This window comes from Solanum dulcamara, chromosome 5 (genome assembly GCF_947179165.1).
Source record: "Solanum dulcamara chromosome 5, daSolDulc1.2, whole genome shotgun sequence".
NCBI lineage: Eukaryota > Viridiplantae > Streptophyta > Magnoliopsida > Solanales > Solanaceae > Solanum > Solanum dulcamara.
In genome coordinates this window covers 75,603,440-75,747,618 of record NC_077241.1, presented here as the reverse complement: position 1 = coordinate 75,747,618, position 144,179 = coordinate 75,603,440, and the positions used below count along the sequence as shown (strand labels likewise).

General features: G+C 31.7%; 11 protein-coding genes and 1 non-coding gene across 20 annotated transcripts; 5 read left to right on the top strand and 7 right to left on the bottom strand.

Moving 5' to 3' along the window:
- Positions 1-3,984: 3,984 nt before the first annotated feature.
- On the bottom strand, positions 3,985-9,541 carry LOC129889893 (thylakoid lumenal protein TL20.3, chloroplastic). 2 transcript variants are annotated; one of them, XM_055965364.1, is made up of 6 exons: positions 9,102-9,541; positions 8,984-9,013; positions 8,475-8,581; positions 5,201-5,235; positions 4,937-5,065; positions 3,985-4,486 (listed from the first exon to the last, which is right to left on the bottom strand). In XM_055965364.1, the coding sequence occupies exons 1-6, from the start codon at positions 9,404-9,406 to the stop codon at positions 4,295-4,297; spliced, it is 798 nt and encodes a 265-aa protein (XP_055821339.1). In that variant the 5' UTR covers positions 9,407-9,541; the 3' UTR covers positions 3,985-4,294. The 2 variants fall into 2 exon arrangements, with proteins under 2 accessions (XP_055821339.1, XP_055821340.1); XM_055965365.1 differs by having other exon boundaries at positions 8,475-8,618; positions 9,102-9,124.
- A 6,547-nt stretch (positions 9,542-16,088) lies between these two features.
- On the top strand, positions 16,089-19,278 carry LOC129888536 (protein YABBY 4-like). Its single transcript, XM_055963496.1, has 7 exons — positions 16,089-16,365; positions 16,938-17,093; positions 17,339-17,465; positions 17,836-17,884; positions 18,194-18,269; positions 18,689-18,763; positions 19,044-19,278. Exons 1-7 carry the CDS (start codon positions 16,258-16,260, stop codon positions 19,113-19,115), a joined length of 663 nt encoding a protein of 220 aa, XP_055819471.1. The 5' UTR covers positions 16,089-16,257; the 3' UTR covers positions 19,116-19,278.
- Positions 19,279-23,144: 3,866 nt separating this feature from the next.
- On the bottom strand, positions 23,145-27,335 carry LOC129889892 (monocopper oxidase-like protein SKU5). Its single transcript, XM_055965362.1, has 9 exons — positions 26,817-27,335; positions 26,506-26,615; positions 26,150-26,420; positions 25,898-26,036; positions 25,092-25,458; positions 24,599-24,964; positions 24,424-24,502; positions 23,641-23,840; positions 23,145-23,563 (listed from the first exon to the last, which is right to left on the bottom strand). Exons 1-9 carry the CDS (start codon positions 26,961-26,963, stop codon positions 23,461-23,463), a joined length of 1,782 nt encoding a protein of 593 aa, XP_055821337.1. The 5' UTR covers positions 26,964-27,335; the 3' UTR covers positions 23,145-23,460.
- A 17,437-nt stretch (positions 27,336-44,772) lies between these two features.
- Positions 44,773-49,824, bottom strand: LOC129888534 (acid beta-fructofuranosidase 2, vacuolar). The gene is made up of 7 exons (XM_055963495.1): positions 49,400-49,824; positions 49,046-49,054; positions 47,468-48,324; positions 46,582-46,743; positions 46,254-46,489; positions 45,494-45,581; positions 44,773-45,086 (listed from the first exon to the last, which is right to left on the bottom strand). Exons 1-7 carry the CDS (start codon positions 49,821-49,823, stop codon positions 44,901-44,903), a joined length of 1,962 nt encoding a protein of 653 aa, XP_055819470.1. The 5' UTR covers position 49,824; the 3' UTR covers positions 44,773-44,900.
- A 1,200-nt stretch (positions 49,825-51,024) lies between these two features.
- LOC129889891 (uncharacterized) lies at positions 51,025-57,595 on the bottom strand. Of its 2 annotated transcripts, none has more exons than XM_055965360.1 (13): positions 57,417-57,595; positions 57,225-57,339; positions 57,034-57,112; positions 56,854-56,929; positions 56,537-56,620; positions 56,346-56,450; positions 54,529-54,609; positions 54,319-54,383; positions 53,626-53,695; positions 53,467-53,544; positions 52,860-52,957; positions 52,633-52,777; positions 51,025-51,437 (listed from the first exon to the last, which is right to left on the bottom strand). In XM_055965360.1, exons 1-13 carry the CDS (start codon positions 57,474-57,476, stop codon positions 51,291-51,293), a joined length of 1,203 nt encoding a protein of 400 aa, XP_055821335.1. In that variant the 5' UTR covers positions 57,477-57,595; the 3' UTR covers positions 51,025-51,290. The 2 variants fall into 2 exon arrangements, with proteins under 2 accessions (XP_055821335.1, XP_055821336.1); XM_055965361.1 differs by having other exon boundaries at positions 52,633-52,768; positions 57,417-57,573.
- Positions 57,596-58,396: 801 nt separating this feature from the next.
- On the bottom strand, positions 58,397-65,610 carry LOC129889889 (probable trehalose-phosphate phosphatase F). Of its 2 annotated transcripts, XM_055965358.1 has the most exons (14): positions 65,521-65,610; positions 65,357-65,422; positions 61,168-61,251; positions 60,608-61,087; positions 60,388-60,528; positions 60,245-60,316; positions 60,022-60,147; positions 59,865-59,921; positions 59,657-59,758; positions 59,480-59,557; positions 59,302-59,371; positions 59,077-59,147; positions 58,901-58,993; positions 58,397-58,813 (listed from the first exon to the last, which is right to left on the bottom strand). In XM_055965358.1, exons 4-14 carry the CDS (start codon positions 60,896-60,898, stop codon positions 58,757-58,759), a joined length of 1,158 nt encoding a protein of 385 aa, XP_055821333.1. In that variant the 5' UTR covers positions 60,899-61,087; positions 61,168-61,251; positions 65,357-65,422; positions 65,521-65,610; the 3' UTR covers positions 58,397-58,756. The 2 variants fall into 2 exon arrangements, with proteins under 2 accessions (XP_055821333.1, XP_055821334.1); XM_055965359.1 differs by lacking the exons at positions 65,357-65,422; positions 65,521-65,610 and adding an exon at positions 61,439-62,221.
- Positions 65,611-82,991: 17,381 nt separating this feature from the next.
- LOC129888533 (protein INAPERTURATE POLLEN1) lies at positions 82,992-84,269 on the bottom strand. The gene is made up of 2 exons (XM_055963494.1): positions 84,073-84,269; positions 82,992-83,970 (listed from the first exon to the last, which is right to left on the bottom strand). The coding sequence occupies exons 1-2, from the start codon at positions 84,086-84,088 to the stop codon at positions 83,198-83,200; spliced, it is 789 nt and encodes a 262-aa protein (XP_055819469.1). The 5' UTR covers positions 84,089-84,269; the 3' UTR covers positions 82,992-83,197.
- Positions 84,270-91,772: 7,503 nt separating this feature from the next.
- Positions 91,773-93,667, top strand: LOC129889888 (probable xyloglucan galactosyltransferase GT19). Its single transcript, XM_055965357.1, has one exon. It carries the CDS (start codon positions 92,190-92,192, stop codon positions 93,513-93,515), a length of 1,326 nt encoding a protein of 441 aa, XP_055821332.1. The 5' UTR covers positions 91,773-92,189; the 3' UTR covers positions 93,516-93,667.
- A 702-nt stretch (positions 93,668-94,369) lies between these two features.
- On the top strand, positions 94,370-94,440 carry TRNAG-GCC (transfer RNA glycine (anticodon GCC)). Its single transcript has one exon. It is a non-coding gene; the product is annotated as a tRNA-Gly (tRNA).
- Positions 94,441-96,852: 2,412 nt separating this feature from the next.
- On the top strand, positions 96,853-101,351 carry LOC129889887 (uncharacterized). Of its 5 annotated transcripts, none has more exons than XM_055965354.1 (5): positions 96,853-97,254; positions 98,382-98,596; positions 98,848-99,027; positions 99,300-99,873; positions 99,976-101,351. In XM_055965354.1, the coding sequence occupies exons 2-5, from the start codon at positions 98,486-98,488 to the stop codon at positions 101,202-101,204; spliced, it is 2,094 nt and encodes a 697-aa protein (XP_055821329.1). In that variant the 5' UTR covers positions 96,853-97,254; positions 98,382-98,485; the 3' UTR covers positions 101,205-101,351. The 5 variants fall into 5 exon arrangements, with proteins under 5 accessions (XP_055821329.1, XP_055821327.1, XP_055821331.1 ...); XM_055965352.1 differs by having other exon boundaries at positions 98,360-98,596; XM_055965356.1 differs by having other exon boundaries at positions 96,854-96,939.
- A 15,559-nt stretch (positions 101,352-116,910) lies between these two features.
- Positions 116,911-123,197, top strand: LOC129889886 (adenine phosphoribosyltransferase 3). Of its 2 annotated transcripts, none has more exons than XM_055965349.1 (6): positions 116,911-117,205; positions 117,311-117,421; positions 120,528-120,620; positions 121,511-121,660; positions 122,485-122,543; positions 122,942-123,197. In XM_055965349.1, exons 1-6 carry the CDS (start codon positions 117,124-117,126, stop codon positions 122,993-122,995), a joined length of 549 nt encoding a protein of 182 aa, XP_055821324.1. In that variant the 5' UTR covers positions 116,911-117,123; the 3' UTR covers positions 122,996-123,197. The 2 variants fall into 2 exon arrangements, with proteins under 2 accessions (XP_055821324.1, XP_055821326.1); XM_055965351.1 differs by having other exon boundaries at positions 122,485-122,572; positions 122,942-123,032.
- Positions 123,198-126,438: 3,241 nt separating this feature from the next.
- LOC129888532 (uncharacterized) lies at positions 126,439-127,793 on the bottom strand. The gene has a single exon (XM_055963493.1). It carries the CDS (start codon positions 127,482-127,484, stop codon positions 126,588-126,590), a length of 897 nt encoding a protein of 298 aa, XP_055819468.1. The 5' UTR covers positions 127,485-127,793; the 3' UTR covers positions 126,439-126,587.
- Between the last annotated feature and the right edge of the window lie 16,386 nt (positions 127,794-144,179).

Genomic DNA, 144,179 nt, shown 5'->3' with positions numbered 1-144,179 from the left:
AAAATAAATCATAAATGCATTAATGGAGTTGCAAACGTGATTATTATGCAAAGAATAGCCTTCTCATGGAAGATATCACTAAGGCGCGGTTAATTCCACTTTAATAAGAAGCAAAGCTACTTAACACTTCCAAATTACGATAAAGACAATTATTTAAAATATATTTTCTAACTTCTTTTTTTTTATTAAATAAGATGGTCACGCAATTCAATATGTTACGAATGGAGACAATATTTTAGGCTACGACCTATTATCAAAAAGAAATTTACACACCAAGTAAAAGTGTGCAGCATTGCTATGTTTTTACCAGGATCATGAATTAATAAGAAAGTTTCCAACTGCAAGCATAATTAAGTAGATAAAACAAAACAAACCACTTATTACTAATAGAAGATACCTATTCCCTAAGAAAACTTGGCTAATCCTCTAGATTAACCAAAACCACGTAGTCAAACCTTCTTGTTTACCCTACCTTGAAGTTCAAGAATATAATATCTCATATTAAATAAATTAATACAAAAGAATAATGAAGCTAAAATAACTATATATATTTAAAACTTAAATTCCAAGAAAGTCATCGCTTCAAGATTCATAATTCAGCTCACCTTAATTTATCTTCGAATATTGAAAGCCATTTTGCTGCTACATGCCTCGATCTATACCTCACTTCTGAGGTAAAAGTAAGATTTGCGTATATTAAGACTATACTGAATATGATGTTGTTGTTGTTGATTTTGCTGCTACGTACATACAAGCTCAATAATACGAAAATTTTATTCCAGATATAATATATATATAGAGGAGTTTTAATTTGTATATTCTATAGGCTATGGAAGAAGATGGTAGTTGTATATAAAGTGATATATATGCAGGAGTTTTATATGTAGAATTCAAATTTCAGTTGGTCTTAAATACTCAAAGAACTTAGGGGATAAGCGAGGGGGGAAAAGCACGGAATTTCATAACATAATTATGCAATAACAATAAGAAGAAACTAAAAGTTTTTTTTTTGTTTACTTTTTGAGGCAGTTATTATAGAACTTAGTAGTAATCATGGTTTTTTACTTTGATGTGGTTGAAATTGAACTCAAACATGACAGTCCCTTTCAAGCAATGCTCAATTTTACATCAGACATCATTATTGAGCGTGCTTTGTTGGTCTCATAATTAACCATTCTAATGCACTCCGATAGAGAGAGTTATTGGGCACGAGGTACAAAATTAGCTCATAAAAATATGAATTGTGCAATCTGTTTAAATTTGGGCATGATAATGAGCCATATATTAGTAACTTGCTCATTTTAACTTGCTAAATTTCTATCTGAAGGTTGCATTGATTTGAACAAAGTATATAGTACAAATTGATCCAAAGTAAACCTAGACAATGGCCCCTCACACTGGGGGTGAGGGGGAGAGTATTAACCAATGAACTTAACTTTTATAAGGATAATAGTTCTTCTTAGGTTAGGGGCGGCCGGACCGGAGGTTATCTGCGATTGGTAATGGCACAACCAGAAGAGGAGTAGGGAGACAAGATTAGGCGCTGGGTAGCGCAACGCATCTGTTTCGGGTACAGAGGCGACGGGAGGTGCTAACCCGGCCACGGCCGCTTCCAGAATTTCTTGGACACTCTTTTAGGCATCAACTCTCCTAATTTCTCCCATATATCAGATTGAAGCTCCACTATACGTTCACTGAACGAACTTGTCGGTGGACCACTGCCATCCTATTCTTGAGTGAGCTGGAGGTAACACAATTTTACATTAGCAAATCATTTAAAAAATAATTAATTAAGTATTTATAATAATAAGTAGATTAGTAACCTGAAAAACAATGTGTTAATTGGTATAAGTTTACAACCACAATAATAAAAACATACTCACGGTAGTTGTCCCATAAGGTAAGGCCTGAAAACTGTAAAGGGTAGATTGGCATAGAGTATGCAAATCTTATATTCTATCTCATAAAAATAGAGAAATAATTTTTGAAAAGATCTCGATTTAGATAGCGTAAATCAAAAAATTATGAAAGAAAAGAAGTAAAAACATCTACTTAAAAAAGCATCACATAGCATAAAGGAAAACAATAACAACAGCAGAGGCATGTGATAACTAAAACACAAGACACAAACGGTAGAAACATAAATCACAAAACATGAAACTTCACAAAAATAACCACTTCCTCCGTTCCAATTTATGTGGCATCTTTTGAATTTTCAGATTTAAACAAATCTATCTTTGACCATAATTTTTCGGTATATCATTTAGATATTTTGGATCGTCAATTATGCGACTTATAGTACATTTTATATTGTTTTCAAATGTATAAATTTTATTGCAAAAATCTTGAAGATTTCATGTCCAAATTCACAGTCAAACTTGAACTATTTGGCACTCGAAATTCGAACTGTGCTACATAAATTGAGACAAAGAAAGTAATCCTACTTATACTAAAAGAGAAACAGGTACATGTGCGATACTACCTCAAGCCTAACCCATGGGAAAGCAAGACAATACTCGCTTAATTACTAATATTCTACTCTAATTTATGACCTCCAAAATCCTTCTATCTAAGATCATGTAATCGATTTTCTTTTTCTTCTTTGTTGGATGGGGTGGGAGAAAACAAATTCACGATTTGTTTAGTAGAAGAAATTAGAAGGGAATTAAGCAGGCCATACGCATTCATGCAGGTCATGTGTGAATCTATTATTAGAATTTATTTTTTTCTTTTGCACTCTACTTGTGTTGTTTTGAGGGCTAAGGAATATATTAAATTATTAATAATAAGATTAGCATTGACCCAATTATTAAAAATCCATGTGATGTTCCATCATTGGTCTTCATCTTTTTTACACCCTAGATCCCAGACCATCACAGTCCCAATTAAAAGAACTTTGGCCCACATTCTATCTACTGTTTTAATCAAGAAGGACTAACTTTTTATTTCTGTTAATTATACTAATTTATAATTTAATTCGTGATTATCCTCTGTTTATTTGATGCGTTCATAGGATCTAGGAACATTCTTTCTTTGATTCCTCGTATTTCTTTTCTTTTAATCCCATATATTTGAAATCTTGTCCTATCCTATAAAGCATAGAGTTCTGAAAAATATTTCCTATTTCTAGACACATATGTTCTAAGTTATTGATTCAATTTTTTTCCCAATGTATTTGAGAAAGGTAATAGTTTATACCATGGTAATAGTTTGGCGAGTTGACCTTTGACCTATACTCATGTTGACCGCAAAACAGAACTCCATCTTGCCATTGCCATGATTATTTATACAATAATAGTGTTTTGCAAATATTAAACTTAATTACAATCCATCTATCTTATACTATTCATTGGTATTGTTGCAAGTCTTTTGTATTCATTCAACCTTGATTGTAGAGAATGGACCATTCATTTTGCCTCATTAAGAAAAGAAATAGAGGCAGTCAAAATGATGAGCAAGTGATGGCCAAAAAGGGAACATCGATTTTCTACTTGGTGATTGATGTTCCACTTTAACATTCCTTTAATTTGACAAAAAGGCATGCTAATGCACTAAGCAAACAAAGAATTAAGTAAAGAACAAGCAATCCATTTGATCTTTCTTCAATCATTGAACAAGACTTGACCAAAAACCTACCATTGGTGTTAGGGAATCTTAATAGCTCAGTTAAAAAACCCACTGATGTCGAATCCTCCGAGATGCATTACTTTTGAAAGATTCCAAACACACCCGTAGACATTTTTGAAAAGTTCGATCAACATAGCCTTCTATTATCAGCTGATGGCTATTGGTCAATTGAATAGTTCATGAAAATATTTCCTAGTGGAGACTAGAGAAGATAAGGAATAATGTGAAGCCTCAAAACAAGAGTGCAAGAAGAACAATCATTACTTCCTTCAATGCTATCATGTATGTCACATTCTTTTGTATCTTTTTGTAGGATTTCATGTTCAATTTCATCCAAACAATTGGGACCACATCTACTTAATCAAGGTAACATGTTTTAATATTGTTCCAATTCCTCTGCTTTAACACAGGATATCAATTAACAAAAACTGATGGCTGCAAGAAAAACTAAGATTGTTCAGAACAAATATGTCATCAACAATATTGATGTTTCAAGTATTTGTATTCAGATTTTTGCATACATGAAACATAATTGAACCAATAATGCTCAAGATGTAGCTTATGTTTTCTGCCTGAGTTAAACTATGCGCGCATAATCTGAAGGAGATGCATGAAAATGCCAAACTCTTTGCTTTCTTCATATATTTATGTACATGGACATTTTTTTTCAGCTTGCTTCACAGAGACCAGTGGCTGGATCACAAAATCCATCACGATCGAGCAACTTCTGAGGTGGAGCACTAAGCAGAGGAGACGATGGACTTCCATATGCATTTCGTCTGCTATTCCCACAGCCTAGACTTTTTCTGGTGCTAACCCCCGTCACAGGGTTAGTCCCACTAGCATACTTGCAAAGTGCCTGAAAATAAGCATGACATATTCATAACATGTGGGATTGAGACAATTATAACTATTAGTGAGACGCTGTGAAAGTCAATAACAAAAGAAACTCCTGTTTATCACAAGAAGACACAAGTTAGACGATCCAGCAACATGCTCGGTGTGAGTTTTGGAGAATTTAGCTCACAAAATGTGATTTCCTCTGTCCAGGAACTTGAAAAACTTTTAAATATTTGCCGATGTCCCAACAGTCACACAAGCTATCAATAGACAACTATTAACCCGGGATTTTCCTTGGTGTGAACTTTCAGCTGACTCTTATCTTTTAATTAGTACTGATTTGCTTAAAATAGAGCTGAGAATCTTTGCTCGTTAAAGAAGGGGAAATAGGTTGGTCAGGGCCATGAACAAGCACTAATTAAGACACATTTCTCCGAGACAAGCTACATCTGAAGCGGTTAAGGTTTACCTGTTTCTGCAGGAGGTCTATAACAGCATCACTGAAGTCAGCACCTTCAATGATGGCACCCCCAAGGTCACTCCGAGTCAAAACAGATCGAACAAGAACAGCATTAGTGAGATTAGCTTCATTAAGTACCTACATTTAAGGAAAGTACAAAGTTATCTTCACATTCTGAAAGTGAAGTCATCATTTCGCAAGAATCTTTAGCCGATGTAATTGTCAAGACTAAAAGTCGTCTTGGCCTGAAATTATACGCTACAATGTTCATACCATCCGGTCCATCAATGTGTCACTCAAATCTGCGCCTGTAAATACCAAAGCAAACCGGAATTAGCAATATCTACGGTCTGAACCAGTCTTTATTTTTGAATCAAAAACAGAAAATTTTGCAAGTAATAGTAATAGATTTTCACCAATTGAATCGAATTCAACATTCAATCATCAAGAGAGATACTATAATATATTAAACCTCCCAAAATGGTGATTCAAATGATTGAATTTAATGAGCATGAGCAATTTTGTACTCTATGTTGCTCAGACTTTTCAAATATGTTGCCGTACACGTGTTTGAAGTGTACTTTTGGAGGATCGGACACGGACCTATCGGCATTTTTTAAGATCCTGGGCAGCATAGCTTGCACTTCACAGCCTCATCATATCATAAATAACTCAAGTGTTTTGGAAGCTTGAGAAACTAGTACTTTAATTTCTAAACTTATTTTCATTATTAAGGGTTATACATACTTATCTAAGATTTATATCTTATATTTACCCCTTTCAAACTTTCGTAATATTATTTATAAGAAATTTCACGTTGAAGATACAGAAAAGTTGTCCATTAAGGGATATAAGAATTTTTTCTAATGAGAGTTCCCAAATTTGGTCATTGATTGGTTTCCAAATGTGTCTGCTGTAGCAACTCTGAAGCTGAAACTGTCTACCACATATTCATACTGGCCAATTTGCTAATTTTATCTGGAAGCACTTGAAGGGGAGCCTTCGAGCAACGGTAAAGTTGTCTTCGCGTGATCTATAAGTCACAGGTTCAAGCATCACACCTTTTATGGTGTCGCCCTTCCCACGGAATACTTTGTTTGTTATTGTTTGTTAGGAGCCTATGCCTAATTCATATCAGTATGGAAATTGAAAGCCGGGTGGATGGATTTAGTGCAAGGTTGGGAGAGGAAGCGACATTGCACAAAATAATTAAGCCTCATTCTCCGAAAATTTTTGTTTTCAATTAGATTAAAAAATATCTACTTTATTAATTAGAATTTATGATCAAAATGTTAATATTACAAAAACGTACACCAATAGTAGCTAAATTATGTGCAATTAAAATATTAAAAAAAACTAAGTTCAAGTTACTAAAATATTTGTATAATAATTAAAATATTTGTAAATAATTAAAATTGAAGGGTTTTATTCAGGACATAGTCGTACCTCAGAAAAACTCGGGCAGCTCACCATAAAATCCTCAATTCTACAAAATCCCAAATAACAATTTCCACAAAAACTTCTAAGAACAGGTAACACTATTTCTATAGTTTAATTAATTTGATTTTCTTTAAGTTTCAGATTGAAATTCTAGTTTGATTTGGACTAATTATTTTGTCCATTTTATTTACTGTTTTTTTCTGAGTGTTTTTTAGGGTTTCCCTTTGTTGATTATTGTTATTCTCCAGTCCTCCTGGATTAAGCTGATGATTTTGTCTTTTTTTTTGTTGTTGTAGGAATAACTTTTTGCATTATTTCTGAATTAGGTTTTGAAATAAGCAGCTAAGGATGGAGAATTTGAAATCAGTAGTAAGAGATGCTAAAATTTCCTCAATTGTCTAAAGCCCGAATTTAATAGACCAAAAATATCTGCAGTACGCAGTTATCCAGAGAGTTTTACGCAATTTGATAATGTTGCGGTTGGAGAAAAGTTAGTATATGGTGAAAATAATGTCATATCCTGTGGTGATCAAACTATGGAAGTCGAGACAGTTGTCGTTTTTTAACGAAAGGCGGATTCAACATTAGGTTATGAGATGCCAGGGGATAAGAAGGATGGTGAACAAATTGCTCAGATAGGAAGTGTTGATGAGTGTGGAAGCACTAAGCATATAGACATGATGAAGGTTGTGGATACGCTTAAAAGGAATTTTCAGGTGGATAATGGAGCTTGTCTTGATATGGTAAATGAGTTAAACACGAGAAAATGTGATATGACTAAGTCAAAGAGACGTAAGGTTTCCTCACTTCGTGATTTTCCAAAGGATCTTAAGAGTTATGAAGTAGTTGGCAAGAGATCCCAAGAGCACTGTGCAGGGAAATCTGGTGATGTCGAAAAAAATGATGAATTTGACGAACATTTGAAGGTTGATTTCATGTCTCAAGGAGGTTTAGTAGATCCCGTGGTAGATACATTTTTATGTAGAGATGAATTTGAAAAAGAAGAACCTGTGGTGATGGTCGAACGAGAAGCAGTATTACAATCTGATGTAGATTTGGAGTTGCTTGATGAGGCTCTCAAGGATAAAGAAGCCATTGGTGAGTTTGAATGTGGGGAGAATGATAATAACAGTTTTCCAACGGTTGAAAATGTTCCAATTGTAGAGACTGCATTAGAAGATATGGATTTTCCTCATTTGCTGAACAAGGTATGTACTTCGTTGGTGTACCCTTGTCGGTTTCCAAAAAGACGTAAAGTGTCTGCAGTTCGTGATTTTCCAGATGCATTAAAGATCTTGAAAGCACATAACAAGGCATCAGAGAAAAACCTGAATCACAGAGCAGCTAACAAATCGGCTGGGGAAAATGAAACAACATGTGATTCCCAAGATGATGTAGAACACATTGAAACCGAGATCAAGTCTCAAGAAAGTTCAGCTCCTACTGAGAAGGGCTTATCTCGCAATTTGATGACATTACTCACTCCTACTAAGGAAGACACTGTAAATTTTGGAGCAAATACTGTTTACAGACTAACAAGCGTAGGGCATGATGGTACTGGCGCAGACAAACAAGAACTGTCAAATTGTGGAGCTAATTCTACACCGTTAAGCACACAGAGTAGTTCAGAAGTTACTAACTCTAACAAGTGGATTGGAGGAAAGGAAGTAGGAGTAAAATACGTAACGAAACTATTGTCAAGGATGCAATGGCTACACCAAGATGTCCCAGCATGCCAAGCCAATGTTACCGATCAGGCACTAAAACTAATCAAGGCAAAGGCAAAGACAAAGCTCTAAAGAGAAAACAGAATGAAGGATCAGCGCCAATAACTGTTGTTCTGGCATTCATGGCTCCTACTAAAAGTTCACGCTGACCTAAGCAAACTAATTCTAAAGCAAAAGCTACAGTAAGTAATGTGTAATCTTGGCACAGTTTTCTGATGGAGCTGAAGACGTAAAACAGATAAAGGGAATTCATTAGTATCTTCATACGACGTTCTTTGTCGAAGCATAAAACATTTGTCCATCAACAAAAAACACTTGTTTGTTTATATATCTAGAGTTCTATCATTGTATATTGTGATGTTTTTGCTATGGAAACGTACCTGAGAAGTTTGCTTTATATGCAACTGCTTTCTCTAGGTATGCACCATTGAACGTTGAACCACTGAAATCCGATTCCCTCATATCAGCAGATGTGAAATTGGCTCTTCTGTATCAGCAAGTCCAATGGGAACATGAATACTAGTCTGCACTGAAAAAACTTCTTCTTCTACAGTTCTTGTTGAATGACTTTACAATTTACATTTTCTGGTTTCAAGATTTAAAGCTAAAGAACTGGTTGCATATTTTTTTAAAAAAAAAACAACTTATAGGCCAGTCTCCTCATTCTGAGACATTCTAAAATATTCAACACAGTTTCAATAAAGTAAATTTGTTGTATATAACTTTTACCATGTTAATTTACTAACTTAGGTAGTATTGAAGTCTCCATACACTCTGTCCTCTCCAAACTCTTCTTGGGGAATTACACTATGTTATTGTTGTTATCAAATAAACATCTTATCTACTTGAGAAAAAAAAAAGTATCATCCTAGAGCAGAGGAAAGGTTACCTGAAGTTCTCATTTGTATGAACTGTTTTCCTGCAAATCAAAAGAAAAAATAATAAACTGTTTCAGACCCAAGAAAAACCCAAAAAAATTAAAGCTTGCAAGATTGAAAAAACCTAACTTGAGGTCTGCAGAACCAAATTGAGCAGCAGAACCAATACCAAATTCACCCCTTGTTTCTGCCTCAAACTTATTCAAGTCTGCTATAGCAGTCATGTTTGAGCTAAATGTGATCACTGCAGCTGCTAATGCAGTGGAAACTATGGCTTTCCACTTCTTTATTTCTCTATTTGAATTTGACTTTTCCACTTGACACACAATCTTGGATGATTTTTGAGGAATAAACACTCCATAATAACAAGTAGATGAGGAGGAGGAGATGTTAATGGATTTAATGGGAAGTAATGAGATGGAATTAAGTGCCATTTTTTGTTTATGTGTTGTGTTATTTGTTTATATCAAGAACAAAGGGATTAAGAGTGGAAAAAAGAGGATAGTAGTAGATGAAATTTTTTTCCTTTTGTCCTCTTCTTTCAACCACAATTCTTTGGACAAATTGGATAGGCTTTGTAAAGTGTACACATGTACTCTCTCCTATTTTGTTTGTTTTTACATTTCTTATTTTGTGAGGAATAGTTAATTGCTGTGAATCCAATGACAAGTGGTGATTGTTTGTTACACAAATTTTAGGCATTCAATACTATTAGAGGTCCACATCGATTATATATATGGCATAAAATGGATTTATTAGTTTGAGAAGTTGGATGAACACTTATATTATCTTATTTTCTTCTTTATTTATCGGAGTCCATCATAACCTTCAAAAGGTTTTATAGTACCAAAAAAAAAAGTTAAAAATAATTATTTTATCGATTTTTTTAGTTATTACGTTGCGCTTTTTCGAAAGTTAATTTAACTAACGTTAAATTATATTATATTGATTCAACATTTTAAAATAAAATTTTAGAATTTTAAAATTTCTTATATTCAAAAATACTAAAAGTACTATAAATTGTAAAAAAAAAATCATATCAATATAATGAAAATATATATTTTAAAATGTTAGGCAAAACTTTTATCATTTGATTCTCAAAAAGAAATCGTAACAAGTAAAACGGAAAGGAGAGAATACTATCTCATTTCCAAATTTAGTATTGTAAGTTGGACTTTGGATGACTTTATTGACAATGCACTTACAGTTTATTTGGATTGATTTTTAGCTTTTGACTTATTTTTATCATTTTAGGTTAAAATCAAGTGTTTATAAGCACTATTTTGATTTAAAAACACTTTAAATAAATCAATTCAAACAGACTCTTAATATTTAGGAAGCAATATTTAATTATTTGAGACCATCTTCGTTCTAAATTATCAAAAGTACCTTATATTTCACAATTTTTCAACAAATAGGTAAAATAATATCACGCTCAAGTTGGTAATCGTGATTCTAAATTTGATTTAAGATGCCTAAATTAAGAGGGAGTAAAGGTAAAAATGAATTTAATTTGTTTTTTTAAATGAACATAAAACAAACAAACAAACAAATAAAGAAGATGGGCCTTCTCTTCAGATTTAGCAGTTAAAACAGGCCGATGTCGGACAACATAATAGGCCTTTGGGCGGATCCTATTACTCGCTGGCCCATGTATTATACTTCATGGATCCATTAATGAAAGAGTAAATTTCACAAATAGCTACTATAAAAATTTTAATAGGTCGAAATAGCTACAGTTTAGGTAATTATATTCTGTAACTATAGTTATAATAGTTGTTTATATAATTTGCATACATGTTTGTACAATTCATTGCGAATATACAAATCCATTTGTATAATTCGCTCGCAATATACAAATTCTGTATTTATACATTTTAGAAATTTTTCAGAACTTATACAAATCGAATGTATCAATATTATAATTATATACATGGTAGGGTAAGCATATACAAAATATGGATTTATTCAATTAAAAAATTCTGAATTTATACAAATAAATTCTGAATGTATACAATTGGAAGCTTAATTATAGAATTCTGGATAACTATAGCTATGTATATTAATTACTGTAAAAGGTTTGCCGTGAGTGAGAATTAACTTAAACTATAGCTATGTATATTAATTAACTAGTATATATTTGCTAATTCATATCATTTTCCCTTAATGAAGTGGATCATTTTTGTGATGTGAAAAGGAGAATGTAGTATTTGCACAACGGGTCTAAGTCTGATGGTGTAATTCTTGCATATATAATGATTGTTCAATTGAGAAAGTGTTGGAATTTTTATTAAAAGTTAAAGTAATATTAACCTAATTATTGCACCCCATAAAATGGGCTAAATGAATATAATTGATAGACATAGCTTGGACCGTTTATATATTGGAAAAATTACTTGGTTGAGTACTTTTTAATTAATAATTATTGATTTTAGCGATATTTTTTATTTATTACTATTTATAGAAATACATAAAAATATCATGATAAATTTGATATATATTAAAAGTGAAGTATGCATGCAATAAAAATGTATTATAAGTGTTTTAAAATATATTATGCTTGTTTGGTAGAAATAGACACAATGTATTATAAGTGTATTAAATTAAAGTGTGTGATAAAGGCACTATCAATGAATAAAACTTGTATTATATATTTTTTTATAAATTATTCTCAGTAATATGTATTAAAAATGTATTATAAATATATAATAAGTATCCAGCAAAAAAAAATATTATTACTATAAACAATAAATATTTTCTTAATATAACATATATCTACGTAAGTTTTTTTTTTATATATATTAGATTCTTTGTTGGGCCTGAAGCACTTCATATATTGGCGTGGACGGAAAGTAATGTAATATAGGTCTCGTTGAAGACCTAATAAAGATTGTTATGGTGACACATTAGGTCACAGACTTGATGCTTATAGATATATGTCTTGGTCCTATATAAAATGCTCTAAATACGAGTACCTTCCTATAGAATTTGATTTTAATTAGTACTACACATATAAAGTAATCTTGAAATGATGTTTTAGGAAGATAAAAAAAAGTGATCCTTGACTAATACGCAGCAGAAGCACAGTAACTTATATAGAGATTCTGAAACATAAAGAGAGGTGTTTTACTGTTTAAAGAGGACGAATTAATGAAAAGAGTAATGGACCCCTAGCTGTGTACAACAAAATAATTAGTACTACACTACCACCATACATTAGTCCTCTCACCAACCTAACCTTTGGTTTCTTTCTCTCATTAATTCATGCTTCAAATATCCCATTAAAGATTATTTGTCAATAACAATTGCGATAAAATCTATGCACATTTTATTTATTTATGAAATTACTGTAAATATATCATTATCATAGAGGTCAATCTATAGGTTATGATTTTAAAAGGCATATAGGCCAACGATGGATCAAGTGCCATCTTCTGTGGGGCTCTCACATGTCTCTTTGCATTTGTCCACACAAACATATCTCAATGGATATCCTTTGTGGGGTTTGCTTCTTTTTTTTCCCCCACTATTCTAATTTGCTAAACACAATCCATCACCTCAAAAACAGTATATATAGAGAGATATTGATGGATGTGGAAAGCAAAAAATATGGGAAGAGAAGCCCCACAATTTTTTCAGAATTTATAATTACATATAAACATGAAAAGATTGTCAAATAAACAGGTCATTTGCACTTTTGCCCCCATTTTGTGTTGGTCTATATTTATGCTCTATAACAAATATTTTTTTCTAAATTTATATTTAAATATTATAATATCTCACTAGTTATATTTGGACATAACTTTAATTTTTTTAAAACAAGGGTCCGACCCACACAAAAATTAGTTGGGTCAAGATAAGATATATATATAAAATCAAACAAAAAAAATACTACAATGATATTTGATAAAGTTTCTCATAAGTTAAATTAAATTATGTATTTAACTCAAATTAACTTAATATTTAGATGAACTTAATTTGAAAAGATCATAGTTTTATGCATTAATTCCTTCACCCCTAGACTAGTCCCCTACACATTCTTGCAATTGTCTTTTGTTTTAGGCTCGAATCTCGACAGTCCTTCTCTATTTGTGCTCTGTTTATTCATAAAATCTACTTAGGCTAAGGGTTAGCTTTAGCACAAAGGAAAAAAAATAAAAAGAGTAGGATATTAGTTTAAAAAAATAAACGTTTATTTAGAATTTTCTGTACATCCTTATATTTCATAACCAGCTAAACAAACACAAAATAAAAATTATATAAAAATATTTATAACACAAAATAAGTTGTTGGTGTTTTTGTTGGATCACAGAGTGAGGGATGATTTGACAGATCTTGGGAGCTACTATAATAGATATTGTAGAGTTGAGGAAGCTAGTCGATGATACCACTAGAATCTTCCCTTTTGGGTTATATGAGCAATTCAATATAGTAATTATTTTGAATCGACAATGTATGAGAAATAGTTTCATAAAAATAGGGATAAATTCGTAAGGATTTTAAATTTTTGAGTGTCACGCTATTTTGAATTGTAATATATACCAAAATTTTTAGCGTAGAATAAGATAATACTTAATATTTATTAACAAATATGCATATAAAATTTAGATTTGTGTTGTTAGTTTAGTTAAGATTTTACTTTCAAGAGGTTTAGGGTTCTAATCTACTTATTCTTCGTTAACGATATCTTGAATGGTAAATAAAGTTACCACTGAAAGCACAAAATTCATTATTTCTATATACATGTTTAATATTTATATTTTTCTTATATATATAGAAATTTTCAACCAAGACCACGGGGTGTTATGACACCCCTCGAATGAACATAGATCCTCCCCAGGATAAGACTAGCGTATATTCTATCTTTTTTTGGACCATATATTTATTGGATTAGGACTAAAAGTAGCGTTATTTCTAAGTTTCATTTAATAAGTAGAATTTGTAAAAAAAGAAAAAGAAAAAATATTTACCTCTATAATAAAAAAGATATTTAGTGACAATAAAAAAAAATTAAGGACAATTGAATTAATAACATTCAAAGTCGTTAAACATAATATAGCAGACACTTACATTATTATATGCATTTTTTTAATCTGTTGGCGTGGGTTGGGATTCGTGCAAAAGAAGTGAATGGATCTAAAAAAAGTTAGCTATAAAAGAAAGTAAAAAATGTAGGAGAGGACAAAATAGGACGGTAAAAGTATTTGCTGGATCTGTGTTGACACAACTGAGATGTTTTTATTTTTCACCGACTTGAATTCATTTTTCTGCAAAGTGAGAAGAGAATGAATGGTCAAATCATAAAAAGTAAGCTTTTAGATAGTCCTTTGTACTGTTTACATATTATCACATAATCATGGCTATATTATTATAAGTATGTAAAAATAAAAAAGAGCATCATTATTCAATAATTTATATTTTCAAAACCCTGGGGAGGCGGAGACGAAAGGGGGTAGTAGGGTTCTTGGATGGATGTATTATATTTGGAATTTGGAATTAATGTGGATGTGGCTTATATATTGTCCTGGGGTCACAAGAAAGTTCTTCAAAAGGCTTTCTCTAGGGTTTTGTGTTCTACTATTTTAATCTTTTCAAGAGCTATTATTTGTATAGGGTAATGGATGGTAAATAATTTTTACAATATGAATGTATTTAATTACCATGTTCTAATAGTAGGTTATCTAACTTATAGTGAACAATTACTTGTAACTTTTTTTCCAAACAATTTGAGTTTTTTGTTCTCAAATTGTATTTTCATCTAATCTAAAAGTTTTAGTTGTTAGATTGAATATACTTTTAGGGGCGGATTTACATAGCTCGGAAAGGGTGTCACGCCATTCCCTGATCCCAATTAAAAATTTATATATGTACATGTATATTTGTATATATATTTATAAAGAAAGTATAAATATTAAACATGACACTCTTAGAAATAATTAGTATTGTGGTGTTAGTGTTTAAAACTAAGGTTTGCCACCGTAGGGATGCAAATTCGAATCCTACCATGGGATGTATTTTCTTTAAAAAAAAACTATCAAGTAAGACATCGATAGTGAATTTATTGTAAAAAAAAATTGTGAATAAGGAGATTAGAACCCTAGACCACTTGGAAGTAAAATCTTAATTAAACCAAGAGAATCAGAGATTCAAAATACTGAATTCGCCGGTATATACTTTTCTTTATTTATTTAATGTCTTTAACATGACTCGATGACATGCAAGCCTGTCTCTACGTAATCTAATACCATATAGAAGTGCATAATTACGATGTTAGACTCCGATAATTTGTTCTTCGTGCGTTAGTTGGGAGACTTAGGCGTGCAGGGTGTTTAACTGCGCCATACCTGTGGAATATGAAAATTTTGGTCTCTTTACATAGTTTTAGTCAATCTCGACATCATGAGCTAGTTTTCGACTACAAGTTATTAAAAATGATTTTTTACGTGCTTGTATAATAAAAAAGAATAAAATTCTCACATCACGAGCGTGTTGAGAATAGTTAAGTAAATAAAAATGTGATTTCTCTAATAACTTATAAAATTTTTCAATGAAATGATCACACACTTCAATATTATTTTTTACTTATTTACATACTATTATGTGTTGAATGTTTTTTAAGAAAATATTATTCCCTTCATCTTAATGTATGCAATATCGTTTGACTTAACACAAAATTTAAGAAAGAAAGAAATCAAAAATTTTAAAATTTGTGATTTAAAATAAATATTCTTTTTAGAACAGACCAAAAAAGAAAGAAAGAGTAGCACAAAAATTGTGACTAATTGGAGTGAAAAAGTTAAAAGCATACAATCTAAACCTACAGAGTATGAAAATAACAAGTGAATGAGTGTATTTGGGAGCTTTATAACGCCCCATGCAAACGTCGTTTTCTAGCTCCTCTCCCCCACATCTGCCGCATTCTGACTTTCAATTCATACACATAACATTGGGAATGCCAAACACACAACATATGTTTGATCTTTTCTTTCTTAATTAATAAAAAAGTATACATGTACATCCATGATCCATGCATGTGCATTGTCCACTATGCATAACATACATTCATACCACCATCCATCACCAATCTATAATAAACAGGACCAAGAAATTAAGTAGCTAGAGTACTTCTCTAAGTGCAAATAAAAGGGTTTTGCCCTCTCTGACTCTCTTCTTTCCTCAAACTCATATTATCAAAAGATAAAAGGAAGTGTCAAGACATCAATCAATCAAATCAAATCAATCACAAAAGCAGGAGGAACCAATCAGTTTGGAGAGTAATAATATAATGTCCTCTTCAAATAGCTTGTCATTGGACCACCTCTCTCCTCCTCCTCCTCCTCCTTCCGAGCAGCTTTGCTATGCTCATTGCAACGTCTGTGACACTGTCCTCGCGGTATATACACGTCTATATAGATATGAATTGTTCTCTTTTATTTCTAGCTACTTTCTGAATCAAGAATTACATTTACATATAGGGTTTTCTTATTAGGGTTTCTTGTGCTTTCCATCTTAAGTTTTTCTTTCATCGTTTGGTTCAAAACAAGGCTATCCCAAGATTATAATCCTGGCTTAATCAGGATAGATAACCTCATCTTCTATATAATAATAGGTCCATGATGATTTTAGTGTAAGAGTTATATGGTTTTTAATTTATTAGTTAATTTTCACTAGCAAATTACTGAAATAATCCCCTAATTCCATGTAACCAAACGACCCCTAATAGACTTTTAATTTCCTAGAGTGATTTTTTTCTCTACTTTTTAAAAATTCCCCGATTATCAATGGAGTTAAATTACAAACGAACGAGTACAGTAGGGGGGCTTGACCTTATCTCTCGACAAAAGGAGGGTTAGGAAATTAATATCTACACACTAACCTCGCAAATATGAAACTAATATAAATTAGCCAACAAAAAAGTTTGTGGTTCTAATACCATTGTTTTTTTTGTCATGATTTTATTTTTAGGTAAGTGTACCGTGCACAAGTTTGTTCAAAACTGTGACGGTTCGATGTGGACACTGCAGTAATCTTTTGCCTGGATGGCTTTTGCCTTCTACTAATCATCATCATCAGCTTCATCATTTTGGTCACACTTACTTTTCTCCTTCCCACATTCTTCTGGTATGTACTGTGTCTATATATATAAACACATCGCTTCCTTTTGAAATTGTGTTTGAACATACATTCGATCTACTTGGGGAAAAAATGATGTTCAGTGAGTGGAAGTCTTTTTGAGAACTTGAAAATATTTGAAGATCACGTTCTTAATATCCGATCTAAAATTTATGGTCAAACCGTAGCTAAGGGTAAAGTCTTTTTTAATTTGTTAGCAAAATTTGATAAATAACAATTGCTTTAATTTGCAGGAAGAAATAAGCAACACAACCCCAAATTTCTTGATGAATCAGAGTAACTCTGCTCATGATTTTGTCCAGCTGCCTGCTCGACCTGGATTTGATGATCTTCCTAGACCGCCACCCGTTATTAATAGACGTGAGATATCTTACCACATACATACGTTTCTTATCTTATATTAAGAGTTTAAGTTATATGTACAATAGTAAAATTTTACCCTAACTTTCTCCGACTTTTCTAGCTTTGTGATGAAAGATGGAACTGAAAGATGTCTAAGTATTTTGTGTAATTAGTATCTACATAATCAAGGCACCTATTAGATAATTATAAGTGACTTTTTAAATAATTGTACAATAATAACATTATATTTATCAATGTAATTCTACTAGTAGGATTTAAGGAAGGTGATGTGTATACAGTCTCCCTCCTAGCTAGTGGAAGTAGAAACACTGTTTCCGATAAATGTAACTAAAGTTCTTTTTTTATTTTGGCTCTCTTGTATGTACAGCTCCTGAGAAAAGACAGCGAGTCCCTTCTGCTTACAACCGATTCATCAAGTAAGAGTCATAAATTTCTGTCTTTCTTATATATAATACACTCTTTCCATTTCAATTTGTTTGTCGTATTTTGTTTTGACACGAATCTAAAATGCACTTTAAGATACATATCTCATATTAGAATTAAAAAGTTGCTAAAAAGAAAAAGATATTCTTTTTTAAACGGATTAAAAAGAAAAGTAGCACACAATTCAGACATCGTTCTATAATTAAATACAATTACAAATACCATATAAAGGTAATTTATTAAGTATATTTATATTTTCATATGAGATTGGACTATAAATTGATGTTTTGAATTTTGTGTAGGGAAGAGATCCAACGCATAAAAGCAGGGAATCCTGATATTAGCCACAGAGAAGCCTTCAGCGCCGCTGCAAAAAATGTATGAGTATTATCTAAACTAGGGTTTCTTTTATTTATTCATTTATTGTATTTGTATATATAAAAAAAGTTTATGGTTCTTTTCACTCTGATTTAAAGCATTTAGGGCCGTTTGGTTTGCATACTAAATTATCTCGAGATTATAGTTCTAGAATTATAATCTTTGGACTAATTTATTTCACGTGGAACTGCAATAAAATAACACTATGTTTGGTGGAATAAGTTGGGGTAAATTTATTCCAAACTTAAATCCTGAGATATCCCATCTCATCTCAGAAACCAAACGACCCCTTAGGATTAGAAATATATTCTGTGTTCGACAACAAAATCTTGATAACTGAGAACTAGGGTTTATACCATGTGTTTTTATTTAAATCTAAGTTTTGTACATGATGCTTTTTTGTGTGGTTGATGACGCAGTGGGCCCATTTTCCACACATTCAATTTGGTCTCATGCCTGATCAGACTGTTAAGAGGGCTAATGTGCGCCAACAGGTACATTAATTACAATATGTATCTTCATTATTTCATATCGGAGCAATATTTGAGTCTCACCAATACCCATTATTAAACAAGAAAACCATGTGTTTAGCCCTTGAAAAAAGAAATCAAGTCTTTATGTGAGAGGCAGGTTGAAAACCTAATTAAGTAATTAAAAGTGTGCTCTGTTTAATAGTTTAAATTTCTAGATAATTAGATGGTCATATGCTTTAACATATCCAACAATGAAGTTCACGTTTTGTTTTATTTTGTTTTGTTTTTGTTTTGTTGATAGGATGGAGAAGATGTTCATATGAAAGATGGTTTGTTTAATACTTCTGCCAATGTTAGTGTGTCTCCTTACTAATGATGTGATCAGAATCAAAAGTGAACAAGTTTTGAGATGGATGCAGAAGTGTCTAACCAATTAATGTGACTTTTCCTAGCATGTTGAATGTGTGATTTTCTTTCTTTTATCCTTGTGTTGAAGTGTACTTTTGGCTTCAATGTTTCAACCTTTGCTTGAACAATCTTCTATTCACTTTTTTGCTTTATTAGTACTACATTTTCACGCCCTATAAATTAATGCTACATTTCAGTCGTACAATGACAATTAGTTAATTAATTTGTACTACTACTACTGCTGCTATATATATTGTGTTGTATTAAAAGTCAATCACAAATGATACAAAAAAAAGATAGGTAAATACTAGCTAGTGGATGTATAGAATTACCCTTTACCTCAATATACATGTGTTGATGGGAGGTAGCGCGAATTCTGGGAAATTAATTGAGGTGAGCATTAAAAAGTGCATAACCCTACTAGTATCATGTTCACAACAACGGGTTATCATCAAAAAGTTTATCATAAATTTATTAATGGAAATACTTCTATTCATTACTTAGATGAAAATGTCGAAGCTAATTTCAGACATTGGAGTGCTATGCGATAAAAAGGTGCCATCACAACTTAAGGGCAAGTTCTACAAAGTGGTGGTTAGACCGGCTATGTTGTATGGGGCAGAGTATTGACTAGTTAAGATCTCTCACATTCAAAAGATGAAAGTTGCCGAGATGAGAATGTTGAGATAGATGTGTGGCCACACCAGGAGCGACAATATTAAAAATGAGGCTATTCGGGACAAGGTGGGAGTGGCCTCGGTGGAAGACAAGATGCGGGAAATGCGACTGAGATGGTTTGGACATGTGAGAAGGAGAGACACAGATGCCCCGGTGAGGAGGTGTGAGAGGTTGGCCATGGATGGTTACAGAAGAGGTAGGGGTAGGCCGAAAAAGTATTGGGGAGAGGTGATTAGACAGGACATGGCGCAGTTACAGCTTACCGAGAACATCATCATAGATAGGAGGGTGTGGAGGACCCAAATTAGGGTAGAAAGCTAGTACATAGTCTCGTTATTCTTCCCTATTCGTAGGCGCATTAGCACATTACAATTTCTTATGCTCTCATTCTGGTATTTCTGTTATTATTTATTATTTTCTATACTTTTATTACTCTATTTTATCTGTGACGCTTTCGTTATTTATTTTCCTATATCGCTTTGAATTTCTTAACCTTATCTGACCCCTTTTTATGTTTTTTTTTAGCCGAGGATCTCTCAGAAACAGCCGTCCTACCTTGATAGGAGTAAGGTCTGCGTACACTCTACCCTCCCCAGACCCCACGTTGTAGGATTTCACTTGGTTGTTGTTGTTTTTGTATTACAGAAATTATTTATTAGATTTTATTGGACGAGGAAAGGCCAAGAATGTTCGGATGGATGCATAGTTAGTGAGAACCATCTGATTTGTATCCGTAGATCGATCAAACCGAAGCTTGTCGAATCGGTTATTTTCATATTTTTTTTGTAAAACCATAGATTTCCTATAGATTTTTGAAATCCTAGATGCATGGCAAGAATATTATTTCGGAGTTTCACTGATAATAGTTTGAAACTCCAAAGTGGCGAATGCACTAGTTAAATATTGTTTAAATAACAAGGACATCTTGATAAGTAAGATTTTAGCACATCTACAAGTAAAACACCATCACGACGTCTGAAGTTTTACTATTTGACAAACGTAAAAAGACAAACGGAAAACTAAACACACTATAACAAATAAAAAAAGTTTGCTGCAATTGTTTAACGGAAATAATATATTTGTTGTTATATTATATTTTGCATCATTAATAAATATGAATATTTATATTCAACGCTTTAGTCTTTATATAAATATTTTTAAAGGTTTTTGTGATTATGGATGTAATAATAACTCAATTATCGCTAAAAGAAAAAGTTATTATTTATAAATATCTTTTTTATTATAATGACATTGCATTTTGGATTTGATGGGGTGAAATGTCATTTAAACACAATATAAATTTCCTAATCGATTAGGGTCGGTTCGTCCGGGTAGAAAAGGATAAAAGGAGATGAATAACAAAGGGAAAGAAAAGTCATTTCACACTTGTATTGATGTGATGTGATGTGAAAGTGATTGTGTTTCAAAAGTATATTCAAATAATGGTTATAAATTAAATATTGGCCCAAGTGTTTGGCAAGCCCAAGTCATTTTTACCAAATTTGAGCAATCAACTACATTGTAGGACCAAAACTCTGGGCCCAAACTAGTCTAAGGGCCTGTTTGGACATGAGAATCGTGATTTCGAAATTAGACGTTGATTTGAAGTTGAAATTTTATTTAGATATGCAATTTGAGCTTTTAAAGTTATAATTTTTCTCATAAATATGAAAATATCACCGTGGAGTATTTAATGCCCTTTCTTCATCTTCTTTTCATAGTTAACTTTATAATGGCATTCAGGAGACATGAACCGAACAGAGTAATATTCTCTCAGTTTATTTTTTTTTGTCTATTATATTAAAAATATATATTTATTTTTATTTGTTCAGTTTAGAAAAATAAAGAAATAATAATTTTCACTTAATTTTTAATATTAAGTATAATTATTACATTTTTCAAAATATTAAATTTATTATTATATTTAAATAGTTATATAGTAAAATTATCATTTGTTGTTGCAACTACTATATTGTTCTTTTTATATTTTTCCACAAGTCCTATTTGTTGTGTTTCATTTATGAGTGATGACAATCTAGGCACCTCACGTGAATTCATGTGACGATTTTGGCCCCAAGTTTGACTCCATTAGACAAAGAACAGGAAAAAAAATATAATAATATTTATATTTTGTTTTTGGGATAAACATGAATATATGTAGGCTGTGGCTGGAGGAAATAAAATTCAAAGGTTAAATGTGGATGTACACCACAAGGCACAAGGGTAATTAACTCCTTTTCAACCCTATCAAGATTATAATGGGATGAATAAGATTAAAGAGAAATTGGAGCTTTGGTATTAAATAAAAAGTCTTAAATTGAGGCTTTGGGTATTAAATAAAGTCTTAGTAGGAACATTTTTTTTTAACTAGCCTTCCGTGAGAATATGAATTAGTTGAATTGCACAAGTTGAATATCGAACATCCAAGAAAATCTTTTTGACAAAGCTGAGTAAATGTAAGTAAAAGAATTAAGAAAAATTACAGTCAAATACCATGCATTTAGACATTTAGTTTTAAAAATATATATTGTGTGTATAAGTAGTGTATATTTTATACTAAACATACATGCATATGTATATCTATACACTATATATACTTCGACCATGTTGATAAACTAGATGTCTGAAGAATATATTTATGTAAGTTTTCCTAAAAATTACCCATCAGCCCAAAGTAATCAGCAGGGATATATATATAGAGAGAGAGGGGGGTAAAAATAACAAGAAAAGAGATGCATTTTCTATTGCTTAATTATCTGTAAAGAATCAATGCAAATTGGATTTGATTCGTGACTGTGCAAAATAAGTCCAGGCTGGTATTTTGAAATCAAATATTCTGAATTTTGGACCACTTATGCTACAAGAACTGATTTCCAGAGAAGCATAAATGGTACCTTATAAAAAAATCCAAAACTTCTTTTAAATGTTAGTCTCAAGACAAAATTTCTGAAATATTTGGCTGGTTTTGTTTCTCTTGATTCTTTTCTTGTGAAAGCAATTTGGCTGACGTTCATTTTCGAATTGTTCGAAATGGTTAACTTTGTTCTTCGTTTCATTTTTGACACAAAAATATCCTTTAATCGAGTAGCTCAAAAATGTCCTTTTCTATAGCCTAAATAATGCCCTCCCCAATCTCCACTTACGTTTACTCCAACTCAAATGAAAAAAGAACCAATTTTGTCCTCCTTTATCAATAGTTCAATCAATATCATTCCCAAAAAGAATGAAACCGATGATATTGGACCTCTAAGCCAAGCCATTATTAACAGATTATAAATCACTCTTAACAAAAAAAAATTGTTTTGTAATAAAGTAGTGAAAGGTACAAAATGGAATGTAGGAATAAAATTAATGAATAGTAGCCATTACATTACATATATTATAGAAAGAATGTGTATAATTACCAATAAATTAAACAACCATATCCGGGGGAGCATTTTAACACAACCGGAAATAATAATGAAAAATTACAAGTCAAAACAATTAATAATAATGGCCTTCTTCTTCTTGAAATCAAGATAACTACAACTAAAACACCTACATCTTACAAATTAAATCAGACGACAGACCCTCACAAAGCCAAGCTCCCGCATTTTTAACACAAAAACAAAAGCATCCACTGGAAAAGGTTTCTACTGGAACACAGCAAATGTCGCAGAAACCAGCAGCAACATCATGAAACAGAATTTCGACTTGTTGCCTCTCATGGATGTTGCATATGATATATCTTGTGGCCTGAAGATTAATGAACTATGTTAGACAATTCTATGTTTTTAAATACTTAGGTGTGAAGATAGTTGTTGTTTACTTACTTTTGTAGTTTGGCAAGTTGGCCACAGAAGAGTGCATTGTCTGGCATTGGCAACTCTGTCTTGTTAGTGGGCTCGGAATTAACAACTCTGATGTATGTTTCTTGGCCTAGAAACCACGAGTCGAGGTTTTCTGTCCTCAGGTTCCAAATTCCAACATTGTCAAGGGAGATCAAGATTGCTGTCCATGCCCCGGGGAAAACCTGTGAGCAGCATAGGAAATATGAGACTTGTCACAAGATGCAGACTTTGAAGACATGAAATAAAATTTTGATCTAAAGCCAAGCACAAATTTTAGGACATTTAAATGGCATAGCCTCCTCTTAGTGTGGAGCAATACTAGATGTGCCTGTTGATGCTAGATGTTACTGGAAGGCCAATGACACGGGTGTTATAGTCAGCAGAAAACATTTCTTAATCATCATTTCGAAGAAATATGGTAAAAGGAATTTGCTTACTGGCATATATAACATGTTGAAGAAGCTTAGTACGTTCAATAGTTTACATCTCAGTTACTGTGACAACCACAAGCAAACTGAGTTTTGAGTTCTTGTTTAAGATAAGCAGTGATGTTATGTAAGGCTAACAATGTATGAGGTAGTCATCTATCACTGGCATATACAAGTAAGAAAAGATTTGAACTCATCGAGTTGTAACTGGCCTGGTTGAGGAGCAATATCAGGGTTGTAAACAGATATCACAGACTAATGGCTATATTCGATAAAGGATTGTAAGCCTGTACTAGTCACAAATCTTGACAAATTCTCAAGATATAACAATGATTACCTGTGTTGTGGTGCGAGCTATTCCATCCCATTTGTTGTAAGTACCCCTACTATTATTTGACCACACGCCAAAATCCATCCTGCAAGTTTGCATTAGTGAAAAGTCAGGTTCAGCGAAATGAATTTTCAGTTTCATTTTTGAATATGATGAACATTGAGAGGAGGCCAGATCATACCCGACCACAAAAAATGCATATCCACTCATATGGTACGTGTGCATTTTGGTATCGTTGTTCTGAAATATTACTTCCATAAATCCCCTGTAGGTACCATTGATAATGGAGGTTTCCATCTTCGGAGGTCCGGTTAGTGGTGCCGTAGGGAAATCTAGCTTATATACACCCTTCAATTTGTACTGGTCAGCAAGTCTGATTGGTGTTTTAGGATTAACAAATGAAACCCCATTAAGTGTTGTTTTCCTTTTTCCATCTACCATCGTTGGCGGCTTATTTTGGACCACATATATCTCTGTCACATTAATTGAGCCATATCTGAAAGAACCTTGAGGATTTGGGCGAGCTCCACTGGCAGTTACGTTCCACCTACATAGCATACATCATAACACCAAATGGTAAGTGGCAGTAAAGCTTTACAACCTGTTAAATTTGTTCCCAACTACTAACATCTTTCTGATACAATTTGATAAGTGCACTGGGGAGAGAAACAAACCTGATAGATCTGGCCTGGTTCATGGAGAAAGTTTTGTCGAATTCATCTTGTGGTGGTTCAGGAAGAGGGCCATGTGCCTTTCCTTTCGAGTTTGTGTATTTCAAAATGCCTACACCAGTAACTCTTTGCCATTGTGATTGGTTCACAAATCTGGCACTTGCCACAATATAGTAATCAGAACTTGCATTCTGATCCATGGATACCAAAAAAGAGTAAGATTGTCCAACATGTATATCTAAGCTAGTGTAATTTTGCTGCACAGTGTATGATCCCTCTGCTTCTGCCAAAAGTAAGTTATGATTCTGAATTCTGAAGTTCAAGCTGGTTGATATTCCTACATTGCTTACACGAATTCGATAGGTTTTTCCTGCAGAATCATCATATTAACATTATAAAACAACCAAGAAGAGAAGTGTATCACACTTTATTTTAGATAATTAACAAGGCAAAGTAGCAGCCTAAATGAGAACTTTGAATCCCAGATAATCATTTAAGTTCTACATATGGATGCATTATCTCGGAGAACTTTTTTCCTTCTCTATACTAATGAAACACAAAAGCATAAATATTCGCAAGAAGGTGAAATCAAACTCTTAAGTTTCTAGAGAAAGTTTTATAGCAGAAGTACCAAAGAGGGATTCTTTTTAGCAGATAAAAGCCATATAGATGTCTAAACAGGAATACTGGAAATTTTCATAAGATTTGTGTTGTTTGACTTGAGAAAGTGCAACAAATAACATGAATTAGTATAACGACAACATATTCCATTTAAACAATGAGTCCACTTCTAGCACAATGTAGTTTACCTGGATGGACAGTAATTGTTTCATAGTCAATGCCATCCGGCACGATAGTATCATTGTATCTGTAAGGACCTTTCCCATTAATTAAAACACCATCTGGTTTTCCTAGATCTTTCCCAGCAAGAAGAGTGCTCCTCAAAGACTACATCCAACAATAAGCAAAGGTACCACACATTAGACACTGAACTATACAAATTTAACTTCAACAAAAGCTTTAACCAATAAACTCATCGTTGTCATCGCATAGAAACTAACCGTGTGATTTCTGGTGTACCAATCACCAATCATAATAGTGATATCATCATATGGAAAATCAAAAGGAATTGGGATTTCCTCCCTGTTGTTAATTGTAATTCCACCAAAACCACCTGATGCTCTCTGAAAATGAAGTGAAGGGAAATAAAAGAAACTTCCAATTTGGTCCTTGACCTGAAATTGGTAAGTCCAGTTCCACTTTGAAGGAATAGGACAGTTTGTTCCTGGTAAACCATCTTGCCAAGTACTCCTCTTCTGCTGAACCCCAGACCTATATTCCCACAAAAATCAGCTCAAAATGCACCAAAAATGGAAAGAACAAAAACCCATTATGTACTCAGCAAGAAGTATCTTACCAATGTAAGAGGAGATCTTCATCTAATTTGTTCCTCACGTTAACAACAACATTGTCATTAGTAGTTACATTCATGGTTGGTCCAGGAAACTTTCCATTAATAGCAATAACCTGAAAAAGATTAAGCTAAATGTAACTCAAGAAACCACAAATACACTAACACTAAACTTAAAGTTCAAAACTTTGACATCAATATCCCATAGATCTGAAACCAATATTCAAGAAACACTATACAAAACATTTAACACACTTGCCCTGCTACCTAGGAAGCAACAATGTAAGGAAAGAAACAAGAGATCTGAAGAAACATACCTGTTGGGACACACCAAGTGGAGAAGCATCAATGTAGGAGACCTCAAAGTTAAAAAACTTAAATGGATCTCCAGCAAAACTTAACCCCATAAACAAGAAAATGCAAATAAGAGAAATTAGGAAAGACCAAGTAGAAGAAGAAGCCATTGAAGTTCAAAGTAAGTAAAGATCAAAACTTTCAAGGTGTTTTTACAATAAAGATTGAAAAAAAATGTTCTTTTTTGTATGCAGTTACATTATAAGGATAGAACAAAGAGAAAAATGAGCAGAAAAGAGAGCAAGAGAGCAAGAAACAAAGAAAGCAGCTAAGAGAGAAATTTGCAACTTGCAAGTAGTAGTTGTAGTATAGTTTTTTTTTTGTTTTTTTTTACATATTAATTAGTATAATAGGAAAGTGGCAACGGTTCAATTGACTTTATTTGGGGTACAGTTTTGTTGGTCATAGCCAGGTGAGAGATAAAGAAAAGGAATGGTGGTGCTAGCTTGGAATTTAGAGGAGCTTAGCTGAAAGTTTTGTCGGTCCAAATGGCTAACACTCATTCATCGTCCACGTTATTAAAGATAGATGTTCATTTTTATTTATAAGATTAAAAAATTAAAATATAATATTTTATATTTATTTACCTTAGTGATTAATATTTCATTATTTTTAATTTATTTAATAATTAAAGATGATATAGTAAATTATTCTTTTTGTTTTATTTTACGTAGCATTATTTAATTTGATCGGATGTTTAAAAAAATATAAACTTTTGAAATTTATAATATAAAATAATTTTTAAATATTTAAAAAGGGAAAAAAAGAAAAAGTTAAAAGTTAAATTAATTTTGATTATATTAAAATAATTTTTTTTTGGTGATAAATTTAAAAAGAAAAAAAATCACATAAAATAAATTGAAAATAATACGATTTTATTTATTATTTTTAAAGAATATGTCGAGTCAAAAAACAACATGAGTGAGCAAACATTAAAAAAAAAAAGCATAATTATTAGGGTGCACATGAACAAGAGCAATGCATGGAGAGCGAAAAAAGAGCGTGTAATCAAAAAAATGAATGCGTCTTTGCGTGTGAGAGATGATAGACCAGAAATGAGCCAATGACAGATAAGATAGATACGATAAAAATATTAAAATAAGAAAAAACTTTCACAAGGGAATGAAATTACTAGAATGAAAAATATGGGGATGAATCTTTTTTATAAATAGTTATATTATATGGTCAATTTTTTTTATAATGGACCAACAACACACTTGATGGGGTAGCATTACGCTTTGTAGCGATTAAGATTGATAAGTTCATCGATCCAAATAATTGTTTATGTACCAATAAAAAATTCGACAGTTTTATATGATTCTTACTTCTTAACATGAAACTTTAAGTTAAGGTTACTCAGAGAGCTATCAATTTATCAGTATTCTAGATTTGATATTCAAGAATACAATAAATTAATTTATACTCTTATAAGAACAAATATAACATAGCATATATCAAAAAATGATCTCAAAGAAAATATAACTTTTATAATATAATATTGTTACAAGAGATAATTGTTATGGAGCTCTAATTGTATATGTCATAGACCATATTCGAATAAAGTAAAAAGTTCTTATACCACAAACGCTTACTCGATAACTTGTGATTTTTCCTTTTGTACATGAAAATATTAAAGCACCACAAAAAGTTGTCTATAGAAGAGCAAGAAATAGGGATTAAAGTTTGGACCCCAAAAAAAAAAAAAAAATTAGACCAAAAAGAAAAACAATACGGATTAAAGGTACAAGCTAGAACCCCACAATTTACATTAATATGGATGTACGTAGCACAAATTATTTAAACATGCATAATGAATTTTTCTTTAATAATATCATTACTTTTGTTTAATAACGTAAATATTTTTTTCAAAAATCCGTCAAAAAGGACAAAAGGTGTACTTGAGCAACAGTTAATTTTAATATTTTCAGTGTAAACATTTTAAAGTCTAGGATGTCCTATAGGAAATAAAAGTTCTTTCATAAAGAGTGTTCTAAAATTATTAGGGTAAATATAGTAATTTTAGTTTTTACTCTCAACCCTAACTTATACTTAAAGCATATGATTTAGAAAGATAATGTACAAAGTGCAACGGATTGGTCAAATTGGGAAGCTTGATGTCGTGATAGCTTCTTGGTTCGTGAATTGATGAATGTCTCACTAGTCAACTGTGGACTTGAGTTTCGGAACCACAACCATTCAATGGAATTCAAAGTGCCAAGGCTTGAAGACTTCTGAACATGAAACACTAGCTACTTTGAGATTGTGCGTGCCCCTTTTGACAACCAAGACTATGACAACAATCAATTTCTGTGGGGATGCGAAGAATATTTGAAAATACTTTTGAACCATCACACGTATTTAGATTAACTACCATAAAAACAGGATGAAAAGGAAAAAAAGATACAATAATTTTTCATGTTTTTTCCTCAACTACATCAACGTAAATTTAGATTGTGGTATAGACAGCTCATCCGATACACCATAAAGACCATTGCAAATTAGTAATTTCAATCGCGCTTCAATCACTTTCAATCTTCTACTAACACAAAAAACTTGTAAAATTTTTCGTTTTACAATTTACGTGTTATCTATTTGGTATAACTACATTTATGTGTCCCAACATATTCTATTTGCAAAACTTTGTACCCTATTGAGTAATATTAAAAAAACAGGTTATGTATTATTTTTGGGGGGTGGGGGGGTGGGTATGACAGCCAATGGACAGTTCAGAGTGAGGCATATAGTAGCATACAGAATTACCCACATGCATACTTTAAAATTGAGAAGCAATTTTTGTCCTCCACCAACCTTAATTATTCTTCTTTATCTTCCATCATGTCTTGTATTATTATTTTTACTAAGAAAAAAAAAATTATAGATCCTTCTAGAGCCTATTATTGATTAGTGCTACATTTATGATTAATCTTCTTCTAAATATACACTTATGTATGTTGTTAATTCTTGGTGAATCCAAAATAACAGCTCTTAATTGCTTGCATCTACTTATAGGACAGTTGTAATTACAACTATAGCCTAAATTCAAAGTTCAAATTATTGTCTCTCAAAGTTCCATTTGTTCAGACAAAGTTCTCATTGCCCTTAATCTATTAGCAGTAATATAAGTACATAGACACGTACATTTTTCGGCGAAGTTAAGATTTTCCTAAATTTATGAATTTTGAATTGCAATTTTTTTTTACATTACTTGTATATATTAAATAAAATATTTAATAAAATTATAAAGTTTAAACTAAAATTACAACTTATAAAGTTCTATCGAATTTGTAATTATCATTATGGCTCCGCGCCTAAATTCCTTCAATATCAAGTAAATAAAATAGAGAAAAAATAGCCAGATGATCCCCCAATCTAATATCAAATTTTCAACTACACACTCTCTTAAATTACTTTAAAATGAAATAAGTAACCGTTAAGTGTTGAGTTGACAACTTGACATAAATAGTGTAATTTTGAGAGAGTGGGTTGCCTATTTTTTCCTTTTATTTTTGTCTCCTTCTTTTTTTTTCCTTTTCTTTTCTTCATTTTTATTATTTATCTATCCAAATATACCTCCTCCACCATTATCTTTGTTCAAAGCTTTGTAGAACCATGAGAATAGTGTAAAATTAGTATCATTTTTTATTTTGATTTTCATTTTGAGGTTTGAAGTCATTTCTATTAGGTTTGATTTTAAATTGTTAGACATATAGAATTTTTTTTGAGATAAAAAAATGATGTTTTAGGATTGAAAAAATAATCGAGGAAGAAAGGAAGAAGTCGAAGGAGTAAAAAAAAATTTTAAAAAAACAGCCGGTGAAATATACGTGTCAAGCGCGTGTGTTTCACCACAAGGCACATAATTTATAAGGTGTAATTAATTTTACTTTGAAATAATTCAGGTGATAATAGAATCCCCGTGAATTATAAGTGTATAGTTAAAAATTCAATAATAAATTGGAGGTCATTTGGCTATTTTCTCAAATGAAATACTAGCAACTTTTTGTATTTTTCATTAGTATTTAAATTAATTTTTGTAAGCTTGCATGTTCACTTATGAGCTAGTATACCTTTCCTCTTTTTCTTTTATATAATTAGATTGACTTTAATTAGTTAATGCTTAATCACTTCTCCTGAGAACCAAACATTACTAAATTTCACTAAAAACAAAAGTTTTTTAGAACAATTGTAGAATTTACTTTTTCTGTTTTAATTTGTATTAATACTCTTTTCTATTCGAACGTTTCCAAATGGTTAACCCCATTTTAAATATTTTGCACGACTTTTATTTCTTTCAATATTTTGAATTTTAATTAACTATTTAGGTATTTTATATATCTAACGTGTATAATATAGTACAAATAAAATTGATATTTTTAACTTTGTATTCAATTGAACACATTATATACACCAACATGAATGATAACTTATAGAGAAGCAGTACTGATATTTTACGTATGGAGAGTAGTAATCATAAATAGATGTGATGAGATAGACGAGATCCTTTTACCTTGAATTAGAAATTAAAAGTTGATATTTTGGAATAAATGTCACAAGCTAAACTATTTGAAATTTAATTGCTTGTTTGAAGTTTAATTCACAAGTGATTATATTTTAATTTTTTTGAAACTACCGCATTTCTAAAAATGGTTATTGATGCACTTTGTCTTTGCCACTTTTGTGAAATTATATTTGATATGTTATTGTTATTAGTATTATTATTTTTGTTGCACACTTCGTCCTTAACTTTGAATTAGTCATATTAATAAATTTGAATTTTCAAATACAAAATATTTTTTTTAAAAAAAGAAGTCAACAAAATAAAAAGGTCCACTTGATTGCCAGAAGGGTATATCCAGGCATCGTGTGCGGCCTTTTTCGGTGGATTCACCCATTAATGACTATAGTTGGTCCTATTTGCGACTCTTCATATTTTCTTCTTTCTCAACGGCATCCCAGCAAAAAAAAAAGAAGGATGTTTTTTTTAAAGAAAAAGTTTAATATATATATATTAATTTTATATATACTTTTAAATAATTATGTATTTTACTATTAATGGGGAGTTTTTTATCATGTATTAAAGAAGATACACCTAAATGCATGTATTTTTGCTACCTGATACACTAAAATAGAGAAAGAGGTAAGCAGGTGAGAAGGGAGTTGAACGAGATAGTCATGTATTCTAGATACTTGTGATACCAGATATGTAGGAGAGTGGCGAGCGAGATGAGAGGGAGGTGAAGGAGGCGAGCAAGATTTATCTATGTATCCCAGATGCATGTGAATCCACTTGGATACAGTGTATTTAAAATAAATTAAATCTAATTTTGACCTCATATATCCCAAGATACATATATCTAGACGTATCTGGACGCACCAAAATCTGGTAAGATTCGTAATATTGCAAACTAAAGTATATCTAAGTAATTACCTCCTAAACTAGTAAAATTTCTATAAGTTTTTCCATTTATTTGATATCAAATATTCGTATTGAAATCTTAATTAATTCAGAAGTGTACTTATATTAAAATTTATTAAATTAATAAAAGAGTATTTCTTTATACTCAAAATTTAATTTTTTTTAATTAAGCATAAAGGGATATATATATCTTCCCACCACTTTTAATAATGTAATCATCAACTCTTAGTCATCCCCATGTGGTCTTTTACAAAAAAAAAAAAGAAAAAAAAAAGAAGAAGAAGAAGTCATTATCCAATTGCTCCCACGAAATGATTTCTTTCATATTTGAAAAGTTCTTTTCCTTTTTTCCTAAAATTATGATTTAAAGATAAGGTTTTTTTTGACAAAATGATAGTACAATATTGTGATCCATTAAATTATTCTTAAAAAACAAGGAGGTTATTCTAACTTGAACGTATCATCATTTTTAAGAAACAAGTTACTGCCTAATCCCTCCGCTCCCTTTTACTTATTAATTTTTGACTTGACACACTGAACAAACTCGTACTAAACTAGAGTTTCTGAGAAAATAGGAGAAAGTGAGAACCAGAAGAGAAGAAGAAGAGAGAAGAAGAGAGGAGAGCTTCTCATCTCATTACTTCATTTTTTGAGCTTGTGCCTAATCATACATTGAGCCCTGCTATTTATTCATTTAGCAGTGGTTAGTTCGAACAAACACAATTAATTAACTAACTGATTTTTAGTTAATTAGTTTTAACTGCTCTTTGTCAAAAGACTAAAAGACCCTTACTTCTACTTCTTAGGTCATAACACTCCCCTTCAAGCTAGGAGGTGTAAAGGTATTCAACACTCCTAGCTTGGATAGAAGATATTCATGTTGGGCTCTAGACAATCCTTTGGTTAGTATATTTGCCGGTTGTTCTTGAGTTGGTAGGTAGTTTACTTGAATTAAACCTTGTTGCAGCCTTTTTCTAATGAAGTGACAATCTATTTATATATGATTTGTTCTTTCATGATACACTGGATTGGAAGCAATCTGAATTGTAGTTTTGCTGTCACTATACACTTGCACTGGCTACTCAACTTCAGCCTCCACTTCTTTCAACAGTCCAAGCAGCCACACTAACTCTGATACAGTTGAAGCCATGCTTCTATATTCAGCTTCAGCTGAGCTCCTTGACACTGTGGTCTGCTTCTTAGCCTTCCATGATATCAAGGACTTTCCAATCTTTACCATGTAACCAGTGTCAGATTTCCTAGTTAGAGGGCAAGCAGCCCAGTCTGCATCACAACATGCACTAACCTGATTGTCTGAATAGCTTGAGAGTATTATATCTTATCCAGGTTGCCTATTTAAGTGCCTGACTACTCTTAGTACAGCATTCATGTGAGATTTTTTAGGTTGATTTAGAAATTGACTCAATGTCTGAGTACTGAAGGATATATCTGGTCTTGTCATATTGAGATACAATAGTTTACCTATAAGCCTTTGATATGTTGATTGATTTGTCAAAGGATTATATGATTCCTCTTGCTTCTTGTTCACATGTTCATCATACTTCCTTGATGTCAATTTGATATTCACATCCATAGGTGTCTTGCTGGTTTAGCTGTTGTCATTCCCACTTCTGCTATGAGTTCAAGTGTATACTTCCTTTGATGCATAAGTATCCCTTCTGTGTACCTTGTAAATTCAATTCCTAGAAAATATTTGAGCTCCCCTAAGTCTTTCATCTTGAAAGCCTTTTGTAAAGCTTTCTTAGTTTCTTCTATCAACTTCAAGCTGCTACCAGTGATCAACATGTCATCTACATACACAAGTACTATTGCAATTCCTTCTTCTAATTTATTGATGAACAAGGAGTAATCATATTGACTCTGTTTAAACTTAAATCTTAGGAGAGCTTCAGTCAGTTTGTGATTCCATTGTCTTGGAGCCTACTTGAGGCCATACAGAGACTTTGTCAGTCTGCACACCTTCTCTACTTGACTGACAAAATCTTGAGGACGTTGCATATAGATTTCATCTTCTAAATCTCCATGAAGGAATGTATTAAAGACATCCATTTGATGGATGTGCCACTGTTTGGATGCTGCAATGGATAGAATAGCCTTCACTATTACCATCTTAACAACTGGAGAAAATGTCTCTTTGTAATCAATCCCTTCTTGCTGGCTATAGCCCTTTACAACTAACCTGGCCTTGAACTTTTCTATTTCACCTGTGGACTTATATTTAACCTTATAATCCACCTACAATCAATAGGCTTCTTGCCTGCAGGCAATCGAGTAATCTCCCAGGTATGGTTGCTCTCCAATGCCTGGATCTCTGCCTACATGGCCTCAACCCATCTTGGATCTTTAAAAGCTTCTGCATAGCTGGTAGGTTCTATCATAGTGGAGGTAGATGCAATGTAGCATTGATAAGAGGGTGATAGATGAGAGTAGGTGACATAGTTAGAAAAGGATAAGGAACATCTTTAATTGTATTGAAGGAAACAAAATCTTTCAGCCAGAGAGGGGGCTGTTTAGATCTTGTAGACTTTCTAGTGACCTATGGAACCAATGGAACAGAAGACTCCTCAGAGACACTGGTATCATAATGAACCTGCACCTCAGATAAATTATGATTTACCTCAGGCTGCTCAGCATCTGTATGTACCCCTTCTGATATAACAGCCTGGTCGGTACTTGGTGATACCACAAAAGCCATTTGAAGAAAATCTTGAGCAGCTATAACTAACCCTTGCAGGGTATCTACAAATATTTGCTGATGAGCAAACCTATCATCTTTGGCAAATGGAAATATATCCTCCCTAAAGATAACATCCCTACTAACAAAGAAGGACCTGTTGAGCAAATCAAATAAAATGTACCTTTTATGCACTTCAAAATAGGCCATGTGGACAGTTGACCTTGATCTAGGCATGAGTTTATCATGTTCAGTAAGATTTTTTGCAAAGGACAAGCAGACAATTGTCCTCAAATGAGATAGTACTGGTTTTACACCATATCATCTTTTATAAGGAGTTTGAAACTCAAGCACACTACTAGAAAGTCTGTTAATGAGATAAGTTGCAGCTAAGACACAGTGATCCCAAAACTTTATAAGAATTTTATCTTGAAATCTTAAAGCTCTTGTAACTTCAAGCAGATGTTTATGTTTCCTTTCAGTAACACCATTTTGTTGAGGAGTGTAAGGATAAGATTTTTGATGTATGATACCTAGTTCTTTAAACAAACTATCACAAACTGAGTTAACAAATTTTGTACCATTATCAGATCTTAAAATCTTGACTACTTTCCCAAACTGATTCTGAACATACTGCAAGAATATTTGAAGAGATACACAAACATCTGACTTTTGTTTAAGTAAAAATAACCAGGTCATTCTTGAAAAGTCATCAACTATTGTAAGAAAGTACTTGTTTCCATCAAAGATAGTTGTATTATAAGGTCCCCAAAGATCAACATGTAACAAGTCAAAAACATTTACTACTTTTGATGCTACTAGAAGGAAAAATAGATCTGGTTTGCTTTCCAAATGGACAGACTAAACACTGAGAAACCTGACACATAGTGTGTTTAGTCATAGTAAACATCTTAGCAAGTATTGCTGAAGATACATGTCCAAGCCTTTGATGTCATAACTCCATGTCTGTGATTGATTCCTTGACTTTCGGATGAAATCAATAGCAAGAGAAGACTCCTTAGTATTGCATTGAGTTAATTGTCTCCACAGCAGATATAGGCCTCCTTCTTCTTTACCAACTTCCTTCACCTTCCCAGTGTAAAGCTCCTGAAAAACACAAAAATCAGGGAAGAAGAAGACTGAGCATCCTAATTTCTTTGTTATTTTATTGACAGACATCAGATTATATTTGAACTCTGGTATGTGCAACACATTAATAATAACACTTTTATATGATAGACTACATGAACCGATGTGTGTTACTTGTGTGTTACCTCTATTTGGTAAGGATACCTCCTTAGGAATATCAAGCTTTAACACAGACTCCTTTTGTAGCATATCCAAATTAGACACCATATGATTTGTTGCACCTGTATCTACAATTCATACATCACTATTTTCAGTGACAAACAATATTTTACCTGCAACATTGGCCTTATTGCCATCAGATGCAGTAACTCTTGATATTGATTGTTGACTCATCATTTTAAGGATGTGATCATACTGTTTTTTTGTGAATGTACATCCCTGAAGTAATTGTTTGACATTCTTTTCAGCTTGACTTGTAGTAGTATTAGATGTGAAAGCTTCAACTGGGATTGGATCTGTGTTGTGCTGTGATGTTCCTTCCCCAGGCTAATTCATCATGTACATTAGTGTTCAATCTATAAGAGAAATGAGCCTAAACTTGTTGTTGAGGGTGACTGGATAAGACAGCAGCATCAATACAGGCAGTGTTTGCACTTTGTATCTTTCTCTTAGACTTAAAGTCTGGTGGATAACCAACAACTGTATAACAGAATTCTTTAGTATGACCTTTACACTTACAAAAGTCATAGATTAAGAGTGTATTTTTCTTGAACTTATAACTAGCACCTGAGCTACTACCACCTTTAGAATACAGTTGACTCTAAGATGGAAGAATTTAGGCCCAAATTACTGATGCTTGTAACAACAGATTTTTGACTCTCATCTCCTACTATCATAGCATAGGCCTGATTGATAGTTGGTAGTAGATCTATCATGAGAATCAGACTCCTAGCTTGGTGATACGAATCATTTAGCCCCATTAAAAATTGATATAGCTTTTATATATTCATGTGAGCTACAAATCCTCTGGATTTCTCACAGTTACAACAAGGTAAGGGCAATAATACTTCAAACTCATCCCATAAGGCTTTTAGCTTTGTGTAGTATACGGAAACTGAAGATGTCCCCTGTTACAGAGCGGCAATTTCTTTGTGTAGACTATAAGTCCTTGATCCATCTACTCTATCGAACCTCTCTTGCAGGTCAGTCCACATATTCATTGCACTTGAAGCAAATGCAATTGCACTAAGCAAACTCTTTGACACTGAATTCATTAACTATGATAAAACGATAGCATTCACTCTTTCCCATTTACCCCACAGTTTTTCACCATACATCTCCTTCCTGCATGTAACATCAACTAGCCCTAACTTGTTCCTTCCTAACAGAGCCAGTTTGATCGATCGATTCCACAAGGTGTAGTTCTCCACACCATGCAACTGAAATGAAATAAATATTGATTCCACTTACATCTGTAAGACTAAGAAAGAGAGGATGATTGTAGTCAATACCTTGCCCTTGTATGGAGTTGTTACTTGGATTAAATTGTGTACCAACTCGTTGAGCACTGTGATCTAGGATTGCTTCACCTGTCATTTCTTTCTAATTTCTATTGCAGTAGAGTAGATTTGAGCTTCAAACGAGCTTGGATCTGTAAATTGATCTAAAAAAATAGACGAATCTATGAATCTGACTAGATTCTTTGACTCAAAATGAAGAACCACTTCTCACAGTAATCACTGTGATGATGACTCTGATACCATGAACAAACTCGTACTAAGCTAGAGTTTCTGAGAAAATAGGAGCAAGTGAGAACCAGAAGAGAAGAAGAAGAGAGAAGAAGAGAGGAGAGCTTCTCAGCTCATTACTTCATTTTTTGGGCTTGTGCCTAATCATACATTGAGCCCTGCTATTTATTTATTTAGCAGTGATTAGTTCTAACAAACACAATTAATTAACTAACTGATTGTTAGTTAATTAGTTTTAACTACTCTTTGTCAAAAGACTAAAAGACCCTTACTTCTACTTCTTAGGTCATGACACACACCTATTAAAAATATCAATTATTGATATAGTGAGTTTACCATTTTATCCTTATTAATCACAAAAGTCATAATCCAAATTCCAAAACATTTTGATACCAAAGATATTAACTCTCTCAATAAATTGAGGGTATAATAGATAAAAAAAATTGTACTTTCTTGATTTATCAAATTTGACAAGTAAAAGGAAAACTCAAATTAAAAAAAATTTAGCAAATAAAAAGGAACAGAGGGGGTATTATTTAATGTATATAAGAAATAATTAATTAGTTGATCTGATGATACATTGGCCAACTTAACTTTTACTACTGAAAACTAGGTATCTTTTTCATAATTGACTATTAGGAAATTGATTTTATGTAGATGCAGAAATTTCTGGTGAATTAAAGTTGATGACATTTTAATTAAAGAAAACAGACAAAGAAAAAGTAGAAGTTATGACTTCTGTAATAAATAATAAGTCTCTAAACAATATAATAATGTTATACTAATGGCTAGTTATATTGTGCGGGTAGTTCAGAAGCTGGAGCTAAATTTAATAAAAATTAATTTTCTCCCTCACGATTCATTTTTAATTGTTCACTTTTATTTGTTCTGTTTGATAAATTAGGAGATGATTTATCAATTTGTATTTATTTTAATCTTATTATTAAGTATTATTCGCTTTATTACTTGTCTGCTATATTAAAAATAAATTTTTATTTTTATTTGTCACTTTTATCATATCAAAAAAATAGTAATTTAAAAATAATTAATAGAAAAAAGTTCCATAATACCTTATGTTGTTGGCGGTGCTAGATGTATAGTGTCCTGCTTCGATCTTCAAAAAAACATATTATTTTTTATGTTTACCATTAGCATTTTACTTATTCGCCAAATCATTTCTCAAGACATTAGGCTAAACATTGGTTAATCTTAATGACGTGCAAAGTTCAAAGTGGACAAGTAAAAATAAATTAAGGAAGTAATTGTTTCCAATTCACTCTCAAGGAGTGAGATGACTTTTAATAAATATAATTGATATAGTAAAATTATCATTTTATTTTTTATTTCTTCAAGAGTGTCTCAAATCAAACATAAATAGGACAGGTAAACAAATACCAAGAGAGTATTTAGTTCTTGGAAGTAAATTTTTATTTACGTCAAATTAAACAATTTAACCTTAGTAGTTAGTTGAAAATTAAGACGATGCATATCACTTATCATAAACAATCATGCTTATGTTTTGATTTATATTTTCACTTGTTAAATCGCATATAGAATCACATTTAGAATTTTTGTGTTTGTGTTGATGTAAATGGTAAAACTAATTGAAAAAAAAAATAAAAAACATAATATATAAATGTTTTTGTGCTCTTCAATTTTGGGTGTGCACTAATAGACACTTAAATTTATATAAAGTGAATAAATAGACACATACATCTTAAATGACATAATATAAACCAGTTTAAGTGTATTTCACGTGAATTATCACGGAAGACGCGTGTATCTACAATCTACTAATTCAACTTTAATAAATTTAAGTGTGTATTTGTGAATTGGGCACATGACTCAACGTTAGGAGATATAGATCCTATTTGTTTTTGTTTTTCACTCGGTGTCCGGAGTTCGTGGAGCCCCGATAAAATTTGAATCGCGCACTATAAATCCATTAGAGGATAGCGCTCCCAACAACCTGTTTTTCATACCCAGACTCGAATCCAATATTTCTAATTAAAGATCAAATTAAAGACTAGATTTATATATTATGCATAAACTTTAGTGTTATTTGAAATACATGTACACATCACTTTCTTAAAATATACCAATGTTATTATTACTATAAAAATCCAAAAAGATAGGACAATGATTTCCAGACATGACATAAAAGAAGTACTACTGCTTCTTTTTGGTGATATGAATGCTTATTAGATTATTGTCATTTGGTCCAAGTTAAGTTTAGGTTCAAATCAACGTTAAAAAATGATTTTGTATTATATACATTTTTTTTTAAAATGCACTTTTTTTGTTTGGTAACATCAATTTGATTTTTATTAAAAACTTCTAAAATTATATTAAAATACAAAATAATATTTAGAAGTTAAAACTCCTAAGAAGAGGTTAAAAAAAACAAGACTTTTTAGCAGAAAATTATAATAATATATTTGAATTATAATTTTTTAAATTTGATTATTATCATATACTCGAAATTCATCGCTCGACTCGACTAATTAGTCCGAGATCTTATGTAGTTATGTATCTCACTTCATCCCTTGGTAGTATAATACGATGCTGCTACACTGATTTTGATCATTTTTTATTTTCAAAAATCAACATAATCACTTATAAAAAATTATACGTACACCATTAATTATAGCCAATGAAAATACACATATAATGACGTAAATTACCTCAACAACCAATAGTGATTTGTGCTGCGTGATTAGCTCATGTGAGGGCAACAAATAATACTCAAAGTCAATGGACTTGTGGGAACATGCTTCAAACAGTTTTATCCTCAAGATGCCCTTACTTTCATTTTTTTAAAATATCATATTAAATCAAATAATGTAAAATAGTAAAAAATTGGATAGTGGGATTTAAAACGCTGTATTGTAATGCAAGCAGCAGTAGAAAAATTGACCATACATGAAAGCCAATGGATAAAAGTTAGACCATGATGCATATTGAATAGTGAAGTGGTCCCACTGCTACCTTGGGATTTTAATTTTGTTTATATTAGGGATAATAAAATGAGACGAAGAAAATATGATCGGTTCAACTAGCTTAAATTTGAGTTTATTATTTATTCACTTATTCATTACTTAGTTCAATTCATAAAAATTAAGTTGATATATTATTTAAATTGATCCATGAGAAATTTTATAAGAATATTATTTTCTTTATTTAATATATAATATCTAGACATAATAATAAATAAATAAATTATTACATACTAAAAAATTATTAAAAAAATTAAAAACGAGTCGGAAGTCTCTGTTTAGTTACATTTGTTATGGAGTAATTGTCATTGATTTCACAATAAAATATCTAGCTACATTTTTTTATGGAGTAATTATTTTCACAACAATATTTCTTAATTATTATACATTTCACTGACCTTTGAAGTTGCACAAAAATAATCCAAAGATAAAACATAGACGCATACAAAAAGCTCACACTTCATTCATTTCTTCATTATTTTAATTTCACTAATGAAGATATCCGGAGTACATAAATAGATAGAAGAAAAAGGGAAATGTAATGACCCAGAAGGTCATTTTTAAAAATTTTGTAAAATGACCATTTTACCCTTCCCTTTAGTTGACCCGAGTCGTTTCTGATTGGTATCGGGTGTTAATTTTTAGAAAATCCTATTAAAAGTTAAGTCTTTGAAAATTTTAAGTTTTCATAAGCTTTAAGTATTAAAAAGTGGTATTTGGGGTCAATCGGAGCTACAAGTCTAGGAACGGAATTCCATCGATTCCAACAGCTCCGAAACATCGAAATTGGCTTAGGAGACTTTACGGAATCAGTTTTGGAGTTGTAACGAAGTTTTGAGGCCTTGAGTTGAGAAATTGAGGAATTTTAAGCCAAGGTTTGACTTTGGTCAACTTTTGGAGTTCCGATGCTCGGAATGGAATTCTGACAACTCTGTTGGATTCGGGAGATGATTTTTGGTCTAGAAAAAGTGTTGGTTGAATTTTTAGAGGTCCCGAGTCCGTTTTGGTATTTTGAAGGCCTAAGTTGGTTTAGTTGCGACTTTTCGAGTTTTGGGTCAACGAGATCTCGGATTCAAATTTTGATGGTTCCATCAGCTCTGGAATGACCAAATTAGGGTAGTAGCATTGTTGGAATGACTATCGTGGCAATCGATACGAGTTTGGGGCCATTTGACGCTTTTGACTTTAAAAGTTAGCCTATGATTGACTTTGGTCAATATTCTTGGAAAATGCGCTCGAATGAAAATTCTGGTAGCGCGATTAGTTTTGGAATGTTGATTTTGGTCTAAAACGACCCTTCGTTTGCTTTTCAAGGCTTCCGGACTAATATCGAGGCCCGTTGTGGAATATGACTTAAAATGGCTCTTGGGTATGGGATTCACTTTTTATTAAAATAATCTCGTATGGGAATTCTGAATGCTCCATTGAGTCCGGAACATCAAATTTAGTGGGGTAGCATATTTGGTTTATTTTTATTGGATTCCGAACGAATTCCGAGAACCCCATCGGAGTCTGAAAATCACAGCAGCACAGCAGTCCCATTTTTTGGGGGTTTATCTCCAACTTTAAAACCCCATAACTTGAGCATTAGGGCTCCAAATTGGGTGATTCAAAAGGCAAACTTGTGAGATTTTTCGTGGAAAACGCATTGGAGAGATTGAAAACTGATTTGGAGCATTCGATTCAGGTAAAAATCATGATTTTAATTGCAGTTGTGTCCATTTTCGGATTGAGTTTTTGAAAAACTTTGAGTAATTATTTCTTGACTTATATGAACCCAATTTTGATGATTCAAGGATCTAAATTCAAGAGAATTTCGTGAGGAATCTTGTGGTAATCTCAGAAACACGAGAAGAAGCTTAGTTTGAGGTAAAAATGCATTTTTAGTTACTGATTTAGTCATTTTCGAAATGAAATTTTATGGAATTTTGGAAGAGTGTATCTTGATCAATATAACTCCGTTTTGAGTGATTCTTAAAGCTAGATTGTGGTGTTTTTAGTAAGGAACGTCATGGTATATTTTTTTTTGATTGACAGATGTTCGTTTTTGAGAAATCGACGTGTAAAGAGGCTGCCTTGTTTGTTTTCTTAGTTTGGAAATGTGAGAATTAATTGATTGACCGTCTTGCATAATTTTTCACCCCGAATTGTGTTATAAATCTGATTTGTGAGCTTGGGGTGACGTTTAGAAGCTGTTTTGGGGCTCAAATCTGGAATTTCGTATGTGGGTCCCACATTTTCCGTTTTAGACTCCAAAATTGGTCCGTCTCTAAAAATTATGAAATTTGTGTGTAAACGACCGTATTGACGTCGTGGTTTTATTTTTAATAGCGTGGAAGCATTCCGTGGTAGTTCGTAAGGGAAAAGCTCCGGCACAGTGATTTGGAGCCCGCGTGTTTTGCCTACAGGTAGGCTACGGTTTTACCTTTCTTTAGATTGAGTTGGAATATGTGAAAGCATGTTGAAATATTTGGAATTTGGGTTGGGTAGTTTGATTGTATATTTTAGGTGTTAAAAATCATGTTTTAGGCTTGTTATCGATTTTTTTGGATATTTAGAAGCATATGTATCTTGTCATTATTTGTTAGTATTATAAGGAGAGTTGAATGAGCATGTTGTTGATACTGTGGAGTATGTTGTACTTAGTATACGATGTAAACTTGCTTTAGATGTCCCGATGTCGCTTCGGTGGACTTAGATCCTTGTAGAATGGTGTAGCGGGCTAGTGTCTGGTAGTTTGGCCTTAGCTAGGCGTTACCCTTGCTCTTAAAAATACCTTCATCCATAACTCGGTATAAAACATGACTTTTCTGATGCGTCAGCAATACTAGATTTCGTGATCGTTGACTTTGGCTCCGGTTCCACCTTTGGCGGCATATCGATTGACTTATTGGAAAGAAGATTCTTGGTACTGTTATTGTTTAGTTGGAAAGGGGAATATTCGTCACCATAGGATTATCTGTGAGCATTTGGATTATCTATGAGCATCTGGGTATCAAGTTCCGGCCTCCGTTCTGAATTATCGGGGAGCATCCGGATACTCAATCTCGACCTCTACCGGCTTTCTAGTATGACGAGCATCCGGACATCCAGTCTCAGCCTCGACCACACTTATGTATTATGGCAAGCATCTGGGTACCCAGTCCCGGCCTTGGCCACTTTGAACATTCGGGTGAGCATCTGGGTCCCAATCCTGACCTCGACCCCTAAGTCATCACTAGATCGATTGACTTTTGGAGATCCTGGGTTTGAAAATGATATAGTACTTCGGCTCCTAATATCGCAGATTCTTGGTTCCTAACCTTGGTAGTTGTAACTATTCTGTGTACTCGGAGGGCTTATGGGGGTTTGTCCGGGTTTTTATCTAACTTGCGCACGAGTGTCCCGGCTGGACTTATGGGGGCCCAGTTGGGTATAGTTAGCTGTTGCTCTCATAGGTAGTACTTTTCCCCCCTTTTTATGCTTATGTTGACTCCTATTTAGGCTATTCCTCTTTTTCATATTGTATTTACCATTTCTGCTCAGTCGGCCTATGATGCCTACTGGGTACCTGTTGTCTTGGTACTCATACTATACTCTGCATCTACTTTCGTGATGCAGGACCAAGCACCAGCTACCGCCGTGGATAGATCGAGCCTATTGCAGTCAGCTTCGGAGACTAGGGTGAGCACTTGGCGTTTTTGGATCATTCTTGTCTCCTTCAGTATGGATGACCCGTCTTTTGCCTTTTGAGACTAGTCAGTTGTTATATATATTTTCGGTCCACTTTCGGGACTTGTACTCATCTTTTATTTCTGCTTATATAATGTTTTGGTTTACTTCTGCTTATTCTGTCTGCCTATCTTTATAATTCGTCACTCTTATTTAGTTTCTGCCCTCAAACCCATTACTTGAAGTTCTGGATTGACGGGTTGGCTTACCTACTGGTGAGTTATAGTAGGTGTCATCATGACCTAAGGAATTAGATCGTGACAGAAAATTGGGAAAGATGAAATTACAATAAAAAGAAGAAAAAATAAATAACTAAAAGAATGGCACAAAATACATGGTGGAAAATCAAAAATTAAGAAATGAAATCTTGGAACATTATTAATTAATTAAATTTAAGTAGATTGTATATTTGCAGAATTCATTTGCCAAATCTTTATTGTAGCAGTAATGCTAATATCTGTAGCATTATTGAACAAATAGAGCTTAGCATTTTCATATATTGCCTTTGTCGGATATACCCTTGACGTAATTGATGTCCTTCCACCTTGTGCAAAACTTTCTATTATCGAATGATCCACCTGTTAATTACCCCATTAAGTAATTGATTCTTAGTAAAATAATTAATTATAAGCACAAAAATTAATTAATCAAGAATTTGGGACAAGCAATTAAGAGTAGGAAAAAGAGGCAGATATACCTATGCACTTTGCGATTTAACATAGATATATTCTCGTTAAAAAAATGGTGTATAAATATCATTGTCTTCTAACAAATTAAATGGTGCATATATACTTACCTTTTTCATTAAAATATACACCATTAATTTTGTGTTAGATGACCAAGGCATATATACTATTTGTTTAAGGGTATAATACATCACTTTTTAACGAAGGATATATCTTCTCTAAATCTCAAAGTTAAAGGATATATTAACCCCTTTGGCCTTAAGAAAAATAATCAAGATAAAAAGAAAAATTAATATTACCAGTGTTCTTAGAGAAAGTTTTTCTCCTTGGAGAACTGGAACTGTGCTGCCATAGATTAGTTTCCGAACATCTGTTGCTTCAGATGACCTATAAATATAGCAAGTAAAGATTAGAATCACCAACAAGGGTTGGGATGGAGTGGTAAGTACTCATTCATCCTTAATCAAGAGGTCTTTGGTTCAAGCCCCCTTGGGTACGGAGTTGCCTTTGTTAGGGAGCGTTTTTACCCCCTAATGTGGGACTTTCTGGCGCGAATCCGCATTTAGTCGGGCTCCAATGTGGGTATCGGACACCGGGTGGGTAACAAAAAAAAAGATTAGAATCACCATTATCCTACTTAACACTAATTCATCCGTCTCAGCTATTAACATTTTACAACTTATGTTCTTAAACGAAATTTTTCATCGATTTTTTCTTTTTGAGACAAGTGTTTAATATATAATCATCTTTTTATTTCTCTTGCAAATCATGAACCTTTTAGACCAAACTGAAAAATCTTATGAAAAAATATTATATCAATGTCTAAAAATTCATAGATGTTATACAATAATCTAATGTTTGTAACCACAAGGACTATATATGCATAACTTTTTACAAAATGGACAAAATTGAAATGATGATATAGGAAAAAGAGTTATTTGAGTAAATCACATCATAAAATTGTACGATTATAAAAGCTCGTAAAATAAGAAGTTCAAGTTAAATTATGATGATATTTTTTTAGATTATGCTGCAAGAGGGAGAGAAAATTAGTAGTACCTTGTGAGATCATTGCAAAAAAATGTGTTGAAATTGCCAGTAGCCTCTTTAGCAATGTAGAAATAAATTGGAGTTTGTTCTGATAATCCATTATCTGTTAAAACCAATAAACCAAATGGTCCTAATGCACCACGTTCAGCAGATCCACCACTGTTTCTACAATTATATGTAGCATTACTTCCATCTATTCTCTTCAACACCTTTGGGTCTATTTCAAATTCAGCCATTATGTCCAACTGTAACAATAATTACAATTCAGCGATATTACTATGTATATTTTATGCAATCAGTATATATAAGTTAAATTCGATCAACAAAATATACCAACCTGAGTGGCAGAACCAACTTCTAATGGGATAACTGAGCCTGGCTTAACAACAACCTTGTTGAATTCCTTGTTATTTGATCTCAAATTTTCAACCTCAGCCACTGGCCATGTAATTATGTTGCTTCCAGTCTTCTTATCATACTTTAAAGTCCTTGGAATTGACTGTTTTTGAAAGAAAATAAAAATAAAAATCACACGTTACCAACTGTTCAATCAATTAAATCACAACTGCATAATTCCTACATGTTATGTCCCATTCAGGCATTTGTAAAAGTTGTCATAAAGGTTTGTTTTTCATTCCTTCGTTGATTAATCTATCACTCAATCACAGATTGCTCTATCATTGTCTTATTTTTGATTATTTGATCACACTCAAAATTATTTATCTACTTATCATATTTTTACCTATGCTCGATAATTTTGTAGCAATTTTCTTTAGATGTTTTATAGGAAAAGAAGGAACACACTACGTGGATTTCATTTTCTTCGATCTTCTCTTTGATTGTTTTTTTATGAAATCGCACCGAAGAACTAGTGTCTTCTATTTAAGAATTGCTCCATATATCCATTTGTAGGACTTGAAATTTTTTGACTCATAAGCCTGTAGTATCTAAAGATAAATGGCTATAGGGAGGGTTTTACAATTAACTAAGAAGGCAATAACTTAGGTTTAGTAAAGAATCATTTTTTAATTTTTTTTTGCAGCTTATGATGAACCTTTTTTATCTCAGTCTAAAGATCTCTTTTTAAAGCAAACTGGATATCTTATAAAATATTTAGACGACATGTCTAATATTTTATCAGTCTTATAATCTATATTTGTACAACTTTTAACACTAATGAAAAAATCTAAATGATAGGCCAAAAAAGGGACAATGAAATTTACCTGAAGTGAGGCCCAACCCTTGCAAATATCAGCAGCTTCACTATCACTTTCTGTAATCCAAGCCCAAAGAATTCTTCTCTTTTTCTCTTGGTCATAAAATGTTTTTGATGCATAAAAATTTCCATAATCATATCTTAGCCCAATACCAACATCAATTGTGGGATTATCAGGTATCCATTTTCCAGCCACAGCATCATATGTTCCAAGGGCATAATAGTCATTTCGATCATCATCAAGACTGGACTTCAAAACATGTTTCACTGCAGGCCCATTTTCTGATGTATCAAGTCCATTTTCGCCAATTTTAGAAACTGGATAAAAGTCCACACACTCCCACATGCCCGTACCCGGTACACCATGGAGGACACCCTCCAATAATTCAAAATTCTTAAAATCAATTGTGTCATAGACCAATGAGATTCCGGTTCTATTAACCTTTGAACCAATAGTAATTCGCCATTTGCCTTCTGGTGTGGTCCACGCGGTCGTTGGGTCACGAAAGTCCTTCTGGGCAATCCCGGGTGGTGGTACCAGAACCGGGTTGCCCTCATACTTGATCCATTTTCTTAAAAGAGGATCCGATGGATCGGCCGGGTATGCAAGATTTTGAACTTGGACTGATTCGTTGGTCGACCCAGTATATAACATTATGAGTTTACCGTCAGGTAGAAAGGTAGCTGATCCGGTCCAAACACCATTAATGTCATACCATTGATCCGCTACCATAGCCACTGGCAGATGTTGCCAGTGAATTAGGTCTCTTGAGACTGCATGGCCCCATACAATGTTTCCCCATACAGCTGCCTCTGAATTGTATTGGTAGAACAAATGGTACCATCCTTTATAATATAATGGGCCTAAAAAGATTTTTTGAAATCGGAGTTAGAACAACATTATAAATACTAAAGGAGAAAAAGTAGAAAAAATCATATTTTAAAAAAATTTAAATGGGTTATAACATTTGGTTTCATGAAATATTATTTGAGATTACATTTATGTATTTGTTGATTCTTCAATTCGTTATTTCAACTTCAAAGTCAAAATAGAGAATTTAAATATTTGACATCTTATATAAAGAGTAGTAACTTTATATAAATATTCCAACTCAACTCGAAAGAACTAATGAACGGCCTTTACATTTTCTGTAGAACTTTTTATTTTAAAAATGTATCAATAAACTAAGGTCATATATAATTAAATAAGTTATCTACCTTTGGTTGAAGAAAAAAAAGATTTTGTGGATCAAAACAAGCAAAGGTTAAATGGACAGACATGATAGAAGTTTGTATTTGCTCCTAGAAAATACACATGCAATTGTCTAAAGATAATTGTTTTCGTTATGTTGATAAAATTTGTCTACTTAAAAATTAGTATTACTATTGTATTCTAAACAGATCATGATTTTGTCAATAATTTTTAATATATCAAAATACGAATAACAATAACATACTCAATGAAATCCACAAGTGAGGTTTGAGAAGGGTGGAATATACAAATGGATTTTATCACTAACTCATGGAAATAGATAAACTATTTTTGAACAAAACATGAATGAGTAGTAGTGAAATATGGACTTACCATTGGGATCTGAGGAACAAAATCAAGCAATTTGGTGATCAACGTAATTCCAGCCAAAGAATCCAATACATGCCAACATAAAAACAAATCATTAATATTCACCTCAAGAAATAATATTGTCCTGTAATTCTTTAAAAATTAAGACATAAAACTTAAAATCCATGGGCATATAATGTAATGTTGATAATCAATATGTAAAATTGAATCAAAGGGATTTCTACTTCAAACAAGCATTCAAATTTCTGCCTCATTTCAATTAAAAGGGATCATAAAAAAATAGATCGATTCATTATTTAAAATAATCTAGTTATCAATATAACAATATTTTTTATTGAAAAAAAAAAGATTACTAACCATTCATCCAATTCTTCTTAGGTTGAAAATGGAAGGACGTTCTTTGCCAAGCCAATATATTTTTGGTCCACGGAAACGGCCGTGCACCCAAAAATTGTCCACGTGATTTGGCAGAGACGCCTTCCGCCTTCCCACGAGCCAACGTCCTCATGTTGGTCAACGGCATTAGATTCGAACCAAGCATATTGCACACTGTTTCTTGCAGTCCCGAATCTACGTCATCGATATCTTCGTAATTCCCGTATTTCACCGCAACGAAAAATAAAAAAAATGCCACCAAACCTGTTAATATCATGAACGTCATTTTTTTGGGTCTCCGCCATGTTGCAGCCACCGGAGAATTACCGGAGTGGTTGTTGTCCGACTCCGGTAATTGAGTGTACGGAACACCGTTGTTAATTTCCTCAGAATTAGAGATCAACATTTTTTAGTTTTATTTTTGCTGATGGACAATATTCTACTTTTGATGACCTTTTATAGCACTACAAAAATATTTATTTTCTTTTTTTTAATTTTTCAATCCTCTTCTTACATTGGGATCAAGCAGATCTCCACATTGTAAAATAATACTAAAAAATAGGATTCAATTGCATCTTCTACTAATGAAATTGGGCCAAGTGTACAATAAAAACATCCTGGAACAACAAAATAAATATCAGAAAAAAGCATGTGCTTGACCACATGCAATGAGTTGCAACAAGGTTCCATAGGCTAATGTTAATAATGTTGTTTTGTCTGATGGATCATATCTTGAAATTAATCATACTTGTGTGTGTATTAGCCTGTAGGAGAGATGAAAAAATAAACAGGAAAATTTCAATACATTGAATTGATTAGTAATTCTAATGTGAGTGTCCATGCTTCCACATGAAATCAATTTGGAATTACTTGTCAAATGCACATGGTGACAATGAGAATTTTCACGTCTTTCACATGCGTTTACTGCCATAAAATTGGATCCACATTGATTTGGTGTTTGGCTCTTATTTTAGATTAATATTCCAGTAGATGATAATCATTTTAATATTATGTTTTTTCCCATTTTTTATGATTTTTTTTACTCATGAGATTCATACTAAATTCATAAAATAGATATGATTAACTCGATTAATAGATTTGTGACTGCATTGGTAATATGCCAACAATGTCCAGGTTCAAATTTCACCCTAAACAAAATCCGCGATCAATCTGCTTTCTTACACTGCTTCTATTTTTATTATATGTTATTCTTTTTCTCTCGATTAAATTTTAGATTTAGAAAAATCATTTGGTCTTCCTGTTATTATGACAAATCCATATGGACTTCTAGTAATATTATATGAATTATGATAATAGTTTGATAATAAACATTATGGGAACTGTAGATGGATTATGGGAGTTGAAGCTTGTGATTGTGGTTACAGTTTCATTCTTGCACTTGTAGTGTTGTTGGATTTAGATTTCATCAAGGTCTTTCTCCAATTTCATCCTTTCAAAAAAAAAAAAAAATTAGAAAAATCATCTAGTTAATTTGTGCAACCTGATTGATTTGATCTAGTGAAAATAAAAAATTTACCTATTTCTCTTGGTCAACTACATGAAGTATCACATCTTCGCCCTTTAATATAAGCATAAACCAATGAATGTATGCAAAGGCCAAAGCTATTAAACTTCAAAATAGTACTTGGCGGCTATTCAAACAATATAGGAAGGAGAAACAAGAAAGAAACCCCAAAAGCTAGATGAGTTTTTAAAAATTCTTTTTATTACATAAGGGAGTCAGTGAAGACGCTGGAAGGACAGTGAGAATTAAACCCACATATTGTGTATGAAACTCTCACTTAAGCCTTGAGGCTAGGTGGGTTCAAGACTCCGAGTCCAAGGTTCATCGTGCTGTTGCATGATGCGTTTTTCATACATTTGGTGGTGGCCATATCTTGCCAAACAATTCTTCAACCCGCTTAGCCTGATTAATATAGCCATCCATTCCAATAGTGAGGAGCTCCACCGATGCAGGACCCATAGCTGACGAAAAGCTATACTGATCCCACTTTTGAAGCTGAAATAGAATAGCATATCAGCTACTGAAGATCATATCATGATTGTATTCAAATTAATTTACTTTGAAACGGATTGTATTCAAACTAAATTGTACTGAGAATTTAGAATTTCTTAGAAGTTGCAGAGAAGAAGCAGATACAACTTCAAATAAAACAATGTTAAGAGCCCAAAATATTTTATGAGGAGAAACATTCCTCCTCCTCAACCTTACTGTTTTTCTTTTAAACTATAGGACAATAGAGTTATGTTTGGTAACCTCTCCTTGGTAACTACAATATTTGCCTCCCCAACCAAAGCATCATTTTCCTATACGCACTAAGGTCCTTTCATAGTGCCTACTTGCTGTAAGAGGAAGACATACAGTCTCACCCTTTTAGGGCTAATATTGAAGATTGTAGGTATCTGATGGCGATCAATAGAGCTACCCTCACACATTTGGAGGGAGAAGAATCAGTGTGCAGATTTCTTAGCAAATGAAGGACATAAGCATGAGGAAGATATAATCTGGGAAGCACCACTCAAAGAAATGGAGTTCTTTCTCCTTGCTGATTCCACCCATGTTGCTTTTGAAAGATTTTAAGTACTTTATTTAGTTTTTTTTTCCACTGTACTAAAAAAACTAAGGCCCTTTCTTGCCCCTTGCCCGAATCCCGACATCTCTCGCACCCAACTTCTTCTTTCTCTTCCTCCTCTTCTTCTCACCTATCTTGACTTAATTGTCCTTCAAATCTCAATATCACTTTCTTTCCATGTTTTCCTTATTATATAAATAGGATGGTACCAAACACATTTGTAAGTTTTAAATTCCAATATTCCCATTTTAGTCTTAACGACACTCACTTGTAAGAACATGTCATGTTTAAACCACAAGATTCAAATTTAGTAAGACACCTTCATATTAGACTATAAGGTTCCAAATTTTTTTTTTATATTCAAACTCCATGCACAGCCAAACTAGACACATAAAAAGATAAAATTAAACGGATGGAGTAATTATTAAATTTCACAGGCAGTGCAGAGTCAAAGACCATTCTGCAGCTTATTTCTCTTTGGGAGACAACCTCAACAAATTTCATAACATGATTTATATCAGATCCATTTGTTTTCCCGTCAAATAGTGTCCCATAATTTCCTTTGTCAATTGGAAATAGATTCATAAGAATAAAAGATACGGGATGGATTTGAGACCAAACCTCATCTTGAGTGAAATTGAAGGCAGCGGCTGATTGTGGGGATAACCTTCGTGTAAATGAGTACTTCTCATCAGGTAGGGTCACAGATTCTTTAAGAGATTGCAATACCTTCAATGGGGTAATAATGTAATCCACCCTGAAGTTGCTAACAAAGTTATAAGAACCACATATGGACCAGATCAGAACCAAAAAATACATTTACAATTTCGAAGTACAGTCAAAATTACCCCAAAAGGTTGAAGACGTCCTGCTTGTTCCGTACTGCTGCAGCCATCAGCTTTGTTTTGTGCCCATACTTGTGGATGTAGTTATAAGCTTTTGTTACCTGAAAAGGTGCAAAGAACACTCAGCACTTCAGTGATTTGGCTGCAAGATGTCCAGGGAAAAGTCATACAAGGAAAGGCTCATAATATCGCAGTTCCAGGATTGTTGTTCAAAGATGGCAGAAAAATATTTCCAAAGACAACTTGGGACAATAACATCAAAAATACAATGGATCAATACAAACAAAATCCAAGGAAGCATTCAAATATCCCTGAGGAGCGAAATAGAGAGATATCTTGCAATTAGGTAACAACTCCAGGTTGAAAAAGTAGCTTACATATTTCAGGAGCTTGGGTTCTAAAGTTGCTATGGTACATGAACATACATGACCATATTTTGTGATGGTTACGAGCTCCTAGATTTTTTCTATTCATATGCTATTCTCAAACCAGATTCGAAAACTAGTCAAATTTGGTAAAAGCGTCCAAGCCCCCTGTATTACTTAAAGTCGAGAGGAATGATCTAATTCATTTGGGGAAAAAATAAGAAGCAACAGGTGGTAAAACTGACCAAAGCCAACCCTGGGTCTTCTCCTCTTCTAAGAGCACTATCAATTTCAGAGTCACCAGTGTGATTGCGAGACCAATCCTGAAAATAGCGATAAATATTATGCCAACAGAGTTAAGGAAATCCAAACAACATAACTTCTTATAAGATAAAAGAATTTACCCTCAGGCGACCAACAAAAATCTGAATGACAGAAGCACCAGCTTGAGCAGCAGCAGCAGCTTGACAAAAGCTGAGAAGTCATGACAGAAGTTTCTTATTGATTTAGACTAGAAAAGCAAATTCCAAGCACTCGCCTACATAATATATTGCATGTTGACTTTGAATGGATGACAAATCATTTAATATTTATGTCTATATTACAGAAAGAATAAGGGAGCAGTATATCAAAACAACATATCTGGTAAAGCTTAGGCATGCATCAGCACTAACCAATTTTCCTTTTTCTCATGTAAGCTCAAGATCACAATAAAGTGTATGTTACATGAACCAGAAACAACGTGGAAAACAACAAATTTTAAGGAGTTTGTCTAAAAAACAAAGCTAAATAACTGGAAGACTATATAGAGAAAACATGAGAATTATCTCAATTCACAGTTTTATAGGATGAATGACCTGAACAAACCATCATCAATAATGAATTAAATGACATGCTAACAAAGGACTACGCACAATGCAAACCAAAAATAAATTAATAAATATAGGTTTTCATTGTCCATAAAGAATAACGTACGGTCTAATTTGATAAACATGCTATCGAAGGAGGAGGTGGCAGGGGAAGAAAGTGCTGAAAAATTAGAGCCATACACAGAATATGACATGAGCTCTTGTCAATCTGTTTGTGAAAGTTTATACCTGTAAACAAAAGTCAAATGTGTCTGTATACCCTCAGCTTCCAGCACCCTTGATGCCTCAATTCCCTAAAAGAAAGATAAAACACTGACAAATGAGAAAGGATAACTCTTCAGAAGAATCATAATTCAGAACTTTCTGAGACACAGTTGGATTCAACATGAGTTTTTCTACATCAGACTGAAACAATTATAATTGCCTAATGGAACTCACTTGCCAAGTTGCTGGAATTTTGAACAGCAATCGTTCTGGAGGCACTTCAATTTCGGTATAGGCTTTCAAAAGTTCATGCACCTGGAAAGTTAAGTTGAAACCGCTCAAATATTAACCAAAAAATTAAAATATAAATAAAACATGCCACAAGAAAGATAAAGAATGTGATATGGTGGTAACAGGATGTGATTTTACATTTCAAAAACATGAAATGACATTTTTATAGCATGCTAAACCATTTAGACGTAGAAAAAAATTTCCCCACAAACGAGCATGTATATGCAGCCATTGGGTGATTCTGATCTCTTGGTATTTTAAGATTAAAACTTCAAGCTGAGATTAAAGCTGAATAAGAGTGGCTCTTATTCTAATTTTTCTGAAAATTTGGTTGATTTTTATTGAAAAGGAAGCTTTTTCACAACTCTTGAATATATCCGCGAGAAAAAAAAGACGTTCAGAAGCACATTTTCCTTAAGAAAAAAGAATATTGCAAAGGTCAACTTTATTTAGGACCCATTTATATCAAACACAACAAAACTTGAACTACTATCTATAACTGTGCTCAAATTAAAAGAGGGAACTTAAAATCGATAGTTTGATACATTTACTGGATAAAAAAAATATAAAAATAAAAATAAGACGACACTTGTACTGTGACAGAGAGAAAACTACACTTGGATTTAGTATATTTTACTACTTCCCACTAACAAGGAAAGTTCTAAGCTAAAAAGAGGAAAAAAAGAGCTATACATATTTCTCAAACAACCACCAAGTTGCAGGTCATCAAGCAATAAAATGATTGATTCAAATTTGCATGTTTACCGTCTATTTACCGGATGTTCCAAGCACTCATATACCAGTAAAAAGTAGAATAAAATCCTTCCACCATCACACAAACAAATGCTGGCACATCAATGGGCTAGAGAAAGTATACTTACCAATTTCTAAACCATCAAATATTATAGATATAAATAATTAAATAGATCAAAGTCTGAGAAGAAAGTTGTTGATTCTCTATCAATGACTAAGTCGAACAAACTGGAACCAATGGGCCATCTCATGGCTAGCAAATTTTCCAACAAGTAATGCTTTTCATTATTTTTCCAGCTACTGTAAAGCCCACCCTGTACACAAAGCCCATCTAACAAGCAGCCCAATAGTGATTTCTCCCACGTTTTCTCCCTTGATGACATGTATCCTCAACCTTATAGTTGAAGCTGGAGGATCCTTGCCATTTCTTTCATTAATTTAGTTTCAAACAAGTCCTTTTCTTCAACTTCACAATTTTATGCTCGTAGAACCCAAAATAAAACTGAGAGCTTCTTTTGAAAAAAAAATCCCCCAATATCTAAGTTATTAGCCTGTCAACAAATATCAGAAACTGAAATTTTGGTCAAGAGACTTATGAATGTATATTTCGTTGTATTATGGTACAGACAAAAGGAACACTAATATGAACTGTTATAATTACATACTATGCGAAATTTATACAAAACTCTCATTATTTAATTGACTATTGAAGAGGTCAATGCCAGTGAAAGGACTAGGCCCCCTAAACAGATGAATCGTAATGCAGAGGCGGAGCCAAAATTTATACTTGATGGGTTCACCCTTATATATTCTTAGTACTGAACTCATTGGACTTTTGATATCATGTGCTTAGAATTTAGAATTTGTTGAAATCTTAGTGGTTTTTTCACATATATATCATTGTTCTGCATAGGAAATATTAGGTTCAGTTGAACCCATTGAACCTAGATTCCATCAGCCCCTCCTAATGAATACTGAATTGCTGATACTGATTTTCACACTACTACCTTTCGCACAATGCCATGTGTGTCGTATGCGAGGCGAGCATCCACTTCAGTTGAAACTCGACCAGGCACAAGCTTTGCTAGATCACCACCAACGTTTGCTAAAGCCTATTATCACAACGAGCAATAGTTAAAATAATCATTGACTACAAAGAAACTATAGTACACTTAGCTAACACTATAAAGGCACCAACCTTGTTGAAGAAACAAGACATCTGAAGATCAGAACTCTCCAATCCATAACACTCGGAATCTGCTAAAGCTCTGTCTACGGCACTCTACATCCAATATATGCACTTCGATCAGCACAACATCAAATCAAATTAGCATCTATTCGGATCATATTCTTAATGAACCATTGCCTAGTTCTTCCTTAGATAATCAAAAAGGTGTACATCCATATAGTATACAAATTTTTCACTGTCTTTGCATGATATCTACTTGATTTATAAGTATAAAAAAAGTTGTATACTTAAGAGTATTTCTAATAGTTACTACTCTTAATAATTACCTTAAATTTTGTATCAGGAAGACCGCATATGCCTAAGAGCAGAGAAGAGCTTACAGTAGCAGCCGTTGGAGGAAATCTATAAATCCAAAAAAAACAAATAAATAAACACATCAAAATGAAAATCGCTCAAATAAGACGACACAAATCAAATCAAATCAAATCAAAAACCACACTACTAACTTCTCGAAATCATCGAAAATGACTGTATCTGGAACGATCTCACTATGACTTGCTACAGCATCCAATTCAGTACTCAAACCTAAAATCATAACAAAATATTCACCGATTTCACTCATCTATCATCCAATCAACACAATTTTACTGAAAAATTCACAATTTTTTATTATACATATCGAAAAACCACACAGTACCGGTATCGAGAGAAGAAGAGAAGCCAGTGGAAGCTCGAATTGGAGGAAACGATCGACGAGGCTTGAAAATCAAATTTGACTTCCCGAAATTAACTGCATTTCTCAGCTTTCTGTCCTGTTCGATTACATATACAAATCATTGAACATTCAAATATGCACATTACACACAGAGGGAGAGAGAAAGAGAGATACCTGAAGAACTGAGGAAGATGAGAGAGAGGAGTATAGCGGAGCATGCAAAGAGGATGGCATTTTCAACTTAGATTGGGGAAGGAAGTGAATCAATCCAAGCTTTATATATATTGAAATGGCGGATGTCCAAATGGAGAAAATCTGAGGATGTACAACTCTTTATGCGCAACGTATAGTTCAATATGCACTAGTCTCGGTACAACGAAATGGATAAAGCCATAAAGAAAATACTAATAACTTCAGAATTCTAATGTGAATTTTAGGATTAAAAGAATAAAAAAAGTTAGTTTGAGAATTTAGTTAAAATATAAAGGATATAAAAGTAATTTCTATGGTCAAAGAAAATGACTTTAAGCAATTTGAAAAAAAAAGTTAGAAATCCTAACTTTTCAGCATTAGGCAAACACGTCCAAAAGCTAAAAATGGGCTTTAAGTTGGTTTTGACCAACTTAAAGCCAATCCAAACGGCTCCTAATTGATTTCTTGGTGGTTAAAACTGTCTAATTTATTTAGTTATTAAATATTAATAACCGATTAGTAAATTAATCAAATTGAGATATAAAATAAATGAGGGGTCTATCCGCCTTCATTGAAACAATCATTTGTCACATTCAAAAGTTTTATATTACAACCTAGTGTAGTATGATTATCGTAGCATAACTCTCAATTTCAAAAGAATATATAAAAACTCAGTTTCAAAAGAATAATAATTAAATTTATACCGAGCAAATGAAGTCTGAATAGATAAAAATACATAAATATACTGCAGAAATGTTTGATTCCTCTCATTTCTATTCCTAGTTTGAACTACTCATTCCTCCTACCTGTTCCTCCTTTAATTCTTGCAGTTGTTTTGAGTTGAGTTGTAATTTCCTAGTCTGTTGAAGTATTACAAGTATTTGTGATCATATTCCACCATTAATATTTTCTGCTTTTTTTTGTTTACAATACACCACTTGAGATCACCTTGTCAATGCAAATTCACAAAACAAAGCACCATGAATTCTTATGAAAATCAAACAGATAACAAGTGTTCATGAGAAATACATATTTGTAAGAATAATGGGCAATAAACAGAACATTGAAACTGACCATCTAGATATAAAAAACAAAAGAGAAAGGCCCTCCTTTGAAGACCCCTTTCCATTTCACTAAAGAATATAAAAAACCAAAGCAAGAAAAGAATGGAACTTTGCAAAATTTTAACCTTCAACAAAACAGTAAACAAAGATTGAGAGATGACTTAGGCTTATTCATATTTTTTAAAAAAAACTATTGAAACCTAGAACCCATTTTCTATAAAATCTAACACTATTTCCCTTTAGCTCCCCTCATGCTTTTTATATATCATCTTCAACTTCCATCGTTTTCGCAAGAGATTCTAAGAACTTTTTCACCTGCATATAGTCGAATTTCATGACATTAGATTACGATATATCACAGAGAAAAAACATTTTTAACGTCAAAAAACGAAAAGTTGGCACCTGTGAAGTATCTTTGAGAGAGAAGAAAGCTTTGCTCTCTTTTGGGATAGTTGAAACAAGAATTCCATAACCTTTATATTTCCCCCTCAATACCTGGAAAAAAAAATGGTTGTCAACAAATTATGATAACAAACAGAAAAGCAGTTTCTTCATATCATACACTGACCCATACTCACCTTGAATGCGTCTTCGTCTGTTCTATCATCTCCAATATATATCGGGAGCACGTCTTTGTGGTTGCTAAAACCTGCATCGTTCCATATGAATTTGTTTAAAGGACAGTCTGAGAACACTGGCTTTGCTAATTCTCTGTTCACCGCAGTTATTTACTGCAGTCTCTTAGGGATTCAGTGAGGGATGAGAGGAAGGGATCAATATAAAAGTATGAAGGAGCTACATACCTAGTGATTCCAGAAGAAATTCAACTGCTTTTCCTTTGTCCCAGTCAATATCAGGACGGACCTCTAAAACCTATTCACGAAAGAAAAACATAAGGTATAGCGTCGGTTAAATCATTAACATAATGTTGCAATCACAAAGAGTTGGAATGGAGACTTCAGTAGAGGGACACCAAGTTACCTTTCGCCCATGAGTTAGCCGTAGCCGAGGGTAGGTTTTCAAGACATCATGGACATATTGTGCAATGACAGGCCAATTCTGTGGTCAAAATGATGATCATTAAATATTTGTTCTTTCTTTAACATAGGCAACTTCAGCATTCAATAAACAACAACAACAAATAAAGTTGGCACTCACATTCTCATCTACATTACGGTAATGTACAGAAGCGCAAAACTTATGGTTCTCAACTTTTGCACCCTTAATGTCTTTAGTTTTCTCGACAAGGGTTCTAAAAACCTGCAAAGTCAAGTTGAGTTGACGTCTGTAAATAACTTTTTTCTTTTCTATCCGAAACAAATAGTCACTGCTGGTTTAAAATGCTTTGAGAGAACTTCTAAAGCACCTCATCAATCATTGATAAAAATTTACGAGCAGGCTGGAACAGATTGACTTCCTTGCCCTGCTCCAAAAAAAGGGTGGACAGAAACAGTTATAAGAAGTCGACCAAGATGGAATGAATGAAAGGAAAGAATCTGATAAAGCAGGCAGCTAGTGTATACCTGCTGGTCAGTATCTTTGATACAATTTGAATCGTTAGCAGACAACGTATTTTCTACTGGCAGCATGATGTCCATACCGTGGCTACCGGCATAATAGAGTTCTGTTAGACCTACCAGCTCATAAACCTGTAACAATAAAGATCAGAAATCACTTCTGCAAATGAAGAGAGATCTAAAATATACATTGATAACAACCTGAATTACTAATTAAGCTAAAAGTTACCTTATCACGTCTTCTCCCACTGATGATTGCTGTTGGGAAATACTTTGCAACATTACGGACAGCAGAGCGCATCTGCAGAATATATTATTTTTATGTGACATCTACAGATAAGCATTGTACTTGCATATGAAAGTTCGATTTACCTCATTGGACATAAAAGCACGGTCAGGGTCATCAACGATAGGAGAAAGAGTCCCATCGTAATCTAAGAAAATCACTATCTGTTTATTCCTTGCTTGCCTCATAATTTGCTGAAAGCAGTTGAGAGCTGATGGATACTTTATCTGGAAAAAGAAAGTAAGAAGCTTTGGTGAAAACAGAAATAAATAGACCACTGTGCATTTAATAAAAGTCTCAACATACCATCCAAGAAAGGTAAGTAACATCAGCATCATCGGAAGAAACATCAATGTTTACTTCCTTCAGAATCTTCTTCCTAGGAGGTGAAGACGACTTCATTGCGTCAAGCCAACCATTGGATCGAACATCATCAAGCTTCGCTGACTTCTTTCTAGGAATTGATAGCACACTAGTGGAGAATGAAGGCCCAGATTGTGAATAAGGAAATAAACTAGAATGGATTCCCAATCTGGACTTGTTCAATGGTGAAGGATCAGTAAGAACTGGAGAAGCTTGGGTCGAATTCAAGTCCATTGCAAGACTATGGATTTGACAGATTTTGACTACACAATTGATAGCTATGCAGTTGACACTTTATACTAGTGGATGTTTGGGAGTAGCGAATCTTTAACCAACCCTTTTGTCAATGAAAAACCACCTCTTCAAAGTTTTCTTATCATTGCTGCTGGGAATGGATTCCATTAAGTACGGGCTTCCTGCAATCTGGAAAAATCTAAATGTCAAGCGATGTGATTCAGAAATTAGTTGTGTGATATTAGACGGACAAATTCATTCAGCAGTACCTCATCTCCTGAACCACACTGCATTTACACTACGAAACAGGACATTTTGACTCACAATTAGTTGAGTCTACCGTGCCTTCCTACCTGGAAAACCAAGTTAGCTATGTGTCTAAACAAAATTATATGACCTCTTACATGAAATTTTACCATCACGGAGCAAACAAAGAAAATAGAAACATTTCATGCTAACAGGCAAAAAATAGACTTGAATCTTTACTAAATGCATTTCTCCATTTGAAGAAAACAGAAGACTCGAAAACAGAGGTAACACCTTATTCTGCTCTAGTATAACAATCCATTTCGTGCTAAAATGTTGGACAATAGTTGTTCTACATTAAGATTAAGTTGTTTTTTGCAGAGAAGGGTGCAAAACAAAAATCAACCAGGACTCATCTTTGAAGTTCCTCTCCAAGTATGTTAATCTCGACAATGCTTTTGGAAGAAAACAGTGAAAACAACTGTGAACAGAAAGGTATCCATTTAGCTAGAGACGAATATGTGGGGATGCACAGTTGTCTTCAACGGATGAAAATGTACGCGTGTACATTTTTCAACTACACGTGTACATTTTCAACTACGTGTGTACTAATTATAATTTCAACGGTGCTTTGCAAAAAAGCTATGAAAACAACTGTGAACAGAAAGGTATCGATTTATTTAGCTAGAGACGGATATGCGGGGATAAGTCGGTGCTGGTGCAAAGTTGTCTTCAACTCATGAAAATGTACACGTGTACATTTTTCAACTACACGTGTACATTATCAACTATGTGTGTACATTTTCAATCTCGACTATGCTTTGCAAAAAAGCAGTGAAAACAACTGTGAACAGAAAGGTATCCATTTAGCCAGAGATGGATATGTGGGAATAAGTCGGTGCACAGTTGTCTTCAACTCATGAAAATGTACACGTAGAGTTGAAAATGTAATCCACATCTATTAACTTTAAAATCCCATATCCACCACCACATTTGGTTATTTAATAGTACAAAATCAGGATCCATATTTTCCTCTTGGAAGGATATAGGAGTACACATTAAAGGGCCTACTGTTTCAGCCCGGAGAAATGGTTTTCTAGCCATTTACAATTTGTTTCTAGTTTTATGTTCTTTTACCAAAGATCGTCATTTTTACCCATAAGAGATTTGGAAAAGTCATTTTCTTCTATTCAAATTGTAAGAGGGAAAGAGCTCTCATTTCCTTGTTTCAGCCTAAGTTAAGGATATGGAAGAAGACCAGGTAAACTAAACTCATGAAAATGTACACGTGTACTTTTTTCAACTACACATACACATTTACAACTGTGCGTGTACATTTTCGACTATACACGTAGATTTTCATGAGTTTAAGACAACTGTGCACCCACACAGACTTATCCCCACTTATCCATTTAGCCAGAGACCGATATGTGGGGACAAGTCTGTATGGGTGAACAGTTGTCTTTAACTCATAAAAATGTACATGTGTAGTTGAAAATATACATGTGTAGTTGAAATTTTTTAAAATTTGTCTTTTTAATTATTAAGTATGCATAGTGAGAAAAGTGGTAATTTATATCTATCAACTTTAAAATCCCATATCCACCACCACATTTGGTTATTTAATAGCACAAAATCAAGATCCATATTTTCCTCTTGGAAGGATATTGGAGTACACACTAAAGGACCAACTGTTTCAACCCAGAAGAAATGGTTTTCTAGCCCTTTATAAACTTCTTTATATTTTTATGTTTTTTACTAGAGATCCTCATTTTTACACGTAAGAGATCTGAAAAGATAATTTTCTTCTATTCAAACTGTAAGAGGGCAAGAGATCTCATTTCCTCGTATCAGCCTAAGTTAAGGTTAATATGGAAGAGGACCAGGTACACTAAACTTGTTAAGCTTACAGCTCACCTACAGATCAAACAAAAATTTCCAACTTTGCTATTGTACTCACGAAAAAGGACCAAATGAAAACCACCAAAGTTATTCACTCTTTTCCAACAGCTAGGAGATGGATTTCTTTTACTTCCCTGTCACTATTCCTTTCAAAACATTTTGACTTCTAATGAAAGGGGAAAAAAGAAAAAGTATAATAAAAATAAGTAACTTACAGGAAATCTTAAGGGATTAACAGTCAAAATAAATGCCAAAGATATACAGAAGATCAGATATCGTCACATCGACTATATTTGGAACCCCACCAAGAAACAATACTATGGTCTGTTTTTTTTTTTTTTTTTAATAACCGAGAAATTCGTTTGTGGCCTGCCCTTTGGACCAACCATAGCCTTCTAAACTTGGTGGATAATGATTAACATCATTAATCATCAATAAGCTTAAAGTTGTTTCTCATCAATTAAATCCCCTTAGCCAGAAAATTGTATTGTGCTATGTATAAGCTGTTTAATCGCCTTAACATAAAGGAAGATTCTAGTATAATAGTAAGGAAGGTCCAAAATTTTGCTTAGAGTCAGTTTCAAATCCCAATGGTGATTTCTAGTATATTTTTTTGAATCCTATTATATAAATTCCTGATTCCGCTACGGACAGTAAATACTTCTAAGGGGAAGTGAGATACAAAGCTGATTAAATCAGTGAATAGTTTATGGAATTCCACCAAACTTTTGTGTTTTGGTTGACATCAAAGCAGAAATGAACAAAAGCCTTTTTTCAACAACAGTACATTTCAAAAGTAATCAATGTCAAGCTGAAAGACTTGACATCTCAACTTACCCTACATGATTTTTTACTTTTTCCAACTAAAAACTCAGATCTGAAAGCCAACTCAAAAATAAATGAAAAAGGAAAAACATTACTATTGATTCAAGTAATGACATTTTTGTACTTGAAATGATATGACTTCCCAACCCACATGTCAAGACAACCTACTTTAACCCCACCATTTAAAGTAAAAAGAAGGAAGGCTTTAATGCTAATAAGCTTCTTGAACTTAATTTAACCTCTGTTAAGGCATATTTAAGCCCAAAATCTTGATCAAAAACTAATTACTCCTAATGACACTATACAAATTTAAGATCGCAGAGCAAGTTTAACCTCGCAAGACAGTTACATTATAGAAAGGGAAAATAATAAAATAAAAGAAGAAAAAAATGCCCCCTGCGCCTCAATTTATGTAGTAACACTTTTTGTTTTTCAAGATTCTAAAATAAGCAGAATTTAAAAAATTATACCAACTTTTAATATCTTTCGAATAGTTTTAAATATCGAAAGTATAATTTTAATATATTGAGTTGATCTAATCTAATTTAGATACGAAGTTTAGTCGAGTTGATGCTCGAATCAAAAAATGTCACACAAATCGAGAGAGATGTAATAATAATTCTTAAGGACTGTTCATAAGTTGGCCTAAAGGACCTCAAAAAAGCAGTATTCACTTGAATCAAAAACAAGAAAAATAATGTTAGTAAAAGGCAGTGAACAGTAAGTAATTTAAACAAGGACACGAATTAATTAACAACTACATAATTAAGGAATCATAAGCTGACTTTAAGAAAAAAAAAGTATGCTTAATTACTGCTTAGTTCCATTTTCCGCGGGTAAACCACGAAAACTGATAATGACACAAACAAAATATTTCAACATCATACAGCAACCGACAAAAAATAAAATAATTTAAACTACACGAAAAAAACTAAATTAAGTACTCTACCTTCACTATTTGGTGCTGTCAAATCCATTATTAGTAACCCATAAAAGCAAACAACTAAACCTTATGATTGTACAGAACTAAATCAAATCACTCAAAAAAAAAAAAAGAGAGAGAACTCTGCAGAAAGCCAGAAATTAAACGCCTTTCATGGCCAAATGAAAATTTTACACAAAAAAGGTTAAAAAAACAGACTTTATTTTTCCTTTTGCAGAAAAGCCACAACAAAAAATGGTTAAAGTTTTCACCTTTTGCATGCCCAACTATGGAAAACATCCATAGAATCAAAATGGGTACCCATAAAAAGTACCAAAAACAGATAAAATTCAAACAGCATTGCATGATGAAAGTAAAAAATGTAATCTTGAATCAAGAAAATAAAACCCACAAGTTAAAAATGTAATCTTGAATCAAGAAAATAAAACCCACAAGTTAAAAATGTAATCTTGAATCAAGAATCATAAACCCCACAAGTAAAGAAATGTAATCTTGAATCAAGAAAGTAAACCTCACGAATAAAAAAAAGTGTAATAAAATACCTGTTAATTATATCATGCCCCTTTGAATCAGAAAGAATCAATCTTGAAAATCCAATTCTCAAATGCCTAAAAAAAATAGTTCAATTCACATCAGATTTTTTTATAAAAAAAAAAAGAAGAAGAAGAAGAAAGAAATAAAAAGGAAGAAGGGAAAAAGAATCTACCTTTGAAAAAGAAACGGCAGGAAGAGGTAGAGAGAAAATTAAAAGAGAAAAAACCTAAGAAAATAAAAAGTAACAGAAAATAGAGAGAGAAAAGAAAAGAAATGAAATGAAAAAAGAGGAAGAAGGGAAATAATGGTGGAGAAACCTAAGTATATATAGAGTTTTGATTTTGATAAGCCCAAAAAAAGACGTGCCAAACAAGGAAACCCTTCTTTCGGGTTGTTGAATCATGAAATAAAATTATACATCATTAATTAATGTGATTAATTACCAGATAACATAATTAGGAGTAGATAAGTTACTTCCTCCTGTTCACTTTTATTAGTTCATTTTAAATATATATTATTGATTTATATTTAGTATTAGATCTTGCATTGAGTATTAGATCTTCAAAATAATTTAAAGAATAAACAAGCTAAAAGTAAAACATGAAGAAAAAAATGTTGGACTAAAACATTTTGCTCACTTTTTTCGCCAATAGTTACTCTGTTTACGACCGCTAACATTCACCATCATAAGAGACTGAAAAATCCCCTTATTTCTCTAAATATGTGATTTGATGAATTAATCCCTTTTTTGTTAAAAATGATCTGATTTTATTGTAGTTTCATGTCTAAATACAATGAATGTAGTTTATTGAACGGTTAAAATGCAAGAGTTATGCTATTTTTTGACTTTTATTATCGAGATATATAAATATAGTTGATCGTTAAAGGAGTTGAATCATGAATAAAATTATTAATTTTTATTTGACTTTTATCTTCGAGAGATACGAATATAGTTAGTATGTTAGAGGATTGAATCATAAATATCCAGCTTGCATTTTGGTGAAAAAGAAAAAGATCATTTGCGTGACTTTTATCGTCTAGATAAATACAATTGTTCGTTAGAGGATTGAGTTATGAATATCTAGCTTGATTTTTTATTAATTCTTATTTAACTTTTATGTTCGATAGATACAAATATAGTTATTAGTTAAAGGGTTGCGTCATGAATATCTAGCTTGAACGTTTTTTTAATTCTTATTTGACTTTAATCGTCGAGAGGCAGATACAATTATTTGTATGATGGTTGAGTCATGAATATCTAGTTTGATTTTTTGTCAATTCTTATTTGGTTTTTATCGTCGAGAGATACAAATACAGTTTTTCGTTAGAGTATGAGTCATGAATGTAGAGCTTTATTTTTTGTTAATTTTTCTTTGACTTATCTTCGAGAGATTCAAATACAGTTGTTCGTTGGAGGGTGCATGAGTCATGAACGTCTAGCTTGAATTTTTGTTAATTTTTATTTGACCTATCGTCAAGAGATACAAATATAATTGCTCGTTAGAGGTTGAGTCGTGATTGTCTAGCTTGATTTTTTGTTAATTTTTATTTGACTTTTATCGTCGAGAGATAAATACAATTATTCGTCAGAGAGTTGAATCGTGACTATCTACCTAGATTTTTGTTAATTCTTATTTGACTTTTATCGTCGAGTGATACAAATACATTTATTTCATCATGAATATCTAAGTTTATTTTTCGTTAATTTTTATTTCACTTTTAACATCTAAATACAAAATACGATCATTCGGTAGAGGATTAAGTCATAAATATCTGGCTGTATCTTTTGTTATTTGTTTTCAGATATTATCGCGTAAAGATAGTGAGTGCGGTTGTTCATTGGAGGGTTTAGTTCTTGAACTTATATTTAATTTTAAATTTATTAAGATGATTAAATTTAGAATCTTGATTAAGCCGATTTAATTATTGCCGGAAGTTTACCTTCTAGAGATGATAATGGTTGATATTATTTTTTTGAAGGGTTAACTTGCGGAACTTATATTACGGTTTGAATATACAACAACAACAACAACAACCCAGTGAAATCCCACAACGTGGGGTCTGGGGAGGGTAGATTGTACGCAGACCTTACTCCTACCAAGGTAGGACGGCTGTTTCCGAGAGACCCTCGGCTCAAAAAAAAAAAAAAAAAAAAAAAAAAAAAAAAAAAAAAAAAAAACGGAAAAGGGGGTCAGATAAAGTTAAAAAAATTCAAAGCGCTATAGAAAAATAAATCACGAAGGCATCACAGATAAAATAGAGTAATCAAAAGTACTGAAAGCAATAAATAGTAACAGAAATAGCAGAAATGAGAGTACAAGGAATTGTAATGTGCTAGTGCGCCTATGAATAGGGAAGAATAACGATACTATGTACTAGCCTTCTACCCTAATGTGGGTCCTCCACAGCCTCCTATCTAAGGTCATGTCCTCGGTAAGCTGTAACTGAGCCATGTCCTGTCTAATCACCTCTCCCCAATACTTCTTCGGCCTACCCCTACCTCTTCTGTAGCCATCCATAGCCAACCTCTCACACCTTCTCACTGGGTCATCTGTGTCTCTCCTCTTCACATGCCCAAACCATCTCAGTCGCATTTCCCGCATCTTGTCTTCCACCGAGGCCACTCCTACCTTGTCCCGAATAGCCTCATTTCTAATCCTGTCGCTCTTGGTGTGACCACACATCCATCTCAACATTCTCATCTCGGCAACTTTCATCTTTTGAATGTGAGAGATCTTAACTGGCCAACACTCTGCCCCATACAACATAGCCGGTCTAACCACCACTTTGTAGAATTTGCCCTTAAGTTGTGGTGGCACCTTCTTATCGCATAGCACTCCGGAAGCGAGCCTCCATTTCATCCACGCTGCCCCAATACGATGTGTGACATCATCGTCAATTTCCCCGCTGCCTTGCATGATAGACCCAAGATACTTGAAACTACTTCTCTTTTGAATAGCTTGGGCACCAAGCTTAACTTCCACGCCAACCTCGTGAGGTGTCTCACTAAACTTGCACTCTAAGTACTCTGTCTTGGTCATACTCAGCTTAAACCCTTTAGACTCCAAGGTATGTCTCCAATCCTCCATCTTAGCATTAACTCCACTACGAGTCTCATCAATCAGGACTATATCATCCGCGAAAAGCATACACCATGGCACCCCACCTTGAATTTGTCGCGTCAATGCATCCATTACCAAGGCAAATAAAAATGGACTTAGAGCTGATCCTTGATGCAACCCCATCCCAACTGGGAAATGCTCTGAGTCCCCTCCTACTGTCCTTACCCTGGTTTTGGCTCCCTCATACATGTCCTTGATCACCCTAATGTATGCCACAGGTACATCTTTAGCCTCCAAACATTTCCATAGTAACTCTCTTGGAACTTTATCGTAGGCCTTTTCTAAGTCGATGAATACCATATGCAAACGGTTTGAATATAAAATTAGAAAATTAATCGAAATTGATAGATTTTGATTCAAATTAATATCCTATCATAGTTTTCAAATCTCGTAGCTCTAATGAATTTTTCACACTTAAAATACATTTAGAAAGTTTGTCTAGTACCATAAAATCATAATTTACAGACAATAAAACAATTTTTTTTTATTATCTTGAATTTGAACATTTACTATATATTATTGTTAAACTGTCCTTTTTCACCATATTATTTAATGGAAAAATTATTTAAATATACAAATTATTTTACCATAAAAAAATTACAAAAATCTCTATTCTCAGCTATTTTCGGATGTATCACTTTACGCAATGTATCAGTCAGATACGTCACTTAATGTGATGTGTCGGGACGTCAGATACATCACCTTACGCAATTTATCAGTTGGATACATCACTTTACTCAATATATCAGTCAAATACATCACTTTACGTGATGTATCAGGAAGTTTTGGAATGTATTCGAATTCCATCAAATTTAAGAATTTTTTATAATTTGAAAAAAAATATGAATAAGATGTAATTAACTTTTAACATTATAAAATTTGTATAATCCTTTTTTATTTAATTGCTCGAGAAATTATATTGAGTATATTATAACCCTGAACTCATTTTCTTTGTTACTTTCTTTTACATTATTACTTCTAACGGTTATTCATACATGACTTCTCATCATTTTGGAAAAAACAGAAAGACAAGAAAGAATTATTTTTTTCATTAAAAAAAGACATAGTGCATGGAATTTTTTATTAAAAAAAAAACAATTGTTATATGTCAATACATATGCAAATACGTCGACATAGATCACAACAACAGCGTGCTCGCGAATGGCCAAATGAGAACGCAGTGCCACGTGGATAGTCATCAACGACACGTGGCAATGTTATATTGCACGAATGACACGTGGTAATTGATGATGTGGCGCTTTGTGGAATTTCACTATTTTGATACTAGTAATTGATATTCTTATCCCATCTTTTGGCTTGATTAGCAACAAAAAAACAAACATTAAAAAAACAAAAAAAGGAAAAAGGTGTGCTACTTTTACACGTGTGATTGTCACGTGTCGTCCAAATCCAAGTCTCTTTTTAGTGTGTTTTTGTTTTAAAAAATTCCAAGTTGCTACTTGCTAATGTTTTTTTTTTCTTTGCTGGTTTGCACCATTCCATTAAAAAAAAAGTTGTAATGTTTGTAGCATTGTTAATTCTGAAAAGACTACTTGGCATTAGTATATGTGGGTGAGTTTTGACACTAGACTCGAAGTTGATTGGGGTAAGCCGATGCTAGATAGTAGACTAAACGCTGATGATTGATGGGTTGAAGATCGTTATGAGTGTGTTTTTGCTAAAAAGTTTGTGTGTCGTTTGATCGACCGACGCTATGATTCCACCGAAGCGATATCGATCCAAGTTATGTTAGGACTGTGCTCGAATTGAGGCAAAGAAGGGTCATCGTATCTCCGATTTCGATTAGCCGTGAATCATATGTTGCTGTGTCCTTTTGTCGAGTGTGGATTTTACCTCATACAAACATCTAAAGCCTCCTGCCAAGTTGTAACTTTTAAATACTTCTTCTTTGACCTACCTTCATTTTTAGTTCACTTCAAAAAAGAATAGCAATTTTTTAATTTTAATTTTTCACGTTATATATTTAATATAATAAGATAAAAGATTAATATTTTAATATATTTGACATATCTTCAATTTAAGATCATGAAATTTAAAATTTTTTTTTTATATTTTTAAACTTTTTAAGTCAGTATATGTCAAATAAATTAAAACTAAAGAAGTATATTTTATTTCAAAGTCGATTTGTCTTTATTTTATTTTTAAAAAATAAAAATACAACGATATTGCCTAAAAGGTGGTATGGGGACCATAAGGCGCAGCGGGTATATCGAAAATCACGTGGAATTTTCTATGACAAGAAAGAAGGTTATTTTTAACGGCGAATGCTCGAGTTGCGGGGAGCAATACCGGCTCGATTATGGGTAATTATTGTACTCGCCAATAACGCCGTTTGTTCTTTTAATTTTCCCATGCAAAAGTCAAAAACGTTACAAACGATGGGTATCCTTATTTATTTTGTGGAGTTTTGATTCCATCAAATTTCAGTTGCTCGTTAAATTCAATTCTTAGGGAAGACTTGAAGGTTGAATATCGAGGTTAAACACTTTGTAATAAGTAGTAGAGTATTATCGTATTTTATGTGAGAGATTGGAGTTATTCTATCCATTGTTCAAAATAATTGAATTGTTCAAAGTTCATGTTTGAAACTTTTTTCATATTTATCCTTTCATTTATTGAAGTTTTATATTTTTTAGGAGATAAATCACACTATTTGTAAAGTTATATTTATGATTTTACATAAGACAATAGTGAAAAGTATGATTCAAATTATGTTGTTAAATGTTTTTCTTAATATGTGTGCATTGCCTTACAAATTCACTTAATAATATGGAATGGAGGGAGTATTTAGTAATTGTAATCTGTTATTTTTCTAATGTGTGTTTTTATCAGTTGCTTTACTTTACTTTTTGTATCTCGTTGTTTTGCGAGTAATATATTATTCTTGCAATCCATTTTAAAAATTGTTTTGTTGAGTCGAAAATCAATCGAAAACAACTCGCTACCCTTCAATAGTAGGGATAAGATCAATCTATATATATACACCCTACTCTCCTTAATTTCTACTAGTACAATTATATTGAATATGTTATTGTTATTATATGATTGGACTATTTGATTGATAAGTTAAAATAATTAATCCAAAATTTAGCTCTCGAAATAAGGAAATGAAGTTTACCGTGTAATTAATGTATCCTAGTATATATGTGTAATTAACTTATGCAACAATAAATTTACCTACCGGATAAATATACGTATTTTAGCAATATGTGGATTAACTATTTAAAAATAAAAATGCACTTTTAAAGCAAGCAACTCATGTATAATTACAATACAACATACCGATATCCTTTAATGTTAATTCCTACCTAAGCAATTCCCGCATTATATATAGTCTCTTTATAACTATTATTATAGGAACCCAATAACCCTAAACTCCTAAGTTTATAAGTGAACGATAGTTACTTACATAACTAATACCACTGAATTAGTGTTGGATCTATCATTAGTTTTCGTACTTTATATGTCTTCTTTTATAGGGATGGTAACACTAACACTATTAGTTACTTAATATCACAATTCACACATCTTAATTGTTGCAAAAAAAAACACAAACTACTCCCACAGATGCGCACATGATAAGGGGTGTTGAAACAATCAGGCTATTACTTTTATCTGATATATAGATCCAAAACGATCCAAGAGATCGCCACTAGAACTCAAACCTTAAGAGGTTCTAAGATGTGACAGGTAGACTCTGGATTCAAATATAAGCTACATAAATTAATTCACTAACCACAAGATCCTCCTAAAATGGTACAGTACATTTTTTTCCCCAATGTTCTCAGAAATGACTTTAACAATATGTCTTGCCAGTTTCCAAAATGGTGGCCAAAACCTAAATTGTCAATTCATTAAGTTTAGGGGGGTCCCCACCATATATAGTACTAGTACTTTAATTAGTAACATAATATAGAGGGTACAACAAAATTCTAATTAGAAAGGAGGTTTAGGTATGAAAACTGGGAACCTTACAGCAACTTAAGACTAATTAAAAGCCTCACACATGATTATGAATAGTTGCAAACTGATCTTTTGGGTATTATATATATTTGATTTGGTTTAATTAATTGGTTCCTGGACCACCTCTTTAGGGCACAAAGCAACACACAACTTTATAATGGTTTTTCTACCAGTTGTCTAATCGTTCAAATTACTTTTTTTGACTTCTCGACTAACAACGATTTTGCAAGCCTGACCTTTGTGCATTACGAAATTGTAGGCATGTGCTATGTTGTAAACTTTATAATTTAGACGCACAGTCATCCAGTGAGAAAGTGTGAAAATTTGGTGATCACGAATATGAGGATATGTAATGGTAGATCTAAGAAGTATTAAGATAAGGTTATTAGACAAAATATGACACATTTGTAACTTATCGAAGATATTACCATCGATACGAAGATGTGAATGCCGAGGAGTAGTGTAGAAAGTTAGTAGGTAGTCGAGCGAAGTTTAGTCTCCCTTATCATGATTGTTGTTATTACGTACTCACATACTATCTTGCTCTCCAATTTTATTAGTAAATGTGATTTTCTTTGCTCCGATTACCGTATTATATGTTTATGTTACTATTTTCTTCTACGTTATTGTATTTTCGATCTTTTATTTTCATATGTGATTTAATTATGCTTTACTTGAGCCATGAATTTATTGTAAACAATCTCTATCTTCACAAGATTGCTTAGGCATCATTCTCTCCAAACTTTATTTATGAAATTACACTAGACATTTTGTGTAAAGTTATATTCTTTTCCTTTCCGGTATTAACGATATTTATTTGAGCCATTGTCACATTGTGGCAATCTGACGCTTTTACAGTACGAATAGTTTGGTATTTGTTGTTTTTGTTCAACTTTTAACACCAGCCTACCAATCAATTATTTAACGTAAATAGCATACCATCCAAAGTTTAATAGATACCACAATAATGCTAATTCCTACCTAAAAGTATTTCTAAATTTCGCTTTCTGTGAATCCTATTTTTCTTCAATTATTAATTTTTCTTATAGTGGTGACTTTGACGTTTAGGTAGTTAAAAAGGCACCTACTTTTTATTTATTTATTTGTTCTTTTTATATGAGTAGTGTATTTATGTGATTGTGACTTGCAAAGCCACAACCGAAAACGTATGAGAACATATTTAAATTTTGATGTAATTCAACAACTCATTAACATTTTCCATGTTTGTCCTATAATAATACTTATTGCCAACCACCAATCCAGCTCGAAATCTTGAAATGTTAAAAAAATTATTTAGAAAGAATAAATAAATTGGCCACGAGCTCAATATGGTAGTATAATTAATCTTCTTGACGCGTACTTGAAATTAAGAAAAAGAAATCAATTTATGATACCAACTGTTACACGACTTTAATATTTGAGATCTTGATCTCTTTAGAATACTCCAAAGTTTATGATATATTTGAGATGCCGATCTCTTTATGAAATCTAAAATTTCATTGAATATTCAATATATTGATCTCTTTATGAATATCCAAGAGTAGAAATAATTGAAATGTACATTCAAGGAAATATATATATATATATATATATATATATATATATATATATATATATATATCCTTTTTTGTAGGCATTAGTTAGGATTTATGGTAAAGTACGTAGCCTTCAAATAGCCCTAACGAAATTTAGAGCTTGAAGATGTACTATACTCATCTCGTAGAGTCTTATTTTAAATCTGATAAAAGATTTATGACTATAACGACACCTTCCTTAATGAGTTTTTGGAAGGGCGATGTTTGTGTGATGTTATCCGCCAACTAGAAACTCCTCCCTTTGCACTCTAGGTTAGACGATCAATGCCTCATATGGAAAAAATCGATATCAAGATCATACTGAGCAATTGAGAAAGCTTGTTTCCAACTATAACATATTCAGTGTAGTACCACAAAGCTATTTGAAGAAAAAATAGAGTGTATATATACGTAATAGATCTTAATCTTACCTTAAAGATAAATTAAATTGTTTATGATAAATCATCGACTCAAGAAATAACAACCCAACCCAATCCACCAACTTCACTTGCATTAATGAAAATAATTATTACCGAAAGACAATAAGGTATTGAAAGGGATCAAATAGTCAAACATTCAAGCAATCAAACTCACAAAAAAGAGGAAACACACTGTTTGCAACAAATTTTAAAGTGATAGAAAATAAATTGCAATCACAGATAAAATATGAAGAAACATAATTTTATTATTAAAATATGTGGGTACAAATCTGTTTGTTTCCTTGATTCTTCTCTCTAAATTTTCTCCATGATTCGAGGGTCGTTAGTAGCGTATTTCTTGAACGTAGGATGATTTGAACTTGATCTTCATGAAATGATTTGTGTATATTTTTAAAGTATTTGATTATTAAGAAAAATCTGGCATATTAATATCTTTATGAGTATCGATAGAGTTTATTGAATATCTAAGATTTTGATCTTTATGAGTACCATTATGGAATATTCGAGATCACTTCTTTGAGAAAGACAATATTTGATGCTTTCATAAGCTCTTTATGAATACTCAGGATGTATAAGATATCTGAGATGCCTTTTCAAGTGAGTATATTATCCTTTATTTAGTAATGGATTAAAATTTAGAATAGAATAGAATCCAAGAATCCTAACTGAAATTAAACTCGGCTCTTGAAATCTTACAAAATTTCTACACACATGTTGTGCATTTTAAAACCCAATTAAATTAATTAGTTAGTGTGGACCATTTGCTAATACTTGTAACACAACGGCCAAAGGGACATTCCATTTCTCCTTTGGTCCTCCTTTTATTTAAAATCAAACTTTTTTACTTAATCTCTATATTTGACAAGATTAAATCAAGATACGAATTTTAGTCTATTAATTTCTTTCTGGCTAAGTAATTTATTATTGCAACCGGTTCATGTTGGAGGAAAAAAAAAACTCCGGTTCATGTAGCCACCTCGGATACACGAGGTAAAACGTTGTCATTTCTGTGTTAGGACAAGAGAAAAACATTTGATTGATTAATTTATGATCATTAAATATAAAACGACGACGTTGACGTTGACGTTGACGTTGTTGACGTGTCCACACTTCAGATGTGGACTAACCGCACTTAGTGGACCCAGTTAAAGTTTTCAACAAACTGCCAAGTATGTGACGTGGCAGTGACACCTTCCCGCCGACTGCTGACTCACTGCTGATGCGGTGGTTGTCAGCCAAACAAACCACCATAAAAGCCGTGTCCCACGACGGCGCACGGCAAGAGATAACTACTCCCGTTTGTCGGCATTGAGGCGGTGGTTGTTGGCGAAACATCTACCTCAGTTTATTTATCTTATTTTTTTTTAATATTTTAAAAACTATATATCTTTTTTTTCTTGACAATTCATCAACTCTTTTTTTTTTTTGACAATTCATCAATTCTATCTTTTTGAGTGACATATTTACTATTAAAAGATTAAAAAATAATTTAATCAATTCTACATATTATTAATTTAAAATCATAAAATTTAAATTTTGTTAACTATGTACCTTTTTAAATGCATGCATGACTTAAAACTAGTCGTATGCACTGAAAAAAAAAACTGTACATATTTAAGTCCTTAATTATAAGGTAATTATCACAAGTAAATACCTATTTTCTTATTATGGGCAAATAAAATAAAAGAAATTTTTTAAAACTATATAACTTTTGAAAATAGTTACGTTATATCAACCTGATAGAAAGTGTATAAAAAGTGTTTATACACAAATATGAGTTAAATCATTTGTTTATGCCACGTTGCCCATTTTTGTGTAGAAATTAAACACTCAATTTAATTCATATTTGTGTATAAACATATTTCATGCACTATTATATACTTTATATGGAGTAATATTGATTCATTATATAAAATGATTTTTTCAGATATAATGTTTAATAATATTGTATAGGGACTGATGTGACGTAAATATTTTCAAAACCCGTATATTTTTGAAAATTTCTGTAAAATAAATATATATAACAAGTAGTATTAACTGATGACATGATAAAAATGTAGCTAACCTATCATTATAACTTAAATCTTTATTATAAAGCTGACCAAATCGACGGGTGTTTGGCAGGTCTATTTAATTTGTATATTAGCCCTAGTTTCTAGAACAAGGGGAAAAAATGAAAAAATCTATGATCATGCGTGATCTCATTAGTCAGTTCTTGCAAGCCAAGCTTTGTAATTTCTTGTTGATGTGAATTAAATGTGTACTTTTCTGGGCTGCATGCCTAGAACATGTTGCTTTTGAGAGAAAGTCACTTAATTAATTGTTATTATTATATATGTACACGTCTTTGTTTGTTAAGTTGGTTTGATTTTCAACTTTTCAAGGGGAATAATAGTGCAATTGTTTTCAAGTTCATCAATTATTAATGAAGTAAAAAGTTGACGTACAGAAAGATGATTAAATGGACTTGAATTTTCCTCCATTAGGTTTTGTTTACTTGGCTCTCCATTGTTCCATTGAATCAGGTATATGTCTTGCTCACTACTACACTTCACTGTGTATTTTACAATATTTAGAGGATGCCTTTTAACTCGTGATTTAGGATCGTTTGGTATAGTGTATAAAAATAGTACTGAATAAAGTGTATTAGTGATGCTGAAATTAGTGATGCTAAGACTATTTCTTATATATTGTTTGGTTTGATGTATTAAGAATAGTTCAATTTTTATTCATATATTATTAGTTTATGTATTGCTAATACCATGATTTATTATGTAGTAATTATACACCCTACTATACTGAAAAGGACATAAGCTCAAAATCCGACCCTACTAAGATTAAATAATGTCATAGCTATAACATATATTAAATTTTCTAATACATCCTATATCAACCAATCCCTTAAGGTGTGTTTTAAGTTATAGAAAAATATTTTTCACAAAATATATTTTAAAAAATAAGTCATTTCTTGGTGTTTGGTTGCTACAATTTTTTTTAAGAAGTATAAGTGTTGTTTTAATATCCTAATATCACTTCTTAATTTGAAGTCACTTTACTGCTTTAACTAACTCTTACAAAAATCTCATCATAACACTATCACATATATATAGCGTGCGTTGTGATGAAATTTTTAGTTAGTATAAAAGATGGTTATTAGTGTGAGTTATTTGCAAAAAATATGCGGGTCTGTCGATCAATAATATCACGTCATATTAAAAATATCTTTGCACTAATTTTGCGCAATACTTCATCCTTCAAAATAAATTTAGTTTTGATTAGTTGTGGCCTTTTTAACTACTTCTAATAGATTTAGTTTCTCTTTTGTCCGCCACTCTGCAACTTGTCTTTTTTCTTTTTATTTTATTTGATGTCAGGTATTTATATTGAAGTTTGACTAATTTAATATTCATATATATTACAAGATCTATTTCGTGATCAGTCGAATGATGTGATTTTCTCCATTCCTATTGACTCAAACCTCAATTCTTCAATTAAAGATGGAGAAATATCGATCTCAAATTCTCGATCATCCCACCAGAACTCATATTGATTCCCCAACAATTTCTCAATTGCTCATGTGAGAAACACGGACATTAACAATTGTTGTAACTTAGTATAAGTCTCTCGTGCAACATGTTCTTGTTTCCCAACAGACCGAACAACCACGCATAACTAATTAATTAATTAGACATCACTTCTCAAGAACGTTAATGAAGTCAATGAATTTCTTTCTCTCAGTGAATGAAAATGCTCAACATATTATGGGGCAATTTTACTAGAACCTACACCTTAATTATCAAATTTATTTACTCCTTGTAAAAAATCATGTTTACAAGAATACATAAATTTGCATTTTCATTCCTTAATATTGTACTACTGGTTAATATCTTTTTATGCTCATCATCATTAGAGTACAATTATTTGGATTTTTATAGCAAGTGGTACATTAATAGAAAAAATGTAGATAAAATCTCACATGTATCATAACGAATAATTAGAGCAGAGATAAATGTCTTAATAATTCACTAGTTGCTACCCCTCTAATATGGCCCTTCCAGTATTTAAACGTTTTCAAAGCCACAAAGGGCCATTTTGGGTAAGGTAACCACTTACCATATATGCAAAATGATGACTAAATATAATTTGTGCACCATTAATTCTGAAATTTCTGCTAAAAATAACATAAAACAAACGTGCATATTATTTAATTTCCTAATTAATTAAAGTTTTTGTCTACTCTAAGTTGACTTGAATATGCTGCAAACTGTTTATGAATACCAGGCTTAATTAGGAGTTCACATCAATTTGTGCCTGTTTTTGTTTGGCAAAAAAAAGAATTTACAATTTGTTATCTACGTTTGTCGGGTACATTATCAATCTTTTTCAGGTTTTTTTTTGTTTTGTGAGCCATACAAGATTGTAATGGGTCATTTCATCTATGCAACATTTCCTTATTGGCAAATTGAGTTTCTTTCTAAAATTAATTAACTTATTAGGTGTTTGAATATGTGATTTGGGATCATGATTTTAAATTAATATTTGAATAAGTTATTTGGAATCATGATTTCAAACCTAAAATCCTCCAAAAAAGGGGGGATTTGGGATTTCTAATTGTGATCTCAAAAAAAATTAAATGTATAATTCGACAAAATAAGTTTATATTTTGTTTTTAAAAAAAAGACCCATGCTCGCGTGAAGAAATTGTATGTACCGTGTGAAAGAATTATATTAAAGAATAACTAGTTACTATTATTTTTGACTAATGGATCTTTATAAAACTATGAGTATTTGAAAGTTTGTAATTGCAAACATTTATTTATAAAAATCACAAGGAGACATGTGATTTACTTATGTAGCGCCTCAGGATATTTCAATATCTTGTTTTATGAACTAATAGTTTTCACAACACATATGGGATGTTCATGTTTACGAGAGAAAAATACAACTTAAGATCACAAATCCTGTAGTGAAATTGAGACTATTCAACCTTGGCAGCTAATTCGCGTGTAGGCAGCTCTGTCTGCTGTACTGTTGACTCTATCTATTCGGAATTCATATCCAAACATAAACTTCAACTTCAAATCCATCGGATTTCAAATCATATCCCAATGGGGGCTTAGTTTTTCCAAAAATAAAAGGAAAAAAAGACTAAATTCATTGCACACCTTTGGAGTCATCGTGATCTCGAAATCTATCATTTAATATAAACATAACAACATATCTAGCGTACTCACATATAAATGAGATTTGGGGAAGATGATATATACACAACCTTATCCTCTGCGTTGTGATGGTAGAGAGATTATTTATGATAAACTTTCAATTCAAGTAACTCATATCAAAATCAATAAGAAAAGGAAAGCACCAATTTTAATCGTCAACCAAGAACAGCAAAAGTGTAATTTAAAATAGTGCAAAGATCCACATCATTTATTTTCTCTCTTCCTTTACTAGAGACTCTCAAAATCTATAGTACCAACTAGTTGTTTGTTTATTTTTCTCGGAAAATGTCATGGAAGCAAAAAAAAGATGTACAAATAAAGCAGCTTTAAGAATTAGGGAACACCTGTATGTGAAAAAGATTCCATTTGTTGCCAAATTAAGCAAATTTAAACATTTGGATAACAAGTTCGATTAATTAATAATAAACCATGATGATTTACATGATTAATGCTAAATAAAAACAATGTATACTGTCCTTTTGCATTATATTAGTGCAGTGGACTAATATGGAAATATAGCTGCAAGAGATCTTCACTGACATGAGGGAAAGTTTCTACTCATAATAAACCAAGTTGTAATTAGGAGTGATATTTTCCCCCCCTGCGATTTGCCCATGTGCCCTTCTTTTCTTTTCTTTCTATTTATGCCTGCCAGAAAGAAAGAAAAACTATATTTGTTTACAACAAGTTGTACATTTAATTAACATACTTTGTAGTATGGCCCAACAATAACATATATATCCAGTGAAATCTCACAAGTGGTGTTTGGAGAAGTTGATTGTGTGCACGACCTTATTCTTATCTTGTACAATTAAAAAGATTGTATCCGATAAACAATTTGTAGTACCGCTATATGAGAAAATGAACACTTCATGGCTTCTGAGAAAATGATCACTTCATGGGCTTATGAGATTTTAAGCTGAGATTCTAGGGTAACAATACCTTGAGGAGAGGATAATTTTTTCCTTGTAATTATGGACTTAGATTATTAGCAAAATGGGCCATGGATTGGGCTTAATAGTTGAAGGGTACACCATGTGATGGACTTGGGCACATTGAGGAATCAATTCATATAAGACAAGTATAACGTACATAAATCCCATAATGTTAAGAATCAATTATATTCTATTTTCAAATTACAAAAATCTCTTATTTTTTAAAAAATTCGGATACATAAGTCATCTTTCCTGATACATAGTGATGACTTTAATGTTGTTGCAGTAAAAAGGAAAAATTAATGGAAGATATGTTAATTGAATATTTTGTTACGTTTAAAATGGAAAAAAGTAAATAAAGAAAATATAAATTATGGAAAAACTTTATTGGTAATGGGATTCAATCCCTGGCAAATTGAAACATGCTAGTACAATTCAAAATTCAAAATTCTTCTTTCCATTCTTCCAAAAAAACTCTCAATTTTTGAATCAAAATTGTCGATAAATTGTACTGATACAACATGAACCTGTCGATCTTGTTGAGACATTTCGAAATCTGAAAAAGTGAGGTGAGGCATGAACGATACAAAAGTGATGGAATTGTTGTTGTTCAAAATACGGGAGTTGGTGGTGACTCCGGTAAGGGCTTTGAGTCAAGATCCATGGATGACGCCATTGTTAAAAGTGAAAAAAAGTTGAGGGAGTTGGTACAGAGCAAAAAAGAATGTGTAGAAGGATTTCATCATCATGTTTTTTTATTTTCAACAAATCGGATTGTTGATTTTTTTTCTATTTTGTTTGTTTATCTTTTTGTGATACATATAGGTTCAAATTTTTAATGTATCTAGTTGTTTTTATTTCATAAATTAATGTATCATACCTTCATTTTAATATTATGATACATTATATTTTTATCATGCACAATATATTGTGTTCAAATATTAACTTTGATACATAACCTTAATTTATTAAAATACAAATTAGTAAGTATCATATTCATAGTTATTTATTTGATACATAACTATTACAAAATTCATTATTTTTTCTACCAGATTCATACACCTTAACTTATTCAACTAGAAGGTTGTGTATCTGTAGACATTATCAAATATAATTGTTGATATATAAACACTAGTATTTTTATAACAATATCAGTTTGTATCATATTCATAGTTATGTGTATAACACGACATTGATAAAACAACTGATTGATTTTTTGTTGTTAATATTTTTCTGATATATATGAGTTCTGAACATGATACATAAATTTGAATTTATAATAAATGTATCTGATACACAATGACTACCAGTAATGTATTTATCTCAAATATAACATCTTATGAGCAACAATTACCTATTTAATGTATCTAGTAGAAATAATGTACTTAACAATTCAAACAAGGTACATAAATAGTAATGTATTATGATAAATCTATCCATCTCAAAAATACAATTCAAATGTAATGTATCATAATGTTGAAACAAAAGCATTATACATTAATTTAAGAAACAAAAAAATTAGATAAATTAAAAATGTGAACCTATATGTATCACAAAAAGATGAACAACAAAAATCGACCTTCATCCATATGTATCAACAATTTTTTAAGATGAAAAAATTAAAAAAACCTAAGTGATGGAAATAAATCCACCTCTTGAAAAACTTGAAATCATTAATTGGAAAGACAATATATTTGAAATTCAAAAATAGATTAATGGATACAACTGTGGAGAGATTTGTGGAGTGAAAAAGGGAAGGAAATCATGGGTATGATATTTTGAATTGATGTATCTGAAAAAGAGGATGATGGGAGCAAAAAATGGAATTTTTGATATTTTTTAGAACGATAAGAAAAATTAAAAAATACGATAAAAAGGGGTACGTAGTTAAGTAATTTTTCCATAAGACAACTAGATACTAAAAGGCCTAAGCAACAACCCCACAAACCAATTCCACAAATTGGTTGTGCCCAGGGACATTTTAGTGAACAAGGTGCTATATTGAGTGAATAGAGACTGGTTAGTACCCGAGTATCACAACCCAAGTTCATGACATATATTATTCTCTTTAGCTTAACAGATTTACCTCTCATTCCTTCTCTTCAACTCATACTTGCACCCCGCCCTTTGTCATGAACGTCAAATGAATCAATACTTTTGAACATTATTGAAAAAATATATATATTTGAATTCAACCCGATCTATTTGACACGCTTACAATGTGTGTAGAGTGGAAGTCGAGAAGAGTGCTTTCAAACTGGTAAATACTAAAAACTACCAAAAGGCTTAACAAAACAAACTCCATTGCATTATTTCAATCTACAAATTTCATCTCAATGCATAATTGCATCCACATGCTACTATGCTACAACTCAACAATGTAACTTTGAAATTACAAACTGCATAATTTTGGCGGGAAAAAAACTGAGAAATACAGAAATGAAACATTAGCTAGTTAATACTGTAGTCTTATCCTTGAAGAACCAGAAAAATTAGTGACTAATATGTAGAGATTAGTCAAAGATTAATGGCTTAATTTACAATTAGAATCTGTGCTCTGATTCTTCTGCAACTATAATACCAAAGAACACTTGTCAAACTGACTGAGCAATTCACGATTTCGAAACCCAACAAGGAATTGAGCTAAAGCTTCGAGAAAAACCGCCGCCTGATTAACATCCGTCACGTTCAGTATATCTGAAAGTACACTCCTCCGCAGCCTGTTCGCATCCACAAAAACGCCGACCAGTTCTTCCATCTCCGCCGCAGCTGATTCTCCCACAACCCCTTTCATCTCCTGCTTCCGCCCTTTACATTTCCCCCATTCCGCCGCCATTTTCTCCACGAACGCCGCCTGCGCGTCGCGTGCACGCGCCGCCAGTGCAGGCACCATTAGCCTCAATCCACACTCGATTTGATCGACCCCAGTCGTCAATTTCCTCGACGGACTCTTCCACGCCATTACCACATGCCAATTTTGCAGTTTATCGAATATATCTGAGTCAATTTCAGATTCTGAGTCGCCGATAAATGAACGGAGGAGATTTATGAAGAGGTACGGGTGAAGATCTCCCAGCCAGAGGAAAGGTTTTTCAAAGGGGTTTCTCCAATCGGGGTAAAGTACCTGAGCGACGTCGTTTGCGGCGGCGAGATCTAAGGCTTCGTAATATTTCAGGAAGTGACGGTGCATTACCTCGACGTGGGAAGCTAGAAGAATTGGGCCGGAGGTGGCGGATGATGACATGGCGTGACGGAGCTGAGGAAGGAGGACGTTCTTGAGAGTCTTGAACCATCCATCGTAGTAATCTTTAAATGGCTTCGAAGATTTCTTGAACCCAAAAAGAGCTGAAAAATAAATAAAAAACGAACACTGGTTAATTTCTTGAGATTAAATATGTACGATGTGTGTGTGTGTGTAAATGGAGTAGAAAAGGAAAAGGTACCCACCAATGGCTTTGAACATCTTGGCAAGAGAAGAATCGGCTCTGGGTTTTCGTTTCTTCTTTAGCAGTAAATGACGCGAAGAAGAAGAAGAAGAAGCAGCAGAGTTCAAATGGCGGGATTCGTTTGTTTATTTATTCTTGTTGTGTATGGGCTGGGCCTCTGGTTTTGCGGTTCTTTATAGAAAGACTGTTTCATTGGGCCAATAACGTTAGCGCAAAAAGGTTTCAAAGAGCCCAATATATTGAATACAATTTTCTTAAATTGTAATCCCCCGTTCCAAAATAGTTGTCACGTTTTGCATTTTGAGAATCAATTTGACTAACTTTCTAAGCTAAATTAGATTAGATTAATTTGATAGTTTAAAATTAAAATTTAGATAATCAAAAATTATATGAAAAATATTACAAACTGCAATTTTCTCGTATCAACAAGATAAAAAATTACATCTTAAAATGTAGGTCAAAGTTTATATCGTTTGACTCGAAAAAAGATTGTAACAAATATTTTGGAATGGAGGGAATATTCATTTTTTTCCTAGTGAAAGGAACTTCAAATTAAAGAGGGAAGCGTAAGTTCTTTAGAAACTGATATTCAGTTATAACTTGTAGATATTATGGTTCATAAAAAAAAAAGTTATTTATTATGAGGTGTACAGCATAGATGCAAGGTTGGTGACATCTTATTTGCTGTGGAGTTCAATTTCAGTACCAAGACAGATTCATCTTGTGGCTAGCCAATCAAAGGAAGCTACTTACCCAATACATTCTATTTGGTGTTATGATATATAGAGCTGTCAAAATGGGTTGGTCCAACCCAATTCTAAAGGGCTAGCGAGTTAAATGAGTTGGAACGGATTGATCATTTTAACTAAAGGGCCTATAAAATGGCAACTCATTCTAATTCTAAGCGGGTTACGGCTTGGGACGGATTGACCTTTCAATCAAAAAATGGATAACATTGACCTCTTAGAAAAACTATCGAACATTGATTAACACAACACCAATACGTCAAAAATTCGCATGTCCATGAATTACACACACTTTAGTGAAATACTTACAAAACAACAGAATAAGCAAGATACAACAGTCAACATTCATATGATTCATCAGAATAACATACATTAAATTATCATTGTTTTTCATAAACTAGACAAGAAAAGAGAAATGAAAAATTAGGCATAAGCACAAAAGTAAAAGAGGTCAAAGATTAATAGTTACAATAACTTCAATTGTCTAGTTGCTGGAAATTTGACAAAATAAAACACTGCTTAATATATATATATTAAATATTTTTAAAATTCACGACCCATGGACTGCCTTCTGAGGCTCGCAGGTTAAGCCTATGAGGCTGACGGGCCAAATGAGGTTGGGCTAAAAAGCAGTTCCTAAATGGGTTGAAAAAATTTAGCCCAACCCCACTTATTCAAGGGGTGGGGTGGGTCGGCCTCATGGGTCAAGTCCATTTTGACAGTTCTGATGCTATGTATAATTATTAGGGAAAATTATGCGGATAAGCAAACATATACTAGTTAATTAGCTAACATAGCTATAGTTCGAATTAACTATGGCTCGCGACAAACATCTAACTGTAATTACAGTTTGAATTTTGTATAATTCGCGTGATTATACAGTTGAATTTTGTATAATGCATGCGATTTATACAAATGTTGTTTGCGAATCGAATTGTATAGCGAAATACACAAACACTACAAATTGTATAGCGAATTATACAAATGTTGTGCATGAATTATATAGTGAAATATACAAACGTTATATAAAAGCTGCGAATTGTATAGCGAATTATACAAACGTATACAAATGCTACGCGAATTATACAAACGCTACTATAACTATAGTTACAAATTGTAATTAACAAACTATAGCTATGGAGCATAATTAAAGTATTTTTTAGTGGATATATGCGAAAATTGCCCTAATTATTATAGGAGAAATCATGATATTAGTAATACAAAGAGTTTTAATGCATATATTAGCATAGTTAAACACACAATTTTCCTTTAAAACTTTTTCCACATCGTTTCCACGTACTGAATAATTTTTTTGTAAACAAAATAGCTTTTTTAGAAATTATACAATGCATGTTCTTTTTAATATATCAAATCAAACATTGACATAAGAAATATAATCTCAACATTACTAATATAAAAATTACTAAAACCATAATATTCAACATCATTTTTACATGCCCTATCAAATGACCCGGAAGAAATCGGAAACAGTTCCAAGACAAAGTTGTAGATATGAAAGGTGCTACGTAACCGCATTCTACCAAATCATTTTTTCTAAAAAATTCTTTAATGTGCAAAATGCTAGCACAAAAGGGTAGAAAACAGTGCGATTTAAACAGATCAGAATAAACGATAGATCAATATTGATCGTGGTGGAACAAATATGATTTTTTCATTGTTTATCAAAGATCTTAGGTTCAAGTTTTGAATTTATTTTTTTTAATCATGGAGTACTTTATGCAGTAAAAATTTAAGAAAAAATTACTTAATTGAGTGTTTTTTAAAAATTAATTACTGATTTTAGCGATATTTTTTATTTATTACAATTTATAGCAATACATAGCAATATTATGATAAATCTACACTTGTATTAAAAGTAAATTATGCATACAATATAAATGCATTATAAGTGTTTTAAAATATATATTATGTTTGTGTAGTAAGAAATTGACATAATGTATTATAAATCTATTAAAGTATGTGATAAATGTATTATTTATCTATAAAACTTGTATTATATATGTTTTATAAATAGTTCTCTGCAATATGTATTAAAACTGTATTATAAATGTATTATAAGTGTTTAGTAATTTTTTTTATTGCTATAAATGATAAATATTTTCTTAATATTGTATATTTATGTAAGTTTCCCAAAATTTAAAGAGAAAATTTTCAAAACAACAATATGTTTGTATTTAATAGGACTCTTTAGCTATATTTTTAATATTTATTGAAAATGACAATAATTTGACTTGCTATTTCAAGACTTTTTGTATTTTTTTTTACTTTATAGAATACAAGTAATTAAAAAATAGGGTAGCCCGGTGTACTAAAGCTCCCGCCATGCGCGGGGTCCGGGGAAGGGCCTGACCACAAGGATCTATTGTACGCAGCCTTACCTTGCATTGGAGAAATTTATGGGAGAGTATCTTTCAAATATGATAAATGCTAATTACGTTACTCACTTAGAGATCCCAATTAGCGAATTAAATTATCAGTTTTCTCTCTTCCTCCATTAATGAGATTCAATCTCCTTCCTCCTCCCCCATTAACGATTCAATTCTTTTGTAAATGCAATTCGTTTGGTAAAATTTATGGCTACAAAAAGGAGATCGATCCGGACTGTTCATATTCGTTCTAATAACATTCCGGTATTTCAAAATCAATTTTGTTTTAAATTCAATTTTATTTCGAATTCAAAATAAATTTTAATGTTTATTCCGAATTCAATTCGTTGTGAATGCATGATATCGACAGATTTTCTTTGGTCATATCGAAGAGTATTTTCAGACTTGATTTGAAATCTTTTTTGATAGATAATTTTGATTTTGGTATGATTTTGAGTACAGATTAGTGGTGAATAAAATACAAATTGGATACGAATTACATTTTCTGTGTTTTTGTTAGAAATTGATATTTTGATTGATTTTGGAATACAAACTAATTGAGTTATATAAATTTTGAAATACAATATAATATATATATTTATATTTTAATTGGTATGCTTCTTAAAACCTGATTTATTTTAGATACAAAATTTGTATCCTAATTTGAATATAAATTTGATGACAATAAAAATAATTTAACTTATGGAAACTAATCAAATGTGCATTGTATAATATGGATACAATTTGACTATTAAATGGTACTGAGTATTTATATATATATATATGATTTTGAGGTAAAAATTGATTGTATCCACTTTGTTTGGGACCACAATGTCGTTGAGATACTTTTTATTTGAAAACTTCTTTTTATTGAATAGAACTAGTTATAGTTGAATAGTTTTGAATATTTGTATATTAATGATTTTCGAATACAATGTGTTTGTGTCTGATTGGAATACATTTTTTTTGTCTTATTGGAATATCTTTTTTTAAAATAATATAATTAGATATGGGGAGCGTTAGTCTTCTGATCATGCATTCGAGGAGATGAAACGAAGATAATTGCTATATTGATTACACAATAGAGGCTATTATAGTGAAAGAGTATGCAACATTTAGAGATTTAATGAAAGAAACTGCTAAACAAATTGGTGTTGATTTGAGATACAATTGTATGAAGTTGAAGTATAAGATCGAAGATAGCAATGCACCATTGACTTGTATCGACTTGTTATGCTTGACACATATTGCGATATTACTTTTATACAAATTAAATAAGACTAGATTTTGAAAAACACAACAAGCATGCTTATAGAAAAGAATATAACTTGAGAAATGATACAAAAAATAAAAAGATGGTCTGATGATAAGAAATTGGACCATAGTTAAGGAAAGGTACAAAAAATGAAATGAGATACAAATCAAGTTGAATGGAATATAGATCTACTAGCCTATAAATATTCAAAAAAAATACAAAAATCAATGAAATACAAATCAAATAGATTGAAATATAGATCTACTTGCCTAAAAAATATTCAGAAAGGAAAAAAAATGAAATGAAATACAAATCTAGTAGAATAGAATATAGATTTACTTGTCTATAAAAAATCAGAAAGGACACGAAAATGCATTGAAATGTAAGTTGCATGAAAAATAAACAATACTAAATGATAAATACAAAATAAATGGTAGATAAAAGATATCATTTTCGATTAAATTATAAATATAATCAAAGGATACAATTACTATTAAAAAATACAGATTTAAAAGACACAAATTATTATAACTAATTAAATGGCATACATTGGGATTGAATACATTCTAATATTGTAGATAAAATACGAATACTGAAAAATCACAGCAAAATACAAGTTCAATATAAATCTACCAAGATATATGATGAATATTTTGTTACCTTAATTAGTAAAATTCTTTTTGGAATTTTGAAAAAAAAATAGAGAAGAAGAAAGAGAGATAAGTGGGAATCGAAAAAAAAAGAGATGAGGGAATGGGGAAAATAAAGGTGACCATTAAGAGGGAGAAGAGGGAAACGTGGGTGACTTTATAATTAATTTTTTAAAAAATGTGTGCGTAATAAGTTGAGAAAAATTAGAAACTAAATTGGTATACTTATAATTTGCTATAAAAATATAATAGCTATTAATAATTTTTTTAAACTACAATCATTTTTCACTAAATAAGTTGATAATTTTGATTAATTCACTAATTTTTCCAAATTTAAATCAGTATAATTTACACAAATCTCACAGTGTTAAGAGTTAATTACATTATATATCTGAACAATTAACTAACTAGATTGAACTGTCCTATTTAACTGGATAATCAATTTAAATGATGAATATGATTTTTTCTCATTTTCCATAGGAATGATTGTTAAATCACCCTAAATTTATCACCTCATCCGTTTTAATCTGTTCGTCCGACTTTTCTTTTTAGTTTATTTAAAAAATATCGTTTCTTTCCTTTTTTGTTAACTCCTTAATTACAATTTTTCATATGAAATATTTAAGATTACTAATCAATTTTTTTTGATATATCCCACATATCATTTTAAACACGAAATACAAGTCTTTTTAATTTTTTAAAATTTTGTGTCAAATTAAAATAGGACAATCAAACTAAAACGACAATTATATTATTTATACATGATTAAAATATTTTTTCATCTGAACTCCTTTCGGTAGAAAGTTATATTATTTATACATGGTTAAAATAATTTTTCATGTATATATAGTAGATGTCGAACACCCTTCGACTAGTTCATGTGTCTAGTTCTTCATATTTTGAACTCCCTAGCCAAAATTCTAGCTTCGCCGCTGGACGGGAGTATTAGTTTACATAAATCTCACAATGTTAAGAGTTAATTACATTATTTCCCTACTCTTTTTCAAATTATTAATTTTTTTTAAAATTTATGAGTTTCAGATATATCACTAGACTTTCAGATACATCAACAAATCCGAATATATAAGGGAGAGAAGTATCCGAGTGGAGATATATATATCAGAAAGGGGATAAAGACGTATCACAGAGAGGATAAGACATCTGAATACAGGGGAGGGATGTATTCGAGAGGGGGATAGAAAGATATCAGCGAGTGGGGAGTGATGTATTCGAGAGGAGATTTTTAATTTTTTTAAAATGATAAGTAATTTTAGAGCTTATAATAAAATAAAATATGTATTTAAATATTTTTTTTAAAAAATTAATCAAGGTCCAACATGAATATTGATTATCGAGTTATTAAAAAAAGAGTGGCACAAATTTTGAATGGATTGATGCTAAATCTTGAGTTCACGACTTCATGTTTTTTTTTTGAGGAAAATGAATCAACCCAATGCACCAAATGTCAACTAAAATGGATCCATAAAAAAAGAAGCCCATGTTAAATGTCTGAACTGCCCAAACTATTAAATTCTTTTGTCGGTGTAAATTTTGAGAAAATAACAATTAAATTAGTAACACTCACAGGACGACAATATTGTAGAGCAGTTCTATAAAACAAAGTTTTTACTCCATAACAAAATTACACTTAAAATAAAGTCACCAATAAATCCCTCAAAAATGTCCCACTTTAAACAAATTCCTAAACTAATAACAACTCTACTCAGTTACTCAAAAAAACAAACCTCAATTCTAAACTGTATTTTATTTTTCTCAATTCTTAAGTGACACATCCAAAAGTCAATAAACTCAAGAAAATACTAACTATTCTTGAAAAAGAAAAATCAAAAATTGTCCTAAAGTCCCTGTTCTAATGAGTTTGACATTTCGATACTCTCATATTAACAAAATTAATTGACGTTGTAACTATAAAATTAATACATAGAATTTGATTTTTAAGATTATAATAAATGTGCTTCCAAATAGAAACTTCAATACTTCTATATGACTATAAATATATTTTTTTCAAAAGAGATTAAGGAAAAGAAAATGAAAGTATAATGCTAGGGATAGTCCGGTGCACTTAAGCTCCCGCTATGCGCAGAGTTCTGGGAAGGGTCCGACAGGGTATATTGTACGCAATCTTACCTTGCAAACCCGTGACCTCCTTGTCACATGAGAGCAACTTTACCAGTTACTACAATGCTCCCCTTCAAAGTATAATGCTAGGGGAAGTTGTAAAATTACCTTTCCTATTTTCTAGCTTTTCCCTCGGATACTATAGGCTTTGTCCGATACTCGAATAAGAAACAAGTTAATTATGCATTATTTTTTTTATAACTAATATGTTGTTTCGTAGATAAAAAACAAGTCATTAATACAGTTTTTGATTAATAATTTAGAAATCTGCATAATTAATATTATATATATAAATTATATGATAATTTATGCATTATTTTAAGAATAGAAAATAAAATTAACTAATACATAAATTTACTCATAATTAGTTTTTATATTACTAATATTTGACTAACTCTAAATAGTTAAGCATGTGATTCCTTACTTTTTATTCGTCCACTTTTAAATGTTTATCTTACTAAAAATAAAATTATCGTTTTATTTATTATTTGATTAAGATATGTATTGCAAAATAGTATTCTACATTGAGATAACTTCCATTTATTTCTGTTCAGATTGTTCCAACTCTATGGCAGCAGGGGTAAAGAGAAAGGGTGAAAGAGAACTCTACGTATTGGTCTCGCAGTATCAGAGTCCTGTCCACCATTTTCTCTGACTTGGTCTATCCTCCTTAAACAAACTGCCATCTGGGTTTCTATCTCTTTCATCACATCTGCCACCATTTTTTCATCTTTCTTCCAGAAACCCCATATCCTATTGATTTAGATTTTATTTTTTTTTGAGAATGTGAACTCAACCCATCTTCTCTTTTCCTTTTTAATTCAAGATTCAGAGTTCAATTCTTGAAATTTTGGGTAAAGATTGGATTTTGGATTTGATTGACTCATCTCCACCGACAGTTTCTTCAAACACAAAAAAATAGTTTCTTTTTTCCCCTTTTAATGGCCACCAATTTCATCACCCTTTTCTTCTTTTTTGTGTTTTTCCTCTTTAGCTTCTCTGCCACTTGTCAAGATTCTGATCTTGAAACGGATTGCACAAACAAATGGATCCATATCAGACATCTACCACCTCAATTCAACCTTGACCTTTTATCAAATTGCTCTGCATATCCTCTGTTTGGCAATTTCTGTCCTTATTTAGCAAACCATGGCCTTGGCCAAAAGACTCACAACAAATCTCACAGCTGGTATCGTACTGACCCTTTTATGCTTGAGCTTGTTTTTCATCGTAGAATGCTTGAATACCCTTGTCTTACATTTGATCCTAGTCATGCCAATGCAATTTATGTTCCTTATTATGGTGGCCTTGATAGCCTTAAGTACTTGTTTGGTCCTGAAGTTAATTCAAGTTTTCAGCATGGTTTAGACTTGTATGATTTTCTAGTACATGTTGATTCACCTAATATTTGGAGCAGAAATTATGGTCATGACCATTTTATGGTCATGGCAAGGCCTGCTTGGGACTTTAATCAACCTTTGAATAGTGATCCTATATATTTTGGTACTTCATTTCTTGAATTGCCTGAGTTTTACAATGTTACTGCATTGACTCATGAAGGTAGAGCTTATCCTTGGCAAGAACAAGCTATTCCATATCCTACTTCATTCCATCCTCCAAATTTAGCATTTTTCGAATCTTGGGTGAATAGGTTAAGGAGGTCTAGGAGGACCACATTGATGTTGTTTGCTGGTGGTGGTGGAATTTCAGCTAATCCTAATGTTAGGAGAAGTATTAGACTTGAGTGTGAGAATGTCACAAGTATGAGTGCTAATGGCACAGGGTACGAGAAGTTGTGCGAATTTGTTGATTGTTCTAATGGGATTTGTCAACATGATCCTATAAGGTTTATGAAGCCAATGCTGCAAGCTAGCTTTTGTTTACAGCCTCCGGGGGATACACCAACTAGACGTTCCACGTTCGATGGGATTCTTGCAGGGTGCATTCCTGTATTCTTTGAAGATTTGTCCGCGAAAAAACAGTATGGATGGCATTTGCCAGAAGAGAAGTATGAAGAATTTTCAGTGTCTATACCTAAAGAAGATGTTGTGTTTAAGGGGTTGAGCATTGTTGATTTTCTAACCAGTATACCAAGAGCTCAAGTTAGAAGGATGAGAGAAAAGGTTTTGGAAATGTTGCCTAGAGTTATGTACAGAAAGCATGGAAGTTCTTTGGGTTTGAGGAGTAAAAAGGATGCCTTTGATATTGCAATAGAAGGCACTTTGGAAAGAATCAAGTCTAGGCTTCAAGAAGTAGCAGCTCAATAATTATTTATTACCCTGTGTTCTAGTATATCTCTTATCGTTCTTGTTATCTATTACTATTACTATTATTTATAACACACTAAATGGTGTAGAGATAGTTTTGTATTCCATATTTCCACTGGTAATGAATCAATGTAAAGGCAATCAATTAGAAATTTTTGGTTACTATACTCCTAATGCTATGTAAGACAATGTATACAATGATCATGTACCAGAACTTAGTCCCTCTAACAATGGTGAAACTAACTGGTTTAGAGAATGTCTAATAAAGCTAAAGCTAAATGTTAATGATAAAGGAAACAACCTACTGTATTTGTTTTGCATACTTGTTTTTTATATGTTTTACTTGAGTCGAGAGTCTCTACCTTCACAAGGTAGGGGTATGTTGCGTACACACCACTCTCTTCAAACCCCCTTGCGGAATTACACTGGTATGTTGTTGTTAATGATAAAGGAAGCAAGAGTTTTGGGCCATACTAAAAGGGATTCAGGAGCATTCTGATAAATCATAATGGCATTAGAGGAAGAGGCAAAAGTTCAGTTCTAGCTGAATTCTCTTTGAACTGTTGCTCTAGTAAAATGTTTTGAATTTCAATATTCATACTAATGTACTGTGACATTATTTTATACTAGTATGAGAAGAACCTCACTATTATCGTATTCAATTGGCTCAGAGGATCAGGTTAAGACGTTGATTATCATAATGAGATGATTTTTATTTATTTATTTGGGTTAAACTAGACTTGTATCCGTGACATGAAAAGCAAAAGCAAAAGCAAGCAAAAACAGAGAGCTAGCGTTGAGTAGCCTAATGAAATAATATCGAGAATGAGTAAATATATGTCTGTGAACATCAAGCACCAGTGGTCTAGTGGTAGAATAGTACCCTGCCACGGTACAGACCCGGGTTCGATTCCCGGCTGGTGCAACATGTAATTTTTGTTCATTTCATTTTTCAACTTTAATATATGATGTTAGTATAATCTTCATTTTACCTATCTTTAAATTATTCACAAATCTTTTCAAATTTGCAAACATTACCTAGTTCACAAGTTATATCAAAACAGAATATAACTTCAAATACAATCTTCATTGACCAATCCTTAAAAGGCAAAATACATTGGAACCTCCTAAATTTGATTAGTTTAACACTAACACATCTGAATTCATGATTGTTTATGAAATTTATTCTATGATATGAATAATTGTTTTAAAAAAATAAAATCACAATAATTTTATGTGGTTTTTCCCCTAGGGATAATAACTGGATAAATATAATTTGTAAAACTATGACTTAGTTAAAACTGATGGATATTTCATTACAACTATAAATTGTGTCAGCAAGCTTTAGTCTAAGAAATAATGAATGAGAAACATTTATTTTTCAACCAAAAATGTCATGCTTCATTTGTCATTTGTTAGGCAGATACCAATTAAACCTATCAGAAAGACAGAAACATAAGTTTGGAATTATAATTTTTTTGGATTTCATTTTTTTTTACTTCCTACGTGCTCATTTAGTTTCCAGGAAAAAAAATAAGCAGCTGTCCCCAGACTAGAAGGGGACCATTTGTATATAACAAGATGATATTTATTATTGTGTTACTGAAAAAAGTCTTCACTTAAGAATAGCTTTAACACTTTAGGACCACTTACTAGCTTATATTGCTACTTTTATTTGTTTATTCAACTTATATGTATGCACCAAAAGTGTAAAAAATATATCTACTAGTTTTTAATACATTGGATTCCAATGCAAAACACCTACTTTATCCTTTTAATTTCTGTACATATTTTGTCATTTTGAAAATAGTTTTTAGGGATCGTTTCGTTACATGTTATGATCAGTGGTGGATCCAGAATTTGAATGTTATGGGTATTCATTTTCTTTAACGTAAAATTGCTATCCGAGAAGAGTTTCTTTTCAGAAGCTTACTAATATTTTTATAGTCAAGTTAGTAAATAAAAATAGAAAAGTGGAAAAATAATAAAGAAAAAAAAGAAGAAAATAACAGGGAAAAGGTATAAAAAGAAGAGTAAAAATCGTAAGAAAACATTTTCTATATGTAAATCAAGTTTTCGTTAAGATCAATGGGTTCTCGCTATACGTGGGTCTGTCCCTAATTATGATGAGATTTGTTATGCTGAAATTTGTACGCTAAAATTAGTTATTCTAATATTATTTCTTAGCGATTAGTTATTCTAAAATTGTTATTCGACAATCTCTAGATATTACACAAAAGATATGTAAAAAAGAATTTTCGAAAAAAATTGAGTAATTTATCAAAGAATTATAATTCGATATGATGAAGATTAGTGATTATGACAAATTGCATTTGCAAATATGTGGAGACGAAAAGCACATTATTCGAGACACAGTTGAAATAACAAACAGAGAAAAAAATGGAGATCTCAGTAATAATTGCACCAACTGGCATACAAAGTTATACATCACCAATTTATCGTTGCTCCCTAACAAATTTTCTTTTTTATTTATAACAATTTATATTTAGAGTAACTTATCAGTATATTTTCACGAGCATGGTCTGGGAGAATAAGTTATATGCAAATTTATGTACATATTAAAACAATTGTTTTCAATAAATAAAATAATATATTATCGCTCAAATATTTATAGGAAGAATGGTGTATTAATAATAGGACGTAGTATGTTCAGTGAGTCAATTGGCCACTTTTTGACACTCCCTTCCTTATATAAGCTGGTCTGCCTTTTTTTTTTTTCTTTTCTGTGGTGTTTACTATTTGTATATATTTTGAGATATATATATTTAGACCTATTCAAATATATTAAAATTTGATAAAAATTATAATATTATAAATTAATATGTATTTAAGTAATTAGCTTGCACAATTATTATCCTTATTATTTTGTTTCGGCCGGAGAAAGAAAGAAGGCCCAAAGTAGGAGCCCGTTTGGATGAGTTTAAAAAAAGTAACTTTTATGTATGAAGTGATTTTAGAACTTTGAAGTGCTGAAAGTTATTTTTATAAATAAGCAGTTGAGTGTTTGGATAAAAGTGCTTATGTTGAAAATAAGTGTTTGAATTTTAGGGTTGAAAAATAAAAAGGGTAGTTTGGAATTTAGTTAAAATATAAAAGATATTAAAGTAATTTCCATGGTCAAACAAAACGACTTTAACCACTTAGAAAAAAAAGTTAGAAATTCTAACTTTTCATTTTTGACTGACGAACTTAGCATTAGTCAAATACGTCCAAAAGCTAAAAAGAGGCTTTAAGTTGATTTTGACCAACTTAAAGCCCATCCAAACGGGCTCTAGGAGAGGGAGTGGTTAAGCAGAACATAAGAGAGAGAGAGAGTGTGTGTGTGTCCCAAAAAACAAAACTGAAAAAGAGAATTGGGGTATTTATGGATGATGAAGAAAGATGATCCCACACTATTCTTGTGGTAAATCCCACGCAAAGGCAAAACCTTTAGCCTCCAAAGATACCATCTTTTCTTCACTTTCAACTTGGGTTTTTTCACTTTCTGTAATCTTGATTTTTTTCTTTTATGTGTGTGTGTGTTTATTAATGGTGGGTGAATAGTGTAATGTCCGGCAGCATTTAATTTAATCTTCTTGGATCGGCAAAAACATGTCCTCTTCTTTCACCTTCCTATAATACTCTGTCTTCTTTTGTTTCTCATAAAGTACAAACATTTAAGGGTAGTAGTAAACAAGCTGTTTTTGCTCAATGGGGTTATGTTGAACTCTTCCTTCTTGTAAGTCTTTTCCTCTATGTGTATGACTATGTGTGTGTATGAGAAAGAGATCTCCTTTTTCACTATGGGGTTCTTTAGATTCAATGTCTCTTATTGTGAGCATTGTGTTTTTTCCTTTTTGATTGATTTTTTTATGAATATTTTGTTAAGTATTTACATTCTTTCTCTTCTTGTTTCATTTTTCTGTTTATGTGTTTTGGTTGCATGCAGTTTCTTAATGGTGTTGGTCAAAAGCAAAAAAATAATAATTCACATAAGCATTAAGCTCCAATGTAGTATATTTTCATGGGTTCTGTTGCACATTTTTTCCTGAGAGAATAAAAGACCATCTTTTATGGTCTAAATTTATCAGTTTCTGTTTTGTAATTTGAGATTATTTCTATGTCTCATAAATTGTTTTTCTTTGTTTACTTCTATTCTTACAATTGAAAAAATATTCTATAAGAAAAAGACAGATTAAGGAAAAAACAATGATTGAGCTTACAAGACTTGGTCAATAATACATTTAGTTCATCTGAGTTGTTCTGTTTGTTTTCATTAGCTGATTACTGAACTGTTTGGCCTGCTGAAAAAAAAAAATCTCTTCTTTCTTTATGGTGTCTTCACCTGAGTACTGTAGGTTTATTCTTCGCTCTTTAAGATTGAGTGTAGAGAAAATTACATTAGCAATTTTGGCATGATACTGTATTATGGGGTGCAAACTCTATATTAGATCTTAAGTGAAGCTGATCACAGGAAATGTGGTGAGAAATTTTACTTTTTCAGCAAGTGTTGCTTATCTGATCTTGAACTAGGATGGCTACTTAACCAACAAGAACTTCCTGGTTCAGGGTCATATAGTGCTATTCGCACGAGATTCTTAGGATTTTAGTTAACATAATGGAGGAACTAACGGACGATTATTAGAATTTTGTATTGTAATGGACTGGGAGATATGATATTATGTTGAATGTGAAAATCTTGAAAATTTGGTGTTGTACAACAGAAAAGTATGTTCCTTGTCATTTCATAGTGTGATCATTCTTTGTAAGATTTGTAGATGAGAATCTGTCTCATCACTGATTATTTCTTCTGCTTTATCTTCTACCTTTTGTGTTCTTTTAAGTGGTGAAAGCATGAAACCACAGGATTGGAGTAGCAATGTGGAAGGTCCTTGCAACAGTTGACAATCCATAAACTTGCGAAACTCAATTGAACTGCTGATTAAGACTTCATTTCTTGAGAGGCCATAATGTTGTTTAGTAACGATTATGATCTGAGTTTATCATTGAAGTATAAGGAACCTGTGAAGGATGCTTTCAAGGAGACATTACTCAGGCAGGATCATACATTCAAGAAGCAGGTACTAAACGATAACTACTACATACATATTTTGTTTGAGATTTGAGTGACCTCAAAGTGAAAGTAGCCAATTTATTAAAAAGGTTTTTTAAAATCACAACGTAATAAAAATGTCGTGAGTATACTACCTGTAAACATTGTATATGGACTTGAGGTCAAATTAAGCAAGAAAATAAAAAGGAGGTGTATAAGCAATAGTGGACAATATGTTCTTGTTCTTTTCTTTTCACCCACTTTTTCCTATTTCTTTAGGTTTATGAACTTCATCACCTGTACTACACACAAAAGGACACGATGAAGGATTTGAGCTGGAAAGAGTTGGATGGAGCTTATATTAGCAGAGGAGGACAACAAGGAAATCCAGTTGCATTTGGAAATTTTAGCAGACCATCTATGTCTGTTGATCCGAAGAGACTTTGCAGCATCCCTAAGGTAATTGAACGTGAATTTTTTTTGTAACGTGCCAAGAGTCTTTCTAAGTTTTGTTCCTTTTTGTTCTTCCCTTTGCTGAGCACTACATTTTGACGAATAGCTCAAAGAGAAAATGTCCTGCTTACGAAGAAAATCAGAGAAAAGCAAAGCAAATAGTCTTCACTTTGACCTAAAGAGATAACATGTTTTGGACCTTAAAAAGATCCCTCAAGGGCATGTAGCTTAACTTGAAGTCTGTTTATGTTATTATTATATTTCCTCATGTGCATCAGGTGTTCAGCTTGTTGCAAGAGCAGCAAGGCACCTTTCCAGGGTTCCAGCAACGGCTTTCAAATCCTCAAATTTGTCCCACTCATTATCTTGAACATATTGATAGGGGGAACTTGAATAAGAGACTTGGTTTCTGCAATAGTTTAGAGAATTCAATCGAGAAAAACCATTATTACCATGGTGGTGTAGCACATCATTTTGAGGAGGTTAATCTGTCATTGAGCATTGGTAGGAACAATTTGAAAACAAGTGTCAGTACAAAGACCTTTAATCATATAATAGATTTAGAGAAATCAGATGCTACTCTGCGTGATACCAAAACAGGTGGCAGAATAAAGACTTGGAATAATTTTATTGATTTAGAGGAATCAGACCAAACAGTGTCCAATGCAGAACTAAAGCCACGGTCTCCTCTGGGTTCTGCTCTTGTTTCTTATTCTGGATATAAGCGTGATTACCAATGCATCCACAGCTTCACAAACAACATTACAGATAATTGGTTTGATGGGACTACAAGAAATTATTTTGTTCCAGATGGAAGCACAAGTTGTCTTGACAAGAACCCTTTAGCTGAAGGTCTGACAGTTATTTGCCCTTCGCGCACTCACAGCTACGAATAATAGAGCACTAATAAGATTATGCTTCTCTGTGTTTATCTAATTTCTGCATATTCTGCAGGAGTTGAACAATGTGAGCAGCCTCTCATTTCTGGAGATATATCAGGAAAAGGCAAAGTTCTTTTTTCTGATGAACGAGCTTTTCTAGACCTTAACAAATCCATATTTGATGATTCTTTTCAATCAGATGATCCTAGCTTGGCATGTTCTTCAAGTAGTGCTTCCTCAAGGGAGTCGCACGGACTGACTGGCGAACCTCGTGGGAGCACCTTTCCCACTGCTTCTTGGAGAGAGCAAGATGATGGCTGTCCGAATGAGACCTCTGCTTTTGTTCCCCAAAAAATCCTTAATTCTGTGACTAGTAGCAGCCATGGTTATACAAGAATGGAAAATATTGGAGTTGAACAGTTCTTGATAAACCTCAATCAGCCACTTTCAAACAGTAGTGGAAATCCTTGCAGACTCATTATTGAATACGAAAAAGATGACTTGACTGTCAAATTTCCGGACAGTGATGATCAAGTTCCTAGTACACCAGAAAACAAAAGCAAGAAAGCCAAGCATGATCCAATGTCTTCTCCTGAATATAAGACACAAGATTTTGTCAAGGATAGTGGTCCTGATAGATCTCTTTCGTCATGCAAATCTTCTTGTTTTGAGGATATCTCAAGTGGCATAGAGACCATGCAATCCAGAGCTCAGTTGAAAAAATCAAGTACCAAAAAATCTGAAACACTTAAAGCAAATGTATCTCCACGCCAGGAGGATGTCGACTCTCCCAGTAACAGTGATAACCAAATGGGAGAAACATCAGAAGTCGATGGTCAGATCATAAGAGGAGCAGTGTCCCTCATTTATCTTGCACTGGAATGTTCTGAACCAAGCGCTTCTATTAGCATGAACAAGATTGAAGGTGATCAAAATACGGAACAACAACAGTGCTCGTCAGACACTTTTGAAGAAATGGTGCTCAAACAACGTGAAAGCTCCATTGACGACTGTTGTGTGACCTCAAATGCATTTGAATTCAATGCCATGGAGAGAAAAGACTACGGAATAGCATTGAAGAGAGGAAGGAGAATGAAAGATTTTCGGAGGGATATTATGCCAACCTTGGCAACACTTTCTAGGCATGAGATTTGTGAGGATATAAAGATTATGGAGACAGCACTTAGATCAAGAAAATACAAGAAACTGAGGTCCAAAATGACTGATGGAAACAAGTGGTTCAATCCTGTGAGAAATAGGAGATCCAGACTCAACTATGTAGGCCGTAAGTATTATTCATGAATTATTGATTTCATGATCATTGATAGGAGGAAACAGTGACAAATTTAGCAAAGAAAATTGGATCAAGGAGTTGTTATGGAACTTGTGACTCTTGACCATGATACTATGTTTTGACATCTATGTTAAGAGTTCAATTTTGGGTCATAATTTGTGCAGTACGTCTGTGTTTTGCTTGTGTTGTCTATGTTTTACCTCTCAGTTTTTTAAGCAACTGTCTAATCTGAGGTTTCTAGGTGGATAATTTTGTTAATTGAAAAGATCATCATGCCTTACTATTTCTAAGACAGAGAACAGAACTCCATCTTATCAGAAAATATCAGACATGCAATCTAAACTAAGAATTCTGTTTGGCATTATACCCTCAGTTATTTGAAGAATATAACATTAAAAAAAGAAGAAGAAGATAATTCCAAACACACTTTATCAACCAAATGTATGTTATGAATTGGAGGTTATATATGATTCTGTAGAGTCTTTGAAATAGAGAGGTCATGTTCTTTTCTGCACTTAGTTTCACTAAATGTGTCTGTTAGTACTTCCTCTCGTCTCGCCATGACTTGAGTAACAAAAAATTACTAGCTTATTGCATTGTTATGAGCAGAACAAACCGGGGGACGTGGAACAAATAAATTAAAAAGATTCTTATTCATTTAAGAGAAATCTTACTTTAAACAAATTAATAAATTGGGTTGGAAGAATAGATCACGACTCCCCTAAACTTGTTGGCTTTTATTTGGTGTACACCTAAATTTTGTGTTGGCTTAATTATCTTCCTCAACTTGGTAATTTGATAATCACGCCCCCCCTGAATGCTGGCAACTCATGGATGTGTAATACACGCACTGCCACATGGATTTTTTTGTTCATGTGTCTTTTTTTAGAATAAAATATATATATATTTACCTTTTTAAGTTCATTAATTATTTAATCATCTTTTCAAGGCCAATTTTATATTAAAAAAATTGAAACAATGATATTTTGACTATATTTTTTTTTCCTTTGGCTAAAGATAACGATATTTTAATCAAGACCAGGAAAAAAGAAAATACTAGAAATAATAATTTTTGTATTCAAAGAAGAACTAAATAAAATTTCAACAAAATATTTTATTTATTTGGCCCAAAAAAGGAACAATGCACAATTGAAATAAATAAACTTTGCACGAAGAAAATACATTTAAAAAATAAATATGGATAAAATAAATAAAGTTCCAACTAAATTTTATAAATTTGGGTCTTGAAAAATAAAAGAAATATATATCAACAAATAATTATTGTATCTGAAAAAGAATTAAAATACATTCAGAATAAAATATGCAATGTATATTAAAAAAAGTAAAGAGAAATACGATTGAAACAAATAAATCATTATATTGATTATGTGGCATTTAATAGTTGAAAATATCCAATTGAAAGCAAGTCTTTTCGATTTTTCTTCCCTCTCACGCGATTAAAAGAGAGTGCATTCACGCTCTTTGCCATATCAGCATTCAGGAAGGTCGCGACTATCAAATCACCAAGTTGAAAAGGATAATTAAGCCAATACAAAATTTAAATATACACCAAATAAAAATCGATAAATTTAGAGAGATTCTGATCTATTCTACCCAAATTGGGTTAGGAGGATTTTAGACTTGAGGCTTAATAAATTGCCACAATAGATGGTGTGATATGTTAGAAAGTGCTTTGGATCACCTATTGTTGCAGAGTATCCTCTTATTAATAAGTTAAAATAACTTTGTTTTTAATTCAGGTGAAAGTCAATTTCTTCTAGCAGTAATGGAAAAGAATCGATTGCAACTTTACTGTTCCACCGTATTAAAAATAAATATTCATTTTTATTTGTCATTTTTACATATCATTAAATAATATATATATTTTTTATGCTTTATTCTTATCATTAATTACTTTTTTCTCAAATCATTTTTCAAGACTTAAGACTATACATCAATTAATATTAGTATTATAAATAAATACTCATATTAATTATTATTTTTTAAGAAGCGTGTAAAGTTTAAATTAAGATAAATAAATAAAAGTGAACCGAGGAATCATATATCTAAGATATTCGATGTATGTGAAATTTTGGCTAGTTCTCCTAATAACTTGATCCTTTTTTTCCGCAATTTATGAATTTTTTACCTTATGATTTAAAGATTTTTTTAGCAAACTTAACATCTTATGAGGAAACTTAATCATAGTCTAAAATTTTGTAAGTTTTTATAAATATTAGATAATAATCTAAAAATTAATCAATATAGGAGTGATATTCATACAACAATTAAAAAATATTAGTACGAGTTTAAATGGTAGCCTAAAAAAGTAACACTTGCATGAATCGTTCTACCGTTATTCCATATACACTAAGCCATGACTGCCAGATATATTTTCAACTTTCATATGTTTTATATTAAGTTCAGACAATAAATAAATGAATAAATATTACTCCATCTATTTCAAAATAAGTATAGTTTTAGCTTCTTTTACACCCATTAAAAAAGTAGAAGGTGTGATTTAGTAATTTATTGTTGTTTATTAGAAATTAGATGTTTCTTGAGAAATTGATCACTATTAACAAAAAAATAGTTTTTTTAATTTAAGAGTATACTCTAAGCGTTCCAAAATAATTGATGGTTTAGGCCATCTCTAATCCATGCCAAATTTTACATCAAATATTATATTTGGTGTAAAATTTAATGCAAAGTTGCTCTATAATCCATGTCAAATTTTGCACTAAATTTGGTGTGTGAATAGTGTAGCAAATTTGGTGCTACACTATTCATCACACCAATTGTCCTTTATTATTATTTTATTATACAATATTTTTAATTAAATATTATATAAATTGGTATGTTTTAATTAAAACATTTTATTAGTTTTACGTAATATTTTTATAATATTAATTTTAGATTAAAATTTTAATTTTTTTTATCTATTATTTTCCTTTACTTGAATTTTTTTGAAATTAAATTTATGTTAGTTCTACTATAAATTTGAATTGGATATAAGTACAATTAACCTTGACAAAAATTAAATATGCAAAAATATAAATCTCAACATAAAAAAAATTAAGGACAAAGAAGCTCATTTTGAACTACGTAATACATTAATAGAGCATTTATGAAAGCATCGTAGTAATCTTGAAAGTTGAAAATTCATGTAGAACTTAAAATAAAAAATTTAATCGTGTAATGTTTATTTAATTATATTTCATTAATGATTTCACTTTTATTTGTGTTATCCATTATTATATATAATATGTAATATTCGCTAGCAATTTATATTATTTAAAAAATTATGATATAAAATAATTTTATATTAAATGACTATAATTTGAAACAATATGAAAATTATATATAGTGAATGTTTTTTACAAAGAATTTTGTTTTATGAAATAAGAAAATATAAATGAAATAAGAAATAATAATATAATAAAAAAAAAAGAGAATTTTTTTTTTTGGTGTAAAATTTGATACATTGGGTTGGAGTTAATTTACACCAAATTTGATGTCCTTAGAATTTGAAGAAGGAATTGATCTTATTCTTTCAAAATTATCCTTGTTTACATATCCAAACATCATTATTTAGATTTTCTTTGATTGGGGTAAATTAGTAAAATTACTAATTATTTTCTAGGAATTAGATCGTAGTTTTTTAAGGAATGTGTCCAAGCTAAATATACCACTTATTTTTTAAACCAAAGGAGCAACCAAAAAAATTATTACTTTTTGCTGAATCAGCACATATTTTGAGAACAAATATTTATAAAATTCTACAAGAAAATATTCATCTTGATTTTAATATTTTTGGGTGAAATAGGAAGACTCAAGTGATGATTGCCTCCTAGATTAAATCATTATGTCGCCCTATTATTAATTAAACATATTATTTCAATTCAAGATTTGAGCAACTTACTTGGAGATCATTCATTTACTTCAACATAGTAAATTTTTTATAGTCAAAATGGCATGGTAGGGCCTCAGCACTTCTTATTGTTTTCTATAATTTTCTCTTCATAAAAGAAGTTTGATGAAAATAGTTGTTTTTTTTTTTTAAAAAAAAAGGAAATTCTCTTTAATATAAGACCCCACCTTGAGTTTCTAGAATCTGGTTGATTTGGGAAATCTTGCAAGCTATAAATTAAATACCATATTTTATGAGATTGTGTACTTTTAGAGTGAAATTTTTGGATTTAAAGAGCATTTATTGTGCAACCTGTTTATCCAATTAACTCGTTGAGGATACTTCTGTCTCAAAATAAATGTGGTGTTTTTTTATTTATCTTAAGAAAATATTAATTAGAAAAAATATTTAACTATTTTATCTTTATTTATTTTTAAAGGTGTAGTCTTTTAATTGAATATTTACCTATCATAATTGAGGTGTCATGTGTTTGTAGTCTTCAAAAATAATTAGATAAAATTAAAATAAATAATTAATTTTATCTAAAAATTTAAATAACAAATATTTTAAAATAAATACTTTTAATAAGAACGATGACTATTTTGACATGAAGATAGTACTTTATTTGTTGTGCTCTCCCAAATGGAACATTCAAAGAGGAACCGAATATTATTGTTAGTGTTGATATATATGCACACAACATTGTATATCCAATGTATATCAGATAGAAAAAGTGTATATAATGTTACTATGCACCGATTTAAATTTTTTGGGCCTATTGTAAAATAAGTGGATGCCTATAAAAGGTAACGTATTTTTTCTCTTTGCCGTATTATTTCTTTCGTCATTTCTCTTCCTTTATTATACTTTCTTTCTTTGTTATCTATATATTATTATTATTATTATTTCATAATACGTTATCAACATGAACATTTAATTTTCTCGGGATAAGTTAACTTTTATCTCAGGTATTGAAGAAATTTAATTTTGTTGTCGTTGTTATTTCTAAATTAATTTTTATCTCAGTTTTCATCATGTCAAATTTATCAAAGCTTGAATTTGTGGCACTTGACATTACAGAAAAAAATTATTTGTCATGGATCTTTGATGGTGAAATTCACTTTGATGCTAAAGGTCCTGGTGATACTCTTAAACAAGGAAATAAAGCACCAAGCCAAGATACAACGAAGGCCATGATTTTCTCCGTCCTCATCTTCATGAAGGATTAAAAAATGAATATTTAACTATAAAAAACTCTCTTGAATTATGGACTAATTTGAAGGATCATATGACCACCTAAAACTTACGGTGTTATCAAAAGCTTGATATGAATAGATACACCTTCGATTTTAAAATTTTAAAACTGTATCTGAGTATAATTCTGTTATTCACAAAGTAAGTTCCATATTAAAATTATGTGGAGAAACTAGCACTGATGATAACTTACTTGAGAAAACTTTTTTCACTTTTCACGCTTCAAATCTGTTGCTACAACAATAATATCGTGAAAAATGGTTTAAGAAATATTCTGAATCAATTACATGCCTACTTGTAGCTGAGCAAAATAATACTTTGTTGATGAAAAATCATGAAGTCCGTCCCACTGGATCTGCTCCATTCCCTGAAGCGAATGTTGTAGCAGCACATAATCAGTTTGAATCAAGATAAAATAATTGTCGTGGTCGCGGCTGTGCCCATGGTCGTGGACGTAGGCGAGGACGCGGAAGAGGACAAAACAATTATCGTCACCATGGTGGAACTAAAATGAGAACAATAAAGTTCATTAAAATAATTCTTCTAGAGGTAAAATCAATTTTTGCCACCGGTGTGGTATGAAGGGTCATTGGGCACGTGATTGTCATACGCCCGATTATTGTGTGAGACTTTATTAAGCCTCTCTCAAAAGAAATGATAATAACGTGGAGGCATATTTGAATTTTCGGAATGGTGATAATGAAGCAACTCCCTCAAATAAATATGAAGATATTGAGGTAAATCTTACTTATAAAGATGATGATTTTGAAGGCCTCCCAAATATTACTCATTTGGAAGCTGAAGACTTCTATGAGAATGTTGACTGAAGAACTGATCATCTAACTGGGGATTAAAAAAATTATTTTCCCATTATGTTTGCTACTATGTTGTCCTTCTTAATTATTTTTCACAAGGCATATGTCTTACTAATTTCTACATTTTTAGTGCATTTTCTGAATGTTTCTTATGTTGTTAGTTTTTCACGTTCTTATAATGTATTTTTTTATGAAGAATATGGAATTCTCCAGTCATCGGTTAGATCCAAAATCAATTATGATAATATGTGTCTTAGCGATAGTGCCACAACACACACTATTTTAAGAGATAAGAAATATTTATCTTATTTGATTATGAAAAAAGTTAATGTTAATACAATATATGATAGTACAAGATTAATTGAAGGATCCGAAAAGGCTAAAGTTGTACTTATTGGAGGAACAAATTTGATAATTAATGAAGCATTATATTGTAGTAAGTCTCAAAGAAACTTATTAAGTTTCAAAGACATTCATCAAAATGGCTATCATATTGAGACTACAAATGTTGAAAATAAAGAAGAAATTTCAATAAATTATGTCTTGTCAGAAAAATATGGAACCGAAATAATGTAATTGTCGACAATAGTTTTGCTTATAATTTTGCTATTGAAATAATGCAACAAAATAAAGATATTGAACTAAAATCTGTCGGGGAATGTAGAAAGAAGAATGATTGGCCAAAATGGAAAGATGCAATTCAAGTTAAATTAGTTTTGCTTGAAAAACGCAAAGTTTTCGGATCAATAGTCCGAATACCTGAAGGTATAAATCCAGTGGGGTACAAATGAGTCTTTGTTCGAAAACGAAATGAGAAAAATAAAGTCGTAAGATATAAAGCACGATTTTTGGCACAATAATTTTTGCAAAGACCTGACATTGATTATATGAAAACATATTCTCCTGTGGTGGATGCAATCACTTTCAGATATCTTATAAATCTGTCAGTTTACGAAAAACTTGGCATGCACCTAATGGATGTCGTTACAGCCTATTTATATGATTCTCTAGACAACGATATTTTTATGAAAATTTCCAAAAGATTTAAAATGCCTGAAATATATAAAGATTCTCGCCAAACTTGCTTAATAAAACTTCAGAAATTCTTATACGGGTCGAAACAATCAAGGAGAATGTGGTACAATCATCTTAGCGAATATTTGCTAAAATAAGGATTTAAAAATGATCCAATTTGCCCTTGTGTCTTTATGAAAAAGTCTGGATCTGAATTTGTCATAATAGCTGTATATGTTGATGATTTGAATATTATCGAAACTTCTGAAGAACTTTCAAAGGCAGTAATGTATGAAAAGGGAATTTGAAATGAAAGATCTCGAAAAGACAAATTTTGTCTTGATTTACAAATTAAATATTTTGCAAAGAGATATTTGTCCATCAATCAACATATACTGAAAACATTTTAAAATGGTTTTACATGGATAAAACACATCCACTGAGCATCCCAATGGTTGTGAGATCTCTTGATATTCATAAAGATCCATTTCGACCTCATGAAAATGATGAAGGGCTTATTGATGCTGAAATACCATATCTTAGTGCAATTGGTGCATTAATGTATCTTGCTAATAATTTTAGACCAAATATAGTTTTCTTCGTAATCTTGTTAGCAAGATTTTGTTCTTCTCCAATAAGAAGACACTGGACTGGAATTAAACATATATTCAGATACCACAGAGGGACCACCGATATAGGATTATTTTACTCAAATGAATCTATGTCACATTTGATTGGTTATGCAGATGCATGATATTTGTCTGATTCCACAAAGGTCAATCACAGAAAGATTGCTTATTTACATGTGGTGGTACAACTATATCATGACGTTCAACAAAGCAAACTATGATTGCCACTTTCTCAAATCATGCAGAAACAATAGTCATTCATGAAGCAAGTCAAGAATGTGTTTGGTTAAGATTAATAACTCAACACATTCAATATATATGTGGTCTTTCTTTGAAAAGAGATGTTCTAACAATATTGTATGAAGAGAATGTTGCATGTAAGCTCAATTGAATGGAGGATACATTAAAGGAGACAGAACAAAACATATTTTACCAAAAATTTTCTTTACTCATGATTTTCAAAAGAAAGGTGAAATAGATGTTCAACAAGTTTATTCAAGTGATAATTTAGCAGATATGTTCACCAAGGTATTGCCAACTTCAACCTTTGAAAATTTAAGATACAAGATTTGAATGCTTCATATTCGAGATATTAAATGATGTATTCATCAGGGGAGTAAAATATGCGCTGCACTCTTTTTTCCTTAGCCAAAGTTTTATCCCACTGATAAGGTTTTTAATGAGGCAACAACCAATACGTATTACAAATAATTATGTACATATTTTTCTTTTATACATGAACATCCAATGGGGAGTGTTGTAAAACAAGTGGATATCCATTTTCACTGTAGCTCACGCGTTTTGTTACTGTAAATTAATTGTTTTTCAATAAAATTTTGCCTAATAAAAGGCAACGTATTCTACGCTATAGAAGAATACACAAATAACATTTCTACTCTAATTTTCTCTCTCAGTCATATTATTTCTCTCTCCATTTCTCTTTCTTTATTATATTTTCTTTCTTTGCTATTTATATATTATCATTATTTCATAATAGGGCCCCCTTTTTTAAAGAAACTTACATAGATATGTTATATTAAGAAAATATTTATCATCTATAATAATAACATTTTTTTTTCACTACACACTTATAATATATATAGTTTTAATACATATTACAAAGAATAATTTATAAAACACATATAATATAAATTTTATTCATGAATAATGCATTTATCACATACTTATAATATATTATTTCAATTTCTTATCAAACAAAATAAATATAATATATTTATATTGTATGTATAATTCACTTTTTAGTTGGTAGAAAATAAAAAAGTGGTTATTTGTAAAAAAATTCTTGTTGGAGGTCCCTATGAGGTAAGGACAATTGAGGGCAAGAGAGCAGTAAGTACAAAAATGGATGGGGACAAAGAAAATCTAAGTTGTTATCTTTCATCAAAGATTTGTTTGTCCCCTAGTTATTTGAGTAAACTAGCTACCTGCTACAAGACAAACTAGAATGGCTCGTACACCCAGGGTCAGGGAGCCCTATTATGGATATTTATTTCTCTATATATAAATAACCAACCTTCTTAAAGTCGAGGGTCTTTCGGAAACAATCGCTCTATCTTTTAAGGTGGGGTTAGATCTACGTACACTTTATCCTCTCCAGATCCCATATTATGGGATTATACTGGGTTTGTTGTTGTATATAAATAACCAACCTGCCAAATTTTGGTTAAATCAAATGGTCAACAATATGATAATTGCGTGTGTTGTCTATAGATTCTATGTAAAGAGTCTTCATCGCTCATGAATATTCAATAATATTTAGTGTATCGTCTCGAGATGTAGGTTATATTTGTATTTATATGTAAAACAATAGAAGGTATATTTTGGTTACGAAGATTTTTAATTATGTAAAAATAGTTTAATGTGATTATTGATGTCAGATCTTAATTTCGAGATGTGTTTCATTTAAGGCACATAATATGAATAGAACTGAATATTTGACATAAAAATTCTGGATTGACATATACTATGTGCACCCCTACTTCTCACATTACTTATTACGTGTTGCAAATTCTATTTCGTTTCTTGTTGCCAAAATCAATGAAGTATATCCAATTCATGCTAATTATATTTCTTAATTTTTGTTTTATCTTCTCTATTTTTTGGTGGTAAATTAATATAATGCCAATCCTGCAGGATCCTATTTAATTTCTCATGCCATTTGACTTTTGTCCTTCACTCATTCATACTAATTGAGTGTTTTTAGTTAGTTTCAATTTAGTGACGTGATTGTCTATAATTCTCCCAAGTTTGTTGGACATTGATTGAGATTGAAATTATTATCTAACTTTTCCCCACCAATAGCTTATTGACACGATCAAGTGATCTCCCAAAAGGGTAATCCAATAGTAAATTAAGAAGGCGCGCACTAATGATTTTACATTAAATTGGAACGAGATCCTGTAACTCAATCATGTTTCTCGTCAGACTTGCACATCACACGAATCTTATCAAATACTATGTCAAGCTTGTTAGATATTAAGGTTTGGCGTTAGCTAGGTCACCAATTATATTGAGTCGCCTTTGATTATTATGATTTTTATAAATAATAAGGAAAACATAAACAATTTATTTAGTGTAAACGGAAAAGGTGTGTGTATTGAAAGAGTTGGTTTTTACGTAGCTTTCTAAAGATTTTTAACTGCTCAAATGAATTAGCCTTGTGTTTTGGCTTGAGGTGACATATAAACAAACCTTCTATCTCAATCAAATAGGATGGGGGCAAAGTTAATGTCAAGTAAAAACAGTTTGGATATTTCAATTAGATTTGACTAGTTATGGTCCTAAATTATTATATCTGGTCCACTAACCCGACTAGTTATGATTTACGCCCATATCACAATATGGCCATTAAAAGGGAAGAGTTTTTACGTGGGTTTTCTTCATTTTCCAAACTTTTAGTTAATGATAAAAATATCTCATTCATCTTAGCCAGGGGCGGTAAAATCAAATTCAATTTATTTAATTCGCCCATTCCGTTTAAGTTTGGGCGGCTTATTAACTCATCCCTTTATTAGCTCAACTCATTAAAAAATAGGTTGATATGTAAACCAAGAAATTTTGTTAAAATATTTTTAAAAAACTTTTTTTTAATTTGATATGTTATATATAGCCATAATAAAGAAAAAAATAATTTTATTAGGTACTAAAATATTTTTAAAAAACAAATAAAATAATTAAACTTAATAAAAATTGGATGGGATTGGATTGGATCTTGACCCGTTCTACAACCCATTACTCAATCCGTTTTGACCCAAATAAATTTGAATTGAATTGAATCTTGATCCATTTATTATCTTTACTTATTATAATCCATTTAAATTTGACCAAATATAACCCGCCCAATTGCCACTCATAATCTGAGCAATTATTTGTCAATATCTCATGCCATTTCCTTTGAAGTAGCTCAAGCTTAGCCCAGCCAGCTTCAAGTGGAAAATAAAGGGTCATTTTCACTTTTGTTTCTATTTTGTATTACTGGTCTTTAATATTTGTCTTTTATAATAAATATTTTTTTTGGCATGATATAAATTTATATTTTTGTACTACAACATTTCACAAGTTATGTTTGGACATGATTTCAGTTTCTAAAGAACGTATGCCCTATTATTCATAAATTTGATTGCTATGAGACAAAAATGAACAATCAATTCATTTAAAGGATAAATGTACAATTTTATGAAAAATAAAACAAGATTTCAATAGGTGTTCCACACACATTTTGTATGCTAATCACCAAGCATTTATACGGAGTTCTCTACAACCATAGTAGTAAGAAGGACAGTCCACTAATCTGAACACAAGATCAATGGAAATCTTTCTTTTAATATAACATATCTACAAAAATAGGTTTAGAATTTAAGTTTAGTGCATCGTTAGTTTTGATAAATATTTGCACAATTATGTTACAAGTTACAAGATAATAACATGTGATTTCTGTGAATTAAATTATTTAAAAACTTGTTAAAAAGTTAATATTACAAACACGTATATTTATGAATAGCAATTGATGATCATATCTACTTAATTTCCTAATCGAGAATTAAATTATTTTTGGAATTATATAACACTTTAACGTCTCTAATTAATTTGATTAAGATTAGAAATTAAAAAAAGTTAGGCAGGATATCACAACTTTCTAGCTAGCACCAGCAACAAGTTGCAAAGTTGGAATCATAATCACTAACAACAGGATGAAAACCAGAAATAAATGAGGTGTCAGAAGTATTTTTAATTTTTCTATTCTTTCCCTCTTAAGTGTAATTAATTATAGGAATAATCAAAAAAAATTCCATAGATTTGGCAAATTGAAAGGCCCATGCACGATGCAACTATGCAAGTAAAAAGAGTTAAGAATCATACACTTAATTAGAGTTATAAAGTGTTAGATAGATCTTTTTCGTTAGAAAATTTATTAATTTTATTTATTTGTATATAAGTAGGATTATTTTATTTTTGACAAATTTATAAGGAATAAAAAACTGTAAAATGGAACATGTTCACAGAATATAGTTATAAAGATTTGAAAGCTACTAATGATGTATGAAGAAAGAGATGGCCACGTTGTGGTGCAGTCCTCTTTTATTATTTTAATTTATATTTAGGTGAATTTTCCTATTACAATCACTACCCCCAACGTTATTTAATTTCGACGTGGCTTTTACCACAAGTACGAGAAATATATTTGAATTATTCAGAAGTATGTTTGAAACAAAAAATAACGTTTGAGTTTTTTATGAATAAATAGGTTATTGAGTGACATATATAGTGTTAAAATTTTGTTTAAATTAAATTATTTATATAAGTTTTTTTAAATGAATAGTTGATGTCTTTTAAATGAAAGAGTGTATCTTTTCCTTTTTTTTATTGGTGTCCTTTTAATGAAGAGCGTGTCTTTTCATTCTTTAGTTGGTATCTTATAAATGAAAGGTTATGTCTTTTTATTCTTTGGTTACCACCAATTTTATTTAAATTAAACTACTGCAAATTTACAAACAATTTTTTACCAAAAATATTTTCTTTACAACATTCTCTAAAGAAAAAATTTCTTTCTCCAAAAGATCAAGTCTTAAAGTTCTTGCTTTTCAATAGGATTTCTTCACTATTTGCTTAGTACAAAAATTCATAGGTTTGCCATATCTACTAAAACTATTTGCATGCAATTCCATAACAATTTTGTGGAGGAGAGGGAGTAAATATCATTTTTAGAAAAGCGTTTTGCACGTATTTTGTGTTCTTTGTTCATATTATCAAACTTTCATCTTTTCTTCTTCATATAAATTTGTATCCTTGATATATATTTCCCAACACATAATTACATACCATAAATTACTAATTAAAGAATATTTTTGACTCTTTTTCATTTGTGCACCTAAATCATCCACGTTAGATTTACGTACTATAAGGCAACTCAAATCCTCGTATCAAATATCAATAATTCAAATTTTATTCATCTTTATTATTGTGATAAACTATTTGTGGGAAGATATCATGGGATTTTAGGAACTAGTCAAGTGGCTTATTATTTTTATCTTTAAAGTCTTTGTAGGTAATTATGATATAAGCAAATCTTTTAATGAACAAAATTGTGCACGGTTCAGATTTAGAATCATTTGAACGTAGCCAAATTCTTGTCTTTTCAAATGTTTCTACTACCTACTTTTAGGATACCGAAAGGAGAAAGTAAAATTGCCAATTTCAAATATATACAACAAAATAATTAATTTATAATAAATATAGTCATATTTTATTTATATAAAAAAATAATTAAAAGTCATAAAAAGTATACACTTATTATACAATATAGTTTGTCAAATATTACAAAAAGTATACACTAATTATATAATATAGCTTACCTATTCAAAAAAATTGAATATCGAAAATATACAACTGACGATTTACTATATAATACACACACAAAAAAATATAACTTAAAAGCTCTGATCAACTTTTCTGGTTTTAACATACCATAATTCCAACTTTTCTTTATGCAGATTGTATCTAAAAAGACAAGGAGAATGATAACCTAAAGAAAACCACAAAACATTAACCAACAATTTTTTTTGAAATTCTTTACATCATCTAAAAGAATTGCCAATGTTGATATCTAGTATATTCAATTCATTGTCGTTTATTGCTAACTTTTTATGTTTATCCTTCTAATTTCTTGTTGATATATACGAGGAATTACTTTAAATAATTTATTGTTGCTTTTGTACTTTCTTCTTAATTTCACATTTATAAATTTTCTTAAAAAAATTAAATAGTATTGCCACTACAAGTTTGTGCAATGATTATTCATCAATTATTTTTGGTATCCCAAGTGTGAACCTAAAATTTGGTTGATTTCCCTTGTGAGTGTCAAAATAATAGGTGGATGATAAATTGAATCATTATCATTATTATTATTATCTAATTCATTGCTAAAGGGGACTAATTGCTTTAAATTTTATTAAGTCTGAGATTTGAAGTGGGATCCAATTGTTTCTTTAAAAACTTTAGAGAATGTTCTTACCTTGTTTGAAAAGTAATTTTTTTTTTTATTTTTTCGATGTTCGTTATTCACTTGGAGATCGATTGGAGTGAGATACATTTATTTCTTTAAAAACATTAGAAAATGTTGTCACCCTTGCTTGAAAAGTAATTTTTTTTTTGATTTTTCGATGTTCCTTACCCACGTTGAAGATCGATTAAATTCAAATTCACATCGTAAAATTTCATATTAAAAATTGAAATCATTTTTTGATATTACATTATAATAATATTTTACTACAATAACCAAAATATATGTGGATGATGATACTGTTATAAAAATATTTCACTATATATGCAGTATACTTACTATTTCTTCCCAAACAACAACATAAATGCACAAGACAGCTAAAATGGACAAGCAAATGATATTAATTTCTTCACGTAATTTTAGGGTTTGAAAAATCAAGAGATGATTATTACTATTTTATACTTGTAGTATCCTCCTTCTTAAGTAACTATTTCTAATTCATTTCCACATTAATTTCCAAATGGCCTAATAATCTAATTACACTTAAACCCAGTATTATACTAATGCAAGGTCTTTCCGTTCTAATTTTTCATTTTATTTATTTTTGAAAAGTAAGACCCGTGTTAAAATAAAAACAGAAAGTCAGAAACAAAGAGAATATAGTTGTTAATTTGTTATATATATATGCTATCCAAAAATCTTTCTGATTGGTAAGAAATGGGACTTTGTATCAAATTTCAACCCAAATTGGATAGTAAGTTGAAATTTTACTTTGTAATAAAATAAGTTACGTATTAAATTAGAACTTACGCTCGTTTACTTAAATAAATTTACAAACTTGTAATCAAATAATATCATCATTATTGTGGTGTCAAAGTCTTCAATTGGGACACTTCAATTGTCATTACATTATTAATAAAATCTCAATATGATGAGTTTGAATCTTAGTTAAAAATAAATAAATAGTATAATATTAAAGTTTTTGATACATTTTAAACATTATCATCAATTAATTGTACATACTTATCCATCCTTTAGGTAGTCCTTTAGTGTATAATAATTTAAGATAAAATGTAGGATTATTTTATCTTATATTTAGTTGGAGGTATTAGGTAGTCCTTAAATTATTTATTTCATTATTTTTGTCATAGTGATGAAATAAGTTATTTCATAAATACGTAAAATAACCTAACCCAGAATAATTAATTTTGAGATAACTTATTCACACTAAACAAAAGCTTGTGAGTAGATGGATAATAATTCTCCATCCTCAATCAGATACCTCAAAAACCGAAAAATATTAAATTTAAAAGTAATTTTTCTACTTGATATGTGATGTCTCTATTAAAATTTGATTAAATTCAGATTGTGTATTACATAGCCTATTTTAGAGGTGACATTCCTAATAAGATTTATTCTGATTAAGAATAAAATAGTCCTATCACTACGTATTATTTATATTGATAAATGCTTTTTGTTTAACAGGATCTTACGAAAATTAGTCTGATTCAAAACGGATATACTTAAAATAAAAAGAAGAAAGAGACCCAACTTTTTTATTTCATTCTTTTAACCCCCAAAAAGAACTGAAAAGCCACTAATAAATACCCCTCTTCCTCTTTGTTCATTCCCCTCCCCTGTTCTCTTTACTTCACTTTCACTTGTTATTTTTCGGCCAAAACTCGAAAATCTTCAGTGACCTGAGCTTTATATACAACCAAGAAACAGAGGAGAATTTTTTTTTCTTCATTTTCTTCAGTGAATTTATTTGTTTCCAAAAGGGCAATGTCAGCTTGCGAAGATCAAGATCCGCGTATCCATGCTATACAGTCTAGAATTCGTGTTGTCCCCAATTTCCCCAAACCAGGTATTTTCTTTTTCTTTTCTTTAATGTATGTTAACTGAGCGTGGAAAATGGGTTGAAATAGATAGATAAAGTTTTTTTTTTTTTTTGGGTTTTAAATTTATATAGGGATACTGTTTCAAGACATTACTACTCTATTACTGGATCCAAAAGCCTTCAAAGATACAATTGATTTATTTGTGGAACGGTACAAAGACAAAAACATCTCAGTTGTTGCTGGTAAGCACTCCGCATTCTTAGCTGCAAATTACTTCCAACAACCAGAAAAATGGGATTATAAAAATAGAAAAAAAGCCCCATCCTTTTTTTTAAAAAAAAAATTAGTATATGCATTTCTCGTGGTCCCCATATAACTCAAGAACTTGTAATGCATGTATTGATATATGTATATATGTTGTCTTTTGCAAAGTTTCTTTTTTATTAGTTATTCTTGTTTGTGTTTGGAGGTGGTGGGGGTCGGGGTTGGGGCAAAGCCGGAAATTTTAGTCAAGGGGTTGAAGATTTAATATATACGCATGAATAGTATAATTTTTCAAACAAGGTTGTGTTCCTACATGTGGCTACCCCACTGGGTGAGGGTGTTTACAGTGTTGTGGGGGCCTGTGGAATGCTTTTGTGGGCAATGTGGGAGTTACTGTTTAATCTTTTCTTTATTGAAGTCATTGGAGTGTTTGAGTTGTTTAACTATGAAAGGTAGCTAGTGGGTAATGTTATTTATGACTTTATGTGAAGAACTAATATCAATCATTCAGAGAGTTCAATGAGGGCATGTGCTGGAGTCCCATTTGGATTTTGGGGTTAGGGGGTGGCCTAGGTGGTGGTGGTGGTTGGTAATGGATAATAACATTGGTGAAATATGTGTGCGGACCCATTAGCTTTTGGTGTTTCCTGTTCCTTTTTCTTCACCCCTTGTGCTGTACAGAGATATTCACTCCAAGTTGAATTGTTTTTTTCCTTTCAATGGATGATGCAATAACACTTTTCTCTTTTGTGTGCTATAAATTATGGCTAGAGATATTGCTCATTGAGGACAGAGTCCACTACAATGAGTAGGTTCTTTGTCCTTTCCACTGTGATTGGTGCATGATGTATGGCGATTGTTTTGAGCTATACTATGATATCCGGAGACTTAATGAACTTTATAAAATGGTAAATGAAAAGTGTTCTTCTTGTTCATAACTTTCCAGGCCACCTTGTTTTATACTAGTATTAAAAAAAGTTTTTTTTAATGAAATATCCGATGAATGATTCTGAGACTCTTAAGTGATATTAGAGCTGTTGGACATGTTAATAGGTTGTTGAATGGTTACTAGGGAACAAAATGTGAGGAAATTCACCAAACATGATGATTTTATTTAAATAGTATATTCAAGGTAGGGTTGACAGTCAATCAACCAATGAAGCTGTAGTGTTTTTTATGCATATTCCTGTTACTATATGGGGGTTGTCTATCATTCTACCATCTTTCTTTGCTAGATAATTTATGAGTATCTGGTGATTTTGTGTTTTATCAACCATTGGCTGCACCATATATCTTACTGCTTGGTGTATCAGGCTATTAGGTAAAACCAATTAACCATGACAATGTGTTCCTGGAATTTTGAAGTCGGACCAAACCATGTCTAGGTTGTGGTAGTCCAAACTGATGATTGTATGTCTGGCCAATGATATTTATTTCTATTTATTACTCATCTAGTTTGAAATCCTAAGATGCTCTGGCTTGTTTCTGGTTCCACCTGCCATTTTCTTCCATCACTTGGTTGTAGTGGAACTTTATTTACATTCTACTTGTGATTCCTGGCATTTGATTTTTCTGCGTTTGCTGTTTTTCTCTCGCCACCACATGTATTAAGACTCTCTTCTAAACCTCATTCTTATTTTATTCCTTTTGATGATAAAGGAAACCTGCAGCCGTTACCCTTTAGGTGCGTACAGGTAAACCCTCGCTCCTATGCAATAGTTCGCAAACCATACATGAGAAGTAATCCGCACTAGACAAGTCCGGTGCGACAAACTAGATCCAGAAGGCAAACCCCTTGCTTTCGCTGGCAAGGGGATTCGAACTTGAGACCTCCAACATGGAAGTCCCAAGCCCAAACCACTGGGCCAGCCACCCCCAAAGGATACCTTATTCTTCTTTTCTTTTTTCTGGTTGTGTATGGCCATCTGAGAGAGGAATTTCAAAAGAGACTGAAGAGATAGGATCAAGTTAGCCTATAGTCAGCAGGAGTTCTATGTGGATACAAATAGTGGAATGCAACTGCAGTTTGTAAAAACTGCTGATGTCCTAATCAGAGCAATATAGTATCTTGGAAAAAGAAGAAAAGAAGCATGAGATATGGATTATAGTTAAAGTAGGCCCCTATAAGTCGAAATCATGCATCTGAACATTATAAAATTGCACAACATATTGCATCAAAGAAGTTTAGTTTCCAAAAAGACTACGGATTTGAACAGATGATTTTGCTGGCATAATCAAGGAAAAGATCTGAAGGAATAAGGTACATAAAAACTTTACCTATGTCCTATGGACAGGAAGAGCCTCATGACTTGCATGAGCATCCCCTCTTGCAGTTTGTGTCATACAAGTTTTTCATATCTATGCAAGTACTAGCTGTGAATAGCAAGTGATATGCAGACAGCTTATGGTAATGTTTGAAGTATGTAGGATTCAAGGGGGGGGGGGGGGGAGATTAGAGAAGTTAGAACAGAGATCATCCTGATGGTTTTCTCTTCCCACTAAGGATATAGTAATGAAATTACGGTAAGAGCTTTCCATGCCACAAAAGCTTCTTCAGTGGCTTGATTCTCATTTTTGAAGAGAATCTTGCTGGTAAGGTCCTGATGTTATCTTACGTGATTTAACTCTATCCAGTACGTGGGAAAAACAAAACCAGATCTGGAGATGGATAATGACTAGCAAGGGTCATATGCCTGCTTTAAGACCTTTTGTACTTCTTATTTTAAAGGTTTATTAGTTGTTTCTTCTCAACTTGCTTAATGTGCTTGTTCAGATGTTATACATGTCTTTCCTGAATAATCAATTCCCATATATGGTTCTGACTATCGGTCATATGTTTAATTGCTTTTGTCATATTATTGAATTATTGTTGTGTCCTCTCCTTGTGGGCTTCTATTCCTCAATCTGAAGCATTTCTTTTAATATGTTGTTTATCTTTGAGTGGCCTAATGCTGTAGCCCTTTGTCATGTTGTATTCCCATACTATTATAATCAATCCTGCTGTAGTGTGTATCTTGCAAACATTTATTTCTTTGTCATCTTTTGCCTGACTTGATCTTAACTTTATTGTTTCAATATCTCTAGGAATAGAGGCTCGAGGATTTATATTTGGTCCACCAATTGCTTTGGCGATAGGGGCAAAATTTGTCCCTTTGAGAAAACCAAAGAAATTGCCTGGTATGTTTTCATCCTTGTGACAACCTTCTTGGAATCATGACATCTCTTTGTCATGTGCCCTTTTTTACTTAAATGAGTAGGCTGCATTGGATGGCCAAGTGTGTTGGTCACACTGATCAGTACATTATTGTGAAACAATAAATCTTGACCTTTTGTCTACTATGGCTGCTCAAAAGTTACTGCCCACCATATCCTAAATTTATATTTGAAAAAAGGACCAGTTTCTGTAAACACATTGATATCTGGTTTTCCTTCCCTGTATATAAAGTTACTCGGCACATTTCTGAGAATTGGAATTCTGCTATGGAAGGATTAACCTGATGTTTGATTCATATGATGTCCGCTTTTGACATTGTACACAGTTTAACTTGCAATCCATTAACTTGGCTTTTCTCAATAAAGATGTGATTCCCCTGTTCAGCTTGTGAAGTGTTTATTTTTTATTATTTGATAACCGAGAAATCCCTGAGGACCAGTGGTGCAAGGTTCAAAACTCGGTGGATATTTGTCCGCTCGTCTATCTGTCCCTACATAAACGAAGCTTTTTTCTGTGACAGGTTTCGAATCCATGACGTGCGCCTAACCCTATTATGTGTTGCTCTCTTACCACTAGACCAAAACCCTAGCTTGTGCAGTTTTCATTAAGCTTCTCTTTGATGTACTGTCATAAAGCTATCATATAGTACCAAACGCATGCCACATTAGTGAGGCAATGTTATAGATAACCCATTCTTCCTCTCTCGTGCGCTCTCTCTCTCTCATATATATACTGAAGAATGCTTCTGAAAACTATGAGCTCATCATGTTCGTTCAGTATGAGTGCCATTCTATTGACACCACTAATTATTATCTCAGTTTCTCAATGTTACTGTGACTTTAATTGACTGCAGGTGAAGTTTTCAAACAAGAGTATGACTTGGAATATGGAAGTGATTGTCTTGAGATGCATATTGGAGCAGTAGAAGCTGGTGAGAGAGCTTTGGTGGTTGATGATCTGATTGCTACTGGTGGCACTCTTTGTGCAGCTATGAATTTACTTGGTAAACCTTTTTATGATTTTCTTGATGTGGATAGAACTCTAGTCCAGGAAACTTCCAATGCATCCGACTAATTCAAATGAATGTGCACAATAGAACAACAATTTGTAGATATATATGCTCCGGAATATGCAATAGCACCAAAGCAAGATATCCCTTGGCAATTTTCAGTAGAGTCTACAAGGAGCTTCAGCTGCTTAATTATGGGTTGGGGCTTAAGTCAACAGTAACATCCTATGCTATGATCTGGAATTTGCATCAAATAATGTCATCATAGCTAGGAGGAGACTAGGTTAACTTTATGATCAGTTTTTAGTCTGCATTCCTTGAGAAAGGCATAGAGCACGAAAGTGGTTGACGGTTCATCTCATAGCATGTGTCAGAACTGTTGTAGAAAATATAAGTTTAAATTACTAAGAATTTTGACATCGATTTTAATACTTTGTATATTAAATTTAGGATTGTATTTTCTGTTGGGATTAGCATTGAGGAATAAGTGATTTTGACATAGGGAGGTGACATTATATAATATAATTATTTCTCCTGACCTTCTGCATAACTACACTATGACATCCCCAGCTCTGCCTTCTCTTTAATACTAGCTGTTCTGGCACAACCTGTTAGTAAAGGTATGTGCCTATAGCCTATTAACCCAAACCACAAGCACACTGTAGATGGTTCGATATCATATAATGTGTTTGTACTCTCCGGGGTTCGCATCATCACATGCAACAATGTCCTATGCCTTGCATTAACAAATTTTTGTGCTCTATTTTTATGGTTATTAGTTTCTAGGCAACTTGTTGAATAAAATTGTTCTTTCGCAGAGCGTGCTAGCGCAGAAGTGGTTGAATGTGCATGTGTGATTGAAATACCAGAATTAAAGGTGCATCTTATGCTCTTCTGATCCGCAATGTATGGTTAACTTGCTTGGTCATCAGGTGACAATGTGAAATATTCAGGACCATGTAATTAGGCTTACATTTTCTTGCCAAAATTGCTTTAACAAGAGATCTTGCCATAGAAATGATCAGAATTACTGGTGAACTAACTGCCGCCTTTCCACATTCCTTGGCAAGTTGGTGAATAGTTAATCTTTAGTACCTAAACCTGTCTTTCTACAAATTGAGAACCAAATTGATGGTAACGTCCTCCTGATGCATGATTCGTCCTCTCATTTTCTTATACCTGGGGGAAGCTAAAGAAACATATTTTTGTCTTAACGATTGTGTTTGGTTTTGCTGCCTTGTGTTCTTCTTTGAGATAACTTTCTAGTTGTTGCAGGGTAAGGAGAAGTTGAATGGCAAGCCATTGTATGTACTGGTGGAGTATCGGTAGTATCTGCAGACGAATAATCTTTATTTTCATGACAAACTGTACGTTAGAGGGTGCTATTATTGGCCAACTTGTCCGCGTTTATCTTTTTTCATTCTTGATTTCTTTGATTAGTGAATTTTGGAAAGGCCTTTGGTCATTTGGAGAACTCATTCATGAGCTAGAGTAAAGAAAATTTATGCAAAATGGATGTTCATTGGAAATTTATCGTCTTATTCAAGCCCTTCAAATTCTTTGAACTAGAGCCTCTGGCTTCAACCATATCCAAGGTAGAATGTACACAAATCATACCTTTATTTAGAGGTAAAAAGGTTGTTTCCAATAGACATTCGGCTCAATAAAAAAAAACAAATAGTAATGGAATTGTAGAAGTAGAGCCTCTGGTTTGGTTCTATTTGAGCAAATGTCTTGGCTAGATTTAGTTTTTGAAATTTGTAGAAGTGTTTGGACGTGCTTTTTATTAGAAAAATATTTGAAGTCTTTTAAGTTGAAGCCAAATTTCACCCAAAAATTTGTCTGGTCTGGAGCTGTATTAGAATTTGAAATTTATTTGAAGATAGATTTTTAAAAAACTGGTCAAATTTCATTAACAAATAATGTTTTCAAGTTCTTTTTTCCTTCTCGGAATCTATTCCCAAAATATATGATCAAATGGGAGCTTAGAATTTTGGCAATTGATGAAACTTGAAATGAAACAAAAAGGGAAAGGACAAATGTAAGTTGTGATTAGGTAATCCTAGAACCCATTTTGTTCCCCAATGTTAGTGTTGCATGCTTTTGTCAAGTGAAGCCAAGTGCATATGTTCACACATAAAAATAAGAGTTGTTTAAACTATGCAAGAAATGTCTTGCACCATCCACCTGTAGCATGTAACTGATCTTATTTTAAGATTATAAATTTTATATTATTAATAATGTCTACATGTAAATATTTTTGAATGATTTGATAGCAATATATATATATATATAACTTAAAATTTTTAAAAGTAGTAAGGTAATTTAATGAGCAAACTATCAACTAAATAATTACATTAGTCAAATTCAGAATTGATGGCAACTACATTTATTTATTTATTTTCTAAAATTTTGAAAATTAAAGAAAGAGACTGGGAAACTGGTCAAAGTAGGAAGGAGAGAATGACATTTGCTGCCTATGTTATGATCAAGGCGTAACTGGCGCAACACATATTATTATTTATTAGAGAAATTTGGAAAGAATTTAAGGTATATATACATTAATAGTGTAAAGATTTTATACACTTTCAGTGTTTTAACCTGTTATAAAAAATAAATTATTATTACTTTTTAAGCTTACCAATTAATGATTGCATAAAGAATTACATGTAAATTGTAATTACCTATCAAGTGATCTTGACGGTGTAAGTCTTTTTGTGGCAGTTAGTTCAAAGAGCTTGTACGGGTACATTTCATCCTTTCTTGTGGGATTATATATATTGAATATGTTGTTGTTGTTTTAGTTCAGAGAACTTATGTTCATTTGGTAATTGTAAAAGCTTTGCACCTTAAACTATAATGTTAACACGATTATTCGAACCTCTTTCAGTGAAAAATAATTGCACTGTTTATGTATGATTAAAATTATATTTTTATGTATATATAATAAAAATTGAACCCCACTTGACTTTTTCGAATATTTACTTTTCATATTTTGAATCTAATTAATAAATATCTTGATTCCGTCACTATAAATGAAAGGACGGAGGGTTTCAACCAACTAAGCTACCCTTTGACCTCAGTTTTGTTTATGGTAGTATTCAACTATATGTAATAGTAATAAAGTCAGTAAACATCATATTGAAAAGAAAAGCAAAGAAAAAGAGAAGCTAACATCTCTTATATCTTGCTTCTGTACTTTGTTGACAACTAACTCCAAGAATCATATATTATGAGTAATTGACTCAAAGAATCATATATTATGAGTAATTGACTCAAAGAATCATATATTATGAGCAAGATAAATTAGAAAGAATTCACATTCGATGCCTTGAACAAAGAGATTTTAATGGAAAACACATGCATGTCCACAGTGTCTGCACTTAAAATAAATCCATAGTATTTGTCTTTCAAGTAATTTTTTACTATTATTTAATCAATGAATAGATGATGTATATTCTCACATGATATCGCGTGCAGATAGATTTCTTTTAATCGTCAATCACTTAATGTGAAAAAATTACTTAAATACACAACTTATTCTATCATATTTTTTAAAAAAAATTATCATTTGAAAAAACTACAAAAATCAATACTATCTTCTATTCTCGGATACATCACTTTACGCGATGTATCAAGATGTACATGATGTATCAGGTGGTTGAGTGATATATCCGAAATTGAGACACGATGTATCGGGACGTTTTGAGATGTATCCATATTTCACCAAATTTAAGGAATTTTTATAGTTTGAAAAAAAAAAGTAGAGATAGAATGTAATTAACTCTTTAATGCTATGGAATTTATATAAAATTCCCAAAACAATAAGTATTACTATAAGAAAATAGGTTTTTGGCAAAGGAAAATTCAATAGCTAAAGAACCAAATTGGGTTGATTTAATAAGAAAATTTACTTTATCATATCAATTTTGTATGTTTTTCTCTCTTGCTATGTTGTTTCGATGTAGTTGAAATGTCTCATTTATTGCAATTTGAACATTGTTTTCATTAAGGCCACCAAACAACATCCTTAGAAGCAATCAAATCAATTTCCTATTATTAACAACTTTGATCAACAAGCAAACATTGTTCCTTGAAAATTACTTAGACATCATAACTTTTTCTATTATTAATTATACAAGGGCATAAAAATCGTTACAATTTGTCCCTTTTTTAAAGAAAAGAGTTTCTTTTTGGAATTAAAAGTTGATATAGTGTTAGTTGAAATTGAATGACAGCTCTGAGGGTGGATTTTTGTTTTGTCTTTTCTATATCCAACATTTTGGAAGGAATCATGTGTAATGAACACGAGAGTCCATTTTTCCCAAGTCCTAATCATTATGATTAAGCACATGTTTAACTTTATAAATTGGCTTAATACATAAATACCCCCTTACACTTAAATTATGGATCATTATTCACATATGAACACTTGATAAAGAATTTCTATTAGACACTTTCAATTCAAATTTTGAATTCAAAAAATTTTGTGAGTGTTTTCAAATATCTATTAGTTAGCTAAGTTAATAAGATAAATTATAACATCTCTTTTAATTATACATATCAACCTCAATTTTATGGCTCATTGAGCGTAATGGGTATTTGTTTGATAATATATACAAAAGTTTTTTCAAATTCATCTCAGTGACAATGAATTCAGGTTTAGTACAAATGTACTCACAAAAAGATTTCAATTTATGTTCATAGTTCTAATTCTAAGTCAAACAAAAAAGAACTTCCAAAGTGTGAAACATATTTGATGACATGCACAATAAAGATCAAATGAAGTATTTATACCCAATATTGCATAATTACAAAGCCCAAAAAATTTAAATAAAAAAAATATAACTACTAGGAAATTAGAAAAATTGGAGATTTTTAAAGCCAAGTAGTACGTCTTACTTTTTTGAAAATTCTTTTTTTACAATTTGTAGATAATAAGAAAACATGGTAATACGGCACGTGAATCAAATACTAGTAACTCGCCGTTATCCCCACTCACTGAGTCATATCCAACTCGGCCTTCAATCAACGAGTCGAATCCGAGTTGCTTGCAGACCCGACCTGCAATGACCCGACACACCAGCATAGCCCGTCTACCCCTCCCTCCGCCGGCATTCTCGTGGGCCACGCCGCTGCCGGAATACGTACACACCGCCGCCCCTTTCCCGGATGAAAATGTCCACGCGCTGTTTCCAGTTTCGTACGCGCCGCCGTTGGTGGGTCCCAGACAGTAAAACCTCATCACCTCATTCCCATCCGCAACGCAACGTGCATGGTCCTCGCCACCCTTCTCCGCCGCCGCATCACCGCCGTTTCCGGCCCTAGACTTGACAACCTCTCTATACTCTTCAAACCGGGTCACAGTCCGGGGTAGATTCTGAACTTTAAACACCATTTCAATCCGACCCAAAAAATCTTTCGGAGACCAACTCGTCTGAAAAATTATCCCGACCACATTACGCGACGGGTGACCTTCCGGTAACTCAGTCAGCGCTGGGAAGAACGATTCCGTCGCGGAACGTGAAAGTCTCGTGGAGGTGCTAGCTCGAGATTTCTCCCTATTCAAACCGGGTTCGAGTCCTCTCGAACCGGGTCCGGGTCGTCTCGTCGACGGCTGTTGCTCCAGCTGCCTCGACAGTTTTTTCTTTCTGGGTTTTCCATTTTTGGTGTTTTCCACTACGTCTTTGAGGCTTTTGACTCCATTTTTGCAACTAGCGGAGTTGGGTAAGATGTGATATTGGTGGTGGTGATTGCTAACGACGTCGTCTAAAGCTCTTGACTTACATTGCCATGATTTCACCCAACCAGCCGCCATTAACGACGACAAAGCTCAAAAAAAATAATTAAAAACCTTCTCTGTTCTCAATCTCCTCTGTTCAATCTTGAAACTGTATTATAAATGTAAATAAAAATACATTTTTAGTACAAATTTATACTAGAAATCTTTATTTATTTTTTTGTTTCAGTTTGAGTAAGAAGAAGGAAAATGGAAATGGAAGGGACATGGCGGGATATAAAAATGACAGAGGAGAGTAATGAGACAGACGGTCAAGGGGAAGAATGACAGAAATACCCTTCTGAATGAATGGGAATTACACAAGTGGGATACCCTTTTGTTTCTGTATGTAATTATATTTCATAATTGTAAGAGAAGAAAAAGAACAAAATTCATAAATGGAGAAAACAAGAATTCATGAATGAGTTTTGATATTGAGAAAGATTTGGAAGAAAGTAGGAACTTTCTCTAGGGTCCTACTTCACTATATTTGTGTATAAAATCAAATTATTCCATTATTTGTCATATGCTCAAATTGTTTCTTTGGTCCGCATATTCTCTATTTTTGTGTTTGGAAAAAAAAAGAATGAAAATTTTCGCATATAGTCATTTAAAAATATCTTAATTATATTTTATTGTTATAGTTTGTTAATTATAATTTGTAGCTATAATTATAGTAGTGTTTGTATAATTCACGCGGTATTTATATACATTTATCGATTTGCAATTTTTGTATAACGTTTGTATATTTCATTATATAATTCATATATAATGTTTGTATAATTCGTATTACAATTCAATTCGCGCACAACGTTTGTATAAATCGAGCGAATTATACAAAACTCAACTATATAATCGCGAACTATATAATCGCGCGAATTATAGAAAACTCAAACTGTAATTACAGTTAGATGTTTGTCGCGAACCATAATTAATTCAAATTATAGCTATATTAGCTAATTAACTAGTATATATTTATTTATCTGCGTAATTTATCCAAAAATGAAATAAATTCTTACTTTCTACCCCTTTTGAAACAAAAAAAAAAACATTTTCACTGTTTGACTTGTTTTCTTTCAAAATTTGAATAATAACATTTCATGCTTGCGGTCAAAAACGACCTTTTCACCCTTATAGAGATAGGAAGCAAGATTTAGGTATATTATATCTTCTTCTATATGTGACTCGTAAAATTATATTGAGTTTGTTGTTATTATTGTTAGTATCTTCTTGTTTACTCGTGAACAAAAGATTTTAATAGAAAAGAGATTTTCATAAATCCCATAATTTCTGTATGGTTTTGTTTTCATGACAATTGAATTGTAGGTTTAAACAGAAAACTTCTTGTTGATTTTTAAGAAAAATGTATCATAACATAAAATAAAATAAAACACTCTTGCAATGTAAATACATTTTTTTCTATTTCAATGATGTCAGTTGTACAAAACTTTATCCCATATTCAAGAGTGTATATGAAATTTGTGTGTATATTTTTTTTAAAAAAAACAGATATTACCATGTAATATTTTCATGCTTTGGTTTTACATATCACCAATTTAAATCATCTTAACGCAAAATGGATCCAGTGAGTACTTCAAAAATAGTCTTTTTATTTCATAAAACTAGTAATAAAGTTTGCGTATACTTCACATTCTTCGTACTATTTTTGTGGTACAATACTGAATTTTTATTAATGTTATAAATATATATACACACATTAAAAAATCATTTTTTTTATACATGATCAAGACTCTTTACTGAATTTGAACAGTACAGTTGACCAAATGTAGCAGAAAAATAATTTGATCCAAAGAATAATATATTAATTTTACAACGTACGTTTCTAATACACAATATTTTGAAAATCCAATGATAAGATTAGAATCTATTTTTCTAAAGACAAAGGAATAATTAGTAATGACGATTGATGTCGTCAAAACTATAGAAATATATAATTAAACGAAATGATTTGTTGAAACCGCCAATTTAAAGATTTTGAGCCACGAAAATCACGCATTAATCATCATGATACATTGTACACTAATTTATACTAAATGTAATAATTAACATGTAATCATATGATATTTTTCAAATCCTTTTGATTTAGATGTTCTCAAACTACTTGTAATGTAATCATATTTTGGGGTCCTCTCTTTCCAAATCAAAATTTTAACTCAATCTAACTTCACTATCTTTTTCTTCTTTATTTGTTTTCTCTAATTAATATATAAGTCTAGTTGCAATGTCCAACGACGAAAATTATACAGATACCATATAATGTCTTCAATATCTTCCTACAACCTGGCAAAATATTTTTTTTTAAAAGTCGTAACAATTTATGAAATCAATTAGAATATACTGTTTACATCACGTTATTTAGAATGCGATCCTCCCGGCTCTTAATAACACGGAATACTTTGTGTATCGTACTGCCTTTTTAGTTGAATTGTTATAATTTCCCCATGGTGATGGGTGTTGCCTTAAGTAGGCAGACAGTTATTAAAATAAAGTAGCATTGTCCTTATGTAACAAACTTTTAATGCTTTACATTTCATCTTAATTTTTATTTCCTTGTAAACAAAGCAAAACAATAAGGACACTGTTATTGATCATGTGTTATTTGGTAAGACAAAGGTTTCAACTTTATACTAATTCATTAAAATGGAAATATGACTCATTTTCGTCCTCAAGCAATTTTAGAAATGTTTGATTCATTTTGGAAGATAAGTTCATCAAGAAAAGTTTGGTCTTTTATATAATGAGAATATGATTGTGGGGTGCGTTATTTCCACTTGCTTGTTGTATACGGTCCGTGTAGAACTAGCGTTTGACTAAAGATTTTGGATTAGACATCAAACATTTGTCTTTAAATTTTTTTTTAAAAAAAAATCGACCAATTTTTGGAAGAAATTTCTCTTTCACTCACAAAAGTTCATTTTTTTTCAAGTAAAATGCAACATAATTTCAAGTTCCAACAATTACAACTTTAAAAATTTAAATTTTTAAATTTCAACTTCAAAATCTCTGAGCTAAACTCGAGCGAAATGACAACTTTTACTATGTGAAATTAAAATAGGGAATATAAGAAAGCGCACACAAGAAAATCGAGGGAATTTAATGTTAGGGAGAAAGCACCATAACTAAAGTTTGATATGATAATAAATAATAAAAATAAATTGGACACGAAAATTTTACATGGAAACCCCTCAAACAGATAGAGGGGAAAAACCACGGGGTGGAAGGATTTTTCTATGATAATATGGTAGTACACTGCTCTCAAATACAAGGAAAAAACAACAATAAACACTTCTCTCTTGTAAAAGGAATAACTCACTAAAAAGAACACTCAAAACTATAATATTTATCTTGGTGTATAACTTTCATTGTGTTCTGGCTCTTTTGGATTCTTTTTTTGTGGGATGATCTAAATGAGGGCAAGAGGTCCTCTATTTATAGAAAACTGGAAACGCGTAAAATACGCATTTTCGTATAAAATACACATTTTCTTGTCAAAAGTTGCTAAAGGAGGCAACAACTTTTGAAATGCGTAAAATACGTATTTTCTTCTTGGACGGTGCATGTGCACCTCTCTTTTTGACTTTCTTGCATTCTCCCACTTGAAGATTTAATTGAGAATCAATTAAGTCTTCACACCATCCTTTTTACCCAATTACTGCAATGTTACGTTTTTGCTAGGCCAATAGAAGATCGACACTATATAAACTTATTACTATTGACCGGCTTAGTAAATATATCTGCTAGGTTGTCATTAGTGTGAATTTTCTGAATATTCATACTACTTTCTTCCACCTTCTCACGAACAAAGTGATACTGAACTCGTATGTGTTTTGTTCTTGAATAAAATATCGGATTCTTTGCAAGATGCAAAGCGCTTTGACTTTCACAAAATAGAGCAACCTTCTCTTGTTTGTGCCTGAGCTCCTCTAGTAACATCTGCATCCATATTGCCTCTTTGCTAGCTTGTGTAGCTGCTACATATTCTGCTTTCGTCATAGATGTAGCCACGATAGACTGCAATTTTGAAACACAGCTTACAGCTCTTCCAGCAAGAGTAAACACATAACCTGTGGTGGACTTGCTTTTATCAAGATCATCTGCATAATCTGAATCAACATAACCTTTAACAGTAAAGTCTAATCCTCCATAACACATTACAACATCTGAGGTACCCTTGATATATCTCAAGATCCTCTTAACAGTATTCCAATGCTCTCTACCAAGATTAGCCATGTATCGACTAACCACTCCTACTGTTTGTGCAATATCAGATCTTGTACATATCATAGCGAACATTAAACTTCCCACTGCTAATGCATACGGTATTCGAGATATCTCCATCATCTCTGCTTCATTGCTAGGACTCATACTTGAGGATAACTTAAAATTAATAGAAAGTGTGGTAGAAATTGACTTATAGTCTTGCATCTTGAAGTGTCGTAAGATTTTCTTCAAGTAGTTCTCTTGAGAAAGTCAAATCTTCCTATTATTTCTATCTCAGTGAATTTACATTTCTAGAATCTTGTTTGATGCTCCTAAGTCCTTCATTTCAAACTCCTTAGTGAACAGTGCCTTTAAATTTGTGAGAGGATCTTTGTTGGGGCTTGCTACCAACATGTCATCAACATACAACAGCATAATAATAAAATCGTCATCAACAAATCTCTTGTAATAAACACAAAGATCCGAACTATGTCTGTTGTATCCAAGGCTTATAATGAAGGAATCAAATCTCTTATACCAACACCTCGGGTACCTGTTTGAGACTGTATAGAGATTTGTTCAACCTGCAAATCAAGTTTTTTTTTCCTGTTCTTCAAAACCTTCTGGTTGGAGCATGTAAATTTATTCTTCAAGCTCTCCATGAAGAAATGTAGTTTTGACAGCTAACTGCTCCAAGTACAAGTTAAATGTAACGCACATTGTCAGGACCACTCGAATTATTGTGAGTCGAACTATCGGAGAAAATATTTCATTGAAGTCAATACCTTCTTTCTGAGTGAATCCTTTTACCACCAATCTTGCACGATACTTCTCCACTTGATCATTACCATTATGTTTGATCTTGTAGACCCATTTGTTTTCAATGACCTTTCTTCCTTATGGTAATTGAACAAGATCCCATATTTTATTTTTATGAAGGGCTTCAATTTCTTCTTGCATTGCTGCCATCCACATAGATGATTCTTGCCTTTCATATCCTCGTGAAAAGTTGAAGGCACTTCATCCTCTGTTAATAGAAAGTATGCAACATTGCCCTTCATAGAATAATCTGAGTGCCAAGCTCGTTCTCTTCTCTCCCTAGTTGACCATCGAACTTATGGAATTTCGATCTCAGCTTGCTCTTGTTCTTCGTGTTCTGGTGCTGCTTCAGAAGAAACTAGAATTTTTTCTATTTCTTCAATTTCAACTATAGTAGTCTTTGATTTTTCTTTTGAAGTGCTACCTTATTTGCTTGTATCTTATTCTCAACAAATACAACATCCCTGCTGATTACCACCTTGCGGGAAGTGGGATCCCACAAGTGATATCTCTTGACTCCATCAGCATACCCTAAGAAAATGCATTTCCTGAATTTCGGATCCAACTTTAAATTTTCTTAGGTGTTGTACATAACATAAGTAAGACTTTCGAATATATGTAAGCAAGAATAATCAGCTGATTTTTCTGTCCACATCCTCATTGGCATTTTCAGATCAATTGTGGTTGATGGTTACCGATTGATTATATAACAGGCGATTTTGATTATTTCTGTCCAAAATGGTTTTTTAATTCTGTAGTTGCCAACATAGTCTTGTCCGTTCCAATAAGGTTCTATTCATCCACTCTGCTACTTCATTTTATTGTAGTATATATGCCACTGTGAACTGTCTTTTAATACTTTCCTGTTTACAGAAGTTATCAAATTCATCACCAGTGTATTCTCCTCCATTATCTGTCCTCAAAAACTTGATTTGTTTCTCAGATTCGAGTTCCACCTGCGCATTAAATTCTTTGAAAATTAGAAAAGTATCTGCCTATCTCTTGATTGGATACACCAAACTTCTCTTGGAGTAATTGTAGATAAATGACACAAAATATTTTGCTCCTCCTAGAGACTTCACAGGTGCTTGCCAGATATCAGAATGGATCAGATCTAATATTTCCTTGCTTTTAGCAGAGGAACTGCTAAACTTCACTCTATGTTACTTACTGGTAACACAATGCTCACAGAAGGGTAGTGAAATCTTTTTGAGCCCTGGAAGAAGCTTTTGCTCAGCAAGAATCTTCAAACCTCGTTCCGATATATGACCAAGTTTACGATGCCACATCATCGTTGATTCTTCAAATGAAGACGCGGTTGATCCTTCTCCTTCTTGGTGCATTTCACCTTTAAGCACATATAGATTTGTAGCAAGTTTTTCCGCTTTCATCACTACAAGTGCTCCTTTTAATATTTTCATGATTCCACCATGAGTCTTATATGAACATCCATTATCATTTAATTGTTCCAAAAACAATAGATTCTTCCTTAAGTCTTTTAGATGTCGTACCTCCTAGACTCAATACTAATAACATCTTCATTTTGATGGACCAAATACCAATAACATCCCAAGCATGATCGTTTCCCATGAACACAAATCCTCCTGAGATAGGTTTATATTGATGAAACTATTCTCTCTGAGAAGTCATATGCCATGTTGCTTCTGTGTCCAAGATTCAGACATTAGTGAAATATTTTCTGCCTTCATTATTTGATATTGCTTCACTATGTAAAATATCACCATCATCCGAGGTACTAACAATATTCTCTTGAGAATTTGATGTCTCAGGATGTCCACTCTTCTTCTTGAACCAATAATCTTTCTTGATGTGCCCTTTCTTGCCACAGTTGTGACACTTGATATTTTTTTTACTTCTTGATTTAGATCTACCATGATTGTGACTCCTACTAGGGCCACATTTCGTTGGTCTTTCTCTCACCATCGTTAAAGTTTCAACTTGCTGCGAACTTGCTTGTCTGTCTTTCTTATTTTTGCGTCTATTTTCTTCTTCTAAGATAACGGTTGCAACTTCATCGAAAACTAGACTGTCTGTATTGTTCTTCAAGTTGATGATGAGTTAATCATACGAGTTGGGCAAACTTTGAAGTATAAACTCGCACTTTCATTCCTCTCTATTTTGCAGCCCATTGTTGTAAGTTGTGAAAATAGAGTATTCAAAGTATTGATGTGTTCGGTAACCGATATAGACTCCTGCCATTTGAAGAGTATACAGTCTTCTTTTTAAGAAGATTTTATTATGCAAAGACTTGGCCTCGTACAATCTCATAAGAGTATCCCATATCTCATATTTTTCTTCGCCGTTCATTTTTCGGCTATACTAAATAACACTTGATCAGCTAGTGTCAAGTGTAGATCAGCAAGTGCGTTGCTGTCTATGTCGTTCCACTTTCTGTCATCAGTAAAGTCTGTGGGTCTGCCTTTAATTGTAACTAAACAATTGTTTTTTCTCAATATCGCTTTTATTTTTCAATTTTCACAATGAAAAATTAGTCCCATTGAATTTCTCAACGTCAAACTTTGTTGTACTCGACATTATTATTTTCTTTACATCTTTCTAGATTGTTTCTGAATATTTTTGCGAATTATCGTGACAAACTGCACCATCACCAAAATTTACTATTCACGTGAATAGTACTTTTCACCGAATTTTACTATTCATAGATAGTACCTTCGCATAAAACAGATAGAATAACTGAGGGCTTTGATACCACTATTAGGGAAAGGAAGCTCCACGACTAAAGTTTGATATGATAATAAATAATGAAAATAAATTTGACACAAGAATTTTACGTGAAAATCTTTCAAGCAGATAGAGAAAAAAAACTACGGGGTGGAAGGATTTTACTATGATAATATGGGAGTATACTGCTTTCAAATACAAGGAGAAAATAACAATAAAGACTTCTCTCTTGTAAAAGGAATAACTCACTAAAGAGGACACTAAAAACTACAATATTTATCTTGGTGTATAACTTTCTTTGCGTTCTTACTCTTTTGGATTTTATTTTTGTGAGATGATCTAAATGAGGGCAAGAGACCCTCTATTTATAGGAAACTGGAAACGCGTAAAATACGCATTTTCGTGTAAAATACGCGTTTTCTTGTCAAAAATTACTAAAGGAGACAACAACTTTTAAAATACGTAAAATACGCGTTTTCTTTTTGAACGATGCATGTGCACCTTCCTTTTTGAGTTTCTTGCATTTAACATATATTATGTGTTAAATTTTTATACTAATTTAATTTTTCGACAAAAAAAATGTCCAAGTGAATGATAAAAACTTACATACACTGAATGTTTACGTCATATGACATTAACTTACCATTTCAATGAAGTGAAAATATGCAATACGTAATCATGATTTAGTAAAATAAATATTGTGCAAATACATATTATGTATTTACGGTCACCTTTCTTTACCGTAGTGTTATTTATTTAGATATTCTTGTATTGTTATAACGAGATGCAAATATAGATATAATATGTCAAAACAACATAATATCAACGTTTGATCCAAAGAAAATATGGTTATTATAATGAAATATTATTATCGCGGAATAGTTATTATAATGAAATATTATTATCGCGGATGGCTCATGTTATGATGACATTTTATTATATGTTAGTTTGGTGTAAACATTTAGTCCGAATAATTTTTTAAGCTCCTGGATTTTTGTAATAACTCGGCAGGAAAGAGGGTATACTTGACTTAACATTATCTCAAATGGGGTATTTGACCACAACATTTTGTATTACATTCACAAATTACAAGAGAGGGTTTTGTTTAAAAATAAAGAAAAGGGAATTAAGCAGGGTGGAATCTTTTTATGGAAGTTTGAAGTGAAACAAGGTGAGAGAAGGAATAAAATAGAAGAATAGAAAGAGAATGGAAGCTGGCAAAGAAAGACTCCAAAAAGCTCTGAATTTTAAACTATTCACTACACACTGTAGTTTAAACAAACTCATCCTTTGTGCCAATATAAATCGCGGTGCAGTGGACTGTTTCACTTTTAATTAAAGGTCTTAGATTTGATAACTAGATATGAAAAATATCTTTTTGGAAGTGTCATTCCTGGAATGACCCTAAATACTCATCCTCTGCACTAGATAAGAATAAAATTTGCGTATATTATATTTTCTCTAAACTTTATCTGTGTAATTATACTGAATATATTATTTTTGATGGAGAACTATTTATTGTTTCTAGATTCGTAAATATATAGTCTATCGGAAGCAAATTCATAATATTATTTTAAATGTAGTATACAATTAAAATGGATGGAGTAGATAGTATATTAGAAATACAACGACCATAGTCCATAGCGTTTGGACACCCTCATGTTAAAAATCTTTTTGTCTATTTTTACTTGTTCAATATTAATTTGTCACAGACTTTAAGGAGATAAGTAGCATGACAACTTTACTATAATATTTTTTAATATAATAAATTTAATATTTTAAAAAATGTATTGGAAAACAATTATAATCTATAGTTAATAACAAGGATAAAATAGATATAAAGTGGTAAATAATTATTTTTTGATTTTCTAAAGCGGAGAAAATAAAAGAAGATATTTATTTTTAACATAATGAACAAAAAAAACTGGATGAAGGGAGTAACTGAGACATAAATATTACTTTCTTCAACTAAAATCGTATATTCTCTCAAAATTTGAAATTTATAAATTTCTGCAATAATCCCAAGCTAAGATGTAATGTTATAATAATAATATGTATGATCTGAACATTGAATTTACGTGAATTTGTAGTGTGTAGACGATAATCTCTTTGTAGTAGTAATTAATAGCGAGAGGGGGAAACTCTTTTGAAAGAAGAAACGATGACAATACTCTAGATCCGCCCCCTACGTCCCTACTGGGATAAGGGTCTTTAAGGGATTTCTTGTATGTATCTAATTTGCCAGCCTTTGGACTCACGCCTGTAGAATCCATTGGATCCCCGGGAATAGTGTTAAATTACTAAAATGAAACTTGGCGTGCTTCAATTTCGACCCCCTATACTTTCACTTTTTTCCTTTTCTAACCTTTACTTTCATCTTTTTTTCCCATTTTGCCTAACATTTCTGAGTACTTTTCAATCACCAATGCATTTATTTTTGGAACCCCCATAACTTTGTTGGGTATATTCTATGTTTTATTTAGCAAAGGCAGTTAGTAGTACATATATGATTGCGTTGAAATGACTAACAATTTTACCAATAAAGTAAGAAGAAAGGAATATAAAAGATAAAGTTTCGACTTTCACCTTAAAATTTATGTAGCATGTTTGCAAGTAGATCTAATTCAAATTTAGACGCGACACTTTAATCAATACTATAGAATAAAATAAGTTACATAGAAAGTGGAAAATTTGAAGTTTTAAAGGTTTATATGGATGGAATGAAATGGAAAATGTTTCACGGCGGAAAATAATTGATTTTCTTATTTATTTTTTCGTTTCTTTGATAAGTAAGCAGAAAGTATTCAAATGCATTTATGTTTAACATAAACAAATATGATCTGGGATAGAGGGCATTTGGTTAAATCAGTCTAAAGATATTTTTATCACATGTGATGTTTTTTTGCTTTGATCAACCAAATCAATGTGATTTTCCCAAAAAAATAAATAAATCTCACATCGTTAAAAGTTTCATTACATCTGATATTTAGTTTCTTTTTCTTTTCTGTAAAACAAGAAAGGCATAATGAAATAAAAGATAAAAGGAATCTGATATTGCCTCATATGATACTTCATATGTGAGGAGAGTAAACTATATTGTTGGATGATGGAGAGGAAATAATCAAAGTAAAATATTATTTATAAAACTTCTTTTTTTCAAACTCCACTTATGAAATTGATGGGATAGAAGCATGAAAGAATACTGAGATATGTAGGAAACAATCAACATGTAAATTGATCTTTTAATTTCCTTCTTGATTATTAGCAGGTTTCTTACAAGTACAACTAGTGAATAAATGGTACTTTAATTTGAATATTAGTCAACCATTGCAATTTGTATGCTACACTCACTAAAGAGAATGGGCTCATCTACCTCTATAGGCAGCACAAGGAATTAAATGAATCCATATATACATTGGATGATAATATATAGTGATATTACTATATATAGCATTTTCATTTTCTAAAAAACGGTATAAAAGATCTTTTAGATGCACATATTTCTTCGAGAACAATTGAAAAATAAGTCTGAAAATCAAACACAATTCTCCGCGACACCCAACATATAGTTTATCAAATCAAGTTGAGTCAGAAATAAAATTACATGCTACAAAATAAGGGCGAGCCAGGGGGCAACGCTAACTAGCACTACATATGGTTATAACTAGTTCGAGTTAATAAACTTTAAATTCTAGCTATGCAAGATCGCGTCATATGCAACAACCATATCGATTGAACTATTCATTGGGGGTAGTAAACAGATTAAATTCATAGATCTAGCTAGGGTTACTAGAAGTAGAGTAGTAATCATATGATCATATTTTAAGCCTCAACCAGCCTTCATGTTGAAATTGACTAAACATCAACTTCCAAAACTGTAGCTCAGTACAACACTTTAATGCATATATTTTATAAAGAACAATGCATTTATTCCATTTATTTTCTCCCTTTTGTTTTTTTTTAGATTTGCCCCCACCTCCCAGACCCAGTACTTTCTCATAATATTTGTTTCCTTCTTCATGTTTTTAATCAACATGCAAAATTGTTCATTGGCAGTATCACAAAAAATGTTACAAAGTCATCATTTTTATGGTCCCCTTTTTTAAATCCAGAACCTGCAATAATTAATAATTATTTTGATTGTATATTGCAGAAATTTATGTGATTCCTAACTTGTGACTTGTGAATTATGTCCTTCAATTAATTATTTCTATTTTCCTACATATATATTTGAGACAAATGTAATACTCCTTCCATCTCAAAATAATTAATAATTATTTTGATCGTATATTATTAAAAATGTTTTTGTGATATTATTTGATTACTTACTAAATCAAGATAAAATTAATTATTATTTTTTTATTTTACCCCTACAATAAATATGGCCTTTTGAATGTAAACAATTCTCAATACTAGTTATTTTTATACTCTATGTATATTGCATTGATATAAACAAAGAGCAAAATGATAAAAAAAATTAATATATTAATAATTTTTTAATCACCATATAAAATTAGAAATGTCCATCTAATATCGGAGAATTCCTATATAACAATACAATGATAGCTGTACGTTGTTTTTATATTAAATAAAGACAATTACCAGTACTCCAAATTGAATTAAATGAGTGCGTGTTCTATCAAAGACAATATATCAATTTCTTTTTGAAATTTTGCATTGTTTTCGAGGTGGGAATTAAAGTTACTTGTAGTTTTTTTTTAATTTATAGCTAAGAATGCATAGTTGAAGCCTGATGGTTAGTGGTATGAACATGATACTTGTCTTTATCCCAAACCGGGAGAGCTAAAGTAAAAAATATATGGGAGGCCTTAAAATAATATTTTTTAAAATAAATTTATTTAATTTTTTTTTAACTTTTTAAAAGGAAAAATTATTAATGTATTTAAAATTATATTTGAGGTAGCATATTCTTTCTTTTTAATGAAAGTTTTTACTTTTTTCTTCAAATAGAACTTCATTTGATTCAATCAATTGACAAATTTTGATTTGACATAAAATTTTAGAAAAGCAAAGAAGATTTTTAAAATTTATGGTTCAAAATTAAAGATATGTATAATATATCAAAATGTCATTTAATCTTGTGGTCTTAAATATATAACGTGAAAAGTTTAAATTTAAAAAATTGACAAAAAAGAAAAAAAAACATTCATTTCGAAACAACTAAAAAAAAGTAAGACAAATAAATTGAAATAATGCAGTAACTTTTTTTTAAAAAAAAATAGATTATATTATTATTATTATTATTATTATTATTATTAAAAAATGGGGCCCCTCAAATTTTGGGTGCCTAAGGCGGATGTCTTATTTTTAAAGGCATCAAGCCGGCACTGCCCCAAGCCTACAAGTAATTATTTGCTCGGTATTTACACTAATCCAATAAATGCATAATATTTATTTTTTATACATATACTCATCGTTTAAACATGGTTCAATAATACGTATAATCACATTTTTTTAACTATTAAAATTAAATTACTTAGTTTAATATAAACATCGGATGCAGATCAATATTTATCGTCAGGCCGAGAAAAGGCTACTTGAAATTTTAAAAGATATTCAAATTCTTGATCACTTATTTAATTATAAATTTTAAAAGATATTCAAATTCTTGATAACTTATTTAATTGTGTATGGACTTATCATTAGTTAATTAATGATAATTTAATTTAATTCAAATTCAAATTTGTAGACAGCCTAAGAGCCACGGCGTTGTCAACTTGTCATTGCATTTTTTGGACTAGTTATTATGCAAATGTGAACTTAAATGTTACCAAATACTTACCATCTTTGTCTATTAAATGCTCGTATTATTTTAATTGTGCCTTCATTAATAAATTGGACAGTATGGCAGTCAATTTATATTAAAGAAATTTTATTGGCAGCAAAAATTTAATTTTCGCTGTCACAAAAATTAACTCAACATCAAAGCAGCTAGCTAGCTACCTGATTTTCTCATTACTAATGACTAGCCAAAACTTTTTGATCATCTTCAAGATATGAATAGTGAAAAGAGTAAGTTCAAACTTTTTTTTTTCCGATTTCTCATTCAGTATCCGATATTTATATTAAAGCTCAATTAAATTTGAATTTGTGTTAAAAGATCCCACAGTAAAGGAAAATTTGGACTCTAATCGGGAGAGGTACAACGTTTTCTAACATAGACAATTTCTTATTCAACAGTGCTCGAACTCGAGATCCGTATGTGGTTAAGGAGGAAGAAAGTTCAACTGCTTCTACTGAATTTACTCTAATGCTGAAGTTAAAATTTAATTATTACTGTCACCACCTGTGAGCATGTATATGCCCAAGGGGACATTTCAATTAAGCGTTTCATCGTAGTTATAGTTATTATATCAATGAAAGAATTGTATTTCATCATAAATTCGTAATACTATATATCCTTAAAAAAATGTTTTTGAAAATTTTTAGTTGGCCAATGAAAATTATTTTTAAAAATATATACTAGTAGTTACTAATAATATTAGCAAATAGGATATATAGTATTATGAATTTATGATGAAATACAGTTCTTTCATTGATACAATAACTATAACTACGTTTTATAATTACGCTCTAAGCTATAACTTTTTATGAAATTATCTAATTCTAGAATGGAATTATTTTCGGCAACATGATTATAGTGTCTTAAAGTTTGAAACCTTTGGAGACTTGCTATATAATCGTGTCCAAAAATAATAAAGGCATCCCATAATATAATGGTAGTATTACTATTTTCAACAATATGATTATAGTATCTACAAGTTTGAAAATTTTGCAGTATTTGTTAGATTTGGTCATTTTGGATCAAAGAAAAAGTGAGTGTTGGCCATTGTCATTTACCTATAATGAGAAACAAATCATCACTTAAGCTGTTTCGAATATTTAGTTTTTCTTTCTTTGGGAACTTTTTGTTGGCACAACTAAATGTTTCCACCTTCTAAACTTACAAGAAGAATTATTAATACCATGTGTGATGTATTTTTTTTTTCTTATTATATGGTCAACAATCATTATAACTATGGTTTAATTTTTCTTACTATTTTATTTTTCTGTGAGTGGGAGATTAAACATTTTTTATTCTTTTAATATTATTGAGTTCTAAATTATTAAGTTATAATTTTATATATATTCAATGAATTTTTAAGATAAATACAAATCAGAGTTCGCCGACAGTATAGCTCCGCCCTTAATGTATATATGAGTTTTATTGGAAAATCTTGGGCTTTTCATTACTATTTCTTTGCCTGATTATGGGTCAGCCCATTTGATGTGAGTATTTTGTTAGAAAACTGAGGTATTAATAGCATCTGGTAAACATTGTTCAAACTAGTATCAGATGGACTGGTTTGGTCATGTTGTTTGGGTCATTATAACCCAACCTTTCACTCAAACCATTCTAGATTTCTAGCCCACCTAAATATTGAGTTTTAGGGTTAAAATTGCTTTGATGTTACTTAGATAAGTTGAGGAATTAGTTGTAATCAAATTCGTCCAACTCAAAATTATTTATTTATTTCCTAGTTTAATTTAGAAAATTATATCATTGCGTTAAAAATCATTTGTCGGAGTTGTTGTCTAAGAATTGGCTAAGGGGTCCTTTTTCTTTTATGAGGAAAGAGATTGCAGCTAAATACAAATAGGCCGGTGAAAGACGAGTAGATAAATATGCAGGTTATATCGGTCAGCTTTGAATTGTGAAATGACGATTGACCTAGGTTTACTATTAATTCTTACTTATAAACCATTTGTTTTACTTGTAGTAATAGCATGGGATAGCCACTTTCAGCCTTGTAACAGAAAGAAGGAAAAAAAAACATTGTCATGATTTTTGTTGTGAATTTCAATCTCCGTAATAATGGCTATTTTCTAATTACAAGATTGAAAAGTGGCTCTTTTTTAAATTCTATCCTTATTTTACGAAATGAGCCAACACTAATAAAATGTCCATTGTTTTAGTATTCTTTCTGTCCATTTTTACTTGTCCACAATACTAAAAATAAATATTCAATAATATTTATCAAATATATAAAATCAAGAGATAATTTTAGGAAAATTTATCAAATTACACATCTTATATTCTTATATTTTCAATTATTCTCTATTATTTGTAAAAATTTCAAAAAATCCTCTTCTGATACATAGAAATGACGTTGATATATCGCGATGTGATACATAAGTCATTTTCATGATACATCGCTAGTTGATATAAATCAAATACACAATGTATCAGTAAAACATAAGTTTTAATGCTATTTTTATTGTCTTCGTGATATATTAGTTGTTATAAGTTGATTCATAAGTTTTATTGTTATTACAATGTTTGGTTTGTATCAGCTAGCGATGTATCATTAAAAAAATTTATCTATCAAATCACGATATATCAGCGTCATTTGTATGTATCAGAAATATGGAGAAAAAAAGGAATTCGGATAATTACCAAAAAAATTGAGATAAATTGTAATTGAGCTTTTTCACTATGAAATTTTGGAAAAATACTTAGTTCCTAATTTACCCTTGTCATTAATTAGTAGTTCTTTTTCTATTACATTTTTAAAGACATTGTATTTATTATATTCAAAGAGTGATATAGTAAAATTACCATTCTATTTAAAGTTTCTTAAGAATTGTGTAAAGTCAATAATGGACAAATATTGTTGAACGGAGGGAGTGATTAGAAAAACTACCTAATTACATAAACATTTCTATTATATTTATTAATTTTCCCTATAATTTGAAATAGTCACATATTATCTCAATAGTTAATAATTTCATACACATTTCAAGTTAGATACACCTAGTTACATGTTTTTTGCTACCAGATATGTTAAAATAGGGAGAGAGGCGAGCGAGAACGAGAGGGAAATGAGCGAGATTATCCTAGATATATATGAATCACAACTCTAAATAAATGTATTTGACATGTATCTAGTTTAGGATATCAGATAGAGTGAAACATGAAAGTGATGAACA

Excerpts from the sequence above, each read along its gene's own strand:
- LOC129889893 (XM_055965364.1), bottom strand. The coding sequence starts at position 9,406 with ATGGCACTTAATTCCATCTCATTACTTCCCATTAAATCCATTAACATC. Across the intron at positions 5,066-5,200 it reads ACACATTGATGGACCGGATG|GTACTTAATGAAGCTAATCT; the intron begins GTATGAACATTG and ends CCTTAAATGTAG. Across the intron at positions 4,487-4,936 it reads TAGACCTCCTGCAGAAACAG|GCACTTTGCAAGTATGCTAG; the intron begins GTAAACCTTAAC and ends GCTTATTTTCAG.
- LOC129888536 (XM_055963496.1), top strand. The coding sequence starts at position 16,258 with ATGTCCTCTTCAAATAGCTTGTCATTGGACCACCTCTCTCCTCCTCCT. Across the intron at positions 17,094-17,338 it reads CTCCTTCCCACATTCTTCTG|GAAGAAATAAGCAACACAAC; the intron begins GTATGTACTGTG and ends TTTAATTTGCAG. Across the intron at positions 17,466-17,835 it reads GCCACCCGTTATTAATAGAC|CTCCTGAGAAAAGACAGCGA; the intron begins GTGAGATATCTT and ends TTGTATGTACAG.
- LOC129889892 (XM_055965362.1), bottom strand. The coding sequence starts at position 26,963 with ATGGCTTCTTCTTCTACTTGGTCTTTCCTAATTTCTCTTATTTGCATT. Across the intron at positions 26,616-26,816 it reads CACTTGGTGTGTCCCAACAG|GTTATTGCTATTAATGGAAA; the intron begins GTATGTTTCTTC and ends AATCTTTTTCAG. Across the intron at positions 25,459-25,897 it reads AACAATTACTGTCCATCCAG|GAAAAACCTATCGAATTCGT; the intron begins GTAAACTACATT and ends ATGATTCTGCAG.
- LOC129888534 (XM_055963495.1), bottom strand. The coding sequence starts at position 49,823 with ATGTTGATCTCTAATTCTGAGGAAATTAACAACGGTGTTCCGTACACT. Across the intron at positions 45,582-46,253 it reads TTTTGCAATGATCTCACAAG|GTCATCTGAAGCAACAGATG; the intron begins GTACTACTAATT and ends CTATATTTATAG. Across the intron at positions 45,087-45,493 it reads AACTTTCTCTAAGAACACTG|GTGGATCATTCGATAATAGA; the intron begins GTAATATTAATT and ends GGTAATTAACAG.
- LOC129889891 (XM_055965360.1), bottom strand. The coding sequence starts at position 57,476 with ATGCCATCCTCTTTGCATGCTCCGCTATACTCCTCTCTCTCATCTTCC. Across the intron at positions 56,930-57,033 it reads ATTTTCGATGATTTCGAGAA|ATTTCCTCCAACGGCTGCTA; the intron begins GTTAGTAGTGTG and ends TTGGATTTATAG. Across the intron at positions 52,958-53,466 it reads AAGACCCAGGGTTGGCTTTG|GTAACAAAAGCTTATAACTA; the intron begins GTCAGTTTTACC and ends GCACCTTTTCAG.
- LOC129889889 (XM_055965358.1), bottom strand. The coding sequence starts at position 60,898 with ATGGACTTGAATTCGACCCAAGCTTCTCCAGTTCTTACTGATCCTTCA. Across the intron at positions 58,994-59,076 it reads CAGACGAAGACGCATTCAAG|GTATTGAGGGGGAAATATAA; the intron begins GTGAGTATGGGT and ends TTTTTTTTCCAG. Across the intron at positions 58,814-58,900 it reads CTCTCAAAGATACTTCACAG|GTGAAAAAGTTCTTAGAATC; the intron begins GTGCCAACTTTT and ends GACTATATGCAG.
- LOC129889888 (XM_055965357.1), top strand. The coding sequence starts at position 92,190 with ATGGCCACCAATTTCATCACCCTTTTCTTCTTTTTTGTGTTTTTCCTC.
- LOC129889887 (XM_055965354.1), top strand. The coding sequence starts at position 98,486 with ATGTTGTTTAGTAACGATTATGATCTGAGTTTATCATTGAAGTATAAG. Across the intron at positions 98,597-98,847 it reads ATCATACATTCAAGAAGCAG|GTTTATGAACTTCATCACCT; the intron begins GTACTAAACGAT and ends CTATTTCTTTAG. Across the intron at positions 99,028-99,299 it reads GACTTTGCAGCATCCCTAAG|GTGTTCAGCTTGTTGCAAGA; the intron begins GTAATTGAACGT and ends CATGTGCATCAG.
- LOC129889886 (XM_055965349.1), top strand. The coding sequence starts at position 117,124 with ATGTCAGCTTGCGAAGATCAAGATCCGCGTATCCATGCTATACAGTCT. Across the intron at positions 120,621-121,510 it reads AAAACCAAAGAAATTGCCTG|GTGAAGTTTTCAAACAAGAG; the intron begins GTATGTTTTCAT and ends AATTGACTGCAG. Across the intron at positions 122,544-122,941 it reads TTGAAATACCAGAATTAAAG|GGTAAGGAGAAGTTGAATGG; the intron begins GTGCATCTTATG and ends TAGTTGTTGCAG.
- LOC129888532 (XM_055963493.1), bottom strand. The coding sequence starts at position 127,484 with ATGGCGGCTGGTTGGGTGAAATCATGGCAATGTAAGTCAAGAGCTTTA.